At 40.9% G+C, this 123,244-nt stretch overlaps 1 protein-coding gene across 8 annotated transcripts; it reads right to left on the bottom strand.

The window, feature by feature from the left end:
* Window positions 1-15,257: 15,257 nt before the first annotated feature.
* Window positions 15,258-94,399, bottom strand: satb1b (SATB homeobox 1b). 8 transcript variants are annotated; one of them, XM_084727627.1, is made up of 14 exons: window positions 94,077-94,398; window positions 77,294-77,535; window positions 72,516-72,692; window positions 71,376-71,502; window positions 67,728-67,781; window positions 65,125-65,248; window positions 57,282-57,393; window positions 56,101-56,178; window positions 51,374-51,870; window positions 47,253-47,465; window positions 41,848-41,919; window positions 40,720-40,875; window positions 20,030-20,236; window positions 15,258-17,343 (listed from the first exon to the last, which is right to left on the bottom strand). In XM_084727627.1, the coding sequence occupies exons 2-14, from the start codon at window positions 77,508-77,510 to the stop codon at window positions 16,723-16,725; spliced, it is 2,655 nt and encodes an 884-aa protein (XP_084583753.1). In that variant the 5' UTR covers window positions 77,511-77,535; window positions 94,077-94,398; the 3' UTR covers window positions 15,258-16,722. The 8 variants fall into 8 exon arrangements, with proteins under 8 accessions (XP_084583753.1, XP_084583756.1, XP_084583754.1 ...); XM_084727630.1 differs by having other exon boundaries at window positions 65,200-65,248; XM_084727628.1 differs by lacking the exon at window positions 94,077-94,398 and adding an exon at window positions 79,227-80,724.
* Window positions 94,400-123,244: the final 28,845 nt, after the last annotated feature.

Below are 123,244 nucleotides of genomic sequence, written 5' to 3'. Positions count from 1 at the left end.
TCGTCCCCATTCCCCGGCATGCTCAGACGCTTCTTCTGTGGACGGCGCCAGAGATGGAAAAGTTGTAAATTTCTGATTATATGCAGAATAGATTTAGTCTGGAAGGCCCCTCTCAACACAATTAAGCACCCAACACCCATAAATTAAACACATATAGGACTTCATATCTGAATGATATTCCTGTTGACCACGAGAGCCCTGCTCGGCTTGTACTTTCATTACGAGTGTAGTCACAGACTGTGTTCAACCAGAACTCTCCCACTCAACTTAAATCAACCAGCGACACGACACATTAGGAAATGTTCCTACCAGCCCGACACAGAAAAGTTGCTCCATCGCGGGCGCCAAAGAGACGGCGACACTCTCACAGTGTGTCACGCTGCTATTTTAACTAATTCACTTTGGCACACAGTAATTGAAAGATGACGGCAGACTGTATTCCCTGAGAAAATGATAATTCACAAGTGGTTTCAATGGGAGGAAGTGTCGAGAAACAAAAGGCATTTTTAGGATTTCGGTTGTGGGATCTGAATGCTGTGAAAATTGGCGTGCTCGCAGAGGTCAGGCCTGTTTTAGTATCAGGTCTGACTCATGAGTGACTCGTGAAACACAACTGAGGTGGATTTTTTTTTATGGTTTGTTTCTTTTTTTGAGACGAAGAAACTGAAAACATGCAAAGATTAAAATCCTTGCTGCAGTTTGATTAAACAAATTCATGATTTGAAACCTGTTTGTGTTTTATATTTTCTATTACAGGCACTACTACAGTTTTCACTGGTTATGAAACCGTTTCAATTTAAAACTGATTCCTCACATGGCCTACATGAACAAGACAGTCCACGATAAGACTATTTCTATATATTTATTCTGAATGTCTGCTACCAGGTTGGATTTTCTGTGATTTTAGATGATTTTCCTAAACAAACTTACAGTGATTAGTACATTAGCCAGTTAAAAGGAAGCATGAGCAGATTCTTATTTAGATATTGTTTGGTGAAACACAACCACTTTTTTCCATAGAGCAAAAGTTGACAAAATATTAAAGGTCCTAATAGTAGTAACTTTAAATCGAACCATTTCTTTAAAGGAGCATTATGTAAGACGCCAGCATTCAAAACTGAGTACAGCAGTGCAGACAAGTGAGTTGGAGCCATAGACTGTATATTAAATAGGTTGAATCCTTATTCAATACACCGTCTGTGTTTGAAGCGAGTTATTTCCCCCTCGTCCCCAGACTCAAAGCTCAGACATGTTGCCTGCAGGCTACAGGGACGCTGAATCAGTTACGAGTCCTACACTGTAAGTTGATCAGCTGTTTATTGCTCTGCCAGTTGTCCATCGAAGTAAAGTTTAGCTCTTTATCCTAAAATCAAAAGCACACTGCTCCAAAAATACACACTCTGGAGTTTAAGTTTGGTGACTGCCTGTCTCACTGCCTGCCAGACTCCATCAACATATTGCCCAATTTAATCATTATAAGCATCTACTCCTTTTAAAAGATTATATTTTTCTTTTCTTATGACTCATAAACGGACACTAACTCATTCAAGGAGCATTCAGCATTAATTTGAACTCTAATAAACATGAAACATGCAAATTGAAACAGACGTTCTGCACTAGAATGGAGATTTTAAAGGAGAACATGCTGTCTGTTGGACAAGACAGTATTTCAACTTCCTTAATCTCTGATGACATACTTCATTTTATGCTTTAAATATATTACATGTTTCTTCTTTAAAGAATGTTAAAATGCTCTGAAAATCCAAAACACAGCCCCTGTCAGACATGGACTGTTTGCAGCACAAAAGAAGAAGAAAACTGAGCTAAAGGCTTCGGCTGCTTCTTGACATTTTCATAGTTGTGTGGTGTGGTGTGTGGGCACGGCCTCCAGCCCTCTGCATGCTGCTGTGTTGTGGTCTGTATTTATATGGTGACCCCTCCCACCATCCTACAGCTGCAGGTCCTCAGTCATCAGGTGAGTCAATTAGACGACACAAAAGATCAGCAGAGTCACTGATCTTTATTCTGTCAAGTAATACATCAAACTGCATGTAAACAATACCACTATGATGTTGTGTAAAGACATAATAGTGTGCATGAAGATTCAGAGCAGAGCTGTCAAAACTGCAGCAACCTAAATCTGCAAAACATGAAGTCATTTCTGACGCCTAAAAATTTAGATTTTCTTTTTCTACACAAGTCAAAAAGTGTCCCAAAGAGTTCCAATATTATTGTGCATGTTTCAGGGTTTTTTTTAAACTAAAAGAGAAAAGGAGTTGCAGTTTTATATGACCTTTAAGGTAACAAGAATATATGGCTTTACAACTGTATATTTTTAGCTTTTTTACCTCCTCCATGGACACACAGCTCCTGGCATTTCATGACTTCTAGCTCTGCATGAGCACAGAGGCACCAAGATCTAAAACACACACACACACACACACACACACACACACACACACACACACACACACATAAAACCTAGATATTTTATTTAAAAAGATATTGTCTGGTTTTATCTTTATTAATTTTGTGCAAGTGTTTATTAGATTACACTATCATAAACTCATGGACCATTTTTCTGCCCATAAAAAATTGAAAAAGTATATATTTTTCTATTTCCATCATTAATTGGAACCAATGAGTGAACCAGTGGCTGTGTTTACACACATTACTTCTTCCAAATATGATCATATTCTGAATTTGATACAGGTCACGTAAACAGCATATTCCTTTTGGATATTCCTAAGTAGGCCTTATTCTGTATTTTCAGTTTAAGACAGGTGAGATATGCTGATGTTATTCAGGTTTTAGGAGCATTTTTTACATAAATGTGGCCCAGTTTGCAACACATGGCCTCTTACTTGTTTGCAGCAACATGCCATCAGACTGCAAGGCTGAGGATAACAAAAGAGATGCAACCACAAATGAAAAACTCACATTTCTGGTTGGAGGGAGAAACACACCTACTTTGAAACATTGTGAAATCAACAGGTCCGTGGATCTGCGCAAATATCAGACCTTTTCAAGGTGGTTTAACAAATGAAAGAGGAAGGCTGCGTTTGCACAGTCAAATAAAACCACCAACAGGTGAAAATTTTTGAAACATCCTATTTTAATGCAAAGATGCAAAGTGGTTCAAGCAGCTCCAGCTTCTCTTTTCCATAACAGTATGTCGAGTATGCACAGCTGTAAATGGGAATCTTAGTAGAATTTTCATTTTCATTAGCCATGTAAATATTTTAAGAATTTTTCAGAATAAGGGCAAAAACAGGATTTTTAGTGCACTGAAATGTAGTAATGACACCTGAACCCAGTACTTTTCTTTACTTTAGTGTAAAAATGTCACTATTTGCCTCTCAGCTGATGCCAGGCTGCCTGAATGCTCATGGAGACAGAAAGAGAAGCTGGCGTGTTGTTTTTCTGCTGCCTGACATGTGACCTGAACTATCACTGGCTGAACATTGTATCTTCACTACATCATGTGTATTTATATAACCGATGGCATTAGACAGTAGAACAAAGTCATAAAGTGACTTTATCTGAGTAATTCTCAACAGATATGTCAACTCTTGGGTGTCTTTGCTTTTGAAGTGTTACTGTCCATGAGTCTGTAGTCTCTCAAAAACATGAAGCACAAGAGCACACGTGTGGTGAATGGATTAAACTCTGTCTTCATCCGCTCTAATATAAGATGTAAACATTAGCATGCCTGGCTAACTAACAACTAGCTTACTAGCTGCAGTAACTTTACCTCCAGACAAACTTCTTAGATCCCACTGCAACAGCATTTGTTCTGTGTGGGTTTGAGGAGGAGGATGTGGACCTAATCTCAGGTCTAATCCGGGTTATTTTAGCTCTTATCCTGGCTACGTTCCGTTAAAAACGCCTTGGATTGAAACATTAAAACTGACTTTTTCGGCTGAGTCAGGGAGTTAGCATTATCTTACATCAGCCAGCTACACTTATGAAATCTGCTTGTGAGTCATTATTTTAGCCGACAAAATCAGCTAGAAATGAGAAGATGCTTTTGTTTACGTCTCTCAGGATTCAAAGACCTCATGTTTCAACAATTACCCCCAGTTTCGATGTTAAACTGCAACCATTAATATTGTAAACTGCATAAATGCAGTGCGAGAATGGAGAGTTTGGCAGGCTTAGCAACAGTAACTAAGGAGGACGGGGGTAAGCGAAGGGTCAACTGCAACATAAAACCAAAACTAACCGGATCAAATGTAGACAGTGTGAGAAAAACATGAACCTCAGTTCAGGCTGTCAGACATCAAAGCGCCTTTAAATAAAGGTCTGGTGGCTTGGCCAAAGCTTGTTGCACAGCAACAGTTTAGGTGGACCGTACCTGCATCAAAGTGTTAAAAACCTTAAGCGCGTTTCCTCTGTTACATCCTGTTTCCATCCATTCGCCCAACAGTCAGTTGAGTTGTACTGCAGTCGGAGGTAGCTGCTCATTTATGCATTGTAACTGTTAGGTAAAGGTATGGTATCAGAGGATTTAACTTCTTTTCCCCTGAAATCATCCATTAATTAGCAATAAACAATTTCTCCTCACTATCTAATTGGCATCACATTTGTCAAGATACAGTTAAAGAGACTGCTTAATTAATTAAACATGAAATAGCACCTTCCCCGAGTGTTTGAGAATACAGATGTAACCCTGGAGTTTTTTTTTTCTCCACATACACCAACACCTCCACCCCACCCTCTAAAAAAATTCAGCACCAGATTTGATAAGATTTGTTCTCTTTATCACTTTAATTAGCACCTCCCTCCTGTCCCCTTTGCAAATGAGGGGTAGGTGAGGGGGGGGTTCGGGATTTGATGACTTAAAATGCACACAGCTAACGAGTTATTCATACCCTGCACAGCTGTTAAGGCAATTTAACTGCTTCTTCTCCATTCTCCCTTTTTCCTCTTGATGCTTACTTGTCGAGGAGGGAAAGGTGGCAAGAGGCCTCGCAACAGCTCCATTATCTTGGAAAGAGAAGCTCTGATTCAAAAACGGCCACAATTTCCATCATTCACCTGTAACAGGAAAGATTTACAGTGATTCATACCTCAAACTTGTATCTTTCCTGGAACTTAGGAGCATTTTCATGCAACTCTGTCTTCGGCTGTGAAGAAGTAGGTGTTACGTAGGCAAGCAAGGTGTCAAAAAAAAAAAAAAAACCCACACCTGACTGCTTTAAAGCTGTTTCTGTTCAGAGCTATGAGCACATTTCTATGCACGCTGTATACTTGCGTGCTCCACCATTGCCCATCTGTCGCTGTGCAATTATGATCAGAGGAAAGAAGTGCCTGAATGAAATATCCGCACCTCAGCTCCCATGCAGATTGCCGACCAGGACGTGTCAACTTCTCCTGGATCAGCATCCCCATGATTGGAAGATCACAACTCACATCTACAAACACTGACACAGATGCGAGCATGCTTTACTTAAATCCACTGAATTAAGTTCAATAAGGTTCAAATATTGCAAAGGTTCTACATGGTTTAAGGACATTTAGGAATATCAAAGACAAAGACTGAATAGGGATTCTTCTCCTTCTTGTTTGGGAATTTTTATTTTGGAAAGGCCTCCGTGCGTAAACCTCCAAGGACAGGTTTGTGAAAAGTGCAGACTTTTGTGAAAGCGCACCTACCTTTAATCCAGCAGTTTATCTGCAGCTCTCTGGTTTTAAAAACTGAATATATTATACACAATTCAAGCTGATAAGTGGTGAGGCACTTTGACGTGCCAGCGGCCTGAAAATCCGTGATGCAACTTTCACTGTTGAGTCTGTTTTGGTCAATGCATAAGTGGAACCATTGTGACAAGTGGCGTCTGCTGAGTGGTGTTGTTCATCGATGAGTTATTGCTTTAAAATGAAAGTGGTAAGACAGGTTTGGAAAAGGAAAATGGGTTCAATTAGTACTTCAAATAACAAGAGGCCACTTCAGCTAAATTCCTAGAATATGAACAACAGGCCGCAGACTCAATAAATAGAGATGAGTTGATTTAAATTTTTTTTCTCTCCCTCTCACTGCAGGCTGCACAGTTAGTTATGTATTATTTCTTAGACGAAAAGGTTACAAAACCAACATTTATTAATATTTTATATCATTCATGACTGATTCCTCTTTTGCTGTCCCTGCACTAACATCGCTCATGTAAAAATTCTTTGCTTTGTAAATTTCATTGCAACATCCTCTTTCTTCACACTCACAAAAAGACTAATATTCGTAGGGAAATCTAATTCTGTGGTTTTCGACGCACAGCTGAGTGAATGGACTGGAGGCTTTGGCACAAACTTTGAAGATAACAGAATTCTTTGGAAGCTCAGTAAGTCCATCTGTCCGTTTCACAACATTATGCTTGAGATGCTTGAATTGTAAACAGAGGTGGAAGGTCTGAGCGCCGTGGAGCCATGAGTGTGTTGTTGTGTCTGCCGCCCAAACTCAAACAAAAGCTGTTACGTCTGAGGCAGAATAAAAGGGCAGCCAGGGGTGTCGGCCCTAAATTTAAATACAAGACCTGGAATGTAAAACTTAACAGCTGAGACCCCTTATGACCAACTCAGGGGCCTGATTTTGCAGCTCTAAAGCAGGGAATTTACTTTAGGATTTTAGAAATATCATTGTTTCAAACGTATTTGCAAACCTTACCTCAACCTCAAGGCTCGCACTGTACATGTAAAATAGAAAATAAAAAAGCCCTTTAGCCTGCCGGTCATTCAGTCCATTGACAATGGTCCCTTCCTAAGTCCAAGCTTTTGGAGGCTTGGTCAACTGTCTCCTTTCTTGTTAGCTTCCTTGTACTTAGATATGCTATGCTAGGCTGAAAAAGAAAACCAACGTTTTGCTGGAGGACACGGTCACATATTAACTTCGTCAGCGTTAGCAAAAGACCAGCTAACTAGCTAGCTAATGTACATCAATAGTTAGCTAGCCAGTTACCTAGAATTTTGCTCTGGAACTCGTTAGCTAGCTAGTTACACCTGATAGCTCAGTTAACAAAATATGTCTATAGCGATCTTTAGTTAGCTAGCATTTTTTGTTAACATTAGCTAACATACAGTGTTACTACGCCTACATGGCCCATCTTTATTCATCTTAAAAATTAGTTGTCCATTTCAACATATATGAGCCAAGCACATAGCATAAGAAACAGAAAACGAGAAAGTTGGTCAAATTTGCTTAAGCACGTTCTGAGAAGAAAATTTATAACTTACTGACCTGTGATCTATAAATCTCACACATCTTGATAACAGCCATGGACCCAAAGAGAGAAGCCAACGTTTAAACTAAACTAAACTAAATACAAATTACCTTGACCTTGAATTAACTTGAGGAGAAAAAGTTGTATCAGTGCATCCCTAGAGGTAAGCTAGCTACGTTTTACCATCCATGTTTTCTGTCCACATGACACGTCGTGGCATTTTCAGATGCTCTGTTGGCCACTTCTTGCAGGTGAAGTGAGAAAAAAAGGCGGTGACGTTGATGAGTCGACTCATAGCTTCAACTCTGCCAGAGCCTGACAGCAGAGAACCAAAATTTCTGTCGTGTCAGAAATTCAAGCAACCCACCCGACAGCTGTTTGGGAACTGCTGATCGGTCCTCGCTCCCTCCCTGTAAATTGCTCGGCGAACAACGCCCAATGATGCTGAAATTCGGTCTGACTCTAAGATGAGTTGTGCAGCTTAAATCTAGGTCAGAAACGGGCTCAAATCATACAGTGCATGCCCAGCTTGAAGTGATATCTGCATAACTGTTGGCGAGGAGAGGCCCATAGTTGTCCAGGACTCACCTGGAACTGCTAATTTTGGGCATCGTACAGAAAATTAGAACATGTTAATAATCAGGATAAGACAAGGGCATGTGCCACTTTTTCCAGAAATCAGCATACATATTCATGTGAGAGTGATGTTGCTGAATTAATGTGATCAGAAGGACGGTTTCAATCCCCACTGAGTTGGTTCATGTTTAATCTTGTCTCCTCAAAACCAGAAGGCAAAGAGCAAGAGAGGAGGGGTGGAAAGCAACTCAGTGATTAATGTTATTAATTTCCACACCTCTAACCTTCTGTTTCCGCTTCTCCACGTTTGGAGGTTGAGAAACCGAGCTTTTTTCTCAAAATATTTGGCTTTTACCAGGCAGCTCGACAGAAGAGAGGGAGGCAGGAGAGGAGGAGAAGTTTTCCGATTTACGTCGGGGTGATTCCACGGAGATTGCTATCATTAGAATAACTTTATTAGGCTTTCTGCTGCATTTCCTGTTTGATTTACTGCGCAGTCCCAAGGGCTCATGGGTAGGCACTGAGGACTCCCCTGCACGAGCCAGACCTGCCGATGTTGTGCTGCAGCAACCTGAGTGTAACGTCCCTATTAATCTGGAGCTAAACGTAGCAGAAACATAACGAAGGTGCTGCCCAATAAATCTCTTTCAGGCCTTTAAATGCAGCACGCGCTCTCAGTGGTGTGTCGATGTTTGTGTTGACAGAGAGATAACAACCATTTGTGATCCTGCATAGGATTCTGGGTATGGCCCTCGCATTAGCACTACTCTCAAAATACATTTTTGTACCTGTCAGTAATGTTTGATGCAGTCTCTAATGACCAGAGGTGATAAAAGTCCACACATTCTTTACTCAACTAAAAAAAAAAGACTCTGATTCCACGTATTTACTCAAGTAAGAGTCAAAAAGTAGCCTTCCAAAGGACATTTCTACCTCCTGTTTCTGGGCAAAGCTAACTGAACCTCACCTTTTCTATGCGGCTGAATCTCCCTTTCTTGACTGTTCTGTCTTGTTATGTCAAAAACTTCCCCACCAAACTTGTTCCAGTTGATCTGAGCTGCATTAGCCTCAGCCTCACTGCCCAGAGGGCCAATAACATTACAGCTTTATGGTCTGAGCAAGCTAGCTGATGGATGCTAATCAAAGCAGCTAGTAGCTATATTGTTAAATACAGGTCTTGTCTATCAAGGAGATTTGTATCCAGAAGCAAAACACAAACACACACACACACACACACACACACACACACACACACACAGACACACAGGCTTCTGTATGAAAGCAAGCTAATGCTAGCTGCAACTGTACTGCAGCATGAACTTCCACACAAAGCAACACGAAAAAACAGTTCCTGACACATAACCCCGTACTCTCATTATGTAGTTGGCTTCAAATGAGGCTTAACATTCACGTAGTTTCTCTTGAGTGTCCCTCAATATTAGTCCAACATCAAACCAGCAACATGTCAATGCCAAGTTCAACAGGATAACCCACAAAACAAACACTACAACAACTTAAAACATGCAGAACTTGCAGCTTTGAAGTGAAGCTGGGTCATGGACAGCTGTGTCCATCCATCCTTGCAGCATGTTGATGAAGCAGACTGTATTAAAATGGTTATTGCACACAAATAGGAGCTTTCAAGTTGTTGTGGGTACATTTTCATCACATTCACACCAAAAGTAAAGAAGCTCTTATGCTGGGCCTTGATGTCCTCTGATGCTGGGAGTAAATAAAGACTTTGGCACTGATTCTTGCAGCCAACAACAGAGAAACTGGCGTTGGACCATCACCTAACTGCAGGAGGGTCACTCAGCCAGAGGTGGTGCTGTATTACATAATGATGTAACCAAGTAGCCAAACAGAAATAAAGGCTGGATTAAAAACTTTGTGTTTCAGGTGTTCAGGAGCAGCAGTTTCTGTGGGACTTTGGGCTTTGTGAGTTTGTTTGTCCATGTTTTCCATTCACAAATAAAAAAGCTAAAGGAAAGTTATACTGATTCAGTCTATTGCTTAAAGTTAATATGTGTAGAATTTTTATTTCGTGATAGAAGTTTTCAGAAGGTAAGAAAATGGAGAAGATCATGGGAAGGAAACATGCAAACATATAAGTCTTTGCTAACGTGCTTGACGCTAGCTTGAGAGAGTAACTTCCTCGTTGGAAAACGTTGTGTAAATAAGCAACATACAACTTTTTCCAACGATTTACATGAATCGGTGCCAAGCAGCACTTTTGTTGAGCAGCTAATTACAACCCATATGTGAGTTTATTGCAATGAGGTGAACCCTAGTGGCCGTAGCAACTATGACAAGAGCAAAGAAAGAAGTCTGGTGACATAGTATAAAGAGCGACAGAGTCAGTGTAGGGAGAACATGAACTTATTGAAACCTGGTTATGTGACGTAAGTCACGTATTGCACCTGCTTAACTTAAGTTCATAAATTTACTCACCTAACTAACTTAACTTCTTAACTCTAACTAAAATACTTATTTTAAGCGAAACCATGAAACCTAACCAAGTAGTTTTGGTGCCTAAATCTAACCCAGCTGCAACAGTTTCACAACGTTAAAGATGAGACAACGGAGGACCAGTGGGACGAAGGTCCAGCATGACTGTTGCTGGTGTTCTCCAACAGTCATAGCCTATATTTCGTTTCGGTAATCACTAGCAAATGACCTATTCTGTCGTTTAGGTATGAGGAAGTGTTGCATTACTTTTTATCTTGTCTTGGAGTCTTTGGCAGGAGAACCCGGCGTCTCATAGAAAATAACAGGACTGAACTTCGCATCACATTCAGTGCAGTCAGGTTTTGTTTGTAGAAGACTGAAATAATGCGTTACTGTCATCATGCAGGTCATGAAGTGGCTTTCTTGATACCACCACTGGATGGCGCCAAAGTAGGGAATTTTAAAATTTCGTACATTTTTTGGCATTATAGCACCAAAAATAAGAACGATAACCACTAACAGTGAGCCTTAGTGTGTTTTAATCTTATCTCCTCATATTCATTTTTTTTTCCTTTTTACCTGTTTTCATTGAAAAATACCAAACACGGTCGTTTCAACTGATTTTTACACTGATTTTATATCCCAGTGCCTCCCAAAGTTATTGCAATTCCTGTTGCACGAGAGCACGGATCAACACAACAAATAAGATCCCCCTGAAACATTAAAGCTCAGAAACACAGCTCCAAGGTAAAACATATCACCTGAAAAAAGGGTTTGTAAAATGTGGTATCCACTCATATTTTATTATTACTTTTTTAAAATAATTTTGTTGATAATCAAAATAAGCAATTATAATATAATAATAATATAATAAATAATGAACCCTACCTACACTAAAAAAATAAAATAAAATAAATAAATAAATAAATCACACTTTGGGACAAATGTTCCCCACAGGGACAAAATGTTTGACCTGATATTTGTTATTCTTTTCCACTTCAGCTCATGTTTTTCACAGATTTTCTGTTGACTTCTGTTGTACATTAGAAAGAGTTAAATAATAAACTCCTCCTCATCTACCAGAAATAAAATTATACGTCCTCATGATTCTGTTAAAATTCTCAGGATTTTTTAGACTAATTGTTGAATGTCCTGTATTAGGCTGATGAGTGCTAATTCTGGCTTAAGTATCACATGTGACGGATTATATAACAGAAAACTGTGAGGGTCTGAGCCAAGTTGTGAGCCGTTCCTCTCCTGGTTTACCCAACAGCGAGACACTTGACAGCCTGGCAGAGCTACGAGTTTCAGACCACCTTTTTCAGAGTTGTTAAGTGATGTATCCTGCAAAACAAGCAGGAAAAAAAAAACAAACAAACAAAAAAAAAACAACAACACAAAATGTGATTGAAATCTGCATTCATGAAACCCGAGCTTCTCCAGCATTCCTTCAAGATGTCTGTGAAGTGTTAATGTGCTGTTGATTGACATCTTCATGAGTTCTCTGGGGGTTTGTGTTCACTGGAGCATGTATACGTTCTTTAAATGTGTCCATCCTGCAGATGTGCATCCTGGCAATAAAAAAAAATACACATTATTGGAATAACTTACACCCGATACGAGTGATAAAAGTTTTTCATCAGTGCTGTTTTGTTTTAATTGTTTGGTGAGGATTTACTGAAGGACTGTACTTTTTAGGTTCCTGTATTTTACTTGATTATTTCCATTTCACACTACTTTATACTTGTACTCTACTACAGTTCACAGGGAAACATTGTAGGGCTGTGACAAATGATTATTTTCACTATCAGTTAATCTGTCAATCATTTTCTTGATTAGCCAATTGGTTGTTATAGTCATAAAATGTCAGAAAAAGCTTAAAAATTTCCTCAGTGTTTCCTTAAGTCCAGAGTGACGTCCTCAAATGCCTCGTTTTGTCCACAACCCAAAGATATTCAGTTTTTCATATTTGAGAAGCTGTAATCAGAGAGTTAAGACAAGTTTTCTTGCAAAGAAAAGACTCCAAACAATGAATCCATCATCAAAAAAGCTGGCGATTAATATAATAGTTGATAATTAGTTAATCGACTAATCACTGCACAACATTTATTTGACAGCTTGAGTTATTTTTCAGGTCAAGATTTTATATGTAAAATGTTTGTTGAGTTTATAAAATATCATGTATTTTATATTTAACTTTCCAGAAGTATATAAAACAGTTAAAATTAGTTTCACTACAAACAACATTAAAATAATACTTATACATTAATCTATCAGCATTAATAATCAAATATTATAATGTATATTTGTGTAACGCTCATTTTTCTGTACTTCTGAAACCTTACATACATGTTTCTAATAATTCTCACACTGTAAAAATAAGTTATTTAAACTTAAAACTTAAAAAAGTTCTATCTGGGTTGATTTTTATGTTGACTGAATTTAAAAAGACAAGTTGAGGTAATTTTGTAACTTTTCAGTTGTACTTGCGAAAACACGTTCAGTAAGCTTAAGACATTAAGTTGAATCAACAACTCTTCAGTCACGCTGACGATCATTACAAACAAACTTGATTTCCTTTTACATTCAACATTTAACAAATTTCAAGTCAAGTCAAAACATTTCAAGTTGGAAGAAGTCGTTTTGATGAGTTCTGGTCTGAAAATAAATACTAGAAATTTTAATTAACTTGCATAAGTAAAACTAGGGTAAGTTAATGAGAATGCCTTTCAGTGACATTTTAATGGAGTAATTTATTCTAAATTAAATATTTTTTTTATATTGCAATATTGCTGAATACAGCCTGCAACAATGATTTACACCAATTTGAAGCAAAGCTCTCACTGTTTCAACATTTACACCTATTGTTGTTGGTTTTTTTAAATTTGTTTTTCACGTCAAAGACCCTCAGTTTGGGAGGACTTTGTCTGAAGGGATGGGTTTTTGTTTTTTTTTGTTTTTTTTTTTTACTATTTTTAGGTTTGAAGATAAAATCTTCATAGTCAGTCAATGATCACACTGTCAGACTAAACTACAAACACTCAAAATCAACCCTATCTCTTATTTTGTTATTTTACCTTCCAAAAAATGTGATGAAAGTTTAAATATTTGACTGCTGCTTTTACTGGGGATCCCCTGCAGCCCACTCAACCTCGACCCCTGTTGGCCCCTGAACTCCAGTTTGAAAACCAGTTTTAAAGTTCAATGGCATAAATTATTTCACTTTAAATTGATGAGATTATATTGCATGTATATGCAATGAAATGCATATGTTGTGACAACTTTTGCGTACTTTTGTTCCTCCCCTGAGAGCGAAATACGATCCAAACACGTGTGTGAATCTCCCCGAGTTAAAATGAAACTTTATTTGGTGGTTCGACCTCAGGAACTCCACCCAACCGTCAGCGAGACATGTGCGTCAACTGCAACCTTTATGTGGAAACTGTTTATTTGCCATCACATTGAGAATTTCCACAAATATCACAAGAAGATACTATATCTGCTGGGCCTTTTTTTTTTTCCCCCCCAAAGCGGCATACCGCAGCGTGATGTGGCGGCATCGTCTATGAGAGCTTTCTGGGAAACTCGTCTAGTGTAGCCTGCTAATTTTTAAAATAAGCAACGGCACGAGAAGGGCCGGGGTAACAGAGTCAGTGATTCATCAGTCACCATTCTTGTCGTAATTATGATTTCTATTTTGACATCTGGGGAAAGTCTTTGAAGTGTGTTTGATGCCGTGGCGAGCAGCGAACAGCCTAATGGAGATGGAGTTTCTTGTGCTTGCCAGTCTTCTCTGAGCAATCACCCATGATACCCACCCGTGGCGAAACTCCAGCACAAAACTGGAGCTTTCTGCCGAGGAGACAGCGGTTGTGATCCCTTTCAGCTCGTGATCCACTGAAAAACTCGTCTGCAGCTGCATGTGGACAGTGGATTTTTTGTTTTCCCCTAACGCCCTTTTGGACTATTTTACTTAATTTATTGAATTAAAATTCCCTTTTTCTCCCCAGAAATCATTCCACAAATATTCTTGTGACCACCTCCAAGATCGACAACCACAGTTATAGAAAAGTATTAGCCATCTGTGTGGAAAAACCTTTTCTAAGGCTGAGGCAAATATGGCTGATCCTTAAGAAAACAGTGATAATGAGGAGGAGTATTAGCTGGAGTTCCTGTTGTTTGTTGGTGCCTTCACCTCTGTTTGTCAGTGAGTAAGTCACTTGTAATGTCAAAAGCTGGAAATAATGAAGCTTAATGGTGCCTTTATACTTTGTCAAGTGTGTTTTTCTTTTTTCTTTTTTTACCTGCACATCTTGATCTCCACCTCCAGCAACACTCCCCCTCCTTGGAGAGCGTCGTGACACTTCTGTATGATCTGTTTCATGACTTCTTTTCCTCTGAACACACACAATGTTACACTCTGGCTTTTTATTCATGAAAAACAAAAAGAGCAGAACATCAAGGGAACGCCGGCCGAGACTGGCTGGCACATATCGCAGGGTGTTAACAGGTGAGGGTAATTTCCTAAAGGTGCAGACACCTGGCCTCACCTGGGGTTCACAGCGAGGTCAGGACACCTGTGCTGTTTTATATCTTAAAACTCCCTGCAGAAGGGCTTTTGCTGTTCCAGGTGTTCACACCTTACATTTATTTATTTCAGATTTCACAGGTGCTTCAGATACACTCAGCAGTAGAAGAGCTCAGGTACAGTCGGTTTCGAGAGGAAGAGGCACGACAGAACGTTGATTTTCAACTTTGTACGGTGAGCTCTTGCACAAACTTCAAATATATTTACAATAATAAACAATCAATGATTCATAAGATGTGATATTTACAGTTATTACAAATAATGTGTTCAGTGACTGCAGCTGAATGAGTCAGTAACTGGAGCTGATATCTCTTAGCAGTAGATTTAAAAACAATTCACATTGTTTCGTCTTTCGTGCGCAGAGGGGGAATTAAAAAATCCCGCTCTGGTGTCGAAAGAGTCTGGTCAAGTTAATGCCAAGAAATCTGTGGTACAATACAAACAGTTTAATTGTGTAATTAACAATCAATAACCACTTCTAGTTAGAACATTTCTGCAGAAAGGAACCGAGAAACACTTATAAAACAGTCAGTCGTAACAAAATAACTGGTGTTCTCATTGAAATAAACTCATAAAAAAGAAACACTTTTATACAGAATATTTATACAGGAATAGCTTTTTGAATTGGATTGTTAACCAAAGGAAGACACATCGCAGACATCGATTTTCACACAGATTGCATATGTTTTTCTTTCTAAGGTGTTCTATAGGTTAGTCATTTTACCTAAGCTTATTTGCATGATAGTAAAAATTGCATACAACATTAATTGTGAAGCTTGAGCATGAGTTGGTTGACATACAGCACTTTTTATAGGCAACCTTTAAAGCACATTTCTCCATTTAAAACGTTTAAGACACTTTTTGTTTTTACTGCCCATCGAAATTACATTTATAAATAGAAAAAAGATCGGTGGAATTTTAAAAAAGCTCTACGCAAACATAAACTTTTAAAAAAAGTAATTACATCAGAAACACTGCATGAACTGCAAATAAATAATGTCGGACAACATAAACATGGTGTAATTCACATTTCTAACTGTGTGGCAATTCAGAAAGTTACAGTGACAAAGGTTTTGCAAAATAATCTAACATCGGCAGTGCCGTATAGTACAAGGCATTTGTTGGCATAGTTTCTTTAAGACTGTATTTTTTTACAGTTACAATATAATGTCTATATATATATATTTATATTTCCTCCCTAACAAATAATATGTAAAGACTGAGCTATTCTTGGAGATTCACCTGGGCTGGGTGATCGCGTTCCAGAGTTTGGAGTGATCCATTATCACATTATGCGCTTTTTAAAAGAATAACTAATCTGCCAGCAGGCTCCAGACTCGATACCTCATAATTAAGGCCTTGTCAACCACTTGGTCCTTGATTTCATTTGCTATTTTTAAAAAAAATCCAGTTAAACATCACGTACGTAAACACCTATCAAAGTCCTAGCAAACTCCAGGGGGACTTTTTTTCTTTTTAAATATAATCAGTAGCTCAAAAAAGATAAAGTAAGTCAGTGTAAAACAACAGACATAGAGTGCAGTCAGCAAATATCCACGGCAACATACTTAGAATAATTTTTTGTGCAGATTATTTAAATGATGCATCAGTCTTTACAGTGAATAATACAAGTTTTACAAAATCCAAAAAGTAGTACTTGAGTCTGAAATGGGCTCTCCAGTGTGTGAACACTCGCTTCACGTAGCCTGTCAGTCAGCATCTGATATAGAAACACTCCTCATACAGTCCAGGCGCTGCACTGATTAAAAACACTACTTTTCTTTATTTGCGGTGTGGTGGTTCTGTGTCGGCCGGAGCGTTGCGTCTAGCACAGTCATCAGTCTGTGTGTGTGTGTGCACGGGAAACTCTCAGTGCGCGTTCAGGCGGCGAGAGTCCTACTCCTTGGCCTCGTGTTCTAACTCTGCCTGGGCCTCGGCGCCTCGGGCCAGCTGCTCTTCGATCTTGATGGAGAAGATGGTGCTGTTGGTCTGCGTGCTCTCGTCCAGCTCCTTCAGCAGCTCTCCGCTCTCCCTGAAGTCCGTCAGCTCCTCCTCGAAGGCCGAGCTGCTGCTGCTGCTGGTGTTGGTGTTGGCGTTGGTGGTGGCGGCGGCGGTGCCGTTGTTGTTGTTGTTGGGCTCCTTGAGCGCCTTGGCTGGGTGGTTGACGTAGAAGCGCTGGTTCTGGAAGAACTTGATGATGGTGAGCTTGGGCAGGTCCAGCTGGGCAGACAGGGTGTGGATGGCCTCCTCGTCCGGGTACAGGCCCACGTCCTGGATGAAGCTCTGCAGGATGCCCAGGGCCTCCAGGGAGATCTTCCCGCCGCAGGTCCGCGACTTGATGCTCCCTCCGCGGCTGCCCTCGTCCTCCATCTCCGCCGGAGAGGCGGTGGAGGGCTGGCGGGGAGGCAACCGGGGGCCGGTGGTGGGCTGCTGTTGCTGCAGGGGCTGCTGGGGCTGGGAGGGGTGCTGGAGGGACAGGGAGGGCTGGTGCTGCTGCTGCGACTGGGGCGGCTGAGCCTGCGGTGGGAAAAAAGGGGGAAGAGAAAGGAGACGGGATGTTATCAGTGAACACTTATCGGCGCCTTAATAAGGCCTTTCATTAAAATCAATTGAGTTGTGAGGAAAAATGGCCCCGCTGTGTATAGAACAGCCACTTGGTTGAAGGAATTTTCCATGTAATATCTCATTGAATGTAATCAGTTCTGCAGATATGATTTTTTGTCCTTTTTTGGTAGTCTCTCATTGTGGGGGTAGAGGCAACAGCAACACACTAACAGAGACACGCACACACATATGAAGTGAAAGACACAATCAGCCGTGCACACAGTGGGAAACTGGCCTCTCTATTATAGCCTCTGCTGCTGCTTATCAGGCTCTATTGCCAGGCAGTGATAAACAAGCTCCCTGTGCACAATTCACGTCGCGATGGTCTGGCTGATTTGCTGCAGTGTGAGAATGCTATCGATGGCTTTCACTCTGCCGTCAGAATCCCGTTAGTGTAAACACATGACACATTACTCGTAAAATGTCTCATTGTGTGGTTGGAGAGGGAGTGAGTGGGCAACTCGTGGTCCCTATTGACCCCGCAAAATGGGTGCTCTTTTATTTTCATTTCTGAGTCAGACACTGTAGAATAGGTGTTTCATAATGAAGTTTGCAAAACAGCACTTTGCAGGGACTCTGTTTGCCAGCTGCATAAATGCACCCAAAGATGTGATTCTACTGTACCAATATACTGAGCTATGATAGTTCTTGTTGAGCAAATGTGAGCTAATTTGGCTAATGTATCGTGTTAGCGAGGGACCGGCACAAAATATTTAAACACTGGTCTCTTATGGACACTGTAAAACGGCACCATTAAATCAGAAATAATCCTATTTTATCAATCTACAACTGCTTCTGTTTGCATGCAAAGTATGTGCAAAATTTCCTCTCTCTTTCTATATCTGCTGCTGGAATTGATTTATAAAAGAAATCCTATTACCTTATTTATATCCAGTAAATGGCAGCCTTTGTGAAACACTGGCCATGTCTCCCAGTAACCAAATAACCAATCAACCACTCAGCTGTGGCTCAGACTTTTAATAGAAGTATTATTGTACTTCATTAAGATATTTCGACCGTTAACCGAGCCCGTGTGTTATTTTCTATTCATCTGCCAGATGTCTTTTATAAAGCAGCCCTTTTCAAATAAGTTGAGGCTAATGATATCTTAGAGAACGGCTTTCCCCTGAAAAGTAGGAACTTTTAAGTGTTGCTGTGTTTCTAATTACCAAGAGTTCATAAAAACTTCAAAGTGTTGTTTATTGCAAATTCTTGGGAAATTAGTTAAGATTAAATGAACGGAGGGAAAATTATGTTTTTTACTTATTTGTTTTTGATACAGAACTTTAGAAAAGAGCATAAGAGAGTATAAAATATGCACAAATACATTAAGCAGAGTTTTATCAGGAGGGGGTTTGTTTCTGTCTCTCACATGCAGCCTGTTTACACAAATTCAGGATCCAAGTAACAATCATTATCATTAACAATCCACTGATTATTTCTCAGTAATTTGGTCTGTAAAAAAAAATAATATAGTGAAAACACTGATCACAACATCATAAATCCCAAGTAGACTTCCTGAGGTGTCACGTTTTTCCCAACCAACAGCCCGAAAACACAAATATAATTTGTTCACTGTCACATACGACGAAAAACAGAAAATCCTCACATTGGAGAAGCTGGAATGTCAATGATTTACTATCTGCTGATCAACTAATTGATTAATTGTTTCACCTGTAACATGAATAACAATCAAGTAAAACCCTGTATGTGCTGGTGTGTTTGTGTGTATTCAAGCATCTATGCTACATGAAAAAAAATGTGGCATTTACACACTGTAAAAAAAATCATACAGGAATTTAGTTAAATCATCTAAACTTTTCTCATTAATTTAGCATAAATATATAAGTTTTATTGATTCAAGTTAATTAAACTTAAAATGTGGAACTTATAAACTGGAGCTTTTATAATCTTAAGTCTTGACTTGAAATGATGAGCTGAATGAATGTTCTGTGCTGAGTTCAATCAACTCCATAAATTAAGTTTCTAAAGAAACATGATCTGCAATCGCAACTGTCCTTTTTTATAGTTTGAAGAAAACACGGATGATGAAAACTTGCTGTGTGTCTTTAATACACTTTAAAGAGAAGTTTGAAGATAATACTGTGCTTGTTTTAACAATAATGATGAAGGTCAGAATTAAGTCGCTACCTCCTCATACTTGATACTTTCTCATATCGTCTTCATGCCATCGTCGGAACAAAGTATCTCCAACAGTGAAATGAAAAACTGACTTTTCAAACTGAGAAAATGTGAAAGTAAAGTTCATCAGTGTGACTGAATGGTTGTTGATTCAACATAATATCTTAAGTTTATTGAACAGGTTTTCTCAGGTAAAACTGAATTCATGTGACTACAAATGTTGGAAATATTTAAAATTTACCTCAACTTGTCCTTTCAAATTCAATCAACTAAAAATTTTAAGGCAGCCTTGACACCAACTTTTTTAAGTTAAAACAAATAGTTCTTTTTTTTAAAGTGCATGTGTTTCTATGTTTTATTACAAACTTGTCAACAGTTTTTTGTCAGAAAAATTGTGCATTTTACTGTTAAGTGCTGCGCCCGAAGGCACAGTCAGGACACACGCCGTGACGCTCACCTGTAGCTGGTCCGTGGAGATGTGCATCAAGTGCGACGGCCGCTCGTTGTGGTGCTGCTGCCCGGCGCTGCTCTCCTGCTCGTAGATGGCGTCGCGCTCGCCCTGGGAGAGGCTCAGGAAGCGACGGATCATGGAGAGGTTCTCCCACAGCGTCCGGTTCTCTGGGGAGGGATCCTCCTTCCAACGCAGCAGCTCACAGAGCCAGCCCTGAGGGAAGGATTAGAGAGGGAGACACAGACAGAAAAAGAGAGGAAGTGTAGGTCAGTAAAGCATGATCTTTACACTCAAATGTGAGCACATGTCAAAAAAGAACTGCTGGAGGACTTATTTAAGACCCAAGAGTATAGACACTGGTTCTCACAAGCATCCAGTTTTTTAGTGCTTTACCTACAAGAACAATGAGATTATTAAATGTGCTTCTTTTGGTGTTAAAATAGACGAAAGTTACAGACAGACATGCACCCCAAATGTTCTTTGTAAAGCATCAAAGTAGAAGATCTAGACATAAAAAAGAGATGAAAAAGATTCATTGTAACAGAATTATTTAAGTGATTAAAATACATGAAAAAGCTGCTTTGCAAAAACACTTTCCACTACTAAAATAAATCAAAATAAAAGTAAAAAAATACACACAGAGAGAACAGCCCATTGTTCCACAATAGCAGCACCTGCAGTTAGTATGTTTTTCTGCCACAGCTGAAGATGAAGATGTGAATTAGCCAAGGTCAAGCAACACAGCAGGAAGGAACAATTTAACGTGACGAGAAACACACACTCGCATATTGAGTAGCACCCTTGGGAGGAAGCAAGTGACTCCCATGTTTGAAACACTCCAGCAGAGGGCCATGAAAGACAGAGCTGAGGAACAGCACAATCAGAAACGCTTTATTTCATCAATACAATGGGCGCACAACAAGTCTGACCTCGGTGAGTCAGAGATTCAATATGAGACTGACATGTTGCTGAGTGCAGGACAAACGGTGGCACGAACTCACCTGTGACTCGCCTGCAGTTTTAAATAAAAGCTGCAGAACTGCACAGAATCACACATGTGCAAAGTACAACTAAATTAAGATGATGTGTCACGATGATGATATGATCATACTGTTTTAAAATGTTTAAATTAAACTGAATTGCGGAAATTTCTGTTTGAGTAAAAACTTGTTTCTAATGTAGTACACAACAGTGGAGTTCACTCATCATCAATTTAAACATACAGTGGACCTGAGCGATGAAACACGACACGCTTCATCAATAACAATAAGAAAGTTGTTCAGTAGTTTTACTTAAAGGCATGAAATGCAAACCATCAAGAAAGCACAATACAAATATGTCCTGTCTTATAAACAACTCATCATATTCCTTGATAATGGAGCGCGCTACAAGTGACACACACACACCAAGAAAATCAACTGTTGTTCAGTCGCACCATCGACGCGTGACACAACAACAGAAACAGTGCGGAGTGAGAAAATGAGTGCAGATGGTGAGGAAATTGTTAATAAAAAAAAAGGGCGGATCAGCAAGTATATTACATGTGTGCCTTGATATATAAGGTGGTTAAACTCTATATAAGTCTGTTAAATTCAGCCTTTTTCCTCCTGATCTTGATCAAAAAATTAGTCATTAAAAACATGACATTGACATAAATTCAACATAAAAATACAGGTAATTTTGCATATATTTGCCACACAATTATACTTCAATATGAGGAAATATCTGTAATAATATGATGATTCAAATAAAGCAGAAACCATTAGTCAATCAGCAGATAATTCTGAAGATTGATCAATTGTTTTAGGCAAGATTTGTCTTATAAAGTTAACTAAAAGAGTTCTGTTTATTAGATTGTTGGTTGGACAAAAAAGACAATTTGAATATGTCACTTTCTCTCTGGGAAATTCTAATCTTCCCTTTTCATCATTTATATTGAAGTGTAAAGTGTAATGTTGATTAATGTGCGCTGTCTCTTTAAATAAACAGAGAATAACAGACAGATTAATCGATAATGATAATTGTTGTTGGCTGCAGGGCCTAGATTTAAATGATATGGGAACTTCCTCCTTCATTTCTGTACTTGTGGGAACTTTTTAAAAAATTTTGAGCCAGAACTTGGCTGACTGAGGTTAACACTGGAACAAAATGCGAGGACTGTAAGGACAGAGTTAAATGTTATGGAATAAAAATACAGTCACAGTGATTCAGATGTGTGTTTGTGTTTGTTCATCGAGCTGAGTGACAAACTGAGGATTCACGGCTGCACAGACAGAAGGGCTCTGCAGGGGTTGAGTGACGTGGCCTCCCAGGCTCAGACGTGACGACCTGAACCTCAGCAGGCCAGCGTGTGTGTGAGTGTGTGTGTGCGAGTGTGAAGGGAAATAACACTGTAGTGCTCTGTGGGAGAGCGAAGAGGAGTCGGGATGGGGATGAAGCTGTAGTAAATCTACAAGAGAGCTGTAAAGGGACAAGAGTGGATGAAGAAGGAGGGACGGTCGGGGAGCGAAACCAGCGAGGAGGAAACGCAGCGTCAAAGAGAAGCAGCGAGGTGTGTGAGCGTGTGTGTGTGTGTGTGTGTGTTACAGAGGGCTACTCGCTCAGCCGGGTCTGTCCTGGCAGCGTGACAGAGCAGCGCTGTAATCTCCCGGCCAGTGCGCGGCAGCACCTTTCATTTCCACAGGATTACACCGCGCTGCTGGTCCGCACACAGACACACACATGCTCACACACGCATACACACAGAGGGCAGAGCCACGCCGCCACACTGCATGCAAGAGATAACTCAGCAGTTTGGTTGTCCCCTGTTCCAACTCCTCCCATAAGCCACATCAAACCCAGGAGGGGTTTTGGAGGAAGCCGAGAGGGGGAGAAAGAGAGGGGGAGACATAAAGAGGGAGAAAGAGAAGGGAGGAGAGCGGGTAGAGGGGGCCATAAAGCCTGCGTGCCCACCTTGTTCCTTTGCCACGTTTATTGTTGCGTTTTTAATTTGCATGCAGAGGGATTTGGACGGCGCTCCAGTTGGGCTGTCTGTGGTTTCAGCTGATTCGGTAGTGAGGGAGAACACACACACACACACACACACACACACAAACCCCACACAAAACACAAACAGACGCACACAAACCACCACACACCATCTTGTCAAAGCCAGAGAAACAGTACCCCGGCCCAACGATGGAGTAATCCAACTCAAACACTCCCCAAACCAGCAGGATTAAACCCAAAGTAGCAGAGCCAATCAAACAAAGGCACGACGTGAACTCCATTTCAATGCCAGGAAGTCCATTTGATGAAATAAAGTACAGAGAGTTTATTAGTTCACAAGTGTGAATGTTCGTCTGTGTGGCTTTTTTTTTTTTTTTAACTCTGCTGCCTGCATTTCTTCAGTGTCTGAGCTGACATTTAGCTTTTATAGAAGGGGTTGAAGGAAGAATCACACGGTACACGAAAAAGACGAACATTTGCTAAATGATTTTTATGCGATCTACGTCAAACGGCAGTTAGCGCTGCTCCCGGCCAGCACTGTGGACAGTGGACAGTCAGCATTTTCCATGGCACTTTCAAGAGCTTTGTTTGTGTTTGTCTAATTGCATTGCTTCCACAGGCCAGGCAGAGGCAGCGGGGATAAAGGGAGGAGAGACAGAGATGGTGAGAAATAGAAAGAGGGGGAGTGAGAGAAGTTAGTGAGTTGACTGCCTTGTTGTCAGTAAACTTTAAAGGAGAAATCTGTAATATATTTACAGTGATAAATCATAAAATGACCACGATACGTCATCAGAGATCGAGGAAACGTATTAAGTTGAAATAATCACTTCTCTGACAACATTCAGGGCTGGAATAACTGTTTTTGTTTGCCTCTTTAATGTTAATTAAAGTTCAAATTAATGCCGAATGTTTGCTGAATGAGTAAGTGTCTCTTTACAAGTTGTAAGAAATCAATAATTATCTTTTAGAAGGCGTAGATATTTATAACGGTTAAATTGAGCAATATGTCAAAGGAGTTTTGCAGGTAGTGACAGTCACTTAACTTCCAAGGCAAAGTCTAGAGTGTGTATTTTCAGAGCAGAGTGTGTATTATAACGGGTCTGACTCACTACATTCTCACTTGTAATTGTAGATTTACGGTGCTTCCCCAGCTGGGACAGGGAGAAACAACTCGCTTCAACCACAGATTGTATATTAAATATGATTTCAATCTATTTAATAAACAGTCTACAGCTCCAACTCGCTATTTGGACTGCTGTACTAATTTTTGCATGCATGATATGATCCATATTGCTCCTTTGAAAGTAAAAAATCTGAGCTGTAGCAAAGACAAAAATATTTCTTCTAAAATGTGAAGTAGCATGGGATTTATTTAATGTAAACTTCTCTATCAGTATTCTTTACTAAATCAACAAGACTTTATGTTCAACATTCCCGTTCAACATTGTCGTACTGTTGCAAATCTGTTTTCCCTTTTATTGTTTAATGTAATTTGTCGAGCCTCTCCACTGCAGCTGACAAGCACCAACCGCTCTTGATTGGATCATGGAACTTGCTGCCCCTGCTGCTAAAGTGTTCCAACACGGTCCAGAAAACAAAAATCTAGGGCTCTTCAATCCAGTGTACTCTGTGTTTTGTTGAAGATCATTAAGGGCTCTCTATAAATAAATAGAACAGGTAGTTCAGAACAGGCCTAGTTGTCGGCCAACACAGAATACATTACACACTCACTGTGTTCCACAACAACCCTTGTTCGGTCAAGACATTTTCTCAAGTCACGGTTCAGCTGTTGTGGCCTAAAAGTACTGCGGAGACAGAAACCAGACAGGTGGAAGAAAGTCTGTGACTGATGAGATGGATAATTATCACCTTCTGCAAACCTACACTCAGATCAGAAGCAGTATTCACAGTTTTTTTTTTTTTCATATGAAGACAGGAATGTATGGCTAAGTCTTACACCTCTCATCGACTCTCACCATACAAAAACCACAAGCAGCCATTTCCAGCGAACCGTCTCAGACGAGCCGGTCGTCCAAACGGCAGACAGCCGGAGTAAATGAGCGTCTGGCTGAGAGGTGAAGAGCGGACTGAGGCTGGTCAGGATACTGATGTTGCTCTGTGTTTGCTGGACGATAAAGGATTGTTTGCTAACACGTTAGCCGTAACAAATTCATAAGCCAGTGGTGAATGAGAAGTATTTTGTCAGTTTAGTGGTGAGATCACTTTAACTTTTTTTTATTTAGTGCTTCTGAATAAATTTTATCTGAGGTGAAAAAAAGCCCCTCAAACACTGTTTAGTCTGGTGCTGAAGTCCACTGATAAATTAGTCAAATTAATCTTCATCCTTTAATAAGAACAAATGCCAAATATTCACTGGTTCAAGCTTCTCATTTGTGAAGATTAACTGGTTTTCTCTGTTTGATATCACTGTAAATGGAGTGTTTTTAAATTCTGCACTGGTGGTGGGATAAAGTGAGGAATTTGAAAACATCAACTTGTGATTAAGGATGCTATGATCAGCATTTTTTTTAATCCTTTTTTTTGACATTTTATTGACAAGATGAGATTAACTGTTAATGGAGATGACTGTGATCGGATTTTTTCATCATTTTCTGACATTTTATAGACTATACAATTAATGGATTAATCATAAGACTAAACAATAGATTAACTGATAACTGATATACACCTGATAGAAAGCTGTCCTACAATTCCTAACAGACCTGTGAGTATAAAAGTGTCAGAAATCGATGCTGCTCGTCATCATGCAAAATCCTTCTATACTTTATATAAAAAAAAAAATAAATAAATAAAACAAACGAACCAGAGTGCTATCAGTTGGTACATGACTGGGTTGTTAATTTGACCAATCAGAGCATGATGTCCTCATGAAACTGCTGAATAATGATAATCTTTTCTTATTGACCTACTGAAGTAAACCAATGCATTTTCCCAACCCTACATCACCCCAGAAACCACAATGTAGTGAAGTAGACAGGCAGTTTATTTTGATGCTAAATGCATCTCTCGGTCGAACTCACAGATGCTGCAAACAGGTTCATCGAAGCAATAAGCACCGACAGGCATAGGATTATCTTGCTATGTTGGCACACACCTGCGACAATATTGCACAATAATCCGCTGCCTCTGGGTCATCGCTGCTTAATTATTAATTAGTTTCAAACAACGGGACTGGCAATCAAGAACCAGCAGCCTTTTCTTGTTTTACAGCTGACACAGATCTGACCAGAGGCTCATGGGGCTCTGGGGTCATAAGGTGCCAAATTAAAAGGGTAATAAACTCTTCAGCGGGCTATTGTATAGTCATGGTATAAATAGCAACCGGGTGTTCTGATAAAAATATTTTTCCTCGCAACACAATAGTTGAATTCATGCATGAGATTCATCCAGCTATGCAATGTGGTACACCATGTATGTGAGTGCTGCAGTCACAAGCTGCCAATAAGAGCATAGGCCTGCTCTGTCAGAGAACAGCATGGTATTCACCGCCCAACCTACCCACCCATTCACCCATTCACCACCAAACTACCCCTGCAAACACCCCCAACATGGAGGCTCCCAGAAACATAAGTGAGCAACTGGCTAAGCAGCGAGACAGGGACAGTAGACAGACAGATAGACAGACAGAGACAGACAGACAGACAGAGGGGTCTGTCACACGGCCTGGCCAACACCTTCCCTCTAATCTCATTTGCTTGTTATCAGCCCCATCAGGCTGACCTCGGCCACTGCAAAAATAAATAAATAAAATAAGCCAGCAGATGTCCATCAATTTGCCATTGGAGGTTTTTTTCCCCCCTCCTTCCTCGGATTACTGCGTGACCAAAAACACTGACTCAGTTTCAACCCCTGAAACAGAATACTGAATTAAAGAGAAAAGAGAATAACCAATGACATGAACAAAATAAATTACATTTCTGAAAAGGAGTAGGAAGAAGTTCACACTTACACATGGTCCTACCCCTTTTCTATGTATTAAGAAAGAACTTTATATATATGTCATATATATTCAATATACATACATAACTGCCTGCATAACTTAACTATTTACTTAAGAGTTACTCAAATATAACAATTACTCTGTTTATTGTATTTACATATTCATCATGCAGGTTCCCAATAAAATCATCACCAACGAGCGTCACAGTCTGGACAGAAACGTCCCTGAACCTTTCAAAAGCTATTTTCTGATCACCTTTTTGAGCTGATTCATATTTGTACTCCAGCAGTCTCAAACTGTCAGCCTGTCAGCCATAACCGAGCCCGCAAAGTTATTTTTTTTATTTAATTATTTTTTCTAGTTGTTTTATACCAACTTTATCTACCCTTCACTTGAATGCAATTGAAATAGAAACGCAATTGTATTAAAAAGGTATCGTCTGTGTGTATTTCTGAAGGACTGCATGTTACATTAGAACAGAACAGATTGTTCAACAATATTTTTCTTTTGGCAGAGACAGTGGCAGAGGCAACAAAGTTCAGCAGCAAATCTAGAGTTTTCACTACAAACTGTGGCGTCTGAGGAAAGTAGACATGAAACCAACGATGCTCAGCGAGCCATTTATATCAGGAGTATTAACAATCAATTCGAAGTGCCAGAAGAGTTTGTGTCCAATGCACAACTAGATAATGTATAGAAACTGCTGTTTGTATTTTTTAAGTGTGATGAAAATATAATAGTAACAAAAAAAGGATATTCTTACACTATTATTCTATGCTTTCTTGCAGTACTTTAACATTTAAGGTCTGCCCCAATGAGATGACAATCACTGGCCCCAAGCCAACCTGAGTTTGAGACCCCTGATCTACACTAAATCACACTATGTGCGTACATCAAGCACCATTTGGATTTGGAACAATCCAATGGAAAAAATAAAAGGCCTAGATGACACATCAAAAAATGTCGGAAAAAAAAAATCACAGATGTAGAAATGATTGCAGCCATTGTTGCTGCTGGCTCGTTGGAGGACATGACTGTTTCGGAGGCAGCCAGACAAACCTCTTCTGTGTCTGAACAAGAGAGAGAGCTAAAAGTATGGGGAAGACAATGCATTATTGTCTTTCCTCCTCCTTGAACCTGGCAGAGGCCCAGCACTGGCAGACAACACTATGCAGATAAATGCAGCCGATAACATGGCTCTCCTCCCTGAGTGAGCCAAACTGGCGGCTGCACGTGCGCGTTCGCCGCGCAAGGTAACGTGTGCTGTGTTTGTAAAAAAAAAAAAAAAACATTACGCGATGGTGGACGCCCATCTGCTGACGACAGTGGAGTGTTGAAACCTTCCTGATGCTCGGGCATATGTGAATCTCCCGCAACAATAAGCAATAATTGACTGCACAATTCAGGGCCAGATTTTTTTGGGGGGAGAATAAGTCTTTATATGCAAATAGAACAGCTCTGAGTGACTGTACAAATAATCTTTGGCGTACTGTGAGGAAGATGGGGCAATGGAAATGGGGTCAGTGGCCTTATTTGAACTGCAATAGGAGGGACAGCAATGATGTGCCAAAAAATGTACTGAAAAACTCATTGTACTCTGCTCACAGACCAACCATAATAACATCACAAAGTCCTATTTATTGGTCTATTAGTGACTTTATTCAATTTCTTCTTCTTTAGTGTCTACACAGCCAGGGAAAGATGTTTGCTCAACATGCTGTGCAGCAATTACTTTCCACACTGTATGTTGCAGGGATAACATGAGCATCGGAGTGAACGAAAAAGAACTTACAGAGATGATTTCGGTGCCATCTGCACCATCAGATTACGGGTCAGGTTAGCAACAGCCCAAACTCCTCACAAAAAAAGTCTTTTAATGGAGGGACAAGTGTTAATCCAAATTTATTCTCATCTGTGGAGGTGTTCTGGTGGTCCCACCATCAGTGCCTCAAGCGTAGGAATTAATTTAGAGTTCAACGTAGGATTTACCCCGTTGATTATCATAGCATCACTCCGACACTAGATGAATAATGATGGTTACGTTGTGTATTCATTATACACCCAAAGTAATCATGTTTATATTCTTTTATTGGCTCTGTGATAGGCAGATGATCACTGCGAGGGCAAGGTTTGCACTAAAAAATGACTGCTAGCAAGATCTTAACATACAAATTTGTCTCGCTGCAGAAAAGGAGAAGATTACTGAACTGTGCATTCATTATTTACCCAAAGTAATCGTGTTTGCATTCTTTCATTCACTTAGAGCGCAGAAGAAGGTTTGCGCTGGAAAATGGCTTTGCAAGATCACAAAGTACTCATTTATCTTGCGTTACTGTAAAGAAGATTATTGGGGGGGGTTTCAATATGCTCCATATTAAGAAAAAACATTTATAATGTAGTTTCTATGTCCTGAAGTATTGTTACATTTACCTGAAAAACTTCAACACAGACATATTAATCTATGTAGAGTTGACAAAATACCAGCATTTTTAACTTTGATACAATACTAGTCTAAAAAGAAAAACCAGAAAGTCATTGAACTTGATCCGAACTGAGGTCTTGAATGAGCATTTAGATCATTTTTTAAAATAGCTTTGGTACTTTTGATACTATGAAATTTTAGTATTGTGTCGTTTTAAACGTGATATCATATAATTTTGACAAACTTAACCTTTACTCAGTTCTGGGATTTCAAACTATTGCCTAGTTCACCTTTGGCCTGGACGTCAACAACAGAAAAATAACCCATAACAAAACAGAGGGAATAAACACATGAAATATTCCACATGGATTAAAGGAAAAATAATAATTTGTTCCAGATAAAGGAAATTACCATTTTTCTATAAATATATTAATTTGTTTATACCGTATCTAAGGCTGTTCACCATATGGTGATCAAAGGGTTCTTTTTATTGTTAAGCCACATTTTTATTTACCTCTGCATCATTTTTCATAACCTCACCATCTGATTCCAATTCACACGCTGGTCCTGAGCAATCAGAAGGAGGCACACTACAAAACAGATGGATCAAAAGGACGTCTTTTTGAAATGACAAACAGGCCCTAAGGATGGTTGGATCTGCGACCACAGTAATGGATGATGAAATTTCTAGTTCTCATATGTACCAACACTGAAGCGGCTTCTCTCTTAAGGAAAGCTTTTGAGGATTAAAAACTGAGTCATCTAAATCATTTGAAACTTGCCTTCAAAAAAAAATCTTTTTTTTTTTTGTTATTAAATCACGTTGATATGACTCTGATGTCTTGTCAGAGTGGATGCTTTCCAGATTGTGGTTGCCAGATTGTGTCACTATCCTCTTTTGTGAGGATGTCAGTGGCTGAGCTTTAGGAGAGAAATTTGCCTGAATCATACATGCCAAACAATTAATCTCTATTCGAGCTGCGACATGGAGAAGTCTTCGCCAAACAGTGAACGTTTTTCTGAAGAGGGGTCGCGACCTCTCCAGATACAATAAGCGAGTTGACAACAATAACAGACTGACAGCTAACACGACACACATTGTGGAGGCAAGGCATGACTATGCAGGAAATGGCCCTCTCTGTGTCAGCACTTGCTCCCAGAAACAATACCAACCAGTTCTGTGTGGCAGTTTACGTCATGGCTGTCGAACCAATAAAGTGTGCAGGGAATTTTCGAGCAACCAAATAGAGGCAGATGGAGCATAAAGAATAGCCAAAGGCAAATGACCAGTCCATCTAAAATGGAGCACATTAAACATCTGTGTGGTTACAGTGTTTTTTTTTTTTTTACTGCACGTTTTGTTCTTTTGCAGCAAAGTTCCTCTCCACCCACAGCTGCACATAACATAGTGACAATAATACGACCGGGAGTTCCCAGCTTGTATTGGATTCTCAGCAGGATAAGTGCCTTGCTCAAGAACAGCGGATAGCAGAGGTGTTTTAAAGGAAAAAGCTGTGATATATTTACTGTAATAAATCAAAAAATGACCATGATATGTCATCAGAGATTGAGAAAACGTGCTACCCTGAAATAATCACACTACAGCTGCGATGTCCTCCTTTGACATTTCTTTTCTGGCTCGGAACTTGTGTTACTGTTTGCCCATTTTATGTTAATTAGATTTCAAATTAATGCCGAAAGTTCGCCGAATGAGCGAGTGTCTGAGACGGTTAATTTGAGCAGTATGTTAATGGAGTCTGGCAGGCAGAAAGCAGGCAGTCACTAAACTCCAACTCCAGTGTGTGTTTTCAGAGCAGTGTGCTTTTGTTTAACTTTACATTGACAGACAGCTGACAGTTATTAACAGCTGATCAACTTACTGTCTAGGACTTAATGTTGTTTGTTACTGTTATAATGCTGCGCTTGTCCTACGCTCCTGTAGTGTTTCTGCAGCCTGCCTGGGCTTCCTTGAGTTTTGACAGGCGGGGGCAGGGGGGGAAAACCTGCTTCAACCACAGACGGTATATTAAATATGATTTCAACCTATTAAATTTACCATGTACGGCTCCAACTTGCTATTTGGACTACAGTAGTATTTCAGTATTTGTCCACAGTCCTAACAAAACATTTGCAGGCAGCATATTTTATCTCACAGGAACGTAAAGATTCACTTTAAATATCAGCGATATCTCATTTTTGTGAAATTGTGTTCTCTTTGTCCACTAAAGCACTTCAGATTGCTTATGTGTACAAAATGGCTGAAAATCGACTCACTGATGATGCTACAGTACATGTGTCTCTCTGTATCAAATATTAGTATTGTTGAAATTGCACCATAATCTAGTTTAGCCCGGTGCTGGGCTGATATTTGGGTACCAGCACTGTCTGCACAGCACACTGAATGTTCAAACACTGTTCTCCCACCACAAATTTACCTCTTGTTTATAATCTTTTCTGTTCAATACTGCCGAGGCAGATGGAGGATGAATGCACAGAAGACAACAAACACTCTGAAGATGAACTAGAGATAAACAACGACGGCAGCAACATTACAAACACAGAAAGCACCTACATGCAGTCTGATTCCATCAATTATAAGAGCTTGATTGAGATTTAATTCAAAGCTTGGGTTTAATTGCTAATATCAAAGCATAATTAAGCTGATAAATCATGACTGATCTTATTGAATTAAGGATTGAAATAGCGGAGAACCTGCAAATTGTCTATGTCAGCTAAATAAGTGTTCTTAATTGGCCTACAAGTTTGTTTCAGATACTAATGAAACCGAACAAATTTTCATCCCCAAAAAGTGTTCAGAAATAGAAGTCTTCATATACAGTTGTTTATTTAGCGCTGTGGCTGCCTGTCTTGTTCAACGTGGAAATTTATCTTTAACTTAAAATAGAGTATTTACACAAGTGGCAGCAAAGTAAACACAAAATCTCAAATGTCGCTCTGTACGTGCCTGAAAAGGCAACTTATATGTCCTCCTTCAGGCTCAATTTATGTGGTTTATTGTAAAAATAGTTGCTGAAGAATATGGTGCAGACAGAGTGATGAGGATGGAGAGTCAGTATCCCTCAGAGAGACAGAGAGAAGAACACAGAGAGGAGACTGAGAGAAAATAATGCTAGCAAAACCAAGTGCACACAAGCAGCAGCATGAGTACTTGGATAGGTCCTAATATCTCCCCATGCAATTCCCACTCACTCAGTCACACACACTCCTGTATGCACACATACTCACACAGACACACTCTCTCTCTCTCAGACTGCATCTGCCGGAGCTAGTGGCTGTAGTTAAATTGAAATATTTCCCGGCGTGTGTCAGAAGCATGCAGAATGATAATTATGACAGATCTGATTAGGCGGGCCGAGTCGGGCGGCTCCGGGCTGCAGGTGCGACCTTGTGCATTCCTGAGTGTGTAAATAAAATTAATTACAAGCGTAGGGGGCGCGCAGCGCGTGACATCAGCGCGCACAGGGGGGACTCCCACGGGGGGCACCCTAATGGAATATTTTCCCCGAGTCTAATAATACAGTTGGTATTGACTTGAGGTAATTAGGGGGATCATTAAAGCGCTTTTCCCGGCGTATTTGCCTGCCTGATCAGATTAGCGAGAATGGGCCTCAGAACAAGCCCTGTGTGGTCTGTCAGGAGAAGTGGAGACAGTGGGAGAGGGTTAGCTAGCTAACATTTGTAGCAAATAAAGAGCTAGCAAAATGCTGAGCCTGTCACTGGGACAAGGGTAGCATTTGCTAACAAGCTAGCACAGGGTAAGAGCTGGTAAGGTTAGTCATGTGGCACTGGTTATGCCTTAAACTACATACTGAGAGAGGGATAGTGAACTGCAAGAGAAGTGCTAGTTCAGTTAACTAGCAAGCTGGCGAACAGCTGCTCCACAGCAGAAAACATTTGTCATATAATAATGCATCAGAGGTGATGACGAAGAGACAATTTGGAGTCCTGACAGTCGGGGCAGATTCCTAGTTTGGACTGCAGGGTAGGAGGCAGGCGAGGAGGAGGGAGTGGGTTGTGCAATTGGAGACAGATGGGGTGAGAGGTGGCATGTAAGGCGTAAGTGAGAGAGATGGCAGGAGAGACACAAAGTGCTCTGGGCATGCTCAGTGAGACCCCGGGCTCCTGCTAAGAGGAGGAGGGTTCGATGAAACAGGCAGTGGAGAGAAAACAGGCTGGTGGGAATTCCACTGTCCATTAAACAATAAGAGAAAGGCTCATTTCAGAGGGAGGGGAAGACTTACCGTTTGCAAGATAATTCATTCGCTAAATTAATTATTCAGACAGCTGGGTCTCCAGTTCAAGAAATTGTGTCTTTAATAATAGAGAGGATCTGGCCTAGCCTGTTTCCCATGGCAACCTAATAACCAAGCAGGCACAGGAGATAAATAAATAAATCAATTAATAAACAGTCACGGCCCTTTTAGATCCCTGGGGGTTGTGATGCTCGCTCTGATCTGCCTAATGTGAGGGAGAGAGAGGTGTGGAGAACTGTGAATCCACAAACAAAAAAATTAAGACATCTTGAAGCCTGGCCTGCCACAGCAAAGCGGAAAGTACAACTTCAAAAAAAAGTGGAGCAAAATTTCACTGTGCTGCTCCAACACATAGCCCTGAGCGGTTACCGATATTAAAAAAGTATCCAATAACATTTTTACTAGGAGTGGCAGAAAAAAAAATCAGTTCTCTTAAGAACTGTAATCCTGAATCAATTTTTTATATATGTACTTAACTTGAGCTTAATCCGTTAGCTTGATGCTAACATATAATGGGAGTTCCCATTGACGCACTGCGATTGCGGTAATATTATCTTAAACTGATACATTTTACTTCACATGCAACACTAAACAATGTGCGCTCAGGCTAATTGCTGCTGACATCACTTTACTAACTCGATCTGTCAATCACAATCTGGTTATTCTTGTAGTGGCTTCTATTCATTTCGGCCTAACATCTTATTTAACTGCTTGATGGGCAGAAACAGACTAATGTAGCACTTTAATGTAGCAATTTATTTACTATTTTTATATGCAGTACATGAAAAATGGTGAATTAAAACTAAGAAAGACTAACATGTGATGTGCATTGTTGGAAGTGTAGAATTCAACTTTTCACGTGGTCTAGTATGAAGAAAAGCAATAAATCATAACATGGAATCGCAATACAGATTGAATCAGCACCCAAGTATGGTGAGAGTATTGTGTATCAGTAGTGTATCCTCCTTGTAATCTTTGCTGAACAATAAGGATTGCCCACTTGTCCAGGGCAAGTAAAACGTCATGTTGGGCTAGTAAATCTAGCAGCTCAAAAAAGTATTAAACTATACGACTATTTTGATACTCAATTAATTGTTAAATTAATGTTTCATGCAAAAATGGCATAAAATGCTGTTTTTAGCCATGCAGATATGGAGTTTTCTCATTTTTCTCCATTTATTATCATATTAAACTGAATATCTTTGGTTTTTGAACCAACAAAACACGACATTTAAAGACATCAACTTGGACTGAGAGAACTGAAACGGACATTTTTCACTATTTTCAGACATATTACAGACATCCCTAGATTATGACAGTTGACATAGCATGGTATGACAATTGATATTAGTCTTTGTTGTTATTTGATAACTGCTAATAAAGAAATGATGATTTTTATAGGGGTAAGTAAAAATGACGTAGGGCTTGTAGATTTCTGACCAACTTGCCCGAGCAACCAAGCAAAAAACAAAAACCCTGTCACTGTATCAATTCTACTATACTCGGATGCCATTTAATGCCATTTGTACACAACTCTTCATGCAAAACATGACTTCTAACACGCTGACCCCAAGTGGCTTCTCAGTAACAGGCAAACCTCTGAACGGTCACAATCTAGAAACAGACACCCAAAAGGTCAGCCATCTGCCCCTCTTGTTAAACAGCCATTGGATGGAGCAGTGTGATAGAAGTGGTGTGTGTGTGTGTGTGTGTGTGTGTGTGTGTGTGTGTGTGTGTCTCATTGGTCTGGTTGGCTGGGTCATGTGCCAAATACCTGCGATTAAAGCAAAGAAAAGCGGACGAGCCCCCATAAACCACTGACAGGAAATTAGTCATTTTCCAAACATGAAGGACGGAGCTCCAGTTATTCTGTCACCCTCCCTTCCTACTCATATCAGTGTCCCCACCCGCCCCCACCCACCTCCACCCACTCCCCCACCTCTCCAGACCAACAAGGCACTCACTCTGCACCCCCCCCACACCGCACCACCACAACAACCACCATCACCACCCCCCACCCCTCCACTCCAGGGACTGCCGTGCCAGGCGGGTGCAGGGTGACAGATGGCATACACCAACCCCCCCCCCCCCCTCTACCCTCTCCCCCCTACTGCACCAGCCCCCCTGCCCGGCCCCCCCGGTGGCGCAGCGGCGGACCAGATCAGTGCCATTCTGTCTCATTAGAGCCTGGCTAATTAGCGTAGCCTCTTCCAGGGGAGAATGAGCGACTGAGAGAGAGACAGAGAGGAGAAAGGAGAGATGGGGAGAGAGGGCGGTGTTGGTGGTTGGTGGCGACTGCGCTCTGTACTCTTCTGGTCATTGAGGAGTCGGAGGGCTTTGAGCCCCGCGGTGCGCAGGGCTCCCAGGGTGCTTGTTTTACGACAGCAGGGACTCTGATTCCATCCACCGCGCGATTCCTCTCAGGAAGTGTCGGGGATGTTTAGACATAAAAGTCGTGTCAAAGGAATGCCCCCAACCCGCTCCCGCCCCACCCTCGGCTAACCTCCCATCGCTCAACTGAACATTAGCCGCCCTGTCTGACAGGCTAGCCAGCACAGCAAGCCTGCCCTGTTAACGTGAATGAAAACAAAGCACAGTAGCTCGCTAGATATTGCTCTAGCCCGACTGAGCCAGTTAATAATGCTGAACTCCGGGCTATCCAGATCATAGCCTGCACCTCTGCAGGCGAAAATGAAATGGGCCGTTTGGCGGGTATAGCTACTTCTGGCTTCTGTGTCCTCGCTGGATTTGAACCAGTAGCACGCAGATGTTTCCTCCAAGTCTGACATCTCCTGAAGCTAAATGTAGATGGGAGCACTCTTGATGCATTTGATCAGTTTGAACCATCGAGGAATGGATCATGTATAATGATTCTGAGTAATCAGTAATAGTAGCGGGCAACATGTTGATATTATATCGATATTGTGCTATGAGACTAGATATGACCTTAGATCTGTTTTCCTTTCCAGGTTTTAAAAGCTGCATTACAATAAAGTGATTTAATTTTCTTTACTGACTAGACTGTTCTACATGTTCTATTATTTGCTTTACCCACTTCATCATTATATCCACCTTACTGATGATTATTTATCAAAAATCTCATTGTGTTAATATTCAGTTCTAATGTATTTGATCACAAAATATTGTTAAATGTGATTTTGTCCATACAGTCCAGCCCTAATCAGTAATGTCTCTCCTGATAAATCAGAACTGCTGCATGGATTACTTATAAAAATACATCTTCCCAGACTTGAAGTAAAATGGCGACCATTAATCTGATAAAGTAATATGGCTTGGGTTAGATTCACTGCTCTATAGTTACTACGCTGAATATGTGGCAGTAAAAGAGTGATTGAAATGCAACATTGAATATGTGAGAGAGGAGGGGCAGTTAAAGGGTGGCTGAGGCCTGCTGTGGTTACGAGCCCTAAGAGAGGACAGGATGGCTGCGTTCCAGGAACCCCCCAAACACACATACACACCATCAGACACAAACATACGCATTCAAATCTGCCTGCACATAAACCAACACACACATCTATATACAGTACATACACACACCAAAGCATACGCCAATCAGAAAACTCCTGTTTACTGCTTTTCTACCCAGAGGACCACCACTGCCTCCGACCTCCTTCAACTCCACATCTCTTATATCTCTCCTTTCAGATCTCTATCGCTTCTCTTCTCACATCATCTGTCTCTCCGTTAATATGCTACACACACATTTTGAATACACTACACACCACTACAAGGTTTTACCCACACATATATGGGACTGATACCAACGGATCCCGGTCACCTGATCCCGTGCTTGCGTAAGCATGCTGGGAAATCCTAAGCCGAGCTGAAGAGGCAGAGGTTGAACTGCACACCAAGCTGACAGGACGGTGCCAGCCTCAGTGATGAGGCCTCTTCCCCGCCCTCCCCCCACGATTATTTCCCTGGACCCCATATGGGCATCCTGCCAGTCCAGCCCATCCTCCATCCTCATCACCAAACACATCCACACTGCACTCACAACCTCAGTACCAGCAGTCTCTGCTGGCATGGCGCTCTACCCAAGGCTTGGGTACTGGTTATTTTCTTCCTGCAAGGCTGAAAGCCTCTCCGGACTTAAGCTGTGGCTTACAACGTGTCGTTTAAATATACATTCTGCCCTTCTTCCTGGCTTACACACTATAGTAGGCTCATGAACAATTAACACTGCCATCAATGCCTCGTGAAAAAATTCTTTCCCAGCAAAATTATCTGGTCACATGAAGTGATGTCATTTCTTTACTTCCAGCAGTGGCAACAAAGCCTTTTCTGGAATAAGAAGAAATGAATCTGAGAAGCTATTAAATATTATGGAAATGTTTTTTTCTAAACAAGTGACTTCTAATATCAGGTACTTTTAAACAAGCATCACCCAAACTACCTAAGATCTTATACCTTGTGTGAAATTATAGGGATAGTTAGTGTGAACAGAGGAAACAGCTGCTGTCTACAGCTGCAGCCAAGTCTCATTTTTTATATCATTGATTAATCTATCCATTGCTTTCTCGATTATTGGTGGGTCAATAAAATGTCAGAGAATTTTGAAAACTCCCAGAGGCCCAGATGACACATATAAATTGCTTGTTTTGTCCGACCAACAGTCTAAAATCCAAACATATCTTATTTACAATTAAGTAAAACAGCAAACGAGAAAAAATGAGAACAGCTGCAAATTCTCACATTTAAGAAGTTGCAATTTTTAGGCATTTTTGCTTTTTCATTATTAGTGATTAGTGATATTTTCCAATTAATTTTCTGTTGATCAACTAAATAACTGATTGACTGGTGATAGTTGCAGCTCTACTGCTGTCAACAAAATATAACTTGGGAATCCTACAGATTCTACTGTACAATATGTATGGAAAAGATGAAAGACACAACACCAAAGGAAACTAGAGCTACGACAATTAATTGATTGATCAATAGAAAAGAACAAAAGCCAAAATTCTCTGATTCCATATTCTCAACTTCTCAGTATTTTCTGGTTTCTTTACTCGTCTATGACAATAAATTGATTATTTGTGGCTTGTGGACAAAACTGGACATTTGAGAACATCAACTTGGGCTTTGGGAAAGAGCACTCAAATTTTTTTTTCTGACATTTTATAGACCAAACAACTAATTGATTAATCAAGAAAATAATAAACAGATTAATCGAGAATGAAAATAATTGTTAGTTGCAGCTCTAAAGGAAACATTTCCTCCTATATTGTTGATCTGATGTGAATGCTGGGAGGTGAACTGTTTTCCTACATTATGAAACTGAATAAGTAAAACTAGAATCTGGTTAAACTTTAACTAAAAAAGGAATGATAATAAATGCTGGATTTGAGAATATTTGTGTGGCGACAGCGACTTAAACCTGGGTGCCGGTCTCTGATTTTCAGGGTTCAGAGTTCCTGATGGGGAGGAGCAGGCCTGGCCTGGCGGTGCCGGTAGCTGTGGCAATGCCGGCTGGGTAGTAAGGGGGGAGACCAGCTGCCCGGGGAGCGCCCATTACGAGATGGAGCCAGAGATAAGTGCTCTCCCAGGCCCCCTTTCACAGGCATAATTAGCACACTTCTTATCTGCTGCTCAATTCACATTCACACCCGCCTGCCATGAATGGAACGTGAAAGAGAGGCAGAAATCGGGGGAATGGGAGAGGTAGAGGGGCAGGACAGAAAGATGGGAGTGAGGTGGAGAAGGCAGGGTGGAAACCTGTTCCCAGACAAACCCTCATTTTGAGAAGAGAGAGACATGTGCGAGTTAATACTGCGACCGCCTCGTTCTCCCCCTTTCTCTTTCTCCATCCTTCCAAGGAGTCTTTGAACTCCTTAACAAAAACAGTGGTTTGTGCATCAAACTGCAATTTGGTAAAACAAAGCTATCTGGGGGTATAATCATCCTAATCAGCAAGAAAAAAATAAAGCCTTTGCAGATATTTCTAGATTATTCCGCCCTTGGTGATCTATTTCTCCCCCATCTTCTTCATCAAGCACAATTGTGGAAATCTTTCCAACTCTGCCTCCGACAGACACATGAAAACCTTTAATAATAACTCCTTAGTGCTACGTTTTTTAAATTACTTTTAATAAAGAGTTAAACTGGTGCTGTGTTTCCAGCACACACAAGCTTGTATTGTGTGAGCGCCCTGCTCTCTGGGAGAAGATAACAGGGGCCCCATCGTCTTACTGAGCAGAGCTAATATAAACAGGTTTGTTTGGTGTTGAAACAGTGTCGACTGCTAAACTCCAAACCCACAATAAAGAGGACATGTGTCATTATGTCGATAAATCATCGCTGTGATGCTCTGAGGCAAGTCTGGCTGGGGTTGGATGGATTTATACTTCTTTGCCTTTAACTGTAAGATGACATGTGAATCTAGTATTAAAGATTTTAGAATCTGTTTAAGCTCTGTATGGACGTGTGTGTGTGAATATGAAAGAGTTCGCTGGCACTGGCTGCTCCTCCGGTGAAGAACTGGCTTATCTGGACACCAACAGGACTCAGGTCTCAAAGCTGAAGGATCTTTACTGTCTTGCTTTTATTTTTGCAAGACACCCATCAGCCGTGTGTTTGCATGTGAGTGTGTGTGGACACTTGTAAGTATTTCTGTAGGTTTGGAAATTCAAGTTTGGATTCCTGGTCCATCAATACTGCTGTAAGAGCCACTTTACAAAGTGAGATCTTGTGAAATGATTAGCAGCATTTAAGCATGATGCAGCTTTTTAAACAGTAGCAGGCAAGAGAAATTCCTTGTTATTCACAGATTAGATTTTGGTTATTGACTAAAACTCCTTGTTTATATATGATATTTTTAGCTTCAATGGCAAAAGAAAGAAAGAAAGGAAGCTCTTAGAATTTCACAGGCTTGAACCAAAGTGGACAGAGAAGTTTTCTAGAAGACGACAGTGGTAGCAGAAAACACCAAACTATAGCTGATATCTTGGCATCAGTGTTGTAGGTATGCAGCAGTCCTTTCTCCTTTCATGTTTTCTAAGAAGCGAGGTGTTCAGTGTGCGTTCAGTACCTGGCTCTTGGAGGCGGCCACCTTTGCGAACAGCGCCTGGGACACTTTGGCCCTCTTCATCTCCTGCTGGATCTCATCGTAGATGGTGGAGTTGATGTTAAGGATGCTGCTCTCCGTTTTGCCGTTCCACTCGCTGGGCAGAGGCGAGGGTTTCACCTGGTTGAATGAGTGAAGACAAAGGAAATTACAAAAGTCTTACAGAAAATCCTCCACACTTCCTATTTAAAACTAATAATTTGTCATACACTGACTCATTTCCCTGTGGGACTGAATTTAGCTTGGCTCAGGAGGTGTTGGTTTTATCTGCCTGGTATGTTCTTTGTTCCTCTGTTTTACCTGATGAAGGTCTAAGGATTGAAAAGCTGTATCTTTAATAATGTTGATCGCACATAAAGTGCAGGAGTTGTCGCTTCTCTTGCCTATAGATTTTCCTCCTACGCACCTGTTTACAAGAAAGTGATGGTGTGCATTAACCTTTACCCTTTTTTGATGGAAATTACAAAAATCCTGGGTTACCTGAACGATATAGTAGAAAAAAAATCATACTGTGATAATTCTGACAAATATTAAAATCACGTTGATGTGGAATTTGTTGCGGTCTGTACCAAACATACCGGGACCAGGACATCTCTACAACACAACCTTTATTTATCTTTACCAAAAAAATGCAGCTACTGTGATCTGGATATTGCATTTGGCCATATTTTGATTTTGATTAATGTGCATCTCTGAATATTTCTCTTTTTTTTTTGCCCAAATTATACAAATACACACACACACACACACACACACACACACACACACACAAATAAAAGCTTGATTTGGGCCAGATCTAGTTATCAACATTAGATGTCATTAAAATCTAATAGTGTAAAACAGTATGGCATTTACTTTTTCCATGTTTTAAAACTGAGCTGGTCAAAATGCAAATATTAGTCTTTCACATGTTGCTCCTACTAATGTTTCCTGCTTCACAAACATGTAAATAGCAAACTGAAATAGCAGCGAATTGCATGTTTGGAGATGATAAGCTCCAGTGTGTGTATTGTCTGTGAGAATGTGTGCATTCAGATTGGTGGTGAGGATGGTGGAGGTGGAGAGGTGAGGTGGGCGGAGTTATTTGCTCACAGGGGAAATGCCCACGGGGATTCGGGGATTCCAGTCCTCGGGCCTTACGCTGTTGCAGTCTTCCCTCCGGGGCTGCAGTGCCGGGAACACAACACAACAGTACTTGTTCAGGCTCACAAGAAGGAAAATAAAGGTAATCTGGCTAAACACACACACACACACACACACACACACACACACACACACACACACACACACACACACACACACACACACACACACACACAGGAGTGTAGATTACACCCACACACAGTTCCAGCGTTACTTTGCTCAAAAACACTTAAATGTGTTGTATGAAACGTTATTATTCTTATGTCAAGCTGGTGATTAAAAAATAAATGCGAGTCAAGTGAAATCAAATCATCTTCATTCAGCAGCTTGTTGCGTCTTGACAAAAATCCTTTGACAAGGTAACAAGTATCCTAATAAAAGCATTACCCAAGAACCATTAGCATATGAATCATTCCATACGAGCCCTTTTGAAAAGAGACATCCACAGGGTTGGGTATGACTACAAGTACATGGCATTCAAATAAACCATAATAACACCAACAGACACTAACTCATGATACAGTCTCTGCTCAGAAAACATATATATTAAAATATTGGTCTAGACACCTAATGCGAGTTCCTTTATGTGTTAAAAACAATCTCATAATCCTCAAATTTGTGGTGAAACTGGAATGTCACAGCCTTTGATCCTGTCCTTTTTTTCTTTTTTTTTTTAACGACAGCTCGACGTGGGCTTGTCAGTCTGAGCGGTAGGTTACCATGTCAAGCTAATTGTTAAGGCCGGGACGTGCACTAACTGGCTTTGGGGGAGTTGAGCCGACCCATCAGCACACGTGAGAGAAACATACCTCTGCATCTGTTTTTATGAGGCCAATAAAAACCCTCCTCTGTCTCTGGCTCAATTGCCACCCTGGCTGATTTATGTGCTTGAATTCACACCGCACTGCCCCATAGGAGAGGCTGGCAGATGGCCAGGTGTATGAGTGTGCAAACGTGTGTGTGTGTGTGTGTGTGTGTGTGTGTGTGTGTGTGTGTGTGTGTGTGTGAGCGTGTGTGAGAATTGCCCTGTGTAGGAACAGGTCTACATGATAAATGTCAACGGCTTTAAGTCATACAGGTGAAGTATATTACGCCTTAAGATATTCTATTGATGTGCCAACAATAGTCTGAGGGATGTGTGAAAATAAACACAACAAACAAGAGGCTTTGAGTTTTGAGTCATGCTTGAAACAGTTGTATGCCATGTAGTAGTCATTGTGTTTATTGTTGCTTCCAAATCTATTTCTGTTTTGTTATGTATGTCTGCAGCTCTGTAAGCTGGTCTCAGATGTGCTAAAAGTAGGTGTGGGAATCTCTTAGCACCACACATTTAGATTTGATTCTGATTCAGAGGCCTACGATGTGATTACAATTATTGCATTGATTAGAAACTATTGATGCATCTGGATCACTCAACAATAAGGATTGCCTGCTTGCCCAGGGCAAGTAAAATGCTATGGCAGGTTAGTAAACCTAGCAACTTGGTAAAAAAGAATTAAATTATGAAACTATTTTGATAACAGATTAATTGTTAAAGTGGGCAGAAAATGCTCAGCTGTTTTCAGCCTCTCAAAGATTTTCCTTTTCTCCTTTTATCTTATATTAAGCTGAATATCTTTGGGTCTTGATCTGACAAAACAAGTCTTTTTAAAACATTTTTCACTATATGCAGTTCTAGATTAAACATGACTATTAACTTAAGTCTTTACTGTTATTGATAACCTCTAATAAACAATTTGTACAGAGGAAAGTAAAAAATTGACTTCAGGCTTCAAGTAGATTTTGGACCCACTTGCCTGACTGGGCAAATATTGAATCCTTTTTATTTCTATACATGATTTATTTAGGCAGATACTATTTGTACCAAGGGTGAAATGGTCAGTGTGGCTATTTACACCTGGATGTCTAGCATGACAGAGGTAGGCACCGAAATGTCTACAGCCAACAAAACTATTTGCACCCAAGATGGCTATTTACACCTGCATAGCAGAGACAAACCATGATATTCTCCCAAACCTAACCAAGTGGGTTTTTTTGTTGTTTTATTTTGCCTAAAACTAACCAAACCCCGACTGAAAACTGAAAACTAACAGTTACGTTTACTTAAGTTAAAAGTTGACACTTAGCCCCATGTTAGCAGCGAGTTGTTGCTACACTAAGTTTATTTTCATTCTCACTGTGTCACTCCATGCTACTTCTGAAAGATGTGATCCATAATTAGTACCCGGGGAGAACTGGTTGAATTGTTTCCATCTGCAGTGGCTCACACTCAGCCATCCTCACCAAAACTCAAGACGTACCCTAGTTTGGAACATAAACCTGTGCATTGCGTTTACTTCTGTCCAATTATTGACTTTTCTGCATCGATTCATAATCTTTTAACAGAGAATCATATTCACTCTAATTCACTTGATGCAAATATTGAAACTCTAAAAATGTCCAAATCTTTATCTTTCTTCTGAGAAGTTTATAAAAACATGTCTAAAAGTCCACTCTCTGACTCTGGCTCTCTGTCCTCCACTGACAGCCTTGATTGTAAAGATGAGCTGTGAACTGCAAAGTGGCCCTGCTAAAGTTCAGCACCGCTGCTTCAGAATGAAACTCTTTCTTTTTTGGTTTTGTAAAGACAGAAACTGGCATCATGCTGAGAAGTTCCAGGGGGAGGCTCCACTTTGGACATGGGTGGGCCTGTGCCTGTGTCTTTCTTTCCTCCTCACCTAAATAAAAAGCAGAATCTTCACCGAGGCCAGGACAGAGGAGGCCTTTGTCCCCCCGTCTCACCTCCCAGATGCAGCTGACCGCACTTCAAATGGACTTAAGTGGTAGAAAAGTTGCCACATACCTTTCAAATGAGGGACACTGATTTGCGTTGAGGTAGAAAGTTGTGCTGTGGTTCGCAGTGATTCTGAAGCAGCGACTGACTGAACGGTGTTTGATCTTTCATGGAGCTTGTCATCACTGTCTGAGTGAGCTTTATTTTGAAAATGGGAGGGCTGTTAATGCTGCCTAATGCATGGTAAAAGGTCAAAATTAGCACAAAAAATTACCCATCAAATTGTGCACCATTCTCACCTGTGCGGTGAGGGCGGGGATGATGTAGAGCTCATTTACATGCAGAGAAGATGTAAAGCATGTTCTCTAGCGGTGCACGTTGACAGAACCAATGGGCCTTTATTTATTCCACGTGTTTCCAGACAGGTTGTAGCCAGGGGCGTTTCAAGGATTTGAGGACTGGTCTAGCCCAGACCCCTGTAAGGGGTCCTGGGGGATTATTTTGGATACTTTTTGATATTTTTTTGGCACTCTGGCATCTTATTTACATTCAAAGTACAAGTCTTAATCATTAAAAAATTTAATGGGTACCTCAAAAACTGTTCTTTACTTTCTAGACTAATTATGAAGTGTGAATTTAAAAATATTAGTAGTTGTTAGTAATTAGTATTAGTATTGAGTACAAACAGAATACTTCACAACTGCAATCATTAAACATTTATTGACCAGAGTTGGAAAACAGTTAAATTTTTGGATTAGCTATTAAAGGGGCTTTTCTTTTATTCATAGACACAATTTTCAGATACAATCCATGCAGCACTTTTCACCTCTCAATCATCTAGTTCTGTCTGTCTTTTCTCTCTCTTCATCATCTATTGTTGCCTCTGTCTGAGTTTTCACCAACAGTAAGATGGAAACATTTACCGTTTTACTGTTTTGGAGTTCTATTGTAATGTAAAGTAATATTATGCAACGCGGGGTTTGTAAAATAAGGAAACTATTTTAAGGAAATTTGATTTAATTCCTTCTCTTTTGGAAAAATCCAAAAAGCAGCCATGTCTCTTCTACTCTTCCTGCTGACAAACATTTAAAATTCTGTTTATTTATAATCAAAACATTTGGGGCATAAGCCCAGACAAAATGACATGATGCAGTTGGTTGTAGTCTATACAATGAGAATTTCAGCTATGTAACCAAACAGCCTGCTAGGGCGGTGCTTGGATGCAGGCTTGCTGCTGTAACATGTAAACAATGTGTGCTAATGACTGCAGGGCATGAGTGTGTCTGTTTTTGAACTTGCAAAACACAAAACGTGGACACTTTTTACGCTCACAAAGACTGAATAAGTGACAAAAAAGGAATGGCATTTTGTTAGCGCCTTTAAAACCCAGCTGATGTCACTTGGTTTGCTACACGTGCCGCCACAAAGACAAACAGTAAATTCCAGCTTCTTAAAAACACTCCAACCTGCTCTCACACCTGCATGCCTGTTCTCAACCATGGCTGCGCCTGAATACATTCACACTATACAAACAATGTCTTGAAGTGGCCAGATGAACAGGTCACAGGAATATTCACGCATATATTTCTCCTATATAATGAATGAATGTTGCATGCTCCTGAACTATGGCTGCAGTTTGCACAATATTCTGACTCGGTGCAGAAAGTCTTGGTGGTAATACAAATATTTCTCTGACTCAGAGCTGCTCTGAAGGGAGGAATTATCTCATTAACCCTCAACGGGTGGAGCTAACAATAACATTCTCATAGCACAAGGTAGCTGGCTGGCAAACCTGAACACCTAAGTTGTGCATTATAGGATTTTTGCAAAAGTGATTTAGTTAGGCGAGTAACCTGATTGGATTCCTGTTCCACAGACTTGGATTTGTGGCTACATAAAGGGTCCTACCACAGCTGATGAGCATCCGTCACAAATACGACTACACATCCAGGCTACATGGAGGCTGTGAGAAGTGTAATCGGTGGTCTGGTGCCGCTTTGTGTTTTCACCACGTTTCCACAACTGATAGCATTTGTCTATAATGGAGGACAGTGAACAAATGCTAATGTTTTCCTTTTCAGTAACGCCAGACAAATTTGTATTGAGTGATCTAAAAAAGCGTTTCCAGTTCTTCTCCCCATGACTGTTGTTCTCTTTTAGAGAGTGAACAAAAGAATGGAAATGTGATTACTTTAGGTGCATAACAGATGCTTAACACTGGGTTACAATGCATGACACATTCATCTTGTGCTGCAGTGTTGCTACAACCATCGATTGCTCAAACCATAAATTAGATCCCATGCTGGAGGCATCTAGGACTGCCTTGATGGAGAGGTATAAATCTGCCTTTGCCCCTTGACTTTAAATCCTAACTCTACTGTGAACAAACCTTTTGCTCATTAAGATTTATTCCAACTTTCTGTCTATAGAGCAGCTCTGCCTCAAAGAAATGTTTGTAAAACTAAAACTCTAGTCTACTAATTAGGTCCTACTGACTAACATTAAAGATAATAAGTTATCTGCAACATAAATGCAGGGATTTCACATGAAAACATGCACAGGGAGGAGTCAGATCTGGTACCTGTACAGGTCGGCTGGGTGGAGTGCTGATGAGTGGAGCGGCGCCCATCGCTGAGGCTGCCGTCAGGCTGCGCTCCCTCTCCTCCTGATAGATGCGATCGCGCTCGGCCTCCGGCAGCTGCAGGAAGTTCTGCATGGCGCGCAGGTTGACCAGCAGCGACTGGGACGCCGTTTTAGGGTCCTCTTCCTTGCGTAGTATCTCGGACAGCAAGCCCTGCGTGATGGGGTGGGAGCAGAGACGGAGAAACCAAAGAGTAAGAAAGGTGGAGAGGAGGTGATAGAGTGGGCAGATGGAGAAAAGAGAGTGGAACTCCCAGAGGGGGAAACAGTTGGGTGGTGGGGGTCAGGATGATAAGCAAGAGGGGAATAATCACATTAGAGGATTCTAAATAAGACAGTAAAGGACAACCATGAGTGTTAATGGAGACTCTAATGACAATGGAGATGTGGCACTCTTATACCCACTTAAACTGTAAACTAATTCTACATTTTAGCTTCTCCATTTAGTCCAATAACATTTGGAAATTCAAGTTAGCGAAGGCTAAACTGGAAGTTAGCTGCTTGGCTGAAGGAAGTCTCTGCTGTGTTTGCTCTACGGGCTGCACAATGCAGAAGCATATGCAGACGCTCCAGCACCACAGTTGGTTTTGTGTGCCACAGAGCAGCTCTCACAGGGATGAACAGAGGCCTGCCTCAGACACTCTATAATAAATCCAAAATCCTTATACAAATATCTGAGCTAGCTAACCTACTAAATAACTGTGCAGCACCTATCCATAATGTCAAACTATGTATTATTGAAATGAATCAGCCAATTAGCTGTATTATTATCCCAAGTGGACAGACGCTCCTGTGAACCACAATAGATCGTTTAGTAACTTGAGCAAGAGACTCTGACACTTCACTGCAGAAACCACTAGTTTAGGTCCAGTGGGTGGAGCTAACACAGCTAACATTAGCCATGCTATAACAGCTGATGACTTTAGGAGCTGCAGGTGAGCCCAACTGAGAAAAGATCTGAAAATATTCAATGCAAAATATGCAGTTAGCGGTCCCTGCTCCGTCTCTCGATCGACTAAGGGATCCATGGCCTGAAAAATGTCCCCAGCTGCAGAGGCAGGTGGGGTATAAGATAGATAAGATATCTGTCTATAGAGGCAGGTGGGGGTCACAGGCTTTTCTGCGTCCCCTGATTATGACAGTGCCTTCACTTTCCTCAGACGCAGCTTTCTCTACAGTCAGCAGTCACCCTCTCTTCCATCATTATTGTTGGAAAATCACATTATCAGAGTAAACGTCACGTTCTTCCTTCCTCCTACATATCCTCACGACTCTCTACAAAGCTTCAGACCTGAAGTTAAAAAAAATATATATATATATTTATAATTCTGTTCAGTCAGTTCGTAGCACTTCATTTTTGTTCATTCTTGGGTGACAAAACTATTACACTGAAACTTTTCTGTGGCCTTTAAACCCATAACACTTCTGTTGGTTGTAATTTTGCAGATCTTGGACACATTCTTCGAGCTGTGTGTTGCTTTGGATAAGAGCCGCAGCTACTCGCCTGAAATCTGAAAGTCTTGTACGGCGGGCAATCAGTGTATCCTCTGTTTACTTTTCAATAGCGCTCAATTCCGTCATTATGAGACGGCGATGACTCCATTATCAGAGACGTGTGATTGGGCCTTTTCATCAGCTCTTGGCCACACACTGTGCAAACCATCGCTCCGCTTCTCTCACCATCAATAGGTGTGATTTGGTAATAAAACAAGGTGATGGGGAAAATATGCTCGTGCTTTAATCTTTATTTATTTTTTTGGAGCATGGAAGTCCTCTTGAGCAGAGCTGTAAATACGAGCCCTGTGACGTTTATCTGACTATTTAAACATACACAGCATGTTTAAAAAAGTACGTCTGTGGTATCCAGGCAAGTGTGGACAGATACTCAAAAGAAATCTGACTCAGAGTGGCGTTTTTTTATGGTGAAAGGGGACTGTATTTAGAGGATAGATTAGTGGCATGTCTCATTCATGTTTGTACCGCATGTCTGCATTCTTTAGTGTGCGCACGCTTATCATTCTTCACCATCAATCCTTTCTGTATATCTCCTTGGTCAATCGGTTTCCTCTCCAAACAAAAAAAAAAAAAAGCTTCAGTTCCTCCCCTCCGCCTCCCTCTGATCCACCTCCTGCATCGACAGCGGCCCCTTCATGTCACCACTCGACACCCCTCCCCCCTCCCCTGCTTTTATTAACACAGACTCGTGGAAAAAAAAAAACACACACACACACACACGCCTAATAAATAATCCTCCAAAGGCAAACTCTCCAACGGCACATTGGGCTAATTCCTCATATCAGCCACAGATAAGACTCTGTTTGTGTGGGAGCTTTCCAGTCTGCGCAAAAAACACCACCGTCTGACACCACCATACACACACATTCATTTTTTAGGGGTGTGTGTGTGTGTGTGTGTGTGTGTGGGGGGGGGGGGGTTGTACGATCTAATTCTAATAGATCCATATCAGTTTCTTCTTTTTTTTCCTTTTTCATACACAGTGACTTCAAAGCGAATGGAGTCGTAATGAGGTTTGCGTTCACCTCTTTCCACCCCCCCACTATCTAATACAGACAGTACATCTTAAGACATTATCACTGCCTTCTGTATGAGTGTGTGTGCGTGGATATAAGTGTGTGTAAGGCCTCTGACTATGAAGTGAAACAACATATTTTGGCAGGAAGAGAACGCACGCCATGACCGAGCCTGGGTCTTTCACATGGCAGGCTGCCAGCTGTCTTGAAGTACAGTAGAGGTGCTGGATTACTGAAGTGAGAATTATGAATGAGATACAAAACTGTGGTAATAAACCAATTCAAAGACCAGGCCCCGTCTTTGTATAAAGAGAAATTGTTTTACGACTTCCTTTATGTGGCGCGCTTCCTTTTCAAACCGGTTGTTGTTGTTGTTGTGAAATCTCAGCGAGGGATACACACTTTATGTGTTTTGTGCAGTTTGATTTCAAATTTAAGATGACATTTTTGGATAGACACTTCAGTCACATGCTGTGACTTTAGTGGTGCTGCATGATGTTTCCACCAAAAATTCACTGATTTCCTGGAACTTCGAGTACCTCTTTTATAGGCACTAATTGTACTCTAAACATTTTATTACCTTGTGAATATGAGTCAGACTGCGGCAAAAAAATCAAACATGAAAAATGAAAATAAATTTAATTATACAAAAAATAAATGTTTAATCAACTTTAAATAATTTAGCAAATACTGCATGCTTCCCATGATTAGAAACTTTCAACACCAAACTACATAAAACAATCTCCTCATTTATCAGATGTGATCATTATGAATTAGAGCTGTAGCGATTAGTTTATCAGGTAGTTGTCCACTATTACATTAATCAACGATTTTGACACAATTAATTAAAAAAATAAAAGTCAAAATTCTCTGATTTCAGCTTCTCAAATCTTTCTGTTTTCTTTGTTCCTCTGTGTCAGTGGTTCCCAACTTTTTCTGTATTTGACCCCTTAAAATAAAGCAATTTGAGCATTCAGCACAAGTCTTCCTCTTGTGTGCGGACAAAGTGTGACTTTATCTTTTTTCACAGGCCTGGAGAGGTGAAAATATCCAGATTTGCTTTTAATTAAAAAATAAATAAATAAATAAATAACAGAAAGGTTTTTGGGTTTCTTTCTCATCTCTTTAATCATCTTGTGGCCCCTCACTTTTATCTTGCGGCCTGTTGGGGGTTCCCGACCCCCCAGGTTGGGAATCACTGCTCTCTGTCAGTAAACTGAAAATCTTTTGGTCGTGGACAAAGCAAGACTTTTGAGGACGTCACCTTTGGCTTTGGGAAGCATCAACGTTCTTCTTCATTTCTGGACCAAACTACTAATCAATTAATCCAGGAAACGATCGACAAATTAATATTCCATCGACTTGGCGTATTATTAAATTTGGTTAAATCTGAGAATATTCAGTCTCAACCTGCAGCCAAATCAGAACTTCCAGAAGCTTCAGTAATGCCAATAAATTTTAGTGCTGACAGTAATTTAAAAATGTTGCTGTTTTAAAGTTTGAGAAGTCGCTGTTATTCTTTCCTCCTCACCTGGGTTCTGTTGAAGGCCACACGGGCGAAGACGGCCTGTGAGATGCCGGCCCGCTTCAGCTCGTCCCTCACCCACTGGTAAATCTCGGAGGACACCTCTGTGTTTGAAGCCACCTGTGGCTCCAGGGGCTTGTTGTGGGAGCTGCGGCTGACAGGTGGGTGGTTGAGGTACTGCTGCGACAGGGACTGCTGCGCCAGCAGCCGGTTCACTGCATACTGCTGGTTGAGGATCTGTGCCATCACGAGCTGCTGGTTGACCAGCTGGGGGCTGATGGGCGTGGACACCAGGCCCGGGTGGTGCAGGCCGGGGAGCTGGGGCTGTCGGCCGCCAGTCTGGCCGCCATGTGGCGGCGGAGCGTGAGACAGTGGGGGCACCGGCGAGGAAGGAGTCTGCTCCGCTGTGCTGCCGGGGATGGGCTGCTGCTGCTGGGAGAAGCCCAGGTGGTTGTGGTTGTGGTTCGAGCCGGGTGGAGAGAGGTCAGACAAGCCATCCATCTCTGGTGGAGGAGAGGACAGAGACAGGGACATGAAGCAAAGACTGGGTAAATAACTGGTATAAAGTAGAGCTGCAACAACTAACTGATTATTAAATTAATCACCAAGTATTTTAAAAATAGATTAATTAACTAGAGTAAATTTTAAGAAAAAAAGTCTAAATTCTCCTCTCTGAGCTTCTTAAATGTGAATATTTACTCCTTTATGACAATAAACTGAATAACTTTGGGTTATGGACAAAACAAGACATTTGAGGACGTCACCTAACCTTCTGAACGGCATTTTTCACCATTTTCTTTAATTTAATAGACCAAACAACTAATCGATTAATCATGAAAATAATCAACAGATTAATTGAAAATGAAAATAATCGTTGGTTGCAGCCGTAATATAAAGTCACACCACAGAGAAAAAAAGGGGAGGAGAATGTTGGAGTAGAACTAAAACTACGAGCTCTGGATAATCTGGAAAAAAAAAGACGTTCACAACATAATCATAAAATCATGAAAATCAGTTTAATGTCACCATAGCTAGAGCCTCTAATCAGAAGAAATGAAACAGATCTGCTCTGCATTGGATCAAACTTCAGCCTTGAGTGGATCTTAGCCTTTCAGCTAACACTCCTGTTTACTTTCATGACCTACGGGATGGGAAGACATTTCTGCAGCCAAGCACATATTCAGAACTAGAAACCCAAACCACTAACAAATGATAGAGGAGTTCAGTGTGTTTTCTCTAGCCAGTGCCCTCCACAGGCCCCCTCCTCCCTGATCGCAAAGGAAACAGCTGATCAGCCAACGACTGGTTAAAAAACAGGAAAAACAGATGGAAAAGCAGATATAAAAGAGCTTCATTGTGTTTGACCTGTATCTTCCACAACCCATGCCTTCGAAATTAAGTTCAGAACGTCTGTGGCCTCATCATGTGAAAAAAAGAGAGACAGTGGAGAGACAGTGGAGTGTGTGTATGTGTACGTACAGGATTAATGTGTGTGTCCACAAAAACAGAAGCAATGCTGATAAATCTGATTCTCTCTTTACATCCTTAATTCTAAAATAGGGAACACAAGCCAGCCAATATGACATTTTTAAGGGAGGACGGTGTAAAAATACTGTAAATGTAAAGGACGCAGTGGACAGAGCGGGTGTGCAACCTGAGAAACTTGTTTGAGTGTATTAAAACACTTTAACTGTGAAGCACAAAAAAAATATCTATGTGCTGTCATTTAATGGCATTTTGGAGATTTTTGCGGCATCTCTTGCTTTGGGAATCTTTAAGTCCATAATGGCTGCTAGGGAATATTTTAAGACAGGTTTAAATTATGTGCTTAGAGGATGAAAACAATGATTTAACATTCAAAGTACTACCCACAGCGAAGTGAATGAGCATTTGGAGCAGCTGAATGTTTTCAGGTTTCCGCCTCTCTTTAAGGAATTCACATATGCTGAGGCTCTTTTGCGTGCCGAGTGAGTGAGTGAGGGGGCAGCGTTTAAGAATTCATACGGATGGCAACATTAACACCTTAGAAGTGTGCTGCGGCCTCCACATCCCACAGAAAGGCGTCGTACGAGATTGTGAAAAGAGTAAATTGCTGTTATGGGGAGGAGGGGAGGGAGGGGTGGGGGGGGGGTCTTCAACAAGCTGAATTTTTCAGCAGATGAAAGATTAAGTGCATGGATGTTTTCCAAAAATACCCACAATAATCGTGTGTTTGAGCTGCCTGTTTCTTAACTGTCAGCAAGCACAAAACACCCGGCCAAGACGGGTCTATTGAGCGTTTGTCGAAAACAAATGATGTGGGGGGAAAAAACAAAACAAAAAAAAATCTTGGTAATAATCACATCTCTTCCCATAATCCCTGGCATTCCCTGGCTCTGATGGTATGGCGTGTCTATTCACTCATATGTGAATATGTGTGTGTGTGTGTGTGTGTGTGTGTGTGTGTGTGCGCATATGCTTGCTCGCACAGACTGCTGGGGGGCATGCTCACGACACACAAACACACAGGCACACGGAGGCATTTCCATGCAAATTGAAAAGAGAAGGGGTGACAGAAGAGCATGGCAGGCCCTGGGAGAAAAAGGCTGCCACAGAAGCGGGAGTCCTCGTGTGGAATCCTGCCACAAAAGAGCCCCGGATTAAACACACAATGGGAATGGGATGTGGGCTGAGGGAGGGAGGGAGCATGTATGTGTGTGTGTGTGTGTATGTGTGAGTATGAGAGAGAGCGAGAGACATACAAAGTGACCCAACTCTCTCTCTTGTGTTGGCTTCCCCGCACCAGCGGTGCCACGTCAAAAGAAGCGACGCAACGTTTGCTGGAGGCCGGTAACACCACTTCAGCTGGCAGAGCGGCTTTGCCGGTACCTGTGACCAGGTGCTTATTCCCCCTGACTTCAGGCTCAGACTGCTCACTAAACGCGGCGCGGTGAAGTAAATGCAGTGTCACACGTGACGCCAGTTGCCAAAAGCACAACAGGACGGCCGAGCCACTCTCTGTCTCCCAGCCTTCAAAGTTGGCGTTTCACCATTTGTGGCCACGTACAGCAGACAGCAGCCCGTCATGAATATTGAGGGTGGGGGGGCTGCTGCGGGCATGCGTTGGGCACCTGAAAGCTTGTGTGCCAAGATTTTTGAGTCTGAGGTTTGGCTAACATGACACGTGGGCGCTGGAGGTTGATGGATGTGTGTAAGCATGTCTTGATGTTATCACTGCTTCTGTGTACATCGGTGGTTTTGTTCTTATCAGGACTTGATGTTCACAGACAGAAAAAAGAAAAAACAACTTGAACAGTTAAGCAGTTTGAAGTCAAAAGGAAATACTATTCTGATTTTAGCTGAAAGGGGAGTTTTATGTTGATGGTGATGCCACTTGTGTTATTTTAAAAGTTTGCTCTCCTGGATCCAAATCCCTCTACATGTATTTTGCATATATATATTTTATAGTTTAATCTATCTAAAAGTAAAATTTTGTTAATGTGAATTTGTGGCCTTTCCTCCAGGTTCAACAAGCAACAGCTGAAGTTGTTTCAACGTCCTCCTGGATCCACATTCTTCACATTTCTATTGTAATTCTGTGAATCAGTAACTCTGTCATCAAATTCTGTTTTTAATGTAATTCTGCTGTTCTATACACGTGACATTCATTGCACGTCTGTCCATCCTGTGAGGGGGATCCCTCCTCTGGGCCCTCCCTCAGGTTTCCTCTATTTTTTTCCTGTTAAATGTTTTTTTGGGGGGGAGATTTTTCCCCTTACTCTTTCAAGGTTCTACAGGACAGAGTGTGTCGCACATCGTACAGATTGTATAGCCCCCTGAGGTGAATTGTAATTTGTGATATTGGGTTGTATAAATAAAGTCTGACTTGATTTTGACCTGAATTGGTTATAGGTTGAGGGTGAGGGAAGGATTAGTACCAAATTCCAAAGTATGAGCTAATTAAGTGAATAAGTCATTTTAATTTAACTTTATTGCTGTTTGGCTTTTAGATTAAGATTAAGATTTTAATTGAGATTCAGTTTAGGCAACACAGTCATTTAAAATTAAGCAGTAAAGTTAGGTATTAAGGAAGGGATGTAGATCCTCACTAGTTAGATTAATCAGTATGTGTGTGTTTATGTACCCCCCCCCAAATCTATCAAAATCTGTTCACACAGTCACTTAAAAAAACTGGTTCACACAGAGTAAAGCACTATATTTTTGGGTTAAGTCTTGTTTTTTCATTAAGTTTAGGTTGAAGTTTGCATTAAAGTTAAATTAATGACTGGGTTAAGCCTGTAGTGGTCCTGGTTAAGGTTATGGTAAGTCAACAAAAAGGCTGCACAAATTAATTGAAATATTACCGAAATATGTCCAAGTGCAATATCCAAATCGCAGCAGCTGTAATTTTTTCATAAAGGAAAAATGTGTGACAAAACAGCATTATAATGAAGTACTGTAGTGCTGCAGAGATGCCCTGGCCTACAAATCTTGTCCTCCTGATGTAAGAAAACATGTCTCTTTGGTAAAGAGCCCAACAAATGTCACATCCTCATGATTTTAACTTTTATTTCAGTGAAAATAAAAACCGTGATTCAAAAATGATCATTCCTACTCATACTGAAATCGCAATATCTGTCAACATAATCGGAATACGATTTCTTTTCCACCATATCGTGCAGCCTTAGTAATTTATGTCCATGCAGTGTCTAAACAAAGTGTGTGTTTGTGTGTGTGCCCATGTTGCAACATACCTAGTGCATTGGCACGCGGGCTCTCACGGAGGACACATGTCCCCAGGTAGCCCTCCAGCTGGGAGGGTTGGCGCATGCCTACACAGTCGGATGGCGGGGCAGGGCACGCACATGCACACACACACAAACACAGTCGCGCACACACACACACACACACACAGCATACAGTGTAGAGTTGTGAGGAGAGAAACACAAGGTTAAGGCTTTCTACAGTACTTCTCTCCCACTCCAGCTAAGCAGAAATATGACATTTAAAACACTGGCATCACTAAGGCCACACCGGCAGCTGCGGCAGCCACATTTTTGAAAAATAAAACCACGTAGAAAACAATTATGACAGAAAATGTGTAGGAGTATGCGAGAGAATACAAGTACAGCAGGTCTGAAGTAAATAATGTTCCCAGCGTATGTTGCCACTTTAACTGAAGAAAAAAAAAAAAAAAAAAAAAAAAAAAAACATCAGATAAGATATGATCACAACACACTATTTGCATGGTGGCTGTGAAAACATTTTGATATAATATCTCATCTGTCATCACTGCAAGCAGTAGCACACTGGCAAAGAAAAAAGATTGTTCAACAGATTGTTAAAGCTAATATCTCAACATTATACTGCCTTATGAGCCTTGCAACAGAGTGGTGTTCTGCTTAATCAAAAGACATAAAAATATACAGGAATTCTATCTCCCAGCTAGGGTGCTAGTAGTATCATATAACCTCATTTCCTGGCGGGTCAAAGGGGATTTTTTTTAAGATAATATAAAGCATGCGTTGTTAGAGGGTTGATAAGAAAATCTAATTGAATTTCAGACTAGGCGGTGGCTTGGTTGAAGTCATTGCTGCCTTTTGTTCATGGAAAACTAAAGCGTTATAGTGCTCACAAACAAAAAATAAAACAGTCAGAGGCCTCAATTTGGCTCCTGCATTAGTGTTAGTTAAAGCAATAATGGATAAATCAAAGATTACACTGTGCTCAACAGCAAAATAGTGTGGAGTAATCTTGAATTATTAGATAACAAGATAAAAATGTATTTCTGCTTCATGCAACGGCAGGAAGACAAAGAGACGGTTGGTTAGAGAACATATTGTAATGGCGACTGGTGTGTGTATGTGTGTGAATGTGTGTGTGCAAAGAGACAAAAGTGTGAGCGCCATACTTTGCGCCCCTCCGTTTTGCTTACCCATCATATCTTTTGTCTTCTTGAAATGTTTATACCAGCGCCCAAATTCCTGACACTTTGCCGCCGACACATTTGCATAGTAAGTGCTGTTCACAATGGAGGAAATCATACTCTGAAAGAGAGAGATTGATTGAGAGGGAGAGAGAACGAAAGGGAGAGACTTTAGATTCTCATTGTGGAAAATACAGACATAATATTAAAGCTTGTGAAACATGCAGTAACACTGTTGCTTGTCAAAACAAATAAAAGATAGGGACACGGTAAAACCCAGCACTAAAAAAAAGCCAAATGAAAAAGTATTCAAGACATGCAGAAATTTTTGGATCTCCTCTTCTAAAAGGTGAAACAAATTAAATCAAACAAGGTTTTTATCTGTTCTTTTTTATCAAATGCCGTTGAGTTTGTCTGAATATTTCTTTTTATTTCAGAGTGGGTAAATTATAAGGTCAACTGAGTGTGACTCCAAAGAGCAGGCGGCAGGAAAGATAATATACCTTCAAAAAGGCTTATTGAGTATCAGCATCTGGGGAGTTGGGCGACATAAACGGATAAACCTCTTTTATTCTTCATCTCTTTATTTATACAATCTGTTAAAAACAACAACTTCAAGCAGATCGAGGGCCGCACTGAGCATGTCGCTCTCCCGTCTCCCCCTTTACAGTCGACTCTTTGCCCTCTCTACATTTACTTCAACCGCCCTCCTTCGCCTCAGAAAAACAAAGAGCCGATATTTTTTTCCTTCTAGTTTCATTAAAATGAATGTTTTAACACCTTGCCGGCCTCCGGGCGAATAGCGAGGTTGGTGCAGGAGAAATTGTTTTTGATTGTTATAAATATTCAAAAGAACCAAACCATCTGTTTTCAAATTACAGGTATGCCATCTTTATCATTTCTTTATAATATATGCGCTTGGAGGATGGCGGGGGAACCTTCTGGCAGAGCAGCATGGCGGTGTGAGCACAATGAACTGGTACAGGATGATTCTGGCTCTCTGGCTCCAGCTTTTCTGCACAAAAGGAGGGTAAAGGATGGCAGCTGTGTTGCAGAAAGGTCGATCTAACCATGAACTCCTGACCTCTTTATTAAAGCTGTACGCACCCAATGGGATGGCCCCACTCCGAAGTCTGAACACACCACGAGCAACCAGAACACGCCAAACACAAACGCAGGAAGAAGGGCACAAGTTTCCTTTTGTCAAACTGCAGCAGGGAGGGAACTGAAGCAAGAGCTCATCAGCTTTAAGCTTTATTTTAGCTTCATGTGACAGAATGTTTCTACTTGCTGCCAATAACACCACACAAAAAGTTTATAAAAGCTAGAGTTCTCAAAGACATTGACTGAGCTACATGCCAAGTCTTGGTGCAACAGCATTAAAGGAATAGTTTGGATTATTTAAGGTGGGGTTGTATCAGCTACTTATCAATAGTCAGTCTATTAGCTACAGTAGATGGCGATTGGCAAGCCCCCGGTGTAAAGAAGCAGTGAGTGATTCAGATTGACCGAAGTCACACAATAACATAAACAAACTAACAGATCGAAGCAGCGGTGGCCCAGCGACTCCCATGATTCGTGCACTAAAATGACTAATTTCACTCACGAAGCTTGGTTGGTTTAAATATTAAATAAATATTTGGTGGCTGTCCGAAAAAATTCTAAATAAAGCGTAAACTGATCGATCTATTTTAAGTGGCTAAAATCCGTTTTGTCGCTGACCCTGTCCATAGCGTTGCTTAGCTTCCACACTGAGGCTCTCTCTGCTTCTCCAAACTGGGAGTGTGTTGACCCCCCCCATCTACTGTAGGTACAAACCTGTATTAAATAACCTTTAACTATCCATTTAAAATGTAACTGAGAGAAAACAAAAGCCATTAAATGTTGAGTTCACTAATAGGCGTCACTGTTTACAGAACAAAAGTCACTGTAACCACTAATCATCATCCTGATGAGACTCACCATACCTGCTTGTGCCAGGTAGAGTCAATGGTTGCTGAACATTGTCACGCCTGTTTAGCGGCTTATTTTTTCAAAGTCAAATATACTATAAGCAAGTGAGGCGAGAGTCACGTTGCAGAGTGCAGATGGGTGTGAATTTGTGCCAGCCACACTGTGGTGCATCTTGCCATCACGATGAAAAACAGGGAGGTGAAGAGGTCTGCATTTGGACTTACATGGCATAACAAAGCAGCCTTTTATAGATGCACTGAAAAGCCATCATTCAATGAAAACCCCCAATAGAGTTCAGATTAGGGTTAGGAAGTTAAAATTGCCCTTTTAATGGGTCATACATTTATGCATGAAGCAGATCTTTCTTTTGAATGTACAGTATAAAATTTTGGCTTTAGGAAATAGCAACTGCAAATTCTACCTCCTTTGGCCTTAAAATTATAATTCCTGTCTTCTCCTTACAATGTGCAAAAGCTGGTGTACATCAGAATGAATGGTGTTGTGACAATGTTTAGACAATTAGAGGAACGGCAAACCACACATCCCAGTTTAACCTGGTTCTGGTAGCCAACTCCCAAGCCAAAGATCCATCTGAAAACCATAAATTTAAAGTAAGAAGAATCCTCCTTTAAGTCGGCAGGATAATGAACTCCTCTCCTCCAGCCTGACATGTTTTATTTACAGTATATCTGGGCTAAGGCGGCTCCAGGCAACAAACAAGAGGCCTGCAGAAGATGGTGTGCCTCTCTTCCCATCTTTCTCTCTATCTCTCGCGCTCCCTCTTTCTCCGCCATCTTTGACACAGATGTTCTAATAAACGCTCCTCATTAATCAGCCCTCTCCCTCAATACATCACTCTACCTCTCACAGGGGGCCCTGCGTGTATGTGTGAACGAAACAATACACACACACACACACATACAGACACACACACCTATTCTGTCTCTGCCTCTCCCCGCTGCTCTGTCACACACACACGCATACGCACTAAGTGAAATCAAGCAGATAACCAGAGCCTCTGCTGCCACTGCGGTGCCAGCGGGAGGGCTGTGCTAGGGCTTGTCAACAGGTAGCATGGCTGTGTGTGTGTGTGTGCCAGTGTGTGTGAGTGCGTGTGTGTGCATGAGCATGTGTGTGTGGACCCTTTAAGTGATAGCCATCTGCAGCACAGAGAGCTTATCAGCAAGACCAGGAAGTGGTACTGGGCTACTATCGGTCCCCAACATCTACTCCACTCCCCATCATGGGAGACAGGAAGAGAGAAGGAGAGAGTTAGTGTGTGTGCATGTGTGCGCATGCATGTGTGTTGTTGTGTGTGTTTTTGTGTGTGTCTGTGTGTGAGAGAGAGAATAGCGGTGCAGCAGGCAGGTACTGTAGGCACCCAGCTGCCAGCGTTAGAGTGTGGTGCACACACTGGCAAATGCAAACACACAGAAAGTACAACCCCTGCAGACAAACACACATGGTGCAGTTACACAAATGCACACATGCAGATTAACACACACACACACACACACACACACACACACACAATTAAACACACGCACATACACACATTCCAACTTAGCCTGATGTCTTGAATCAGCTGGGGAAAAAGCACATCCCATTTGCAACACTGTGCCTTGTCTCTCGCCAACATCTAACACAGCTCAATTATGGCACAAACCCACCTCAACTGGGATGCCCCCCCCTCCCACCTTCAATCTAACACACACACACACATACATACACACACACACACACACACACACACACACACACACACACACACACACACACACACACACACACACACACACACTGGCAACTAGGTTGCGCCTATGGCAGCCGAGGTGGTGAAGACCTACAAAGATGGCATTTTGATGACTATTTGCTGCTACGCAACGCAGCAGCTGGTGCATCAGGGGCCGCCCAGTGAGACTGAGCAGGGGGTGGGCAAGAAGAGGTGGTGGCAATGGGAAAGAGTGGGGTGGTGGTGGCGGTGGTGGGGGTGTGTCGTTTGTTGCCATAGTTTCTGTGAACATGGGCAAGGGGGTTGCTAAGCTTTGTAGCAACATGATTAGCTGATTGAGGCAGAATCAGGAGAAGTTTTATTTTGCTTCTCTAAGCGATTACAGTGAATCTTTAGAGGGGCACTTTACCCCAAAACCAAAAATGCAAATTTTTCCTTTTACCTCCTACATGAAACTGCTCGCAAAAGGTCTCCGGGTCATTATTTCTGAAGAGAGACACAAGTATTGAATTTTTTGGCACCGGTGTGTAGGACTCTAATGGCATCTAACAGTGAGGTTGTAGATGGCAACCAGCTGAATACCACTTCACCCTCTCCTTCCAAGCTTGTAGGAAAAATCTATGGTGGCTGCAAAACTTGTGAAAAACGCAAAAGGCTCAATCTAGATCCGGTGTTCGGTTTGTCTGTTTTGGGCTACTGTGGAAACAAGGCGATGGTGGCCTCTGTGGAAGAGGACCCATGCTCTTTTGTGATATAAAAGGTAACAGAAACACAGCGATCTGTATTTTCAGGTGACCACAAGTCGAGTGCCATTATATTTGAAATATGACCGGTATCTCCAAAACTCATACTAAAAATATCTAGATGGATAAATCGCACCACAGATCAGAGGAAAATATATGCGTGTTTGATTTGGGGGTGAACTGTCCCTTTAAACTCACTCATATGTGCACAGGTTGGACTCAGTTCCTCTAGCAGAGTGACAATGGGCATGAGTGAATACATTTTCTCTCTCTGAGTTTCCTCGTGCCATTTGTAGGCCAAACACACAAAGCATGACTCCCCGCTACAAAAGAATGAAACTAAATGTTTGACAAGGCCCCAGACAAAAGCAGCATTTCACAAAATAACCCCCCACCGGTCCTCCCCTCCCTGCTCTGCCACCCCTCCTCCCCCTCTCTCTTCAGAGCTCTGTTCAGAGGTGAGCTAATTCTCTTTCACTCACTTGCTGTGCTCCTCTCATCTGTTAACCTCTCTTTTCGGCCCAGGATTACGCAGCAGAATATCAAGGAAACACTAATCCTCAAAAAAGGTGCCAATCTTCTCTTCACTCCTGCTACGCCCCTTTCCCCTCCCACTCATTTCACTTTTTTTTTTTGTCAACTCGTAAACCTCAGAGGGCCGGGCCGAGCGCTTCCTGGCTTCTCACCTTCTCATCAGGCTACATGCAGGCGGTGACATCACTAATCACAGCGCAGGGAGACCGTGTCTCGAGGCGACACGGGGACGGCCCTCAAACGTGACAACCGGTCGGCTGAACCAATTGGGTTTAGGAGGAACAAACCACTACTCTATGGGCGTAGCAGGCCACATTAAACCCCGCAGAGTAACAGATGTCTAAGACCATCATGGCAGCCATGTTTGAACAAGGCAGATCCATGTAGATGATCAGGATATAAGGGCTCACACATAGCAAAGCTGTCAGTTTCTCCTTAAATTACAGAAAAAAACTGGATCGGTAGTTTGACAGTTGTCTCTTTATAAACACACATGGCAATTAAATAATAAATAAATAAATAAAATAAGGTCTAGGCAAAGTCTAATAAATACAAAATATGTTTAAAATAATCACGGCTTAGATTAGACTCAAAAGCAATCACAACATAGTTGTGTTGTTGCTTGCTAGCTAGCTGCTGAATCTTTGCCAGTAAAACCTGATGACTGATTGATGGGTGGATGTCATGAAGTTATTGGTTGAAATTGGTTGGTTCAAGCTGGGATGCAAGATACATATCGGAGCTGATAAATGATCGCCTGATATTGCCTGTCACATTTTACATCAAAGCCAAAGTGTTTTTGTGACATTTTTTGGTGAATATTAAATCATCCGTCTCTTGCTCATCTTACCCTCAGGTGTGCATAAACTACAGGTTATAAGAAGACAAAAATGTCTGAACTTATTGGTTATCTTATCTGCATCGGCCGTGAGAATGTGATCCAACAGGCTTGAAGAGGTATTTTTCTTTTCATCTAGACTTAAAGCAAGATTTATAAACTATTTACTAAGAGGGATGCACAACAATGTTTGCAGTAGCGCTGGGCCTTTAAATAATATCTTGATATTTCTTGGCTGTACCGCAATATATGATATATAGATACATTTCAATGTACAGATTTTCTATAAAACAACATACCAGAAATTCTTAAATAGTGCAAACATATGATTATGATCTTATAGAATATTGTGGCTCAAAAGGAATCAACACAGAGATTTAATGGCCCAAATGTATGAAATGTAGTTAGGTCTGGGGGATAAAGAGATTTGTGCAAAATGCAATTTTTTTTTTAGAAATAATCATCAGTAATGTGAATATAATGACTATTTAGTCAAAGGCAAATAATAGAACAGCCAGATCAGTCTGTAAGTTCAAATAATTACATCACTTTACTGTAAATGCAGCTTTTAAAACCAGAATAGGACAACAGTCATGTCATATTACTGTATAATATATAAGATGACAGTCTCATGTAATGATATTGATATAATATCAAGATATTGCCCAGCCCTAGTTTGCAGTAAATGTAAGAACATTTAACATCATTTAGATCTGAATTCAGGATAAAATCAGCTGTTAAAATACAAACAGTAAAGAAAGAGACAGATTCAGATCAAGATATTTTCAGGACCTTCTTTCATCCTCACTGGAAAGCTAAAACAATCTTCAGTTTAATTTGAGATGAGTGTGTATGTGAAAATAGCAAATGTGTGTCTGAGGAGTGTGTGTGTGTGTGTGTGTGTGTGTGTGTGTGTGTGTGTGTGTGTGTGTGTGTGTGTGTGTGTGTGTGTGTGTGTGTGTGTGTGGCTGTGTGTTAGATCCTCCGAGCTCGCGTGTGCTCTCTTCTGAGCCGTCTTCACATATGGACCGTAAACAGGGTGATTACCAGACCGGGCTGGGCTCCGCCTGAACGCCACCCAGGGACTCTTTACATCATCAGCGCACTGCTCATGCCCGGCTAAACACACAAACACACACACACTGAGAACAGCCGTTCACACATACGCGTACGCACGCACACACACACAGCGCAAATGAGGGTCTCCAGGTGACCATACGGTGGCCTAGGAGGGGAGCTGGCTTCATACTGAAGGCACCTACGCACAAGCTTGGATCTAAATACACACACACACACACACAAAACACAAATAACACTTTCTCATACACGTCCTGTAGGTTGATATACATTTCACAAACATACTCAAGCGGGAAGCACACGCACACACTCAGACACACACACATTATTGGCCCCTGTGAGAGATATACTGCCGTTTCATTCCATTCACTCCAGAGCTGCCTTCATGATATACTGACTACACTGCCTGTTAATACAATATCTGCACTGGTGCTTTCTATCCAACCTCCCAGCCGACAGAGAAAAAAAAAAAAAACTAAACAAAACACAGACTATAACACCTAACATGTGAACGTACATATCTCCAGCCTGGTGCTATGAAATGTTGAGAATTAACTAAATGAGAAAAAGAACAAAAACGATCCAGATCGCTCTGGGTTTATGCCAATGTTTATCCAACAATAACCATACGTTCAACGACACCTCTGCTTTTTGGCTGCTGTCGCTTTCAAGTCTGTGTGTGTGTGTGTGTGTGTGTGTGTGTGTGTTGGGGGTGGTAAAAGACACACACAAAAAAAAAAATCATGCAAACAAATGACAATACCCATTGATTTGGATTTTCTATGCCGATTCTCTTTCCCACTTGATCAAACTCAGGGCATTTGATAAGTAAAGGATAAAAGACGGAGGTGATGAAGATAGGGGTGTTTGTTTTGTTGTGCAGTATGGTAGCAAGAAGGGGTGGGGTTTGGCGTTAATTGTTTTTTGTTTTGGGTTTGTTTGTTTTTTTTTAATAAGCAGACTGGGCTTCAGCACCTGTGATAAGGGACATTCTTTAGCCAGAGAGCTCTGATTCATGTCTTTGAGTAACTCCTTGAGGGCGTTTCTTACTGTAGAGTGGCTCCATTGCTCGGGCGGCAGGTCCTCCAGCTTAGGACAACTGTGGAGAGAGAGAGAGGAGACATACGGGGGGCGTGGGGTGGAGGGGGAACATAAGATAGGGAGAGGAAAGAGGGGGGAGGAGGGGGAGATAGGGATGTAGAGGGAGAGGAGGGAGAGCATGAGAAACAATTCAGATGGAGAAGAGACTGAGATAGAAAAGGAAAGCCAGCAGCCCTGATGGTATCTTGAATGAAATGATAAAATACACAAGCCATAAATTCAGCAACACAATATCAAAAATGTTTAATCTGATTGTGAGGGTTGGACATTTCCTTGATATATGGAGCAAAGGGGTAATAACACAAATCTTTAAATCTGTAAATAAATTTGACCCAAACAAATATTGAAGCAACTTAGGAAAGTGATCCTGCAGTATCCAGCCTGCAACACTTCCTCATCCAACATCATTTATTTCAGAAAAAGATTTGGAGTTAATGTGGAATAACAGCCGGATCCCAAAATGGATCTAAAATGCTGAATAAAAATTCTATTATATAATTAAACAATATAAAAACATAAAGTGTAGTATTTTCATTGTCGATTGAACTGTTATTTATTTTTTCTATTATGTCAATTAACCATCTAGTTCTTGTCAGAAAACGGTGACTGCTTGTAATTTGAGATGAATCGATTATTGGTTTCACAATGAACCACAGTTCAATTCCAGACAGTTGGTCTTATCGTTTCAAATGTTAATTATGGTTAAAACCCTGTGTGCAGAGATGCGACATGGGTTTGTTTGGTGTCCATGAAAACACCGACACCACAAAGCACATCATGCCATTTCAAATTGTTTAGTGGTTTTCATAAAATTTGGTGAAATTATGAAGTTTGCTGATATAAAACATAGAAAAGCGGCAAAAGCCTGAAGCTGAAACCAGTGACGGTTAGCCATTTCATTATAGATTATCAAAATAGCCAATAAATTTTCTAATCAATGATTTTTTTCATAAGTATTCACGTGTTCTGTAAATCTGGGTAGAATTTACTTTGCCTTAATCAGAGGTTTAAAACAGGGTTGCAGTATTAGTCGAAGCCTGTTTAAAATATTAACATATTGGCCAAACCTCTGAACTGATAAATCAAAATCATCACATAATTAAAAATGTATAAAAACATCACGTTCAATTTACATTTTGTTCAAATTTTTGTTCATTCTCGGTTAATCTGTTGATTATTTTTTCCATTATGTCAATTAACTGTTTAGTTCTTGTCAGAAAACAGTGAAAAAGATCCTCACATGTAATCAAGCGACCGAGATTGTTTGTTTTTGTCCATCTGACAGTGACTGTTGGACATTTCTTGATACTTGGGTGTCATGATTCACCAAATCTGTGGTTCGACTTGAAACATTTTTTTTTTTTATTTTGCACTTATGGTTATGGTATTGTTAGACTTTCAAGTTTGGATTAGTAAAGATCAACAGATCATTGGTTTTTAATGCCCTGTCATTTACATTTTCAAATTCTTCTTTAAAATGTATGGCATGAAGTGCGATATAACGGCTGGTAAGCTACATTTTGTCATCTTTTAAGTGTTGTTTTTTCCTTCCTTTGGACAAGGATGGACACAAAAGAATCATCCATTCTACTCTACTCGATTTTCTACTTAAAACTATAATTGTGACACCTCTATTTGATAAATGACTCCAACAACTGACAGATGATCAAATTTTTAGATAAATTTGTTATCAATTGACTAACAAGTGATTCTACTCAAGTGTTCAGGGTTGCAACATTAGTCCAAGCCTCTTAAAAATATATACTGAATACATTTTTTCCATTATGTCAATTAAGTGTTTAGTCCTTCTCAGAAAACAGTGAAAATATAATTACTTGTAATGTAAAGGACCAAAATGACATCTGAAAATTGCTTGTTTCTGTCTGACCAACAGCGACAGGCATGTCTACTTGATAAATGACTTCAACGACTAACAGATGATCAAAATAGTAGATAAATTTTCTATCGATCGACTGACCAATCACTGTTTCAGCACGATTCGAGTGCTCTGTCAGGACCAACATTGTAGAATTCACTGTGCCAAAAACAGACGCTTATAACAGGGTTGCAACATTAGTCCGAGCCTGTTTAAAATATAGACTACATTGATGAATTGTCCAAATCTGTGGAACAATCAGACAGACAGAGAGGTAGAGACACAGCGAGGAAACCAGAGAGAAAGAGAGCTGAACACACACGGGCTCTCGCTCTTTTTTCCTGCTGCAAGCGCCCCTCCAAGACAGACAGATTTCATTTGGCGCATCAAGCAGATGCATCTGGAGATTGCTCTGTCTCTCTCTCTCTCTCTCTGCCTGCCCCTCTCTCTCTCTCCCTCTTTCATATTCTCCCTCTCTCTCTCTTTCTCTCTCTCCTGATTGTTCTGATTAGTTAATTACTTTATACAACACATCTGCTGGATTGATGCATGAATTATACATCAGCTGCATGTGGCGACTATTATTTCGTGTTACTTCTACCTTCCTGGCTCGTTGTGCTCGGCGAAACAATTTAAGGTGTTACTGGCTAGATTTCTGCGGCAGTCAGGGCGGGGGTTGGGGGTGGGGGTGGGGGGAGGTGGGGAAGGATGAAGGGATGGTGGGGCGGGAAGAGAAAAGGGGGAAAAACAAATACCAAACAATAACAATACTGACAACAATATGCAGCAAAATCAAAATAGATTTATATATCAAATAGATTGGCTCTGACGTTGGCTGGTGCTAGAGTTGCGTGCCGCAGGGATTCGGCTCTACCTGAGGAACACTCTGGCTTCTGGGTTTTTAAAATGAGAAATATCTTTATGTGTTGGGTGGAGTGACAGAACTGAGCACCAGTGAGTGCACCCAGTTCGCTCTGGATGAACAGTTCACATGTGCACGACATATGTTCTGACGTGTTTTGCGTTGCACGTATCGCTGAATTACTTTTCGTTAAACCTGCCCTGACACTTGACAAGTGAGAGGGATGAGAGATTGAGTGAGGGGTGATGAGTGTACAAGTGCACGAGACACTGTGTGTCTGCATGTGTGTGTGTGTGTGTGTGTCTGTGTGTGTGCGTGTATGTGTGTCCATAAATCTGCCAGTCTGTGTGTTGGAAACCTTACGAGCAGAGAGATAACAGGAGAGTGGAAGAGAAAAGGATGCGTGCAATGGTCGAGGCTAACATCTGCTTGTAAGAAAACACACACACACACTCGCACACACAAACAATGGATTTTCCAGAACACCTTAAACTGCTCCAGCAGCGAGGAAGCCTCTGGGGAGAAGGGAAGTGAACAAGAGGAGGGAAGGAGGGAGAGACAGACAGAGAGGGGTAGTGGAGAAAGACAGCTATCCATGCATTCAGGGCTAGCATGCCGGAAATAAACACAACCTTCTGTATTCTGGCTGGTGGACGTGTTCACATCACTGAATGTGTGTGTGTGTGTGTGTGTGTGTGTGTGTGTGTGTGTGTGTGTGTGTGTGTGTGTGTGTGTGTGTGTGTGTGTGTGTGTGTGTGTGTGAAGGTGGGTGGCGGTGGAGGGGGCACAGAAGGAGAGGGGAAAGAGAAGGAAGAGACAGAGCGAGGTAGAAAAAGAGTAGAAACAGCAGCTGGCACAAGCCTCCACACCAGCGCCGTTCGGCTGTTTGTGTATCTGTGTGTGTGTGTGTGTGTGTCTATGAGCACATATGAGCCCGTTTGCGCCCATACCTATAAATGCTCGTATTTTCACGCTGTGTGTATAAATACAGCGAAGCCTCACACCTACAGAGCGGCATTTAGCATACAGTATGGTGAGTGATGGCACAGGACAGCTAGCAGCACTCTGTGGAAGAGGGGTTTTAGCTTGTTAGTCTTCTTTATTATATGCGTTGTAGATTCAGAAGCAATATATTTCACTTAAAATAACCAGTGCAGCCAGTTTTATTTATGGAGCTATTTCAGGTGAACAACCTTGTATTCATCTGCTGCAGAGTCATTTTTAGCCATGAGCCTCCAGTTGCCCACCACAGCCTTTTTTTTTTCTTCATGGAAAAAGCTCCAGTAGTGCTTGTTTCAAATACGGTTACTTTATTATCATACATAATTTGACCAATCTCCAATGCAAAAACGCCAGTGTCAGCTGCACATCACTTAGCAGTTAAATGTAGATCAGCTACAGGAGATGAATATACTTGATTGCGCATCACAGTGTAAGTTACACTGTTAGCATGATTTTGGTATCTGTGTTACAATCACTTAATGGTTAAATTGACAAATGATCCGGCCTCTGTGGTTCCTCAGTACTGTGAAACGAGGAAGTTTTCGGTATTCAAATGGGTTTTTCCCATTTCCTGGGAAAGGTCAGTCTGCTCTGTGTGAGTAATAATGCTATTCTCTGTATCAAACATGCAGAGGGCATTGGCAGACTGGCACCTGCCTCTGGGCATACAATACGTGCTGTGTGTGTGAGTGTTGGAAGCAAAGACTGACGGGTTAAACTGCACCGTTACATGTATCACAGTGTGTGTGTGTGTGTACTGTATGTGTGTGTTCTGGGTCATGACACTGCACTTGTGTGGGTGGTAGGCAGGTAAAAACAAGTTGTGCGATCTGCCAGAGCTAAGCGATACAGACAAAACACAATCAGATTTTTGATATGTAATCATCAGTAATGTGGACGTTGCAGATGGGGGGAAATGATGCATCATGATTTTCTCTTGAAAGACTTGATGCAAAAAAGTCACTAATCAGAAATTTGAAACCACACTCTCAGCATTATGATCACCTGTAACAATTTCGTACGACCAGACCAGTTTTTTCCTTAAGGTTAAACCAGTCAGACTGTGAAACGTAACGGACATGAACCTGCATCGTGTTTGTGTTCTAAAACTAAACTACGTCTTGAGTTTTGTTGAGGATGGCTGAGTCAATACAATCTCATCTGCCACCGCCCCCTCAACTTAAAAGCTAGCATATGGAGGCATTTTAGCTTTGCATGCAAGATGCATCTAACTAAATAAATTGTGGATCATTACATTTTAAAAGTGGCAACTAGTCACACAGTGAGAACCAATAAATTATGAATAGAACTAAAAAAATATCGATGTATCAAGATGCATCGATAATTGTTGTATAATGGGATTGTAGCCCTCTGAATAGGAATTGAATTGAATCATGATGTGCCAAGATATTCATACTTGTAATGGATATAATTACTAAGTGAAAAAAATGCAAATATCAAAACAGCTAGAACAGTCTGGTAAATAAAATGCAAGTAAATACAGCCTTAAAAACCATGAAACGACCAAGATATAAAAAAAGAGAAGCTATAATGATATCCAAAAACTAAAAAAATCATCTAGTCTCATATGACCATATCGATATAATATCAATATACTGCCCAGCCTTGTGATCTACACACATGTTGGGTCAGTGCACATGTAAACATTCATGTGTGTTAGTTTCTAGTATATGTTGTAAACAGGGTTTCTATAGGTTTTAACAAGTTAAATTTGAGACCCTTTGAAGACCATCATGAATGCAACTTAAGACTTATTTTACATCCATACTTCCAAAAAAATTATGATGATTCATTTCTTATTAATTAGCATAATGTAAGACTTCTGCTAGCTGATTCGATCAATTCTGACCAGCTTAGTTGTTACTGGTTTAAAACTATAACATGTAACATTATATATTTTGTTGAGCTGTGTACTTACATCATCTCAAATGTTTGCAACAATGGTGAACCCAGAAAACTCTACAATTTATTCAAGGGAACGGTGGCAGCTAGTCGCTATGACTTCAGGGAAAACACGTCAGAGAGTGAGGAAGGAAGTCGGCAAACGTGACTAAATGTAACGTGACTAATACTTTTATACATCACCTCATCCATGAATGTGATTTCTACCTGAGTCATGTCAGACTGACGTTCATCCTCAGTGGTGGTTGTTTTAATGATGAAGACAACTCAGCAGAACTTACATGTTGTGCGTGTTCAAAACAAATTTTTCCCAAAAAGTGAGTGAAATTAATCCAACTTCATAAAAATAACTGACTTCATAATCCAATTCATTTCTAATTATTGGATTTTAGACTTTTAAAAGACCTGTAGAAACCCTGTGTCGAGGCAAACATGACGCTTCTGTGCGTGTGTGTTTCTTACCTGTGCAGCTGGATCTTGAGCGTGACCACGTGGTAGACGTCCTGCAGCATGTCAGCCACTGTAGCGTCTGGTGCATCTGTCACGTATGACAGGGGGACGGGGTTCCACTTCCCCACCTGAATCATACCTGGATGATGCAACGTGCACATACGCGCACACACACACAAAAACATGAGTTAACGTGGACACACAAGGGAATAATGACACAAAAGCATGATAAGGAAAACAAAAAGCAAACATAGAAAGAAGTTTATTTTAGCACCTTAGCTCACAAAATAGGTTGATTTTAAAAAAGCTAACATATGCAGTGTGTGAATAATTCCACATGTAGCCAGTCCAGCAGCACCTTGGTGCCATAAACACTGTAAGAGAAATCCCAATAATCATGTAAGAATGTCTCCTGAGACTGCTTCTAAAAAAGTGGCAGCCCACACAGCAGGATGCAAGCTTATGGGAAAGGTGGACTAGGATGTGTGTGTTTGTGTGTCTGTGTGTGTGTGTGTGTGTAAGTGTGATGGACAGGCTATAATAAAAGAGCATGCTAAGAGGCACCTTGAAACAGCCACCCTCGGCCTGCGTGTGCTCAAGTGCAATTAGCAGACCCTTTCCTCCACCTGCCCCTCCCACCCACTGAGTCACAGAGCGTACGTGTGTATAAATATATACAGTATGAGTGTGTATGTGTGTGTGCTACTGTCTTATAGGCACAGTATGTGAATGTGGATCTAAAATTTTTGAGTGCATTTAGACTTAGCGTGAAGGAGCATACAGCTGTGTGGGAATTTGCATGTGTGTGCGTGCGTGTGTGTGTGTGTGTGTGTGTGTGTGTGCGTGTGTGTGTGTGTGTGTGTGTGTGTGTGTGTGTGACCCCTGAGAGACTTGAGCATCTCCTGTCTGGGATCAGTGTCAGGATGTGTTACTGTGGCTTCAGATCAGCTGGCGGTAGGCTATTATGGTCACAGAGTGTGTGTGCAGCCTGTGTGTGTGAGGCATAAAGAGTGTGCAGAAGTAACAGCGTGTCAGAAAGCGCTGTGGAGAAGACGTTAATGAGCATTAGAGAGATAGAGCAAGAAAAGTGGCAGAACTGAGAGGAAAATGAAGAGCTGATGATGTGAGTCAACGAGTGACACAGGCGGTTACCTTTGGCCTGGGCCGCGGAGCTGTGGGAGTAGCCCAGTGACAGCAGCGCCATCTCGATGAGCTGGTTGAAGAGCATGTCCTTGCGCACCAGGACGAACTCGGCATGCTCCTCCTTGCTGTCAAAATCCATGGGATTCTCGTAGTGCTCCACCACGCAGAACACAGGCAGCATGTTGCCTGAGGACACAGAGGAAAAATAAGACAGGTTCACATTTCTTCACACCCTAACCCAAACTTTGACCTTCAGTATTACGTGTGTTTGCAAAGGGACAAGATTAATATTTAGCACTGATGATTAAGTTACACTGAGGGAGAGTGCAGGCCCTTCCACACTGACGGTGTAACCATCCTGACAACCGCTTACCTACAAGAGCGTTTTTAAAAGCTGACACTGCATTCCATGGCTGCCATGACAGGCAGGTGCTTCAGTGTGCGTCATAGCATTGGTATAATAATTTACAATTACAATAAACAATTTCATTTAGCAGACGCTTTTATCCAAAGCAACATACATACAAAACAGGCAAGGATCTAGTCAGGAAAGAACACAAGTAAGCGCCATGAAGCAAAGTTCAAGTCTGACATGATGTAGGTGGCTACATGCAGTGCAAGCAGCAATGCAAAGAGTGCATATTATGCTTTGGCTTGTTTTCTTTGTTTTTATGGATATCTTGTACAGTCAATCAAGTGAAAATGTGTTCATGAAAGAGCTGGTTCTTCAGCCTTTTTTTAAAGACTGAGAGGGACTCAAACAGAGTCAGAAAGCTCTTTCCACCAGCAGGGAGCCACACAATGGAGGAGTCTAGCTAGCGACCTTAGGCTCGTGGTATAACCAACCCAAAAGTCCAGAGCATGTATCCTCGCATGCGAATCTCTGTATATGTTTGCTTCTTTCTGACCCGTGATGCCCACCCTTTCTATTTGACTGGAAAATGCCAGTTACCGCCGTTAAGCGTCCAACACGGTGTACTCTGGGAGCGGCCGAGCAAAATCTGAGCATGTTCACGTGGGCGGCAACTAAGGTTGGCAAAGATATTGAAGTATCAATATATTTTTTAAGTTTAAGTGCTCATTCAAGATTTCAGTTTAGTTTAGTCTTTACTGTCCTGCCTGAAATTTGGCCTGCAGCAAAACCAGACAGTGTCCATTATAAAAAAAAAAAAGAACAAAATAAAATCTATTTTCTGTGCCTAGAACTTTTATAATTTTTGCTGTGGTGTTGGAAGAGGTGTTTTTTATTTTAGTATTGCATCAAAGTTTAAAACTCTGATATCATGACATCTCTAGTGGCAACCGCAGTGATGAAAACCCCTTTTCCTCTGCTGCCTTCTCCTCACTGAAATGACTGGAGACAGAGTGTTAACCCACAGCAGCGTGAAAAGGCCCTGAGTGAATAAATTGCTGCTGAGTGGAAGTTCTGGACAGATATTAACTTAAGGATGAGTTTTGACCACAAAGACATTTTTCATCTTTTATAGGGCATTTCCTATCTAAACCCTGACCTCTTTGTCTCAATGCCAAACTCTCACATCATCAAGAGGAATCAAACTTTCCTTATGATCACAATAACCCGAACAATTTCAGAGACTGGATTTGTTCTATTTCTTTTTTGATTTAGAAATGCCCTTTTGTCAAGTAATTTCCGTGATCTTCCTCCTGAGGTTTTCAAAGATGTTTTTTCCATCTGTAATCCCATTTCAAGAAGCTTCTTTCTTTAATCAACTGTTGGAGAATTCCTTCCTACGGTCTTAAGTTCATCTTCTAGGTTTTAAGATAATGACAATAATATAACAGAGATGCTCCACAATCGGTTGGATAAGTTTAATAAGAAAATCCATATAATGCCGCAACTGATTCTTTTCATTATCGATAAATCTGTTGATAATTTCCTCAATTAATCGATTCGCTTTTTTGGCCCATAAAAGAAGAAAACTAGAAAATGTTGATCACTGTTTCTAAAAGCCCACGTGGCATACTCTTGCTTTCAAAGATATTCAGTTTACTGTCAATAGAGAACAAAAGAAATCAGAAAAAATGACTTAAAATAATGAAGTAATCAACTAATCGATTAGTTGCAGCTGTAAATATATATAGAAAGAATTATCACTTTATTATTGCCAGCCACAAAAATCCTTCTGCTCATATGTCTCCTCCTTTTGGCACAATAAACTTTTTATTCACTATCAAGGATCTGGGCTCACATTAGCCTTTCCTTCTGCCTGCCAACCCAAAATCATCTTCCCATGATGCAGCGCTCCAAATCCCGAGCCACCTCTGTGCCCTGAGGTTTACTAGTCTGTGTCAACAGTGGCTCTGCTTTTAGGTGGAATGAGCAATCCTTGTCCAAAGACTGCCAAATGTTCAAGGGACCCACTGTGCAAATATCACCCAATATGCCATTTTTTTCTGAAATAACATACCTGAAATTTAAGAAAGTTTAAGGGCAGGAGACAACTTGGCCTTCTGGAGTCTCAGTCTGAATGAAATCAACAGAATTTTCCCAAAGTGTTGATGAAGAAAGTATCTACAGTTGTACACTGTTTATGAGGTGCCCTGATGCCCTACTTTCTAAGTATGTCTCCACTGTACTGTCACCTGAACAAATTTTCATACATTTATTGTCCCTGCCGATTAAAATGATTCACATTCTAATATTTTCCGATCCCAGGCATTCCAGAAGATGCACACAGCTCTGGCAAAACAATCAATAAGCCGACAGATGCCAGGGAATGTGCTGAAAGAGCTGCTTTTCTCCTCCCCTGATTTTAATAGATAAAGATCTAACAATAAAGACTGCTGTGTAGGTTCATTTGGGGGATCAATACTGGCTTTGTTTCCAGGGAGCCCAGAGAGGGCTGCGGTAAATATTGTTTCGGGCTCGGACACAATGCCCACTGTGGGCCCTCTGCGAAGCCTCCGCCGCGGACTGCCCGCCTCCCTCGGCTGCTTCACCCTTTACCCAGGAAGAAACAAAAAAAAAAACGGGGAAAAAAAAGCAATGAGAGGGAAGGGGAGAGGAGGGGAGGGCAACGAGGAGGCTTGGAGCAACAAACGTCGTAGGAGGCCAAGAGAAGCAGAGATGATGAAGGTGAAAAATTAGGCTCTCTCTGCTGGAGTGCGACATGTAGATTAAAGGAGCAAATAAGAGAAACGGCCCATCCGAGGACACTCACATAGCCACATTCCAAGAGTTCCTGAGTCCCTCTTGCCCAAAGAAAACCGAACCAGCCAAACAAACAAACAGACGAGCCCTAGCTGCCAAGTGCTATTACAACTCCAAACCTGCAGGTTTTCAAACTCATTTCCCACCCACTAAAAAATAAAAAAAAACATAATCATAAAAAGGTTCATGTTTTGGATAGCTACGCCCGCCGTGTTTTTCACGAGACGACACCAGTTATATTAAAAAGCTATGTCATAATCTCAAAGTAAAGGCTCCCTTTAAACAGGAATGGCTCTTAAAGGACTGAAACTTTCCCTTAATAAACAAATATCAGAGCAGGAGGGCTGCGGCTGGAGAGAGGAGCCGTGACACAGCGCTATGCAGCACGACACAGGAATAATTCTCACAGAGCTCTTCTATTAGCTATTGTCTGGGCAAATAAGTGGGAGTGTGTGCCGTGTGTGTGTGTGTGTGTGTGTGTGTGCGTGTGTGTGCTGAGATGACTAAAGATGCATTGTAAAAAGGTTTAAGAGTTTTGGAGAGCATGCGGGGGGTGGAGGTGGTGGGAGGAAGGTGGTGTGTATGAGTGTGTGGGAGGGGGGCTATTTAAACTGCATTTAAATAGCTTTCCTCTATTTACATGGTTTATTCTGCTCTTACTCATACACAAAGTTAGTCCAACTACATTTCAGAATCAGTTTTTGCAGACTAGGGCTGTAACTAACAAATAATACCTTTATTGATCGTTCTGTCAAATATTCAATATTATTTAGTGTATAAAGTGTCTGAAATTAAGGCTGAAATGAACAACTATTTTCACTGTTCATTATTTTCTCGATTAACAGCCTGTAAAATGTCAGAAAATTTAGCAAAATGTTTGTGCAATTTCCCAGAGCCACAAACAACGTATTTAAATCGCTTGATTTGTCCCACACACAAACTCTCCCACAGTTTTCTGTCACATAAGACAAAGAAAATCAGCAAATCTCACATTTTAGAAGCAAATGTTTGGAATTTTTGCTTGAAAAATGATTTGTTGGTTGTAGTGCTCAAAGTCCTAATTATTTTTATCATCGATTAATCTGTCGATCATTTTCTCAATTAACTGGTTAATAGTTCGGTCCAAAAAATGTCAGAAAAATGACAGCAAATTGCTGATCACTGTTTCCCAAAGCACAAGGTGACATCTTCAAAAGTGACTACAATTCAAAGATACTCAGTTTATTGTCTGTCAAGGACTGACTAGAAAATGTTTAAATTCGAGAGGCTAAAATCTAAGACATTTTTTTCTTCAAAGATTAATTTAATACTTATTGATTAACTCACTAATTGTTGCAGCTCTTTGATGGTTAATTTCCTGTTGATAAATTAATCAATGCATCCACTTATCACTTCACCTTTATCAGGAATAGTGAGAGATTCCTCAAGGAATTTTTGTCCAATAAACCGTCCAAACACCAAACATTTACAATCAAATGAAATATCATTAGAAAAATCAGTAAATCTGTTGAGATGCTGAAAGCAGCAGATTCTGATCATTTTTTGCTTACTGAATCACACACATTAAATCAAACTAATCACACACACACGCACACACACACTCTCTCCGTCTTACCTCTCTTGTGGCAGGTCTTCAGCAGGTGGCCGGTGGGTTTGTACGGGACCCCGGCTAGCTTGGCCCCGGTGCTGCCCAGCCTGGCCCGGCCCAGGGGGCTGCCGTTCTGCTCCAGCCGGGGCAGCTTGGCCGGCGGGGCCTTGGCCTCTGCCATGCTGTTGACCAGCTCAGAGTTCTCCTTGCCCAAACACGTCTCGCTGAGATGTTCATTCATCATTCTCAGCACCTCTGCTCACTATCACCTGGGGAGACAGACACAGGATGATTCAGCTGTCAGCGGAGATGTGTGTGTGGCATAAAAGAAGCAGCAGAAAGGTGATACGAGGCGAGCGATGAACACAAAATCTTTTGTGTTGATATCACTGACATGTGAAGAGGTGAAGGAACGTTTTTATAGAGCGAAAAAAAAAGTGCTTTAAGTAATTGAAACCTCTGAGAACAGACCCATTATGGCAATAACTGTCAATTCGCTTCAGTTATGTCGAATCGAGCCACGGTGACGTTTTCGTGCTGCTGTAATGTTCCCATTTTTCAACGCATGTATTATGTATGGGTGTCCCGCTAGAGATTCCCATGCGAGAGGGGGCAAACAAGCCCCGGTTTTAGTGCAAACACATTAATTTGCTGGGAGATTCCACTTGAATGAGTACAGTGCAGTTCAAGGAACAAGGTTCTGCTGCGGCGCACGCAGAGAGGGGAAACTAACGTAATTCGGTTTCTGAGTCACTTGGTGTGGCTTCACATTCATGACGCAGCTCGGGGGGAAAGGGAGGCGAAAGGCCGCAGCGTCATTTTGCTGTGACAGACACACACACATATATATATATTCGGTTACGTGACTTTACAGGTGTGAACTTTTATTTTTGGATTTTGCAAGTGCAGAGGAAGTTTACAACTTTGGGGTGGAGGAAAATTCAAATCAGAGAGATGCTGACTCATGAGGATAGATGCGAAAAGTTAAGAGAGAAAAGAAAAGAGAGAAGGACAGAGGACGGAAAGATGGCAGCTTCAACCACAGGTGCTGTAGTCCATAAACCGAGGCTGAAGCTTATAATTCGTATTCTTTGCACTCCTTGGGTAAACTTAGACGCTTAAAGAAAGGGATAGACACATGAGAAACACAGAAGATGGAAATATGGAGTCTATATGGCAGCTTTAACCGCAGGTGCTTTAGTGCATTTCCTGACATTGAAGCTGACAATTCGTACAATTTAACCTCCCTGGGTAAACTTGAAGATTTGAAGAAAAGAAAAGACACGGGAGAAATACGGAGGATGGAATTGTGGAGTCTCAATGGCAGTTTTAACCACAGGTGCTCTAGTGCACTGACTGAGGCTGAAGCTGACAATTCATATTATTTGAACTCCCTGGTTAAACTTGAAGATTTGAAGAAAAGACGAGGGAGAAACAGAGAGGATAGAAAGATGGAGTCTCAATGGCAGCTTTAACCACAGGTGCTCTAGTGCACTGACTGAGGCTGAAGCTGACAATTCATATTTTTTCAACTCTGTAAGTAAACTTTTTGGTCAATCATAACGTTAAGATGTGTTCATTGAAAAAACTGCAGTAGAAAAGTAATTAACGGTGAGTGTGCATGCAGGTTAATTCACTGTGCTGATGAACATGAACTGGAATGCTGTTGTCAAAAGAGTGAAAAGGGCAAAATCATCCACCCCCACGCAAAAAGATCATGAACTCCACCATTCATTACATGCAATGAGGCAACTAATTCCCCCACAAATAAGGGGGCCAAAGGAATCCAGACCCGGATACAGTCCGGATCCAGGTCAGGATTTTTAAATGACCTTAAAACACACACACACACACACACACACATAAAAAAAACAAAAAAAAAAACACAGGAGCAATAGTTCAAATGGACACATTAGCCCTAAAGGGAGGACAAGTTGAGAGAAAAATCTTCCAAACCAACCTGAAACGCAGCACTTCTTCAGCACTGAGGAGCATAGGCTATAACACCGCCTGGAAAAACGCGTCTTCTTCAAGTTTGGCCAGGATAGTAGTAGAAAAAAAAAAAAAGAAAAAGAAACCCCCCTCAAAACAACTCCTCTCTTGTCACCTCTCTCTACGTGTGCATGACAGCCCCCCTTCCCCAGAAAAAAAAAATCAGTGTTTATTAAAATTAAAGAGACGCTTTCTCCTGCTCTTCTTCGCGGAGGAGGACTGGTGGCAGGCGGTGCGAAAAAACAACAACCCGGGTCTGTGGGAGAGACGACGAGGTCGAGATGGACCGTGATAGGCGAACATTGGTAAGCGGTTATGTGTGTGTGTGTGTGTGTGTGTGTGAGTGAGTGAGTGTGTGTGTGGTGTCAGTGGAGCCCTAACGTCCAAATCGCTACATTCCGTCCAAATGGAGGGAAAAAACGGCAGCAGGAACCGTCAGAACGAGCGACATTTAGCTCAAAGTGAGCGGTTAGCCGCGTCCAACGGTTACAAGTGAAGTTCGCACCACAACATCCAAATCGCTACATCGGCAGGCGGACAGGCAGCGGTACAGTACAGTTAGCCGTCGCCTGTGTAACACCACAGCACCTCGGACACAGTTGTAATGATAATAACCGCCGCCGAGACCTAACAAACCCTCGCTTGTTCGTGTATGTTCACGGAGGGACTAGTTAACGTACACAAAAATAGCTTAACGGTCGGGTTTAGCTGCCGGGCTGAGACTGACTGAGAGGGAGAAATTAAATAATAACCGACAGTGTGAGGTTGCTATCGAGGCGATGTGGAGAGACGATATGCGGACAGTCGAAACAGGTTCGCAGAATAAAACAAGGAGAAGGGGGGGGGTCAAAAAGTGCGGTTTACTTTCCCGATGTCGAGCATAAATAAGGCTTGCTGTGGACGCATAATGAGATAGAGAGCTGCCACCGGCGATAGTAATAGTAGGAGGTGTCCTGTTGGTTGGGGATTGGCGTCCGGACGGAGCTCCTCTTTCTTTCTTTCTATCTCCCTCTCTGTCTCTCCCCCTCTCTCGCTCCGTCTCTCCCTCTCTGTCCCCATTAAATTATTAGTTGTATTGACTCATCACTCCCCCCCCACTCCTCTCCTCTCCTCGCTGCTGCTGCTGCCGCTGCTTGTGCTTTCCCTTTCTCCTCCTCATTTCAAATGGCGTGGTGGTAGAGGGGGTAAAAAAAAAAAAAGAAAAAAAAAATAGAAGATAGGAGGGGGATGTATGTGTGTGTGTGTGTGTGAGTGAGAGAGACAGTGTGTGCGCGTGTGAGTGCGTGAGGAAGAGAGAAATAATCCCCCCCTCCCTATTTACAGAAAAACAGATGATTCCTCCGCGTCTCAGGCCGAAAAAGTCCTGGCGGAGACAAATAAAGTGGAGAAAGTGGACAGGGAGAGAAACCACACACGCGCACACATAAACACACATGTATGCGCACACACACACACGCTCTCTCACACAAACACACACACACAACAGAGGAGAAGAACGGTGGTGCGATTTCCGGCTGTGCGCGCAGGAATTTTTAATCAGCTTGATTAGAGTGAGGCGGTCCTGCATTTATTACCGGGTACACACAGATGCTCACACGCACTCAGAAACGCACGCACACACGCACACACACTAGATACCTTAATTTATTATGTGTTTTTTATTTATTTGTGCCCAATAAATAGTTCTGATTTTACAAAATAGTTTAGATTCAGTTGGGAATAGTGTTGCAATTTTTCTGCATTTTCCTTAACTGATCGATTAATTGATTAATAATTAGTAACACACATTTTTCATTCATTTGTTCTTGCTTTCTTTTCTTTCTTTCTTTCTTATGTGCAATTATGAATTAATTAGTTCAATTCTTAATGACAATTAATCAATTAATAACTGATATATTAAAAAAAAAAAAAAGCATATAAAATAATATAATGTAAATAATCCAGTGCCTCTTAAACATCATTAACATTTCTTTCTTTCTTCTGGCTTTGTCTTCCTACCCCAAAGCCCCCACACACACCCACCTTCTCACTATCAATTAACTGTAATTGGACTTTTTGTACATTTCTGTACAGTTACGCTTCTCTCTCCACCTCCCCACACTCATATTTGGAGTGTAATTAAGTGTTATTTGCCAAAAAAAAGACATAAAACACACAATAAGCAAAGTTAAAGATGAATTTGACTGATAGCATTATATTTTTTTCAAGTCTTCTACAGATATTGTGATAATATTGCTATGGTGAAATTCTTTTGGCCGTGATAATCGTGCAGTGAAAATCTGATATTGTTAACGCCCCTTCAGTGATTTGATCTTAAATAGCAAAAGGGAAGGTGGAATATGTGATCTCCAGTCAGTGCTGGTTATTCAAAGATATACAAACAAACTACATAAAGTAAAGCTTGTATGTGTTTCCTAACACAAAAACTTGTTTAACTTGCTAAAAAATGAGGATTTTTGCATGTGCAATCAGACTACAAGTGTGATTCAAGTAGGGCTGCAACTAACGATTATTTTCATTGTTAATCTGTTGATTACTTTTTAAATTAAACGATTAGTTGTTTGGTCTATAAAATGTCAGAAAATGCTGAAAAATGTCAACCAGTGTTTCCCAAAGCCCAAGATGACGTCCCACAATGTCTTGTTTTGTCCACAATCAAAAGATTTTCAGTCTACTGTCACAGAGGAGTGAAAAAAACAGAAAATATTCACATTTAATAAGGTAATATAAGAGAATTTAGCCTTTTTTTCCTTAAGAAATTAATCAAACCGATTAATCGATTATGATTAATTTCATACTTGACAACTAATTGATTAATCCGTGCAGCTCTGGTCTAAAGGCTCTTTCTTCTCATAACAAGAATTTGTAATAGACACACATCTTATTATATATGCTATGAAATCATATCAGAAATCATGATTTATTAAGCCGTAAAAGTAGGTAAGATATTATTCAAAAGGGAAAACTATGACTTCCAGTTAATATTCATTCTTTGACACTGACTATAATATAAAAAGTAAATATTTATATATTTAAGTGTGTACTTATTTACATCTTGAACTCTTGGCAATAATGTGCACTCACTCACATTTACACTAATAAATATTTATGACAGCCTGAAGAGTGGGCTCTATTCTGCTGCACACTAAAGGTGGAGAGCTACGTCCCTGGTTGTAGCTTGGTGGTTTGTTAGGAAACAACTGCACTCAATGTCAAGTTTAGAGGAATTCTCTGGCTAATATTTAGTTACTGCATGGCAAATGAATACGTATATTCATGAATTATATAATCCTCACACAAAGAAAAATAATTGTATTTTCAAAAGGGTGTTTTTTTTCCCTTTTATTTAATATAATGGATGTCAGTGTGAGTTGAGGTATGCTAAAAAAAAGTAGTTTAATCTCTATATACTACAAATAAAAAGTGAATTTTGATGGGTTGTCACATATATACATCTATTTTCTTGATAGTAAAGAAGAAATGTAAAGTCTGATGAAATTTCCCTTTTCAGCATTCTGTTTTTGTGCTGTTATAACTCTGCTATTATCTCACAAACTTTACCTCCATGGCAGGTTATGTCAAACTAGATTATACCAAAATATTAGACAAGCTAATCTTTGTTGATATTGTCAACAAAACCCTGAACTGTCAAAGCGGAGGAAGAACTGAAAGGAGGAATGTTTAGAGGCTGGAGAGCGTCACAATCTCTGCAAACAATACCAAGCTGGAAGGTTTTCTCCAGTTGATGTGTGAGCTATTGTTATTATTTTGTAATTATTTCATGAACCTTTCCCTGCTGGCGGGCTTTGTTGCTCTGGAGCACACGGCAAAAATATCAGACAAGGTAATCTCTGTTGATATTGTCAATAAAGGCCTGATATGGTGTTTGTCCCTAACCTTAAGGTGGCCTAATAATATCTGTTTCACTTTGACTTTATGAGCAAAGCCCAGATTAATATCTGATGCACACACACACACACGCACACACACACACACACACACACACACACACACACACACACACACACACACACAGGTGACAATAAAGGCACCATTGCTGGCTGTTCATGTCTGGTCTAGATGTATTTGGCTCTCATTTAACCATTTTCGGATCCTATAAAGAGCCCGTGGCCATTGAGGCAAAGTTCACTGTGGAGACCACAGGGGTTTTTAGACACACATGAAATATATTTATACTCATATAACAGTATGCAGAGGAGCAAGTAATGAATTACAACTACTCAAATTACTGCAATTAAGTCATTTTTTGCAGTACTTGTACTTTTTCCAAGTCTGTAATTTTGCTAGTATGCATAACAATATGTAATCTACTTATTTACTTTTAAATATTCTAATTCATTACTGAGTTTGACAATTTGAATTGAAGCCCAAACCTTTCATCTACATTTTCTTGTAGCCAATAAGGATATCTGATCGCAAATGAGTCAACAAAACCCTTAAAAAAAAGCTCAGATTTGGAGACCAGGACAGCACAAGTTGGAAGAAATTTAGCCTGAAGATTTGGAGAAACCTTTCGATTGAATGCCTGCTATTGATAATTCATTTAAGGAACAGTTCGACCCCAAATCGAAAATGTTGTAGTGCTGTACTTGAGTGCTATTTATCAGTTGCTGAGGTTTAGAGATATAGGCCGTAGAGATGTCTACCTTCTCATGAACGTAATGGAACTAGATGGCACTCGGGATGTCGCCTTCCAGAAATCATGACCCTTTAACTTAAGATATTTAGGTGTTGTAAGTTGTTTCATGTAGGAACTACTTTCTTTCTACAGGAGAATCTACTGGAACTACTTACTTTCTCCTAGAAAGAAAGTACTACTTTCTAAGTCGTACTTAGAAAGAAAGTACGACCTTCTCCTAGAAAGAAAGTAGTTCCCACATGAAACTGCTCACAACAAGGTCTGTGAGTAACTGGGTCATGATTTCTTTATTTCCATTTTCCAAGAGAAGGCAGATATTTCTACGGAGGATGTCTCCAAACATCGGGAACTTACACTAAAACAAAATAGAGGGATAAATGGCATCACACATAAGAGGAAAAATATGTATTTTTGATTTTTGTGTGAACTATCCCTTTAAACATCAACAGTTAAAAAGTAACTGATACTCTGCATAGTTTTTGGTTTGTACTTTTGCATAAGTGTTTTTAAACACCAGTAGTTTTACTTGTAGTTGAGTAATAGCAAATATATAAAAGCAATATAACATTATACCAAAGAAGTTTTCATTAATTCGTCATTATGGTGACAGCAAACTTTTTCTAGCGAGAGAGTCATATAAGAACCAAGGTTTGACGATCTGATGCGACGGCCAGTATCCACATCAAACAAAAAATGAACGAGCATGTCTGTCCAGGTTGTGTAAGAACAAAAACAGGAAACCAACAGAAAACAGGAAGTGTGTACACCTATGACTGAGACAGAGCCAGAGGTTGCGAGCCGACCGTGGAGGTCAGGTGCATGTGAAATGCTACATAACACTGCATGCTTACTATTAAATCTTTGCAGGGCTCATAAACTCCCTCTGTGTGAGACCATAAATACAGTAATGGTACATCCTCTCACACAAAGCTGTTGTTTCATAAACAACGCAACACCGCAGACGTGAGCTCTTCAGCTTAGCTCGACAGAAACCACAGTCAGGTGAAAAGAACTCCACAGAACAAACGTTTAGAAAATCATTCAGAGTTACGGAAGCTCTGTTTTAGGGGGAAAGTCCTTTTTAAAAGAAATCTGGAACAAATCATAAACTAATCACGGAAGAAGTGATGGTGTGTAGTGTCACTGTGCAGTACAAACAGTAGAGTTACACCTCCCATTCAACCCCTCGTTGTGAAACCAAATCATTGTTCCACCCACCCATGTGAGGTCAAAAGTTTGCACATTTCAAAATACATTTGTGTCCGAAAAGGCTGCATTAGGAATTCACTGCAGAAGGCCAGCAGAGAAGCTTTTAACGGAAAAACACAATGTGAAACTCACCTTTCGAACCTGAGATGGAACAATGTCTTGCAATATTGACACCTAGTTAGCATGAGGTGTAAGTTTTGAGGGGGCGGCTGCATTTAAAAGGGTCCCACGCCTGTGGCTTTCAACAGGAAACAGAAGAGTTGTAGAAACTGCGAGTATAAGACCCCGACATGTTTGAATTCATGAGCACAGGCTGCTGCACAGATTCAGTGATCAATTCTTATCTTAACCATTCTCTGGGTTTCAGTGAGCTGCCAGCACTGTGTACTAAACACAGCTGCGGTGTGCAGTGTGGTTAAATGGCTCTGCTATGTGTCTGAATAAAGGACCCAAACTGTGGAGTAATTACTGTATTTTCAGAGATTCATTCCAACATGAGATATTATTCAGCTCCTGGAAAATGTGACAGAGATTTCCACAAAGTCACTGAGGACATGAAAGTAAAATTCACAAATGAATCATATTGAAGTCACTGTCTATCTTGAGCTCTTTGCTACATGATAGGTACATTAAAGACAATGAAAACTGTTATTTTTTATCATTTTTAGATAATAAATGGTGAATATCACTGAATAATTTGTCTCTCAAATGGATGTAAAGCATTTTAGAGCGGGTGAATGTGCAGTATACTGTTCGGGTTCATTGGTGTCACTGTGATCTGTAGTAACATGACTCGCACAGACAGTCTGCAGCCCCCCCACACCCCAAACCTTCGCCTCAGCAGATCACTTTGCATCACTTAGACCTGCGCGGCATCATCGCACAACATTCTGCATGTTTGCATGTTTTCCACGTTGACGTGTTTAACATGATGTTCACTGCAGCTCCCGTCTCTCTCTCTGTTTTTCTTTTTTTTTTTCCTTGGCCGCAGTTAGCAGCGTTCGGAAAACAGGAGCGACGGTGAAAGCGAGCCATTGTCGGCAAATGCTCTTTTCTATCTGGCATGACGCAAGCAGCCGCAGTCATTTCCACTGTGATTGTCGGGCACCATCAGAGAGCATCGATAACCCCTGCCAGGCCTTGGCACCGCCAACAGGTGCCGGCACTGCCAGCAAGGTTGGCACCGACGTGGCTGTGAAAACCCTCTGACATCCAGAAGGGCACAGATTTGCACTGAATGCACCACTGAATCAACACTGCTGATTATCAATTAACATATACCGTTTTGTATCACACAGAATAGAGGGAAAAAATGGGTTTTGAAACACAGAAAGCCTGTTTAAAAATACTAGCTGTGTGCTGTTATAATCACGTGCTGAATACAGATTTAGCCCTGTTCAAGGTGGGTTTTTACAAGCCTGTGTGGCTTTGTGTCGGGGAGATACAGTACGTGGTGCGCTCTGCATGTACACATGTGTAATTGTTCGGGCAAGATTTTGTGCCTGTTGGCTGCATTTGTAAAGAACACATGAAAAATGACACGAGAAACACGACAGACTGGATGCTAAATTGCAACAAAGACACCTCATATTTAAATGTCAGGAGTCATAGCATTACACCGCAGATACATTTCACCTGCTCTTTGTGTATTACCACAGGTACTGTATGTTTTCACTATAACACTCTTATCACATCTTTCACATCAGGCCTGCTGCTTTTTCAAGCACGTTTGCGTCTCAGAACGACTTAAATATTATGTCTATTTTTTCAAAAAGACTAATAATCAACACACAAAGGGGTGAAATATGAATAAGAAAACGCATCATTGTTGGCTCAACATCCAGAAGTGTCTTTATTTACTGTGTCAGACGAAGCCGGCGCCATCACTTACTGTACGTAGGTGTTGTGATGTCTTCATGCTCGCCACTCGTGATGCTTCTAATGGGCATTAATACGATTATTTGGATTACTAATACAAATTAGTCTGCGCATCCAGTCTGAGCGAACACAAACGGCACGGGGGTAAGCGCTGTCACTGGTTTGACTTTGAGCTCTTTCTGCAAGTGTCTCCCACAATAAAAACACACACACACATAAACATAATAGTATTATTAGAGGCTGCAGAGGATTTAATAATCTGTCGGGGAACGTGTCAAAACACGCCTGCATCAGTGTGGGCGCACAGATGAAACTCAATGAGACAAGATGTCATGTACAGTGAAAAAAGGAAAACGAGGGTGGTGTACAGTAGATGCCGTGCAAAACCAACAAGCAGTTAAATGAGTAGTTAGAATGAAATCAATGTCTTGTCTAAACAAAAGCACTGAAGAGATGCAGAAGCAGATAGTGTTTTATTTATTAATTTCTGATTTAATTTTTAATCATGAATTAATTTAGATAAAAGGGAAGATTCTGAGTTTCGGGACAAACAAATTTGCCAAAAGGTGTTACAGACTACTAAAATACTAAACTAAAATATCACATTTTCTACAGAAAACAGTACGGAAAGTGTAGAGGTTTGACATATATGGAGTGTATCATGTTGTCTGTTACACACCTTACTTCTCAGAAATGCAATCATTTGTTTGTGGCAATGTGCTTTACATTAAGTGAAAAGACGGCTGCGACAATCATAAAATTGCGTGTGCTGAAATAAGATAAATATGCACATAAAAAAAAAGTGCGCGGTTGCAAAAGACTTAGTGTGAAATATACAAAAATAGTCAGTCACTGATCTTTCTGCACAACTGTTGAACAAAACCAAGGTTCACTTCTGTATGGAGTTCAGGGTTTAAGTGGTTCATTAATGTTCCCTCATGAGACATCTGAGGACCATGAAACATTGCTTCATCAGTGGTTACGAGGTAAGCACAGATAGACTAAATATTCCTTTGTGAACGTGTCCTCCGAATCAGATTAGTTTCATGTTTTCCATTAGCCTCTCATACAGCGAGTGTGGCTTTCAATTACATGTGAAATAAGGTGATTTCTACATTTTCATATGTCCGCGCTCCGGTGTGGGAGGAGGGAGAAAAGAGAGGAAGAAAGAACAAGGGGGATGTAATGAACTGAGAGTCGACTCCTAAGTGCTTAATTGTTTTATAATCACATGAAGTCGACAGAAATAGAAGCGGAGCGGAGTGGTCTCCACCTCAGGTCTGCTGACAGGAAGGCCTAACGCCATTTGGCCTTGGTGGGTCTCTGCATCGCCATGGAAGACAAACATCAGGTTGTTTTTACTCCCCCTTGGTGATGTGTGAAAGACAACTACCGCTCCACTCACGCCCCATGTTCTCGACACCCACCCTTACGATTTGCGGTGTTCACTGTACACAATGCAACTCCTACGCAGATGCATGCCACACAGACACTTGTGCATCCGCTCAGTGGCGGCGGGCGTGCATTGGTGCAGTGTCGAACAAGGCTTCGCCCCCCCGGGGACCGCACCTCGGCATGAACTTTGACACTGCAGCCCACCTCAGGTTGACATCGGCCGTCATTATCGCCGAGCCAGGTCAGCTGAGGCCTGTGTCGGTCTCGCTTACAGGAATCTGCATTAAAGATTCAAAACCGCATCCCTCACGGGGCCCAAGGACCCTCCACCGCTGTTTATCACCCCCTCCCTCTTTCGCTCTCGTCGCCTTTATCAAATTATAAAACCAATTAGTCATAGAACAATCAACGGGCATCAGAGGCAGGGCTGGTTTTAAAGAAATGACTTTTCTGTCACCGCTCGCTGTACTCTGGTCACCACATGACCGAATAATTAAACTCTAATTTCTGCCTCGTGGATTGCAACAAATAAACAATTAATAGAGTTAGAAAGACAGGGGTGTTTGTGTGTAGGAGGGAGAAAGAGACACTGAACAGACTGAGGACAGACTGACGGGGTGAGAAAGGTTGCTGCGTCCTGCTGGGTTTTTTCCTGATCCAGGGGAGAGGCGGTGAAGGGCACGGTACCACGGCCTTGTGGGGAGTTCTTGGGAGTGTTAAGGAAATGAAGGCAGGTGACGGGATGGTGTTACTCGCCTCAGTGTGCGAGAAGCGAGATGAAAGGAGAGATGGGATGCGAGCGTGTGGGGAGAACGGCTCTTAATATCGAGGCTTAGGCAGAAGTATTGAATAAGAGGTGCAGACTTAAGGATGTGCGTCTTTATCTACATATTTTTCTTTGCATTTTTAATCCCTTGTCAAAGGATGCATCATCCAGCCACTGACAAACGAAACAGTTGATAAGGCAAGGGTGTGTGTGTGTGTGAGAGAGAGAGAGGGAGAATTCAGTATCTGTTGAAATTGTTTCATTGGAGTATGTGGGTGGGTATTAACAACCTGATCTTAGCAGGATGCGCTTTCCTCTAAATCGCTCTCTTTTTTTTTCCTCTGAACAAAGGATTCAGAAAAACCTACACAGATTGGATAAAGACAAGCATCGGAATAAAAGACAATGAGTTTTTTTCCTCTCAAGAAATAAAAAAAAATCAACATACGTTGAGACCTGTAATAATGTGATTTGAATCGTGAAAACTTAGATGCATATGCTTTCCTAAATTATATTTGCCATGGTAGCATGAAGCACGCTAAATATCGAGAACAACAAAAACAATCCAACATAGGAGGGATGTCATTTTGTAAAAGCGTGACAAAACCGACATGACGGACTTTGGGGGTTTTTTTGTATCTTCCGGCGAGGACACGCCAACCCATCCAACAAACGGGGCTGATTGTCAGGACCCAAAAACAATGTGACGCTTTCATCACTAAGCCAAGGAATCTGGATCAACAGTATGCAAAGCATATGCCAGAATAAATGCAGTCGAACATGCCGGGACAACATAACCCCCCCAACTCTCCCCCCGACTCTTTTTCTTATAAAGAACTTTCCAGATAATGACAAAATGAGCTGTAACTCCCTGAATCACACACTAAGCACTCACCCAGGGTGGTATGTCTGTAACTGGCGGGGGGGGGGGGGGGCTTTTCTTACATTTTTGAGCCCTGGAATGTAGCGGTCCCTATTAACACACCAACCTTTTCTTTCTCCAAACTAGTTGCAACATGTCATCAAAAAAACGCTGGGAATCATTGTTATCTTTCTGCTCTATTAGCAATCATAACAGAGCTATTTCATACAGAGGAGGGATGGGGGTGTGTGTGTGTGCGTGGAGGGGTGGAATCCCCAAAGAGCCACACATTAAAAAACGAGACAGGCCTCTTATTTACTGGCGACAGTCTAATAAATACATTTGCTGGCAGCTAAACAGGTATTTACTCTGCTCCCTACCACAGGTATAATTTCACTGTTTGCTGAGCTGTTATTTTGCTACAGCGATAATTATCGAGGTGGTAAAGAAAGACGATTAATGGTTTTAGCCGAGATATCAGTCTCAGCAAAGTGAGGCACAGCTCAGCTCCAAACTCCCAGCAAATACTCAACAGGAGGGGTTTTTAATAATCTGCATCTTTTGGCAGCGGGAATTCAAAGCACAACACAAAACTGAGACGAGGCCACTGCTGCAAACATGTAGAGGTGTCTTTTTTTTAGTGTGGCAACGCTTTTTCTACTCATTTTTATTTTCATTTAAGCTATAAAACTGGTGGTCAGTTCAATTTTAAAGGCTTAATCAGCATTTTCCTAAAAAGAGAACAAACAAAAACAGAAATGTAATGACTCATATATACATAATCCTTTTCAAATCATCACTAGAAGTGGCTGCAGAGAACCCAGCCTTCTGCCTGTATTTCCTTATTTTCTTATTATTTTGTGCTTGAGCAGCACAAAAATTTTGTTTTTTGACATCCTGGGAATGAGACACAACTACCAACTATCTCTATAAACAGCTCAATTTTTACTGATTCTACCTTTAAAAAGTAGTGACGCATTCTTAATATCATTTCAGATCAGAATGCACAGCAAAGACAACAACAGCAAAAAAAAAAAAAAAAATCACAAGCTGTCCTCTCCAACGTGCACACTAATTGGTCTCTCAGGGTCACAGGACAAACTTTGTCGTCTACTGACAACCTGCTCTTCAGCGTCTGTTAACGTGACACTGAGTGAGAGCTCAGCACGCCACCGTGCAGCCGCTGTATTTTTCTTAACTAATCTGGTCTGTACTGGGGGGGGGGGCATGAGCTTTTAAGGCATAACTTGCAAGATTTTCCTTAAAAAATGTAGACTCATAAACATAATCCATTTAAAACATCACTTATGACCCTCTAGAAGCATGTAGTGGTGGCTGTATCTGCAGAGACTCTGCCCTCTGGCTGTATTTCCTTATTTTCTCATTATTTTGCTGTGCTCGGGACACTTTAGCAACCCAAAATGTCGACATGTGACATCCTGGGAATGAGACACAGCTATCAGTTATCTCTCTGGTGCGTTTATGAACGGCTCGGACAAATCCTACCAATTCTACCTTTAACTAATGATGCACAGACAGGGATCAAAATGAGCACAATCTACCATCCAAATGCTGGTAAAATATACAAGTGGCTGGGAGATTTGTTTAACTCACCAGACAGAAAAAAACAATGGTCGTCCCTCCTGTCCTGCAAACACACCTTCAACCTGACAACTTGAAGTGACAATTTAAAGGAGCTGCCATGCAAAAAGTGCAGCTGGGCTTTAAAAGAAAAAGAAAACAACTGTTTGTGAACATTACAAGCTGATTTCCTGCCATCACGCTACTACAGTACAGTAAATGCAGCGTGCACTAGTTTTGATCAGTGGTAATGAAAACAAAACCATCCTCAGAGTGGAAAATATCTGAGTATAACAACCTGTAAGTTTAAGAGTCAAAAGGTAGAAAGGTGGAAACACTGACGCGTTTTCCCCGATCGCTTCCTAATTGTAAATCACAGCAGGGTTATTGTAAGAACTGTGAACACGACAGAACATATTCAAAGGAATTAATTACACACTAATAAGCTGCGACAGATGTTTAGGCTTTACTGCTGGATCTGTGTGACCTGGCAGTCATACGCAGCGCTGCAGCCGCTGCCGCCGCCGCCGACGTCCTCATGCTCTGATTCTTATCATTCCTGCCAAACAAGTTTGCGTGGAGAAATTTTGCCAAACAGATAAACAACACACCGTCACCGTGGATGTGCATGTGAGTGTTTTTTTCTGTGCCACTTTTGCAACCACAAACTGATAAAAAAAAATTGTAATGGAGCTTCAGAGGCGAGGAGTAAAACCGAGAAGTTTTGCTTCAACGTTCACAAGCTGCCGTTGAGGCTTTCGTCTTGTCTGAGGACTTTTTACAAGAAGTGACACATGGCAGTCTGAGACAGGAAAAGGGCTGTGTGTCATTGCTGTCAAAGGCACTGACCAGATAAGCCACAGCACCTTAAACTGCCACAGATCTGCAGAGATAAAAGGAGAAGACTCACCGGTGCTGTGCCATAACCTGTTTTTTCCCATGCAGAGTTGCCAGGCTTGACCTCATAATCGCATGTGAGCAGGGCGAGCAAAGCACACACAGCTTGACAACAACAGCAAGACGATAAACAACCAGTGACACTGACCTCTGACGATTATATCAGGGTATTTTTTGATCAAGTTTCTTATTTAATGCAAACCTCATCTGCAGATTGTTTTTCCCTGCACTTTATCTTAAAATTAACAAATAGCCTTTTTATAAAGGACTAAACCTACATTACACACTCTGTGTTAGATAAGTGTGTTTGAGCTGATAATCATTAATAATATCAGAGTGAAAGCCACTGACCACGCTGCTGTGTGAAATGTCAGCTATTTTCTAAAGGAGCAACGAGCAAAACCTTTAAAACCCTGTAAACCACAGAACATCAGTGCCCACGCAGTTTTTAAAGATGGCAATACATCTTCTCATAACTGCTCTCTATCTCTTTCACACACACACACTTGCACACACACTCACAGGTCTGGTTGTACCTGAAATTACTTTATCAGCACTGTGACAAAAGCCACACGGCAGACCAAACAGCATTAAGGACAACATTTCTGTATCATCACATCTATCTGAGTGCCTCACACCAAGTGAGGCAGAAAGAAAGAAAGAAAGCAATAAATTCATTAACTGTTTGTTTCCCTACACACATTTTATTTTATTTTATTGTACTTTGCTGGGCTTTTTTTTTTTACTTAGACAAAGTGTCTCATGCTACAGCTATTAAAGTGTTGAAGCAAGTTGACACGTAATTAAATATTAAGTATATGGAGAGAATAAATGAAGTGGCTCTAATGGCCTAATAAAAAGTAGTAAAAGCAGATGGGCAGTTGAGCTGCAGCATAGACATGTCAGCGGTTTGGTAACAACACACACCTCGTCATAAATAATATGTAAAAATGAAAGTGAAAGGCCTGCTTTAAAATTATAAGCCAAACAAGACTCTAAATATTTCAGAATTTAAGAGCCAAAAAAAAAAAAAAAAAAAAAACTACAGGAACTTTATTCACCCTGCATGTTCCTAAAGTCATCAGGTCAGGAGCAGCGGTGGCAGCATCACTTCTTGCTCCTGTGCTGCGCTGTGCTGAATAAGTTGTTAAATGAATTAGAGGAGATGGATGTGTTTAACCCCGCCAATATCACGAGTGCTTTGCTTATCCGTGCAGAAATGACACAGGCCCGTTTCTGCACATTTCTAACTCGCTGGCGAAATAAAGTTCTGGATGCGAGCGATTATATTTACCATTAACAAGACGTTCATCCTGTATTTTTTTTTAAATGTGTGAAATATTAAGCTTCTTTTTTGGCCTGTGTGGGTTTTAAGTGATTTAGAGGAAATTGCTTTTAAATCGTTTTAGATCCGAGTCACTCATCCTTCTACATCTAAAAGAAGATGCACCTTATTTTATGAGTCATGCGGTAAAATAAATTTAAAACAAATGCAGATGCACTTGAAAATAAAAGAGAAGCAAGTGACAGAATGACAGCAGGACAAACAGTGCACACTACGGGACCGTACCTTTAAAGTCAGCAGTCGCCCGACCTCTTGTTTTCCATCAAAAGTTGAACAACCTCTTGTCACTGCTCCACGGCGAGAGATCCAAAAATAGGCGACTGCTCTGTGGGAGGAAAAAACTGCTTTAAAAAGTCAAAAGTCCTATGGTTGAAGAAGAGGAGGAGGAGGAGGAGGAGGGGGGGAGTCGTCTTGTAGAAACCGCACCGGCGGAGGCTGAAGTTGGGGGAGCGCACTCGGCGGATGGGAGCGCAAGAAATGTGAGCAACCGTGCGCTGCGGGCTGCGGGGGTGAAGTAGAGGAGAGGAGAGTGGCGGCATGTGAGGAGGGCTGCTTTGAGAGGGTGGCAGGTAAACGAACCGCCCCTCCCCGTTTCTGATGCTCAAATCGATGATTTGCCAGCTGTGGCGCAGCTTGTCTCATTGCCCCACTTTGGTTTTTACAGCCGCTCCTCTCCGACGCGCTGCTCTCCGGGGACACGGAGAGGGAGAGAGAGAGAGGAGTCAGTGCCAGGAGAGCTCTCACACTCATTCATTTTCATATTTACACGCCACATGTTTGCATGTCAAGAAGAAGAAGAAGAAGAGGGGAAAAAGTCTGGTAAATAGTCGATTGCGCGCAGCGGCGCACGTTTTGCTCCATATAGAGTCAAAGCGTGTTGTTTTAACAGCGGAGGGCAACCTGCCAGCGCTGCTCCCCGCACACCTGAGCCGAATGTGAAACCACACAGCCCGGTGTAGTCTCAGAGTCTGGTCGGCTACACAATCTGATGCTCTGACCGACATAAAGAGCTGCAAACTGATTTGTCTGAAAGTGCGCAAAAATAATAATAAAAAAAAAGTTTTCAAGAATAATTAAGTTTGACAATGCTTGTTGAAAGAGAGGCTAATACTGCAGTCTGTTCTCATGCTGTGTTTGCCGACAGCTATTTTTCCCATTAATTTCTCCAATCTGAACAAGGCTTTTAGTGGGAAATAATTATTATTCTGACTATCCGGCAGTGAACATTTTTAATGCATCATTATTGAACCAGACTCACTTTTATTTTATCAATGCAAGCTGTTGCTTTTTTGTGTGTTGCAACTTTTAATTCCGGCCACACACACACACACACACACACACACACGCGCGCGCGCGCGCTCACACACACACACACACACACACACACACACACACAGCCTCTCCGCCACATTTAAAAATCCTACCGCGGGCCTCTCCAAAAAATAAAAATCTACGCTTCAGGAATGCAAATTTGTCCAAAAAGTTACGTGGAGAGCAGAATAATTTTATTTATTTTATTTTTTTCCTTCTTCTTCTCCTTTTCTTGGACATCTTTAAGAACACATGCCTGAGGCAGAATCAGCCGAGGCACAGAGGACAGTGACAGATAACGGAGAGAAAAAAAGCTTTTATTTTCGCCCTCACAGTGTCTAAATGTATTTGTGCTATTTTAATTGATTTTCAGCTGTAAGTGTGTTGACTGCTGCATGAAAAGTGCAGAATATAAGACACCTTTTTTTTCTCTCCTGACAAATTCTGAAATTAGACGGAAAAATCTCGAGTTTCAAGAGAGTAAATTGAATTAAATTAAATAGTTTTAATGAAGAACATATTACAATCAGTGAAGTCTCTGCATGCTGGTACCTACCTCTGCATGGTTTATATTAATGTTTCCTACAATAGATTTTCAAATTAAAAAAAAATATGAAATAAGAATGAACACCTTTTCCCATTGTTTGATTTTATCATGTGTCCATCGTGTGTGTGTGTGTGTGTGAGCAGCTCCTGCACATGTGGTTACATACAGTATGTGAGTGAGTGTGCACATTTTTATTTGTGGCATGTGTGTGCTTTTGCATTTGTGTGTGCCCTTGCACGCATTTATACTCATTTGTTGTGTGTATGCCTTTGTTCGCTTGTGCAAATGTGTGTGTGTGCATGTGTGTGAAATGATTGACAGTTTGCATCTGCACACAGGCTAACTGCTCTGCACTAGCAGGTGTGCAGGAGCCCACAGGTAATGCAGCTGTTTACTTACAATAAGAATGTGTTTCTCTTACCGGGTTTAGCATAAATAACACACTGATCCATTTACATTTACACTTAATTTACACGTCCCATTGAAAATAGAATTAGTGGGAGAAAAAAGAGCTAAAAGAAGCTGACACGAGACAACAGAAGGTGGGAGCTGAAGGAGATGAAATCATGAAAATGATTCTGATTGTCCACATTGAGTTTATTTAACAGAGAGGATACAGAAGGACTGGAGCTCTTATTGTAAGCTGATATGCACAAATACTTCTCAGAAAAGTTCATTTGTTGTGGTTTTGGGACTCCACAAAAAGTTTCATTATGAAGCATCTGAGATCTGCATTTAAAAAAAAAAAAAAAGAACGGGGAGAGACAAAAAAAATCACACACACTCACACAAACACACAATCTCTGCATATGATTCACACCAGCTCTCTCCTGGGAGACTGAATGGGAATTGAAAAGTTCCAGTAAAGAGATTCAAATTTGCTTTCTGCATAATTATAAATTCATGCTAAGTTAGGGATGTTTTCATCATTACAGACAACAGCTGGTGATTTCAATGCAGCCTGTGTTTTATCCAAAAAAAATTCATGTTGCTGCCTCCGAGAGCCCACATGTGCTGCAGTTGTCGCTTTGGCCACAAGGGGGACCGCTGAGTCTCATCTTAATGAGAGTGTGAGAGAGGAGGAGAGGAGGGCAGCTAATGATGACCCCTCTCCAGAAGACACTTTTTAGACTCCGTCTTTTAACATGTTGTCATCCAGCTGGTTGTGCCAATATTTATGATTCTGTTGATTCAAAAGCAGCGAACCCTGACCCCTGCATTCAAACACAGAGGAGATTATTGATGCAGTGGCGACGTGTGAGAGCTGTGGATTAGTTCCAAAACATTAATGCAAATTGATAATGTGCATCTATCTTGCCGAAGCATAAACAGGGCACGTGTAAAGCACAAAAAAGAGAACCAAATGTGTGTGAAGTGTAAACAAATCAAAGCAGACCTTGAGCTGAGACGTTTCAATCGTCTGCACTTTTTTTTTCCTCTGAAAACAATAAACAGCACTTGGAAAATTACAAGGGTTATACACCCCAGAATTAATCTTTCCAACCCATAACTAAACAGAGAGACACTGTTGCCTCTCCATCAAGTGGGTATATTTTAATTAAAGGCTATTGACTACTGAAAGTAATTTGTCTCAGAAAGATGCCCAAGAGCTAAAAGACAGACGTCTCGTCTAAATCTGGAATGCTCAGCCACTTTTTTCGCTCTGGTTTTGTGGTTAGCCTTTGCAACTTTCTTCAGTAGCTCTTTTATAATTGCTCACCTTTTAAAGATTAACAAGGATTCCTGTGAAGACTAACACTTGTCTCCTGCCTGGCTTTATCCACGAGAACCACTGGATTCTCTGATTTTTGTTCCTCTGATCACCTCAGCAGGAATTCAAATTGAAGCGTGGATTTCTCTGCCTTTTTCCTCCTCGCCTTTCTAGTCCTCTTTGAATATTTGAAACAGAAGTACTCCACAAGCTCACCTCTCAAATGAAACACTATTAATCCTCATTTGCGCGCCGCCAAGGAGGACAGTGGAGATGAGAGCCAATCAGAACAATAAAAGCTGACCCACAGCGGCGCCTCCAAAGCGCACACGCCTCCAGATGTTAATGGGATGTCAGTCAGCTGGGCGAAAGAAAACAGCCCAGAAGTGTAATTACTGTCTGGTGTGAACTCTCCCATCAGCTGTGGCAGCTTAATGTCACTTTGTACATTACTGCGTGTGGAGAGCGTCAGCTGAACATGGGTGGCAGCTGCCCAGATGTGAGAGGACTCTGTGAAGGGAAAGTTGCTGGTTTCATTCTTCAGGTATACTGAGGTGTTTCTGAAACACAGTCACCAGAGATCACCTGTCAGTCAAACTGTGGGAGTTATACTGGGTACTAACTTTTTTCCTGCTCATGCAACCATCAATGAAACCAACCGTCTTACACCTGGATTAACTTCACGGCAGATTCATTAAACTAGGAGAGTGTGCTCAGTAGAGTGCAGATCGCTGCCAGGCAACAGACAGTGAAGCACCTACTGCAATGCCACCACAACTGCCAGATGCAACCTGCGGAGATTTGCAAAGTTCCGCCACATTAACATGACCTCCACATACGTTGTTCTGAGCTGAAACAAGATTGCAAACTGCAGGAGTTGTTGGCTCCTAGTGGCCAGCTAAGAAGAGTGAGTAGTCGGCTTTCAACGGTTGTATTAAACAGATCAGTCAATAAACAGAATTACTGCCACACAGTTGTTTGTCTCCTCCAACCAATCAAGTTACAGTTTACATCCATGTCTGTCCAGACTCATATAATGTATGTAGTGTCGACCTCGAAGGAATTTAATAAAAGATATAAGGTGTATTTTTTGGCAAAATTAATAATTTCCAGTGAGAAACATGCTGTCTTCACTTAGAGACTATTTTAACATTGGAGCACAGAGGACCGATAGAGAGCTGAACATTGTGATGTCACAGTGACCTTGACCTTTGACCTTTTGGATATAAAATATCATAACCTCATCACTTTATCCTATTAGATATTTGTGTGTCATTTTGTCATAATTGTTTCTATGTATTCTTAAGTTACGGCAAAAAATCTACAGAGAATCTACCGAGCTGTTGTATATCAGCTCAGCACTGTATTCCCTGTTGTCAAGTTGGTCCCTGTCAGTCTCAGAGACTGTGTTTGGTCCTGGTTCACTTGGAAGCTACCGTGTCTGGTTCAGTTGCACAGTGTAAATATAAGCTGGTACACAGCTAACTGAGCTGTTGGCAGCTAGCAGGCTAGCTACAGCCAAAGAGAATTACAACTTCCCTTTGTAATGATTTCTCTTAACCGTAGTCATTTTATTCAAGATCCTAGCCCAACAAGTCCTTTATCAAATGACAAAATACATCATTACTATTTGGTTAAGGTTGGGGAATGATCATGGTCATGGTTTATTTATGCTGACTGATGACAGGAAACGTGCAACGAACAGCAGTCTCTCATGATAAATGCACATAATGTACGTTCTGCCACTAGGGGTCTCTCTCACATTAACATAACAACAATAACAACAAAACATAACAACAAAAACCTATCTCACATTTTCCCAGAAGTTACAGCAACTAGCGGCTAGCAAGTAAACGCACCGTTACCTTGAATAAATTATGGATTCCTCTCTTCAAAATATGTAACATATAACATATGGTGTTTTTAGACTTTTTAATATAGTGATGTTACAGATTTTATTGTTCAAGTCCATCGTCCTTCTTCTTCCTCCTTGCTGACATCATAATTACTGCAACCACTAGAGGGCTTTGTCACTTCATGTGAACACATGTCGTGTTGGGGAACTTTCTGAAACTCGCTGTTCTTCTTTGGAGGACGGTGTCAAACAGTTTCATAAATTTTTGAAGTTGGCACATTTTGGTACATTCAGATGTGGTTGCTGTTGGTTTTATGTGAATGAAAGTTGCAGTCTTCTTTAAGTCATGTCAAGGCGGTGGCATTTTTTACGTCAAATTCCTCGTCCATCTTATTTACAGAACAGTTACACAACCATTGTATTAACAAATCTGAGGGAAAGGGTGAGTTAGAGTAACTGCAGGCTGGGGTTGGACAAGGCGAATAAATTTATTTACTTTGGAAAGTTTGTGCATAAAACTATGAATTTTCATGACATTTGGTCAATGTCATTTTTAATGCAAAGTTGTTATTATTAAGTGTTTTTGTTATAAAAAGTTCACATCAATCAAGCTTATAATGTCTTTTTCTTTTGGGCAGAAAGTTGAGTGTCATCAGCAAAGGTCACCCAAATATCCCACTGTCTGTATACTTAGAATTTAATTACTCTGTTTATCTGTCACTACAGTCATATTCATATAGAAAATAAAATAAATGCATCAAAAACTAAAAGCATTGCTGCTTTTACTTGTATACTTCTTATAAAGCCTGACTGAAAACTGTTTTTGTCCACTGAATTTGGTGTTAATCACATTGTCTGACATTTGTGTGACTCTCACAGGATGAGGGTCAAGAAGGATTGGGACTGAGCAGTGAAAAAAGTCAACGGGAGCGGGAATCATCATAACATCAGGTTAATTTTTTATCTATAAATATGTAGTTCTAGTATGAGTATAATATTGAACATAATGATAGACATTCTGTTGGCTTTTTTTATCCTTGTTTATTCTGTTCTGGTGGCTGGTTGCAGTGAACTGACCAGTGCATGACGTGTGTGGACTGGATTGACGGGAAGTCAGTGCGGACTGAATGGACGGAGTGACCCTCATGTGCTGCTGAAGGCGTGCGTTCGGTGTGAATTCACAGTTAATTTAAAACAAACTGCTTTTGATGCACCTGAAATGTAAAATTTGAAGTATGCAGAAGAGCAACAAGACAGAGCTGCTATGCTAAAGGGCAAATGTTGAATTACTAAAGCAAAGATTTATTTTTATGTAAACATCACAGATTATTTACTTTAAAGGAGATGCTATGCATGCAAAGGACGTTAAACTCACGTTTACTGACATGACAGCAACAGGAGGGTGGAGGAAGCTCGAGATGTTACGACAGAAGGAAGTTCTTGTTAGACGTTCTGCTGACATCCATCCATTCTACCTCGTGTAACCTTCAGTATTTAACCTCCAGCGTGTTTGTGTCATGCTTGCAAACACGGTAGGATGTTGGGCACGTCAGCCGGTACAGAGCCATGGGAGCCGCAGCGATACCAGGCCTCTGTGTTTGACATGCATCTCAATGCAGCGCCGCCGTCACAGTGAGACACCCTATCTCCTGGAGAGTCTATTAGCTGTGCTTAATTAAACAAATGTGATTAGACTGATCCAAACTCACACAACTGAATCCCCGGTAAGGAGTCAGCCATGAGAGGCGGCTGCAGAGAGAAAGTCGAGTCACGCATGGCTTGGCTTTATTAATAGCGCCTATTAGACACTAACACACACACCTCGGCGAGCTGCACAGTTAACGTGTGAGTAATGTGTGCGGGCAGCGTCGTTTCAGGTCCACTTCTGAAGTTTGTCAATCACAGTTTAGTGCTGACTGTCAAGACAAAATGAAGCTCGGAGCGTCAGGATAAAGGTGAACGCTAATAAACAGATTGATTACTGGTTATTTAGCGCGAGATATGTGGGCGGGATTTAGCCACGGCTGTCAGTTGTAACCAGGTGGAAAGCAACAGGGAAATTCTCACTAACTTGTAAAAGATGAATCACTGACAGAGACAGAGAAAGATGAGAGAGAAACTAGAGTAACTCCATGTGCTAATATTTTCAGGGGATTTTAACTCTGAGTCATTTCAATTCACCATCAACTCTTCCTGTCAAAAAAATATACCTTGCTACTCAGAAGTGCTTAGTTGAGGAAACAAGTAGCAGAAAGATGCAGAATCTTAGAAACTCAGTTAAAGTTTGAACTTCCTCTGCCCTCTGCTTCTGTGGAATTTGATTGTGCGCTCATTACTCAATCACAGACAACCTAGACATCCAGGGCAGTGCTATTTAAAACAATGGTCTGTCTATGTCTGAGTGAACCGAGGGGTTCTGACGGGCCACCGCACGTAATATGGCTCTGATATGTCACTGGGTCAATGCCAATTCAAACTAATGAGGCCTTCAATAGTTTCTTAAAGAGTTTTGTCCATTTAAGTGATCCATTCAAACTTTACTCTTTTGAAAATAGCTGTTATTTTTCCACTACATAAAACGGGGTCGTTCATGGCATTCACTTTCAAACAGTTATGACCACATCTACATACGGTCCTTAAAAACAACAGTTTGCATTTGCTTCGCCACGTCTTCCCTCAAACATCCATCCAGGGTGAGAGGCGACGGTGGTGGAAAGAGTACAAGTACTGTTACATTACTAAAACATTACTCAGGTGTTAGAAACTCAATGGGTGAACTCATTTTGCAATGGCTTGAGTGTAACAGACATTTATTTATATGTAAGATATGCGCATTAGGTGGACATCAGCAACCTGCAGAGTACGGTACAGGTTTGTAGATCGGAGGCAACTCGTAGCCTTGGCGGCGGTGACGATCACGCGATGGCGTAAATACTGTTTTAGAGGCTTTTGCACCCCGATGAGAATAAATCTGTGAAGGGAAACACAGATGTCTGGTCGTATTTTGGCAGTAAAAAATGTTCACAGTCAAAGATATTAATACCAGCCGCACGTACCAGCCTTCACAAACCCACACTGATCAAACCCGCAGATACTGATCAACCTGTTAACCTCATGGAACAGTAAGTGAACGAGACTGTTTACATTGAAGCGTGCACATTTTGGGCAAATTTTCAAAAAGCTGGAAAAATAAAAACTGAGAAAGAAAATAAAAGAAAGCAAAAGACATTTTCCTAAGCTGATATGACTAACCCCAGACAACAATTATAAATATTTTGATTTTGTTTGGTAAAAATATCTAAAAACATACAGTAGAGATGGAAATCTTCAGGTTATTCTGATGCTTAGTGTCATTTCTTTGCAAAGTAAAACAGGTTAGGAGGAGACGGTGATTATTTCTCCAATAAAGATACAAGAGACGGAGGGATGGAGGATGTATTTACGCTTTGTTTTGTGTACCATGTCATGGTATCCCACATAATTATATAGGGCAGGTAGACATGATGTAACCATGGCAACATCTGTAGGCAACAGGGCACACCTGTGTCAGAGTGAAAGGAAGAGAGTGTGTGTGTGTGTGTGTGTGTGTGTGTGTGTGTGTGTGTGTGTGTGTGTGTGTGTGTGTGGACCTCTTTGCAAACACGGTTGAAGTTTAAGCTTCACTGGAGACGTTAAAACACTGAAGCGCAGCATTAAGACTCTGATTCAATTAACTTCAGTCCAAGTAAGAGATACTTTAAAGGCACAGCGGTGTTAAACTGCTGTGTGAGGAATGTTAAGTACACAGATGTTGTTGCTGGGCGTACAGTATGTTTGCTGGAATGGTTTAAATTATACTAAATCATTTCTTCTAATGTATGTTTACTACATAATCATTGACACAAGGAACACATTCTGTTGTTATGCAGCTTTTATCAGAAGGTGGTAACTGCAGAATTCAATTTTGTTAAAGTGAATATATAGGCTACTGTAAGCAATTATTAGAAATAATCATATTCATTGTGAATTTATGTCATTTAATCAACCTGGATTTTATAGAGCAACATTTACTCCACATAAGAACATTTTATAGAGAAAGTTGCACTTGTATTTCCTCAGTAGGCCTGGGACGTGAACGCTTTATGTTGGTAGTACAGAGTAGCTCATCAATTCACGTGAAATCAACCACCTTAATCTCAACTAGATGCAGACACTCTGTACAGTTTGTAATATTAAATGCAAAGCTGAAGAGGGTGAAACCAAACACAAAATACAGTATTTAAAACAAAGTTTAGCCTGATGTCGCCTACTGCAGCCGCAGCTAACGTTAGCATGCCTTCAGTTAGCACATAAAAAATGTAACTTAACCCTCAACCCCATCGACAACAATTCTCTAAAATGAGGGATCAGCAGCTTTATCGCCATTTTCAGGTGATTAATTAGTTAGTTGGATAAGTTGTTGTTTGAGATAACTAATGTTAATGTCACTAACTGTGACGGGAGAAGCATATGGGGTGAGAAAGTCGGAGAGAAAGTTGGAGGAGGTGGGGTGGATGGACGACTCAAACAAATACAGGACTTTCACCGAGGAGACTGGAGTTCCAGTCTTGTGTGGAACAAAAAGTGTGCCCTATTGACGGTCTGACAGGCTGCAGGTTGTAGGATGTGTTTGAGAGGAGAGAGGGGAAATAGGGATGAACTTATTTTTACAAATGTCTCAATGAGATTACTTTTCTAAATAAAGTTTGAATAAAATTTAATATTTTTTTGTTATTACAGAGATAATAAAGCACTGAAAAGGTACTACTGGGTACGGCATCAGTTCAAATGTGAGCGTTACCAAACCTTTTCCTCACACTATAAATGCATTTGTATTAACTTTGTTAAAACTCTTTCTCCAGTTGTTTCATTCAGAACACAGAGGCTGCCTGTGTCTCTCTTTTAACGGGGCTATATCTGTACTGATCCATTTATCCAGGTCTGCAATGCCATTTTCTACCGGTGCATCCATCACATCACCATTAAGAATTGGAATGCCTTTAAGCCTCTTATGCACATTTCCCTTTTAGCCGCCATGGCTTTTTTGATACCACTGCAGCCATCGGAATCTTTAATTCTGCATCCATTTTTCAGCAAAGCTTGGCTAACCTAATTGTGTTCTTAATGTCTGTCGCTGTACAAGTGAAGACACAGCAGGTCTGGTGAGTTAAGAATTTAGGGTAGTCCTTTGTCTGGTGACAAAGTTGTAATGACACCTGTGCATGAACTGAGAGTATTAAACGCACAGTGTTGCAGCTGCTTTAAGTCTGTTACCGAAGCTGTGAAGAAAGGCGCTGTAACACTGAGTTACACTGAATGTGACTGGATAAGGTGGAACAAATGCAAAAAATGCAACCGCTGGACCAATTATCAGCTTAAAAACAACAATGTAAGAAAATTTGTGTGTTCAACCATGTCTGACACTGAATTAATGATGAGCATCGAGTTTAAGGGTCAGTTCACCCAATTTACGCAAATTATCTCTCTCTGTCACAGCGGAGGTCAAGGGAATGGAGCATTTTTCTGCTAAATTTAACAACTTTTTTTTTATTTAAAGGCAGACTATGCTTGTTTTTCTCAAAAAAGAATGCAGTCTCATACAAAAATAATCCCTCTCACCTGTGACCCTGCAGAAACCCTGTCCTCCACCCATACAGTCTTATATTCTCATTATTCTGCTGTGCTCGGGACACTTTACCAACCCAAAACATCAGTATTTGACATCCTGAGACTCAACAACAGCTATCTTTCTGACAAATCCTACACTTTCTACCTTTATGAGCAACATCTCTTTCCACATACTGTATATCTCCAGATCTGAGAAACTAAAACCAAAGCTATGTGCATGACTACTGCAACAGTTAAACTGTTACTCCAGCAACTTATTATCCTACACGCTTATAGAAATTGAGCTGAGAAAAGAGTGGGAAAAAACATTAAAAGAACGGTCAAAATCCAGATGCAAAGGCTGTGATTTTTGGATTTTTAGTCTGTAATTTGGGTGAAGCTCCAAAAGGGCTTGACCCTACATTTCCCATAATGTTTGTAAAACGAGGGTATTTAAGCCTGGGCCAAGCAGTGCAGTGTTTTTTACCTGCTGCACAGACTCTGTGTTGTTGATGCCAGCCGTGTTTTCTGAGGAGTTGTAAAAAAAGAAAAAATAGATGATAGATGCTCAGCTTCATTCTGTGCATATTGTGTTTTGCCAAGTGATTAGTTATGATGGTTATGCAGTGTTTTGGAAGCGTAGCTATATTAACTGGATCAGAATTTAACTAATGTTTTTACAGGATACACATTGATCTGATTGATTAAAATTGGGGTTCCCTCTAATAGTTGACTAAGCCATTCAGTGAGAAGAGTCTTAAGTTTTCATTTATGAGTTAGTCGCAGAAAATTTAAAAGAGCACCTCAAACTTCACCCAGGAGCCACGCCGTGCTGTTAGACCCGGAAGATTGTTGCAACATAAACCTTATCTCTTGTAAGACATCACTGGTGCACTGCTGCTAACTGTGCTGTAGCTGCTATTAGCTAGTTACCTGTTAAAATAATTTGCTAGTAATCAAGTAGTCCACTTACAGTGAGCATTTTGGGTCTTTTCATAGATGACAACATATTGAAAAACAAATCTTCCATTTTTTAAACTTTGCCACTTTGCCTCGCAGTAACCTCTCTGCTTCCAGCTGCCCACCTGAGTTTAGCAGCAGGTGCACACTGAAATCATGACAGGAAAGAGAAAATAATTTTCTATCAATGAAAAATGTAGTCTACTTAAAACTCCCCAAAACGAGCTAAGAAGATGCAGCAGCAAAACTTCCTGAGGTGTTCCTCGGGCTGCCTCGTGTAGTGTACTCAAACAAGGACAAACAGTCTGCTGGTGACAGAGACAGAAACGTCACGTGACGCCAAATTGAAGAAAAATAGTGAAGCTGTCTGTTTAATTACTTTACATTCATGTGATGACTATAAACACAAGTAATTTGTCAACAACCTGCGTGATGAAGAAAGCATTTCACAAATCAAGGGTTCCCTTTTAGACACACCCATGCTTGCACCTCATCCTCCTTCGTCTCCACAGTGAATGAGAGAGAAAGGAATACTCAAGCAAGGAAAATCTGCCTAGAAACTGTTTGGAAAAGGGCACGCACTTTCTACCAACACTTGGGAAGTGAGTGGATGAATCATCTGTCTATCAAGTATAACATGAGCTAACTTCTACCAGTCAGATCAACGTACCACATGATCTAGTAGAACAGATGCCTGTTGAGGCAGCTGGATTCTTGAGATCAAGTGAGAATCCCTCGGTTCTTTGTAATGCTGAATGCTGTGTCAGTTACAGCTCATCTGTAGGCATTTGTTTGCTAAAACATGTGCACTTTTTATTTTGTTCTGTTCATTCTTTAAAAGTCACCAGAATGCAGCAAACAAAGTCTTTGAAACATATTTTTTTCTGAGGGAGGACCCACAGACCTCCCGTATTTGGATTTGAAATCCTCTCTATTTTCAAGGTCTCAAGTATGGAGTAAAGTGATGTGTACAACTTTGACATGTTTCTACCAAATCTACCAAAAAAAAAAAAAAACTCAGACAAGTCGGTGATTTCTTTTACTGCACATGGAGGCACTGCTTCATTTCTAAGTGTGCATGGAAGTGTCACCGGATCATCCGTCAATCTGGAGACATCTCCATACGCTGTGATGCATCACTTCATTTCTAACAATCACTCATACAGTAAACCTCTAATCCAGCTCGCACTCTCGAGTTGCCTTTGACAGCAGCTTAGCCACCCTGCCATCCAGCGTAACACAGCGGGTGTGGAGAAGCCCTCAGGGGTGAGATATCCCCCCCCACCCCCCAACTCCACCCCCTCCACGATTGCCCCTGGTGACAGTGACAGAAGTCTGTAATTGCCACCTCGTCAGACGGCTTCATTAAGACGAGCATTGTCTGCGCAGCTGAACGGCGGTGGATGGGGAAGAGAGGAGTGCGAGCCGAGGAGAGGAGAGAGCCCACAATGCAATTACTGCATCGCTGTGACAGGTGGGGCCTCCAATCCTCTGCGTCGATGGGGCCCTGATGCATGTTGGGGAGCCACGGTGGGCTCGCATCATTTTTCACCCCCCCCCCATCATTAGTTGGTAATGATTGGATTATTTTGCAGATGAATCGCAGTATATGTCTTGCTCACAAACATTTCCTGGCCGTATTAATCAAAACCATCAAGGCAGAGCAGTCAGAGCGAATTAAAAAAACAACACGTCTAGATTAAAAATTACCGTAATCTTTCATCAGTGTGCCTTTAACCCTTTCATTGGGGGTGTGTTTTGGTGTGTGGCATCTTTTATAAATGTATTTGGCATTTTGACAGTTGTTATGAATTGTAAAACCCAGATTGCTGATGTTTAGGGTGCATAATGCGTAATAAGAACAGAAATATTGATACAGAAATAAAACCACAGATAAATAAAGTCATCATATTTTTATGCAGCATTTCTTTGTTCATACTGGACAATTCTTTGATTCTGTAACACACAATGCAGTGATAATGCTCAGTGCCAGTGTAGGCAGTAGTGTATTCATGCAGCAGGTGGACTCTCAATGGACCACTACAACCTGGAAGTCAGTGCACGTGATGAGAAGAGGTAGCCTAGCTGCTAGCAGCCAGTCTGTGCAAACTCTCATGACATGAGTTTGAGGAGTTTGTTGATTCGATTGTTGAAAATTACATTTGTTGTCTTTTTATCCTCATTATCTGAAGATAAAATTATCCTATTACATTATCAGACAGACGCTCTGAACTGGGCTTCTGGAAATCTTTTGCTGAACAACAGACTCTCACATTAAAGAACTTGTGGGGAAATGCTGTGCTAACAGAACTGAACCACAGAAACTGGTAAGTTACTTATTTTGCAGGGGATGTTCATACAATATGCTTACCAAAAAGTTACCCACTTCTCAATCACGCAAAGTTTTGACGGTGAGAGGCGTCTTTTTCCAGCTGTTTTTTTCTATAGGCAGTGAGCAATTAGCGTGCTGCTAATGCGCCTCAGATGCTACATGTTTCAGGTTTTTAGAGTGCCGTGCATTTTTGCAGGAGCGCTCCAAACTCTTTGAGCTGAAAAAACTCAAAGCAGAAAAGTGCCTACTGTTCTTTACATTTTCTTTCCATTGTCCAATCTGATTATTCATTGAGAGACGAGCTTTTTGTGGTGGTGGTGAGGACAAAGTTTACAGATGCTCAAGGCTGTTGCTGGATACCCAAAGCTAGATGATTTTACAAATCATAGTTACTGTAAACAGCAGCCTGGAGGCAAATGAGTGCGGTACTCGAGATTTTGGATGAGCTGTTTTCATTAATTTTTAAACTGCACCAGTAACTGTTAACATAAAGTTTGTGGTTTGTGTCAAGCTAACGTTAGCTCACGTTCAACATGTCCCTGAGCAAACTGACCTGCTTCTGTTTCCCTGTGACCCAATGCACTGCCTGTCTATTTTCTTTGCAGATGTTTAGGTAGCTAACTGTCTGCTAACCTATGAAGTTAACGACCCCTAGCTAATCAACAAAATATAAAAGAGTTTTAAAAAACCACAGTTCAACAAAAATAGCAGTACGGTGCAGTGACCCTCATCTTGCAGGTTGCAGTGAGTAAGTAACTTTATTTATACAACAGTTAGTTTGAGCCAAGTGATTTGATTGGACAGGATACGTTCTACGAGATGGAGAGCATAACAGCTGACTACATGTATCACTCCACTTTACAGATGTTCTAATCACCGTTACATAACAGACTGGCTACACTGAACATGAGTATTTACAGAGCGGCTGCTACCACACTGGTTTCTACTATAATCAGAGTTGGGGATGGTAACTTTTAAGATGTATTCCAGTTCCAAAATATTTTTAGTACTTCAGTAGTAGTACTATTGACAGGTTATTGACTACCTGGATTTGTGTAGCTAACCTCAGCAGTTGGTCTTACCTGTACATGTTTCATTAAATTAGATGATGAGTCCTTATCCTTGACACAGTCTGCAGTATTTAGATGTTAGCTTGCTCAGTTTATGCAGACTTTGTCAAAAAGTTGAAGTTTCACAGCGCTGTGCCGGGTCCAAAAACTGGAACTTTAGACGCACACAAAAAAAAAACCCTCACCGTCTTGTTTTGCTTGTGCCTCACAACACCGCACATGTGCTGCAGCTTTAGCCAGTAAAAAGACACATTCATTTTTGAACTACTGTCAAACTTGACTAAGTCTCTATAACATAAATGTGGGTCCATCCAGACAACTCAAGGTCCAGTCCAGTCGCAGTCCTGTTGCAGATCTATTTGTGTTGGTGGAGTAAAAAAAGAAACAAACAAATCATAATCTGTTAACTACTGTTATCTAATAAATGGCGCTGTTCTGAATATTAGCCGGGCTGTGATTATCTTCGGCCTTCAACTAAATCACAACTGTACTGATGCTCAGTACAACAGCACTCCCTTTCACGTGATATTGCTTTATTATATCAAGAAACATGATAAAATTCTCCACAAAAGAAATAAGACAACTGCTCATCAGCGGCTCCGGTTTGATTCCAGCATGTGGTCATTTGCTGCATCTCTTTCCTATGAAAATAAATTAAAAAAAAAAAAAAAAGTCCATTAACCATACTGTAGTGCATGTTGTTAGGCCTGGTGGCAAGTATGTTTTAATTATGTTTGTTAACTATGTTATGTGTGATTGTGTGATCGCATAAAAATTGTAGAACTGATCATTAAAGCTGATGAGCAGATTTCATATTAATTTAAAATAATACAAAACTTGTAAAATTTATATGATGTTGACCTGGACGACTCAGCGTAAAGAGGTCACAGTTTGAGGAAAGGGATGTTGTTATTGAGTTAGGTAAATTTAATTTGTAAGTGCTTTGAGCACTACAAATTAATTCACATTCACATTCATTATAACGGAGTGGTGGCAGAATTCTCACAGATTTTAAAAAGTAGTTTTATTGTAATTTAGGTGAATGACCCTTTATATATTTGGTCTTTCTAATGTTTTATCCCTAAATTCACCCTCATCTGGGTGAGGGATGCCGTCTACCTTCTGCTCTGTGACAGGGAAATGTGTGAAAGCAGCAGCCTGACTTGCTCTCGTTCAGTCCACCCCCAGCGAAACACATTCCTTTCATCCATCGAAATTCCACATGATTGAAATTGCCCTCGGTGGAAACATATCATAGCCATCCACGGCTCTTGGACGGCTCCCATTGGGCGGTTCGGCCCATGCCAAGCGTCTGGGTTGGCCGAGAGCCTCCAGGGAGGCCGGGGCTTATGTCTCCATGGGCCAGTAAGCCTAGAGGCCCCGTAGCCCTGGGAAATGTAGCAAATCAGGGGAGCACCTTGGCAATGCTGCCCCCCTTCCCCTCCTCTTAGCCTTAGGACTGCCATAGCTAAAAGAAGGCTAATGATGGCCAACTGTGCAGCGAGTGGGTCTGGGGTGTTGGGGAAGCGTGTCTGTAGGTTCATCTGGATTGGCGTCGATAAGGATGTGCGCTCTTCGTCCTCTGCCTATCACTGCCATGCACAGGGTGGGAGCAGAGTGTGACGCGTTTATGTTTCTGTGTGTGTGTGTGTGTGTGTGTGTGTGTGTGTGCAGCAGTGGCACAATGATGAGGGACTGGCAGACCATCTCCAGAATGCCAGCAGTGACTGATGCCACACCAGACATTCCTTTCAGAGGAAACGGTGGCGTGGTCAGCACCATGCCAGCTTCCACATGCCCTTAGGACACCAAACCCCCCCCCCCCTTCCCCATCCCATCCTCCCCTCGCCCTCCTCCCTCCTTTAAGCAAAGACCGTGGCAGTGATGGCACGAGCTTCCAACGGATCTGTGCAGACGGGAAAACAAAGTGGGAAGATGTGTTTGGTCTCAACTTTTCAGATTTTTTCTGTTTAATTTCAGTTGTGCTGCACTTTTGTTTTCCATTGGACTTTGATGAAGCACATTTTATTACATGTAGACTCCTGATTTCAAGAAGGCTTAGAGGAGGAGTTAAGAGGTGGACACACGCTACAGCTCTGTTTTGGTGACAGCTTCTTCAGCGGCTGCACCAAAGGGAGCTCTGCCTCTCAGAAATATTTGTTTGTCTTTGTCCATGTTCATTCTTTCTTTTCTTTTTGTCTCTCTTTTTGTGCATTTATATACTTAAAATGTAGATAGAGACAGGAAAGACATAGTAAAAGCGAGATTGATGTGACATGCTACAAAAGTCCATTCCTGGAATCAAACGGGGACGTCACGGTATGTGTCTTCACCACTACGCCATGAAAAACCCCACGCACATTGGCTTTTAACCGTGTCTAAGTTTGTGCTTTGACTGTTTGCTGTTGGGAGTGTGACTTTGGACTGAATCCGACAGTCAATCCGTGGAAAATGTACCCAAAACCCACATGCATAAAATAGTTTTTTAGAAGGGAAACACGCTGAAGGTGACCAGAGGATGATTTGACCCAATCTAAAGTGAAGTCAACAGAGAGACCATCAACATGGCAGCACCATGTTACACCCCTAAATAACAAGTAATACGATAGAAAGAAGCAAGCTCCAAAAATAATCTGTATTTGCTTTCAAGACTAACAGGACTCACAAACTCAGCCTCAACATGCTCAAAATTTTTACATCTAAAATATTTTCTTTTTTCGTGATTATGACTTACCTTGCGAGGCAGTTGGGTTCACAAGATCATGCAAGAATCCATCTTGCCAGACTCAAGTTATCCATTTGCAGCGGTGCAGCCAATCAGCGTCTTAGGAGGGGGTGACTCATTTTTAACAAACAAACAATGGCGGCTCCTGAGGAGGTTAGATAGATACTGCGAGAGCTTCACTTACATCAGAACCCGAGAGTATTTGTTCACTGAAAGAAGAGCGAAGAACGACACCGAAGGCTTTTCTTGATGGAAAAGATGTTTTCGCTGTTCTCCCGACCAGCTTCGGCAAGAGTTTGATCTGATTGGTTGAGGTTAGCCCGTGTCAGACGTGATAGACAGATGGTTCATCCAGAGAGTACTTGCCCTTTTCCAAATAGTTTTTTAGAACAACTTCCAGGATGGTAACAAATCATCTGGCATGTCAGGTTAGTTATGACGTGCCACATCAACTAGATCTGACACAAGTTGTTGTAAATTGGATTTTGAAACTTTTGAAATGTTACAAAAAGAAAAAAAGGTGAACTAGGCGTGTTTCAATCAACTTATTTGCTCAAAAGCTGAGAAAAGTCCAGATGCGCCTTGGGATTTTGTGACAACCACATGTTATTACTGCAATATAAAACTATACAAAATGTTATGAATACATTTTTAATTTATTAAATCAGTGCGCACTCATTTCCCAACACAGAAAGCAAATCTTGCACTCTGTCAAAGTTTTCACTTTTCATGCAGTTGACAGACTGTAGGAATTAGAAGGCTGTGACACATCAAAGGTCCTGATTGACTGACGCCTAATTTTTTTCCCACCCGTACTCTGATTGGCTAGTACTCGCTACCTCCATTGGTTGGTGATAGAAGGTATTTTTCATGGATATGCCTTGAGATTTTGGCTTGCCCTTTTGTGTGCCTTGGGCACAAAAAGTTTTAAAACTGCCGGGCTAAGTTATGCGTGGCTGTAATATACAGAGCAGAAGAAGAAGAAACAACTGGAAACAGAACCAGTTGCCAACGACAAACCTTAAAAAAGAAGAAGAAGCAACCAGGCAACAGAGAGGTCTTCAGAACCTGCTTTGCAAATTCTCCTTCTTTGTCTTCTTTGTCTCAAGTAAAATGTTTGCTGCATCAGAAAAGAAGTTTCCATCTCCCATTTAGATAATTAACCTTTCAAAGACAAAAATAACTTAATGCAGAACAAGTAAAAACATTTTAGAAAACCTGTTTCTGAAATTTTCTATTTCCATCAAACTTTCCTAATGCAATGCTACAAAATTTGCATAAAAATTGGAATGACAGTTGCTTGCTGCGGCAAAACCCTCCCAGCCCTGTTTACTTTTGACCCAGTCCAACTCAAACCTCGGTTCTTCAGAACCAAGTGGACCTGTGAAGATCTCCAGTGTGACTGCGGAGGTGTTGGGTGAGTGCGTCTTTGTCTCATGTGTATTTTCACCTGTGTGGATTTAGACTGCACGTCATGATGGGATCACGTCGGACAGATGCTGTTCCAGTCTGGACCGGTTACTGTTCAGGTGTGTTTATGGGTTATTATCCCCTCTGGATCAATTTATTTTAAACCTGCATAATTTTTATGACTGGAATTGGGAGCATCCACATCACATATGTGAGGGGTAAAATCAGTGAGCAGACAGAAACATGGTGTGTGCAGTTTGCTGATAGACTTCACTCACCGTTTTGTCATACTGTAAACCATTTTCTTGTTCTTTTCTGCAGCATGAATAATCAATGTTATTTGCTGTTTTTAATAGATGTAACATGATGGGATGGTGTTTAAATAGCACGCCACTTTTAAGGACAATCTGCATGTCATGGCTGCATTTTAAGCTTTTCGTGTGTTGCCATTAGAGGTGGATGGTTCTGGACGTGCAGGAAACGATGAAGTCAGCAGACCTTCATCAGGTGACCGTCATCATCATGCAAACAACAGTCAAATCCTTCTAACGGGAGCTTTTCGGTTTGCAGATCTGTTTGTTTTAACATTTGATAGTTTTTGGATCCAGCACCCATTTCTCAGTAGACTTTAGGATGTGTGTGTCTTTTTCAGCATTTTACAGAGCAATAGTCACATGACCTTTGCCATCATAGTCACATGGTTAACATTGCCAAGCTGTCCCAGTTTGATTCACTTCAGGCAACAAAACCACTTGGTCAGGTCTGGGCACCAAAAATACTTTTAGGAAAAAAAATCACAGCTTGAGAACATTAGTTATGTCAGTTATGCTATGTAAATATGTGACATAAAAGTTAAAGAAATTCATTGTTGACTTTTTATTTGACTGGACATGGACAGCAGTTTTCTGGGTGAAAGTCCTTGTGTTTGTTTGACTGATCCATCCACCTCAACCTCCTCCTGATACAGACTTTGTCCCTCTTTGTACCACGTCCTAACATTTCTTTTCCCTTTGATATTCAGTGTAAAATGATCATTGTCTCTGCATTGTCTCTTTCTTTTTTCTTTTAAAGCCTGTGATAACACACAAAATGAGGCTACGAGGCTGACAGATCATCTAAAAGTGATATGCAGGAATTTTCCAACAAGATTCACGCCAGATCTCTAATCATACTGCACCTGTTGTCAAATGTCACCCACCATCCTTATTTAGTTGTTCAAAATGTACTTTTTTATGACTATTAAGGGTTAAAATATTGGTGCATTTTAGGGGAAATCCGTTGTTGTACGTGGGATGTTTAGTCCTCTAGTCCTCAGCTCTGTTCCTGACCACAGTGATTCACTCGAATACTGCGACTGCTCTGTGAGAACATGTTAGATCCACGTAAACATCATGTTCTGTGTTCAGCTCATTATCCGCTGTGATACAAAAACTACGCCGTCAAATAAAGTCTAAAAAAAATGAAGCCTTTTTGAAGAGTAGACTCTCATTCATCGTTCTCTGGAAAAGTAAAATTCTCCTTGAAAATAGAAAAAAGGAAAACTGAGAATCCACCCAGCAGAAGATATCATGAGCCACCCTGCTCTCTTCCTGTCAGACAAGCCTCTCCGTCTCGTATCTCAAATTATTTCAGGGGTTGGGGGGTATTCAATCGCCAGAGCCCCTCGTGCTCCACTAGGGCTTAAGTGATGACACAGAATGATTATAGCACAGTTAAATACCTGGTTTAATGAGCCAATTAGCCCTATTGACATCCATGGCTGTCTCAGAGGTGGAGCGAGTACCACGTACATGCTCCTTAATCAGAACCGATAACACCATTTAGCCTTCAAACGCTAATCCTGACTCCCGGGCTCTCTCTGGAATCCACTGTGATTTCTCTGTACTCACGCTGAGAAACTTCACGCCTGATTCATTTTCAATTCCACTCTTCCTGCACAGTTGTAACTTCGCTGTGGTTTTACAACCATTATGACTGGTGAGTTTTCACATGACGTTTTCTTGCACAGGATGTTTCCTTGCTCAATATTTTTTTTTTTTTTTGAAGCGATCTCTGCAGAGAGGATCCCTTTTTTTTTTTTTGCACGTTTTGCTCTCCCTGCGTTCGCGTCAGTATTTAGACCGCAACAAACTGTAGGTTTGTTTTAAAATTATTTATGCTGTTTTTGAAGGTGCAAAACCAGACAGTGGAAAACCTTTATTCTTGTCGATTTCCGTTTGATGGTCTACAAAAAACGAAACTGAAAAAGTGGTGACAGGCGCTTCAGGTAAATTTGGGGCATTTCATTAAAAACACGTGCCACAACAAAGGGAATGAAAGACATAGTTTTAGCCACGGGCACTTGTTGAGTCATAATGCTGCGAATGTTTTGATATTATTCAAGTTACTGTAAATATTATGCATCTTCAGCCTTTCAGCACCGTGAGAATATCTCAACTTATGCATATGAAACCGTTCTCTTTTCTCGGTACTGCATTGCTACTCAGGTTTAGTTTAAAAGGTGCGAAAAGAAAATCCGTTTGACCGGAGGCAGAGAACAAAAAAAAAAAAAAAAAACTCCTGTGCTGCCTTCCAACTCTCGCTGTCTTGCAAAAGTTTACCTAAAAAGATTTAAATGTCATATTCGAGGAAACGTGCTGGTTTTATATTGAGCGCAGACAGGATGCACAGACTGAGTGAACGTCAGTTTGATAGGGAATAAACAGAACATCTTCGTCTGTGTCTTTGTGGTTGAAGGGAAGCGAGAAAAGAAGAACAACTGAGGTGAAAGTCTGCTGCTAATCTGCTCATCTTCACTTCTGAGTAAGAAACATCAAGGTCAGTTACACAAACGCACAAATGGGCAGCTACGCACACACAAACCAAAACAAATGACAAATACACGTGGGTATCTTTCTTCGTATGCACTAACCTGAAAGATATGTGCACACAACCACACACACACACACACACACACACACACACACACACACACACACACAATTCCCACTTCCTCCAAAGGAAAAACACTCACACACCTAGATTAACAAACTTAAGACTCATTTGCAAAAACACACAATGAGTGAGCCCACAACTATCACAACTGTTCTTAATGAAACCTCACTGTCACACACCTACACACACACACACACACACACACACACACACACACACACACACACACACACACACACACACAGAGGCACACGCCATGCCCACAACACACACGACCTTTAAATCATCCCATACACTCCTACACTCTCTTTGTATCACTGTCTCTATTGTTCTTTCCTTCCACACACACACACTCTCTTTCTTCTTAACATGTCAGAACAGCCTCGCTCGCCCCACACTTTAACCTTAACCTCAGTTAACCTTAAAGGCAATTCTTCTGTCTTTTACTGGTCAGACTGGCCTCAGTTTCCGCTAAAGTGCTGACTTTTCTAATGTCCTCACTTTCTGAGAACTTATTTAAATTCCAACAATTTCACTTTTTTTTGTCTTTCAAAAATATCTGAACTTTTCTAAAAGTTTCAACACTTTTCCCAATATCCTCACCTTGACGAAAAAAATCACTGTTCTCACAATCTACTGCACGCTCACTTAAAAAAAAATCCTCACCCAGAAGTGTCCCTTTCAAGAATTTCAGATTAAAAATGTTTCAAAAAAACTTTTTAAATATGTCCTCACTTTCCAAAAATACCTTAACCTGTCAAAAACATCCTGAAAAATATTTTCTGAAAATGTCCTCACTTTTCAAAAATTGTTCACATCTTTCCAAATTTTTAAAATTGACCTCCGTTTTCAAAAATGTCTGCACTTTTCTAAAACTGTCCACACCTTTCAAAATGTCCTTCTCTTGCAAGAAAGGTTTTGCAAATGTCTGCACACGAACTTTTCAGACAAAAATCTCACCCCCAAAAATTCCCCCTCATAAATTTCTTTTAAAAAATTTCCTGCTGTTTCAAAATATCCTGACTTAAAAATAATTTTAAAAAATGTTCCCACTTTACAAAAGCATCCTCACTTTTCAAAACACTTTTCCAAAAGGTCCTCAATTTTCTAAAAATTGTCTAAAATTTACAAAAACTGGACTCGCTTTCAAAAACTATCCTCACTTTTCCAAAAAATGTCCACATCGTTCAAAAAAAGTCTTCACCCCCCAAAATTTCCCCGTCAAAAATTTCATCACTATCAAGTTTCAAAATATTCTGACCGAAACGTCTTAACCTTTCAAAAACACCCACGCTTTCTGAAAATGTTCAAGCTTTTCAAAAAAGTCCTTACTTTTTAAAAAAAATGTCCACATTTTCCAGGATTGTCCACACTTTTTGAAAAAATAATCAATTTTAAAAAATATATCTTCACTTTCTTTCGTCTTAACCTGTCAAAAACATTCTCACTTTGTGAAAATTTTCACTTTTCAAAAATGTTCCCACTTTAAAAAAAATGTCCTCATCTTGCAAGATGCTGTTTATTAAAAAACGTCCTTGTGTTTCAATATATTCTGACTTTAAAAAAATCACTTTCCAAAACTCTCTTAATGTGTCAGAGACATCCTCGCTGCCTGAGACTGTTCACTTTACAAAAACATCATGACTTTTCAAGTCAGAAATCTTTTAAAGATGCCCACACTTTCAAATATTAGAAAAAATGTCCTCACTTTCCAGATTTTTTGAGCGTCCTCGGTTTCCAAAAAATCCCCCCAAAGTCTTAAACTCAAAGCGGTCCTCACAGTGACAGGATTACAACAACACACACTCCGGTGTGAACGTACAGAGGTGTTCTCTTTTAAAATCACGTCGAGTCTCTCTGGTCTCAATCGGTTAGTCAGTAAATCTGGTGTCCAGATGGTGAAGGAGGGAGACATCAGACTGTCGTCCCTAAAGAAGCAGATCCACAGAGCCGCGTAGTCGGCATGAATCTCTCATCCGCGGTCGTCCCTGTGGACCGGCAGAAGTGTCTATCGGGCCACGTCTGCCTGCTTCTCCAAGTGGCCACTGGGGAGGGCCAATTAGCAGTTCCCATGGAGAGACGCTGTGGCCCTAATAAGAGACGGAGGGAGAAGGAGAATCAATTAAACCTGCGCTGACCCCCAGAAACAACACGGGAGGATCCGTCTCCCCAGAACCTCCAGAATGAGACAGCAGAATGACTGAGTTTTATCTCATGTCTCACTGAATATCACAACATTGGCCTGAATTCAGAAGTCAGCATGAAACAGTCGGTTCTGGGGAAAAAAGAGGAAAAAAAAACATTTTGTGATGGAGGCAAGACTGCGCCAGACAGAAGGGCACTGAAAAAGTGCAGTGGAAAGTAATGCTGTGGAAGTAACACATTACTAATATACATGTCTGTCATTTTGTAAGATTTATGTTAATCATTTTCTGTAAATACTGAGTTACTTATCAGCTCCCTTTAAGCAAATTATAGGACTCATAAAAAAAAGACACCAGCAAAAGTTTTAAACCTGGAGTCAAGTTTTAGTTTTTAGTGTATGGCCATTTTGTCTCTTTATAAAAATGTCTTAAATTTTCAAAAATGTTTTCACTTTCACTCTTAATTTTAATAAATGTCCTCAATTTTCATAAAATGTCCCAACTCTCCTAAAATGTCCTCACTTTCACAAAATGTCCTCAATTTTCAAAAATGTCCTCACTTTCAAAATATGTAATCTCTCTCCTAACATGTCCTCACTTTCCAAAAATGTTTTCACTTTTCAAAAGGTCGGCACTTAACGAAAATGTCCTCACTTTTCCAAAGTATACTCTCTCTCCAAACATGTCGTCACTTTTCAATAATGTCCTCCTTGTCTGAAAATATCTTCTCTCTTCAAAAATGCTCATTTTAAAAAAATGTCAAAATCATCCTCTCTTTTCAAGAAATCTCTTGCTCTCAAAAGTGTATTTACTTGTCATCCTCACTTTATTTGAAAATGTCCTCGCTGTACGAAAATGTCTTCACTTTTCAAACGTTTGTTTGTTTGTTCCAAAACGTCCAAAATGCCAAAATAAAATCTTAAGAACGTGAAGTTGTTGATTTATGCCCAAAGCATGTCTTTCACATTAAAAAAAAAAATCCTGCTTTTTTGAGACTTAATTGGTTTATCTGAGCGTATTCTGCTATCACAGAGATATCACTGGTGAACAAACCGTCTCTGACGAACCGTTTATGTTCTCGTGGCGTCCTCATCACATCTGTGGAATTTAAAACATCACACTGATAGCAACACTTTAGAGACAGTTATCTGCTCCAGACGGGGCTGCGAGTGGAAGCTTTTGTTTGTTAAAAACAGAAACGTTCGACAGAGGGAAGTTGATGTATGAGGGAAAACTTGTAGATATGCAGTGCATTGTGGGTAGCTTCCTCTCATTTATGTTTTGGGAGTCGTCAACAAAGAACCAGCGGAGGCACCTCAGGAGGGAGGAGAGGATAATGAAAAGTTTGATTATCTGAGTTGCACTCTGTTTTCGACAATAATTCATACCAGAAATTAAATTCTGCATACAGTTCTCTTAATTTGACTTTAATTAAACAATACTCCATAAATGGTGCTTTCAATGACCAAATGTTCCCACGTAGCCAAGCAGTGGGTCCCCAGCCATTAAGACCGATATACAGCTGGTCTCACGGGGGCAGACTGGAGTCTGATTTGCAGGAATGACAGCTGATGACTTCAAAAAGTTAATTAACTTTTCAATTAGGACTGCATCTGACACTGCAGTTGTGTCTGTTATAGAGCAACTAGACTGCTGCTCGGGGAGAAAAAGACTGGTGTAATAGATTGATGCACTTCAGTGTCTTTGAGTACTTGTAATGTGAGCATGTGGCATTAAAGTGAGTGTACTGCATATTTGTTTTAATCTTGTTATTAGATAGTTGCTATCATTATGTTTGAGGATTTATTTGCTGTGGTCTAAGATCACACTGAATTATATTTTACAACACAAATTACACTAGTTTGTATGGTACTTCAACTGTGTTTTTGGTTTTTTTCCATATGCATAGACACTGACTATTTTGGAATTAGAAGGTGTTGGATTTCCTGTTTGTAAATGCACCAGAATGTAAATTTTTCATAGTATTCCCAGCATGTAAAATACTGACGTTTTGTGTTGGTTGACCGTACAGAGCACACCAAAATAATGGTAAAATAACAAGGTGTGGGTGAAGAACAGGGTCGCTCTGTGGATGCAGGCTCCGCCACACACTTTTGATCAGTCATGGATGATGAGAAAAATTGTTTTTGTATGAGTCCGTGCATTGTTTTTGGGAAAATCCTGCATAGGTTGCCTTTAAAGGTGCATCAGTATACAAATTTTATAAAAGCGGTAATTTACAAAAGCAGTACACCAGTTATGTAATGTAACTAAATACTAAATACATACAATTTGTACTTTGTACTTTACTTAAGTGTTACTTTACAATCATACTCCACTACATTTCAGAGGGAAATATTATACTGTTTCCCCACTACATTTATTTGATGAATCAAGCTACTTTACTGATTCAAATTGTTAATACAAATTATTAACAAGTAATGTATGATATATTATTACAGATTAAGCTACACAGCAGTGTATAAACCAGTTAAAATGAGCTCGATCTTTACCAGATCCAACATTAAAATCCCAAATATTGAATTATAATTTGTCGTGCATAAGGAGTACTTTTACTTGTGGTACTTTAAGTATAATTTGATGCTAATAATTTTGTAGAATGCAGGACTGTAACAGAGTACTACACTGTCATATTTCCAGTTTTACTGCCAGTTGCATTGTCAACCCAGAATTGATTAAACAAGCAGCAGTTTGGTCATTTTTATCTGACATTCATTCATTATGAAAAAAGTTTAACACTTCATTTGAACTTTAACTCTTTATTTTAACCGGTCTATTTAGCAGCAGTACATAAACACTTACATAAACACACTTATAACTACACTATAATGTAGTTATTAGCAAATATAAGAACATTATTGTACAACAGGGCTGCAGGATTTGATTTCAAATAGAACAGAAGATTGACAAAAAAAAAACAAGGTCCACTTACTACAGTTTTTCCAGAGCTGCCTCTCGCGGCCTTCATCATTCGATGGAGTTTGTTCAGTATTCGTAGACAGTAAAGACGGATTAACAGAGGTGTCAAAAGTCCACACATTCTTTACCCGAGCAGAAGAACAGATACTTGTGTTGAAAGTCTTTGGTAAAAGCAGAAGTACTGAACTTGATCATTCAAGTAAAAGTGAAAAAGTTCAGGCTCTGAAACGTTCTCAAAGCATAAAAGTAGAAAGGCTGTTTCTGAGCAAAGCTAACTGAACCTCACCTTTTCTCCGCGACTGAATCTTATGAGTCTTATGTTAAGTCTGTCGTCCGCGGTACACACAGATGGACACCAGAGAATCGTCTTTTCTTTGTGTTATTGTCCTCTCCATTTAGGCAGACATCAGTCTTCTAGACAAGGTGGCAAAATAACAATAACAATGCAAAATTACAGATATTTGTCTTAAAATATAGTTAGTAAAAGTAAAAAACTGTCAGGAAAATTAATACTCTACTTGAAAACTCTACTTAAGTACGAAAACAAGTATTTGTACTTCATTACTTCTCATCTGCATATAAATAATTAACAACTACTTAATTAATAAATAGAACAAATAAATATTTCATAGCATTTTAAATGATTATAACTATGTTTTATATTATCAGTCATTCATTATGTTACAGTTTTTTGACAAATACATCAATAAAAACTGCCCTTATATCTGCTTACAACAACATTATAGTGTGTTCCAAGCCATTTATTTCTAATTGTCTGTACTTATAAATAATAAATGGTGAAGGGAAGCATCAAAACTCTGCAACATCCTCGCTCCATATTCTCAACCGTTTGTGCATCCTTCAGGATATTAGATCAGATACCTCCACCATTTGCTTACAGCCCGTCTCTTCTTGAATGCAATGTTTTCAATTAGCACATGATTCCTCAATTTTAGGCTAATATTAAGGCGTGTGCCAGCCTCTAATTGAAGTGGCTGGGTGGCTGTGTGCAGTGACGTGGGGACAATGTGCTAGCGTGGTGCTACTCATTAGCCCAACAGTGCCTTACACCTGGGGTTCATTCAGAGCACGGGTCAGAGGGCACGGGAGTTTGTACGATAATTATTGACAAGCAGATGTTATAAAATCATTTATGGTAATGCAATCATAATAAATGGGCTTTGTGTAGCCGGGCAGATGAGCGGAGGGGGAGAAAGTTTATGCGAGAAGGAGAGAAAGGAGGGAAATTTACACCAAGCTGGCTGGAGTGATTGCATTAAAGCCTATGTGGATGATGGAAAAATGTATGGAGGAAAGAGCACCTGCACGTAGCACACACACACACACACACACACACACACACACCCATATTCATACATTTGAATGGTAAAGAATGGGGGATAAAGCTGCTGTAATGTCTTTGTTGCTGTCAAAATTGGTAAAAATTAGCGGCTATTAAGTGCAGACACATTTAGATCTATATTTATTCTGCATAGGTGTGATGCTATTCTGCAAAAAATAGCATTTTCCTCACGTCTGAAGACCCACGACCAGACTTTAAATGTGTGTTTTGGTATTTTGCTGCATGTCTAGCTGCTTTTGATCACAACGCAGCCATTTAATTATAAAAATAACCTCGATCCTCAGCGTAAGGAGGCTCCTCACAAATAAAATATTAGGAACTAAAAGGGGGGGAAAAGCTAGGTGTCTTTACATATATTGTCATTTGCTATAAGACACCCTATCTGTCTCTCGAAATGTGTCAGGAATTACCGCCAATTCCAAAAACATGCATTAGCCCCCACCTTAGGTGCAATAGTTCTTTTTAC

Source organism: Lutjanus erythropterus, chromosome 9, assembly GCF_056507025.1.
Source record: "Lutjanus erythropterus isolate fLutEry1 chromosome 9, fLutEry1.hap2, whole genome shotgun sequence".
In the NCBI taxonomy this organism is placed as follows: domain Eukaryota; kingdom Metazoa; phylum Chordata; class Actinopteri; order Lutjaniformes; family Lutjanidae; genus Lutjanus; species Lutjanus erythropterus.
Note: the sequence above shows the minus strand (reverse complement) of the source record. Positions and strands in the feature narration are given on the sequence as shown.

Excerpts from the sequence above, each read along its gene's own strand:
- satb1b (XM_084727627.1), bottom strand. The coding sequence starts at position 77,510 with ATGATGAATGAACATCTCAGCGAGACGTGTTTGGGCAAGGAGAACTCT. Across the intron at positions 57,394-65,124 it reads AAGAATGTCCCTTATCACAG|AGTATGATTTCCTCCATTGT; the intron begins GTGCTGAAGCCC and ends TCTCTCTTTCAG. Across the intron at positions 17,344-20,029 it reads TCTCCACGGACCAGCTACAG|GCTCAGCCGCCCCAGTCGCA; the intron begins GTGAGCGTCACG and ends TTCCCACCGCAG.